Raw genomic sequence first — 121896 nt, 5'->3', positions numbered from 1 at the left:
CTAAAAAATAAGATAAAGATCAAACACATGATGTTATGTAAACTCTGAATTTTGGTCGCAAGTATCAATGTCAGCCTAAAAAAAAATAATGACATATTAAGTGCACTGTTATTATACAATGTCTTTTGTCTGCGCAAAAGGCTGCGCACCTACTCAGTTCCTGAAGATCAATAAAGGTTAAAGTTCAAAGTTCGAGTAAAGATGCGCTCGATTATAGTTTTATATATGCAGCTTAGTTGAAAAACAGTGTGTATGTCGTTAACGAATAGACATGTGTGGTCGAATGAATTGCAGTGAGTGTTGGTGTGATTTATTTATTGTTTCAAATGACCTAATCTGAGGAGTAGGTCCGGGGGAAGAGAGCTGCCGTGTGTTTTTTGTCTGCACATCTCTGTACGTCCGCTGTTGGTTGCGTAACGTTGCGAGCGAGCTAGCTTGTAGCAGGGGTGGAGGTAAACAAACAAGTCGACACACAAATCCGCTATGGCTTTGCAGTTTCTCAGATAATAGAAACTGTTTAGGGGCTTCGGCACTCCTGTATCTGGGTGTTAACATTATCGCATCCAGCGACATTATGGCAGCTTTGTTGTCGCAAAGCCGCGCTGGCTCATGCTGGAGATTTCGTGCAGGCTTGCTTTGGACACTCTCAGGACGGAACTGCCATTCATTATCAAACAAGACGCGATACAGCGATGATGCCAAAAATGTGCTATCGAGAATTTGCAACTATAAAAAGCTGCTTAATTCAAGATCACAGCGGTCACTCACAAGCCAGTCACACAAACTCATTCAGGTAAGCTTATGTGTCCTCAGGTTTTACTGGCATGCATTGTTGGTTGAAGGACATTACAAACTCAACAAAGGGATGTGATACTTTTGCTAGTTCGGTCGTCTGGAAAAACAGTGAATGTGATGACAGCTCAATTAAAACCATTGTCATGAGAGTGACTTCTGTGACAGTAACAACCATAAATGTGCATGCTGCTCTCTGATGTTTATTAGTGCGACAGAATCGTATCAAAACAGCTATGGATTATTCTCAAGAGACCTGACACTAATCCAAATGTGAATAATAAATTTCATCGGCACAGAAAATGAAATCCAAAAATCTTTTTTAGTCTTATAAGCATGGGCAGAGCTCTTGAACAACAGGTTTGTCCATTGGTAGAATTTGTCTTTCAAGAGAAATACTGGTTATGGCTTTAACCAGAGCTACAACCATGTCATTATAGCGACAATCATTAATGTGATCATCATAGAAACCATCTTTCCAGAAACCAGCTTCCAAACAAACTAGGCTTGAACACAACTCCATACAGCGGGTGACTATTGCTGCGTTTGGTCCTGTGAGTGCCGCCTTTTCTCACACAGCCCTTAGATGTGACCCCAAGGTGCAATTATACATGCAAGCTCGCTTCAGGCTGATCACATCATTGGCCTTTGCCACTCTTCGTCTTTGCTTCAAATAGTGGATTGTTCATTCCTTAGAAAATGTTTTGTTAACCAGAGCGCAGGACCACACTCATTGCATTTTAATATATTAATGTCCAATGGAAGTCATTTTCTTTTAAGTGAGAGAATCCATCACTATTGCATTATTTTGTTGTAAAGGCCTTGTGATAAAGCTGCCACATTTTGGACTTATTCTGACTTATTCATAATTCAAGTGTAAAATACAGCATATGTCATTTTGGCTTACTTTCTGTGAATTTCACACTACGGTAACACATTTTCAGTGAATCAGAGCTGCAGCAAAACTAAGTTTGTCATGTTACAGTTGCCCCAACAGCGCCTTGGTATGTCACTGCTGATAATGGTAATAAGAACACTAATTAAATCTAATATTTCAATTTTAGAATATTCTCTACAGACCCTTGAGTCCTGGAATGGTGGGAATAAGCAAAGAATTAATCAAGAGCAACCTGTTGAAAAACCCTGTTGGTTTGGTGAATCTGTTAGGTAAATGCCAATTCTGTAGCTACTCAAATACAATATGAGTGCATACCTGTGCAAGTAGCAATTTTGATCAACAACTCTTTCATTACAGGGACCACAAACTTCTTTAGTACAACCCAATCCAAACAAGAGAAAAATAAAAGTAACGGATCAAAGGGAAAAACTCCAGAGGAAGATGAGGGTAAGATGAGGGTACTATTTTAGTGGCATGACACATGCTCTCCTTTTGTTACATCTACTCACCCAGTTCACATATGATGTTAATATGTGTCCTCATCCTCTTTCTCCTCCTCTTCCACATTCAATCTCCTCTCTCAGAAGAGAAGAAACGACGTGAGCAGGAGGACCAAATGTACCGGGAGCGCCTGCGGACCCTGATCATCATAGCACTCATCATGAGCCTGCTAAACTCGATTAACACCAGCGGTGGAAACATCTCTTGGAATGACTTTGTCAATGAGATGCTGGCCAAGGGAGAGGTGTCCCGTGTGCAAGTGGTCCCTGAGAGCGACATTGTAGATATATATCTGCACCCCGGAGCAGTTATCTTTGGAAGGCCTGTACGTTGAATAGGTTTCAGTACAATTGTACAGCGAATCACCTACATCTGAACTGTTACAGCAGATGTGTATGCTGTTTTTAGTTAACTTTGAGAGTTAAATTTGTACAAAAATGGGTTCACAACATTATACCCCATTGTAAATGCATTCTCAGAAATTATATTTACTTTAAGCCCTCTATTCACATACAGTGACAGGACTTGCCGTTCAAATGCAGCTTAATTACATTAGCATAGCAGTGAAAGAACTGGCTATATAGGGCCTATGTATGGTCTACATCACAACAAATCCTCTTGTTTTCTTCACAGAAATATGAAATTACGTGCTTTCTTTTTCATGTGTCCTGCTGTATTCCCTGTTTTGGCAGAGGCTGGCCCTTATGTACAGAATGCAGGTTGCCAACATTGACAAATTTGAAGAGAAGCTGAGAGCAGCAGAGGAGGAGCTGAATATTGATATAAAGGACAGGATACCGGTGTCCTACAAACGCACTGGTTTCTTTGGGAAGTAAGTGCATGAGCTTCTTCCAAGCAGATTACAAAACAGACAGTTAGCTTCCCTCCATTATTTGCAAGTCACAAATTTTCAAACATGAAAAACATAGATCCACACACCATACAGCTTCCAGGAGCTATATGGTGTGTAGATTTATATATTTTAATTCTTGAATTCATTCTTTTTATCCAGAAATCCACTTAAATGTTTTAGAAGGATGTGTGGGTCATAATCTTTGTAGTTTCTTAACACGAATTTCACCAAATATGTAGGGAAAATATGTGGGTGTACTTGCCCCCTTACATTTGTAATATGTTGTATCATTTTGCAACATATTACACTATTAATAGTTGCAGTCTAGCAATCAGATTGTCCAAATTAGCAAGCATAGACCATAATAACCTGATACAATATTTGTCTCTTTCTACTGCAGTGCAGTCTATGCACTGGGAATGGCTGCCATTGGTGTGGCTATTCTCTGGTATATCTTCCGTCTAGCAGGCATGGGTGGCAGAGAGGGCGGCTTCAGTGCTTTTGTGAGTAACGTTACTTACAATAATTTGCATGTGTACATTTATGGTTCTCACATTTATTTCACATGGATGCGAAATGCCTGACACAATGTACTTTCCAGAATCAGCTGAAGATGGCCAAGTTCACCATTGTGGATGGCAAGTCAGGGAAAGGTGTGAGTTTCAAAGATGTAGCTGGCATGCATGAGGCCAAGATGGAAGTGAAGGAGTTTGTTGACTACCTCAAGGTAAGAGGCCAATCTCAAATGAATGTGTGCTGATGTTTATGTCTTATATGTCACTTTAGGAATGTTCACCATCAAAGTAGTCAGAGGTTCAAGTGAAACTGTAACTCATAATGTAGTTACTGCTAGTGCCACCCATCACCACAGTTATTACATGATACATGCAGCCCATATGGGGCAAAAGCAACATGTCAGACAATTCTCAGTTAAGAATGGTTAAAACAAAATCTCAAGTCAGTAACACTGTAAACTTAATGCTAAATTGCTTTTTTCCAAAATCAGTGGTATTCTTTAGCAGCTGTTTGTCCTATTATTCCATTTGGTCCATCATTCATTGTAGCAATTTTTTTTCTGAAGGTTCTAACATAACTCAAGTCCAAAGAACCATCTGGATATTACAAGACTAAAATAGTAGACCTCCAATGAAGCCTCATTACTTCCCATACTGATGTTGTTATTTTTCAACAGAACCCCGACAGGTACCTCCAGCTTGGGGCCAAAGTTCCCAAGGGCTCATTGCTGCTGGGCCCCCCAGGTTGCGGGAAGACCCTGTTGGCCAAGGCTGTGGCCACAGAGGCTCAGGTGCCGTTCCTGGCCATGGCTGGTTCTGAGTTTGTAGAGGTCATTGGAGGTAAAGAGAGTGCCTGGTTTTAATATACCAGCCTTATTAAGAGGATAAATTGTTAAACCAGGTTAGATCACTGACTTAATTGAGTTTCATTAAATTATCTCTGTGTGTAGGCCTTGGAGCTGCCAGGGTGAGGAGCCTGTTCAAAGAGGCTCGTGCCCGTGCACCCTGCATTGTCTACATAGATGAGATTGATGCCGTGGGGAAGAAGCGATCCACCAACATGTCAGGCTTCTCCAACACTGAGGAAGAGCAGACACTCAACCAGCTGCTTGTAGAGATGGATGGTAAGTTTAACTTGGGATTTCAGGGTTAATCATGGATATCTGTTCATTACACTGCAGAAATTAATAGTATTTTTAACTAACTTTTAACTAACTTTTGTTCACCCAGGAATGGGGACGACAGACCACGTGATCGTCCTTGCCTCCACAAACAGAGCAGACATCTTGGACAATGCTCTGATGAGACCAGGCAGACTGGACAGACACATCTTCATAGATCTGCCCACTCTGCAGGTAGCCTAAAGCGCTGACATCAGGTTCCATTGTTATGTGTCAGCCACTCTGCCAGCACAGTCTGTGTGCTTTATCTCACAAATTCCACATTGCTGAAACAATCATTTATTTACTGCCTTTAAGAATAATCAGCCAGTTCATCATATATCAGAAAGCAAATTGCACAGAACTTAGAAACTACAAAATATTTTGTGTTGAGAGAGAGAGAGCTTGTTAGTTAAGTTAGTTTGCTTCCCTGGTGTTTTTTTTTATTCATCTCTTTCCAGGAGAGGAAGGAGATCTTTGAGCAGCATCTTAAGATCTTGAAACTGACCCAACCTGCTAATTTCTACTCCCTACGTCTGGCTGAACTTACTCCGGGGTTCAGTGGTATGTTTTGTTCAGTGTTTTAAATCCATGACGATTGTCATAAAAACTGCAGGCAACAGTCTTTACCAAGTATAGACTCTTAATCAACAAATATGAAACATCTGTGGATACTACAGCATAACATGGTTGCAGTTTAATGAAGTGTCATTCCTATATGCTGATCATACAGCTTGTGTTGCCAACCCACCTTGTCTTTCCAGGTGCAGACATTGCCAACATTTGTAACGAAGCAGCCCTGCATGCTGCCAGAGAGGGGTACAAGTCCATTGATACTTTCAACTTCGAGTATGCAGTGGAGAGAGTGATAGCAGGTACAACACTAATGCAAAAGGCCGCACGCCTGATTGTGCAGGAAGACTGCATTTCAAATGAGTACTGTTGCTTCTGAGTGTAGATACATGTACGTGTGTGTGTGCGTGCAGGAAGTGCAAAGAAGAGTAAGATCCTGTCAAAAGAAGAACAGAGAGTGGTTGCCTTCCATGAATCTGGACATGCCTTAGTGGGGTGGCTGCTCGAGCACACGGAAGCAGTCATGAAGGTAGCACACCATGTTCACTCTCTGTTTCTGCAAGGGAAATATATGGGTATGTGTTGTTGTACGTTTAATAGGGTCTTTAGGCAGCATTGCATGCCTGCTATATTTTATTTTATCCAGGTTAGACCCATTTGGAGTTATTTATGGAACTCAGTGATGGGGTAAGCCTTACATCTTGGGTCGAAGTTGTCATATCTTGAGTACATGGCAAGAAGTGGACCGAGCTGCCCGGGTTCACATGATCATAGCCAAATGGTCGGCGAATTTTATGAATAACCCCTCAAACATTTTTTCATCATGTGTCATTATCCTTTCCCTTATGTTATGTGCAGTTCTGCCAGGGAGAACTTTGGCTTTGTCTCCTGTGACACATCAAGTACAGGGACAACTGGACTTGCAAACTGCAAGTCCAGTGCACCAGATATAGTCCATATCTGCACCAGACATGATTATAGACCGAAAAACAGGAGAAACACTTCATGATAAGATAATTTCAGAGAAAAGAAGTGGATGAGGAGGAGAGAAGAAATTCACATTCACTTTTTGACAGCTATGTTAAACTCATCCTTCTTCTGCTGTGTGATGCAGGTCTCCATTGCTCCGCGGACTAATGCTGCCCTGGGATTTGCCCAGATCCTGCCTCGTGACCAGTACCTCTTCACCAAGGAGCAGCTGTTTGAGCGGATGTGCATGGCTCTGGGAGGACGAGCTGCTGAGGCTATCACCTTCAACAAGGTCACGACAGGTATACACCATTTACAGCTAAACTGGAACTACTTGCGCGGACACACACACGCACTCACATAATTCTCCCCACTGAATCATGTCAGTTCATTTCTAGTCTTTATGTTTCTCTAGATCTTACTCAATTCCCTAGCCATTCCCTAGACATCCTAATATAGGGTGTCTGCAGGTCCTTCAAAAGTCTTGAATTGTCTTAAATTCAATTTTATAGGTTACAGGGCAAATTTTCAAGGTCTTAAATATTTCAACAAACATATTTTAGTCTGTTTGATTGAAAATGTTTGATTCAAGCTTTAACGCAGCTGAATGATGCATGGTGTTGAAAACTTTTGTCACACAAAGTACAGGAACAAGTATAGGAACTCTGGCTACACCGGCTTGGAAGTGCTTAGAAATTAGTAGAACTTTGAAGATGCAGGTCAAAGACCAGTGTTACCCAAAGATTAAAATTCACATTTTGAGCAGCATCTCCAGCATTGAAAGGTCTTGAAGTCATAAATTTAGCTTTAGGATTTCTGCAGCTGTTAGCTGAATGCCTAAAAGGAACACACAGACATACAGCACAAAGACAATGAACTAACACCCAGAATCCTACAAACACTGACCGTCCCTCGCATGGATACACTACCTCACATTTAAAATACATGGGCTCAGTGAGGCACGTAAAGGACCCTCCCTGTGTTTCCCCAGGTGCTCAGGATGACTTGCGCAAGGTGACACGAGTGGCCTACTCTATGGTGAAGCAGTATGGCATGTGTGACAGTGTGGGTCAGGTCTCATTCCCGGACACTGAGGCGCAAGGTGCAATTGGACGCCGACCTTTCAGCCAGGGACTGCAGCAGCAAATGGATCATGTGAGCCGTAAAACTACTACTACTTAACTGTTAGCTCATAGAAGCCCACTGAAAATGTTGATGGAATAAAATCTCATTTTCTTCATCATCCTGAAGTACTGATGCAAGGGCTTTTACAATTAATGTCTGTAGGCCGTGATGTTTATATTTGTTTATGTTTATATCTGTGCTTAAATAAGACTAATTCTCTTAGTTAACCTAGTGTTTTCCAAAGTGGCATCCAGAGATGCCCAGAGTTCCAGATGGTCCTCAGAAAAACTAGGAATAGTTTAATTTCATTATGATTTGATTCACTAGCAATAATAATATATCCGTATATAAGGATGTGACTGAATGTGAATGATAAAATGATAATTTTTAATCTACACCGAGTGGCAACTTTATTAGGTACACCTGCACAATCTAATACAAATGCTCTGCTGTAAAGTTTACTGCCATAAAGGGCAAGTCTACAGCTTAATGACAGTCCAAACAAGTTTGAAAACTCCTATGTTAACCTAGCCTGTAGGCACAGTGAATTTCTGGTGTGATTATAACCATGAAGTATTGATGGCATTCGTTTTTCTCTCAGGAAGCCAAGATGTTGATAGCCCGCGCCTACAGGCAAACAGAGAAGCTGCTGCTGGATAACAGAGACAAGCTGACAGTGGTAAGAACCTGTTATCTTCTCCCTCTGGAAATTATTGTTTGCATTTCACTGAATCTTAGACTGTCACTGCCATTGACCATGTAACTTAAACATTATTTTGCTGTTAGTGTTAAATTGTAGTAATAACTAGCTGGGTTCTGTGCCTGCAGTTGGCCAATGCGCTGTTAGAGCGTGAGGTGGTGAACTACGATGACATCGAAGCTTTGCTGGGTCCTCCACCCCATGGACCCAAGAAGATGATTGCCCCGCAGAGCTGGGTAGAGGCTGAGAGGGACAAACAAGACACAGGAGATGAGGAGGCTCCACCACCTCCCCGCAAGGAACGAGAAGAGGACATTAATCCACAACTAGTTTGATCTTAAAATGGCTCTGTCAGGAAGAGCTTTTCTTTTCACTTTGGGAATGTACAAAACCTGTCTTTGGTTACATTCTAAAAAGCTCTGTATACCTGGAGGTAAAACAATGGAGTCACATAGTTTTTCTAAGTTTCATAAAACACTGCAGTCATTGTGGTGTTTCATCCACAATTGCTTTCCAGTTGGCCCTTTTATTTATGATATGGTAAACTCAAATTAAACTAAACTGAGGAGGACTTAAATAAGATGGCACAAATAAGCCACCATTTCTTTCAAGAAAAAGCAACTTGTAAGAATCAACATTTAGATGATTTGCATATGTACCCCTTATATTGTCAACCCCTATCTCACCCATCACTGACTTCAAATGCTGATTCCAAAGATATATTTTTTGCCATTTCTGAGATTACATGTATACGTTCATCATATTTGCATTTATCCAGGTGACTCACATCTACACATTCTCACACTAAGATTAAGGTCTTGAATGTTGTGTTTAGGATTTAGGTGAGCTCTAAGACACTGATGAGAGTACATCAGTATGGGCTGTATTCTTAAATCAATATAGAGGAAACATGATGGTTTATAATAGAATGTTGAAGTCCAGATCCAATAGTTTTTACAACTTTTTTCTTTTTCCAGAAGACTGCTCACACTCAGTAAGTAAAGAGAATAATAAAACGGGTTCAGCAGTTAAAAAAAAAATGTTATAGATAGATTCAGCTTTAATTTAATTCAGAGTTGTGGACTGGACAGTTGTAATTGAGTATGAGGACAGGCTTGCTGTTTTTTTTCTCCTCTTGCTTGCTGAGGTTTCAGGCAGACTGGCATTCAAGTGTTATCGATAAAGGTTACCAGAGGTTATTCATGGTGCGGCTAAAGTATCATAGCTGCTGTCATGCATACTGAAAATTTAGAGGCAAAACCTTCATTAAATGCTTCCAATGGTCCTCTTCTCACCTCGAGATTGAGTGAATAGTTGAGATAGCGTGAGCTTACATTTTCACAAACTGGGGAATGTACATTTCTGTATATTAGGGGCCAAGTATTGGTTTGATTGAGATGGGTGAATGAAGTCCCTAATGATTTACAGTGCTGAGAATAATTTAAATAAAGTTTATTTAAACATTTGGTGCTTCTCTTTATGGAGTATTCCATTTTAGTGTCATAGACTTGTTTCATGAATATATGTAATTGTATGTAAGATATGGCGCATTCCATAAGTAATACAGGCATTACTTTACTTACTTTTCTATTACATTTTATAATGACCAAAACACACTAAATGAAAGATTCACATTTATTCTTTAGACACCAGTAAAATCGAAATCAAATGACAATACTTAAAAACATCATTCAAAGTCTTTACCCCCAAACAATTTGATCACAGAAGGGATTGTGTGGTACAATATAATGTGAACTGGTCCAGCATCTGCTTGTGTGTGTGAGATGCCTCCAAAAAGGACGGCTAACCAGTGCTGGAATGGAGGCTGTATGATGGAAAAATGAGAAATATGTTTAAAAACGAAATCAGTATCAATATCAAAGCAAAATATATTTTACAAAATAATCACGTATATATATATAAAAAAAGAAAATGCTTAAAAGATTTTCATATCTCAGTCTTGTTGATTGTATGCATAGTTGCTGGACAACCTGAGTATGAGGTTAAACAACAAATTGACAGGTGTACACACATTCTTTTTGCCCTATAACATGCACAGTTCCTCTCATCATTGCTGATCATGTTAAAAGTCGATTCTACTTTTACATGTTCCGCTCCCTAATATCGAAGCTATCCACATCACTTTGCCACAAGCCAGTATTGAAATATGAGTTCCTAGTTGTGTCCATATCTCCTCAATATGACCCCAGGCACCTCAGGTTAAAGACATCGGGCTTCACAAAGCGTTGATTCATTTTCCCTCGGCACACTCCAGATCCTGTCCTGGACTAAAATGTATTAACATGTATCCAGTCAGGCACCCAAAGCATAGTCTGTGCTCCTAACAGTGGGTGATTTACACAGATCATCTTAGCGAGGATCATACATGTTGGCCAGTTTCTTGAAACGTGGACCCCAGTCATTGAGGTAGTCATAGTCCTGGTCTCCATCAGAGCTGCCTGAAGCAATGGAGCTGAGACTGCCCGCCAGTGAGCCCTCTCCCTCGTAGTCATAGATCAGGGCTGTGTCGTATGGAGGCACATTTGGATCTTGGTCTGCAGCCTCCAGGCCCTGAGTGAAGACGGAGAGGAAATGAATGCATCAGATGAGCATGTGGGAAGTAACACTACTGTAAAGGAACATGTTCCTGCACTGTAAAGTGTTCATTTCAACAAGTCATTTAGGTTTCCACCAATGTTTTCCACCAATTTTAAACTGGTGGAATAGACTGCCAATGAGGGTGAGATAATTTCACCTTCCAGTGTAAATCAACTCATTCATCAGAAGAATTTTTCTGAACCAAGCACCATTACCTGGTTATTTCATGACTGTCACGTAAGGGATTTCACAGGCCTTGCTACTTAGGTACCAAGTCAATACCAATTTTTTGAAAATTATAGCATTACCGGTGTTTTTAGTATCAGTAGTATTGACAAATTTTGATCCCTCACTCTGTAACTGTAACTGTTCTTGTTGTAATGTAACCTACATCTTTAAACACTGAGACAAAGTTCTGTTCATGTGTTAATGTTTATACAATCACCCCACAATCAGAATTAATTTTTTTTTTTTATCAGTCAAATATTTGCTAAAATAAAAATAGGATTTCCTAATTTATCTTATTTTGACTTTTATTTATATAGGCAATCTCATTGTGACACAGAGTCTCATTCTCAAGAGAGACCTGTCCAGGACAAACACAACAATATAATACTGAGTTACGAGCAAACAAGTCATTCAGTACAGAATTTCCTTCGGGATGAATAAAGTATCTATCTATCTCTCTATCTAGAACATAAAACATTAAAGTGAATGTGCAAAAGTGCCAGGTGATAAACAGATGAAGTTCCTGCTGTAGTATGTTCCTGGTTGGGTGGGCAGAGTAAGGAGAATGCCTCTTTGCCGACCTCTGTACAGACTGAGGGGTCAGTAAAAGTAGCAAAGTCCTGACAGTGCGGGCTCTGGCTGCACTCTTTAATGCTAACATGATATAAAATGACTTGTCAAGGCACACATGGAGGGGTATGGTGAAAGCCTCTCACGTCATTGATGTAGTCCTCGATGTCAGTAGGGTCTGCAGGGGGCCTTCGTGGGTAGGTGGGAGAAGGCAGGTTATGTGGGGCATCTCTCCTCAGGGGCTGCTTGCCCCGCGGGATACTGGACACTGGGCAGAAGGACCCCGGGGTGGGAGGGGCATCATGGGGGTTCCACAGCAGGTCAATGTTGAAGGCGTTCTGCAAGGAGAGAGGCACAGGTCACAGGTTGTTGTTTGATGAGACTACATACAGCAAAACAGAGCGAAAAGGGAAAAAAACGTCAAAAATTCACCTACCTTTATGCACACACATACACATACACACATAAATACACCACTAGAACATTTCACTCTCACAAGACTCTTGTCGGATTGTTTGGATGTGCCAGTATAATTTCTGAATGGACAACACATTCCCATCCTTATATAATTTTGTGTGTGTGTGTGTATGTGTATGTGTGTCTGAAGGAGTTAGTCTTACCTCATCCTCCTCGCCCCCTCCCTGCTCATCATAGTTGAGGACATTGTCCCGTATGTCATCTTCTGATTCCCCCACAAGCAGACCTGTTCCTTTCTTGATATGATGGCGTCTCCTGCAGGTACTCACCGCCACAGCCAGGAGGAGCAGCACTGCAATCCAAACATACAGAGGAAACATAGGAAACATGCAGGAGGGGAAAACCATAGTGGAAAAAACACTTTAATAAAAATTAAAAGCCCTGTATTCAAAATGTTACCTAAGTAAAAGCATAAAAGTATAATCAGTGTATAATCAGTGTATTATCAATATTAACTGCTCTACATACTTTTGGCTAGTTTCATCTCTAATAACACACCTTTCCTTTATGTAAATCCTTAATCCTGTAAAGTGACCAGTAACTATAGCTGCAAGATGAATGTATTGTTATGAAAACTATAGTACTTCCCTCTGAAATATAGTATAGTCTTAATTGAGTATAGTCTTAATTGAGTAAAGTACAAGTACACCATACCTATGCCTTAGTACAGTGCAAGTGAGACTATCTCCTGCTATTGTGAGATTTTTTAGTTGTTTCAGCAAAAAGATTTTAAGACTTAAAGACATATTTAAGTCTCAACATGAAACTTACACAGTAGCAGTGCAATGCTAGCCATGATGATTATCAGAGCGATGAGGCTGATTCCCACACTGGAGCCCAGTATGGCTGCAGCATCAGATTTACAGTCCCCAAAGGAATCGCAGGGACACACAGTGACATTGACCTGTGCATAAGCACTGAGGGTTGGGCTGCCAGAGTCTGATACCAGTACTGTCACTGTGTATTCACCCGCCTCCATCTCCACAAGGGGCTGTAGTACGGCATGAGTTTCTGAAAAAAGGAGGAAAAGTGAGGAAGGACAGACAAATGAGGAAGGGAGGGAGTGAAAATGGTGTAATGTGCCACAATTGCTCACTGGTACTCGTCCCATCTTCCCCCTGGTGCTCTCTCCTTACCATTGACTTGTATAATGGTCCAGTTGATGGACAGATCATCAGGCAGTTCAAAGGTGAAGGGCTCAGCGTGTGGGGGGCGGTCTTCATCCACAGCGGTCAGAATCAGTTCAGAAGTCATCCGCTCTGCCTCCCTGCACACGGTGCCGCTCAGGGGGAAGAGCTGAGGGGGGAAGTCATTGGTCTCCTTCAGTGTGATGGCCAGACTGGCACTGGATGACACACCACCAGCATCTACACATACAAACATATAACAGGTAAGATCAACAGCCTGCTCAATACAAAACATATTGATCACCCCAAAACGTTTACCTATCATGACTGTCTGACTCACATTGACTCACATTGTAAAAAACAGTCTTAGTAAGTCCTTTAATATCATTGTCAGTCTTCAATTTTTTTTTTTTTTTTTTTTTTTTCAGTAAGCAGGGAGAAAAAGGGACTTGTCACTTGTTTCAAATACATTGTTTATTGGTTATTATTGATCTGATGCAGTAGCAATGGTTAGTCCACCTGGGCTCCATTTTGTCTTTGAGGTGATATTGTGATACAAGTATACAGGATGCAATGATCTGCTCTATTTTAAGTAATAAGTTATGTTGCATTGGAAACAAGTGAAATTATTCAGCTTTAAGGTATTTCACCTCAGTCGCAGCATTTTCACTTGCTTTGAGAAAACAGAATGGCCACTTCTAGAGTTAATAACTCTAAGGGCTTAAAGAACATTTTTGTGGTATAAAGGCAAGGGGTAAACTGACCTGTGACCTTCACAATGGCATTGTAGATATTGTTTCTAATATGAGGAGATCGGATATTAAAGGCTCTCTTAACGCTGATGTCTCCCGTCTCTCTGTTGATGTCCAACCACTTTTCAGGATCTCTGGTGATCTCGTATCTGCACACAGAAAGTACAGAAAGAATAGTTTATTTTCTTTGCTTCATTTTACAAACACTAGAGTGTTTTGTTGTGTTGCTGCAGCATCCCACCTCAGTTCAGAATAATCTGGATCATAGGCGATGTTTCTTTTCAGTACTGTTCCAGGAACCACCGACTCAGGTACCACAATCCTTATGGGGTCCTCCCTGAAGCGCGGAGCCTCATTCTCATTCCCTACAGTGATCACCACTGTGGCGCTGCTCACTGGGTTGTTAGGAGCTTTGTTGCTTAGAGCGTTGAGATTTTCCACTGTCAGAATCAGATTGTATTCAGGTTGTGCTTCGTAGTCCAGGGGCTGCAAGACAAGACAAAACAGAACAGAACAGGCTGTCAGCAGAGAAGCTTAAGAATCCAGTCTTTAAAGGTCTCCACTAATGATGAACCTGTATAATGAAGGCTCAAATGTCAGCTCAAGTTTTATCTGCCATGTTCAGGGATGGAAAAAGTTCTCAGATCCTTTACTTCCATAAAATTATTAATACTGAAATGGGGAAAAACTGCTTTAAAAGTAAAACTCCTGCATTCAAAATTTTACTTGAGTAAAGCTGTGGACGTTTTAGCAGTAAAATGTGCTTAAGTATGGAAAATGAAAGTAGTTATTGTGTGATATTTTAATGTTGTAGCTCTAACTGCTCCATACATTGCTGCCTAGTCTCAGCTTTAATAATACATCATATTTTATATTTTGCATGTAAAAGCTTATTCTGCAAAGCAACTAGTAGCCGCAGCCACCAGGCAAATGTAGTGGAGTAAAAAGTACAGTATTTCCATCTGAAATGTATTGGAATTCAAGTATAAAGCCTAACACAGTGGAAATACTCAAGTCAAAACTGTACTTGAGTTAATGTATTTAGTTACTTTCTACTTGTGACCAACTTACATGAATTGTATAAAAACCCAAAGGAGTTTGTGAGAATAAGATGTAATTCAACAATTGGCCACTAGATGATGCCATTGAATTATGTTTCAGAGTTTGGTCCTGTTTCGGGCGGCACGGTGGTGCAGTGGTTAGCACTGTCGCCTCACAGTGAGAAGGTCCTGGGTTCGATTCCCACCCAAGGTCCTTTCTGTGTGGAGTTTGCATGTTCTCCCCGTGTCTGCGTGGGTTTTCTCCGGGCACTCCGGTTTCCTCCCACCGTCCAAAGACATGCAGGTCAGGTGAATTGGAGAAGCTAAATTGCCCCTAGGTATGATTGTGTGTGTGAATGTCAGTGTTTGTCTGTCTGCCCTGTGATGGACTGGCGACCTGTCCAGGGTGTTTCACTGCCTTCGCCCTATGTGCGCTGGGATAGGCTCCAGCACCCCCCCGCGACCCTAGTGAGGATAAGCGGTTAAGAAGATGAATGAATGAATGAATGAGTTTGGTCCTGTTTCAATGTTCTTCCTCTCTGAGTGGTACACTTTACATTATCTCGAAGTTAATTCATGTGGTTGTGACAGAAACGGAAAGTGAAATTAGAGCAAAAGACAAACAAACAAACAAACAAAACACTATGCTGACAGTGGTCGTTAGCTTCCATATCCATATTAGACTGTGAATGTCACTTATGCAGATCTGAGCACTTGGCGTATGTCCAAGCATTTGATCACACCACCAATATAACTGGCTGGGACAAATGTCATTGTTGTCATTTTAACATCCAGCCAGAATGTGACATGCATTCCCCGCCAGCACCACCCCTTCCAGCTTACTGTACCTTCACCACTGTCAGGATGCCCTGGTTAGTGACATTGTCTGTGCTGATGGCAAAGCTCCCATGGGGGTCACCCTTTGCTATGGAGTATTTAGCCCTCCAGTTCCCTGTTCCTCTGTCATCTCTGTCCGTTACATTCACCCTGCCGATCTCGTAGTCCTTCTTGTTCTCCACTCCTGTCATACTGTACTACATTCACCACACACACACACACACACACACAAAACACAGATCAAAGGATTGAACCACACTGAAATAACCACTGAACATCATAATTCTGAATAAGTCTGAGGTGGAATACAAAGCAAATGGTCTACCGACGTCCTGAGACTCACCATGTTGGGGTTGAACTGCGGGGCGTGGTTGTTGATATCAGACACATGTATGATAGCCACACCTTCACTTGTCAGCCCCATACCTGACATATCAGCAACCTGTAGTTTCAACCTGAAACTTTTCACCACCTAGGGCAGAATATGGAACATTTTACTGAGGTGAGCCACACAATGTTGGACTTAGGTGGAAAAAAAAAGTTCACAAAAGAGTCTTAAAATCCTTCTTTTCAGAAGGATGCTAAGTATGGTATTTTAACATCAATAAAGCAATTCTGAGACACCTTTTGATAGTGTCACTGTATCAGAATTTGGGACAAATCTGCTATTCTGTTTAGCAGTACAAAGGGTCATTTCTCTATGGTACAAAACAGGATGGCACTGTTTTTCTCATGCAAATGGAGCTAAAGCTTTCAGAGTATCTCACAGTGGACCAGTGGAATAGTTTTTTTCAGCCAAACAGTGAATGAGTGGAATGAGTGGAGAGGGGGTTACTTCAGTAAAGTAGTAAACAGTAAACCTTTGACTGAAGCACCAAAGAGCCTCTCTGCCAGAGGAAGTATCTGGTTTTATGGGAACTGTGGTCTTAATTGTGAGATGGACTAACAGTATCACCAGTGTGAGGCAGATGGTCTCATGTTTTTTGGTGATTATGCCGTGGAATAACCAATGACTTATATAACGCTGTGTTATACTGATGTTTAAAAAAGCTACACATTGACCTTTAAAAAGACTACAATTTATCAGTGGGATACCATAAATATGACTCCAATATAAACCAGCTTTGATTGGTTACATTGGAGCAATATGCTTTATTTAGAGTCAAACTGTATTGAAAACAACTGACATTATGAGTCAGTAACTTTAAATAACATCCATATTAATACTTGTGCATTGTGTTCTCCTATGTAATTTAATGTGACTTGTGTCTCTTAAATAGGTTCCACAGTTATATCCTTGACTCTTTTCAGATATGCTACATTTCCATAATTTAATGACATGCTGAAGAAAAAGGTTGCAGATACTAGTTTGGAGTGTCAGTAGTGCCCCCTACCTCTCGGTCCAGGCCCACATCCCTTGTGTAGATGGCTCCTGTCTGGTTGTTAATACCAAACATAGTCTTGGTCACAGCATTGGCAGGTATGCTCTCCTGGCCAATGATAGAGTAGCTCAAAACAGCGTTGTCTGTCATCGAGTCATCTGCATCAGTGGCTGATACCGACATCACTGATGTTCCTGATGTTGTCAAGAAATAATAAAAGGTGCAGTCAGCTACAAATTTTTGTCAATGTACATCACTGATATATAAAATTTCCTGGTGCTGCAAGGCTTCACTGCAAAAATATCCATCTTAGATTGTTCAGATTCAACTGACAAATGTGTTAGTGAGTCAGGCTGAACCATGCAGACTCAGCCATCAAATATCATGCTCATTCCACTGTTTTTGTCAGCTGGGTCTAAACACTCCTCACTTCAATCAACCCCTGTCAATTTTGGATATTTCGCCTTTAAGTCGGGTAAAAAAAACCCAAAACAAAACAAAACAAAACAAAACTGCCATGTACAGGCAAGAAGCCCACCCCCAAAATGTTCCTCATTACAGAGAGGTTGTTATTTAACTGTGCAATGATTTTATACCTGCAGAATTTTACATTAATTCAATAATGCAATAACCTGGTATATACATGGTGTATATAGATATACTTTTTACATATTCTCAGTTTCTTATTTCTGTATATATTATTGCTGGATTAGTATACTTTTACATAATGCACATCATGCACATTCTTTTTCTATTTGTTATAACTTCACTTATGATTGTATATGATCATATATTTTCTCTTGAAAATTTGACCAACTGGTAATGACCTAATTTCCCATCAGGGATTGATCAAGTATTTCTAATTCTGATTCTGATTCTGTGTCTACTGGATATGCATGTGGCTTAACAGAGTGCAGAAACTTGAGCGGTGTGTAACACAGGGATGTACCTGGGACTGAGAACTCAGAGACAGCTCCGATAAACTGGTTCTGGGTAAAGGTGGGTCTGTTGTCATTCTGATCCAGCACCACTATCTCTATGGTGGTAGGGTTCTCTAGTCTCTCCCCACTGGGAGACAATGCAAAGGCTTTCAGCTACACACACACACACACACACACACACACACGTAAGATACATTATGTCTGCAGGCAAATGTTTCTGATTAAAAAACGTATCCACTGTTTTTGTGCATAACATAAAGTAAATATTCAGTGAGTCACATGTTGGAAATACAGACAGAAATGTGCAGGATGTTTGGTTCAACATTATGGGTTACATCACAGGTCATCTGGCCTGAAACACTCTGAAGTCTTTCCCAGGTTGCCCATAAAGACCCATGTAAACTGACCTTTGGCTGCTACTAGTGACTTAGACACTGATATATGATGTGAGACAAAAACACTGAGAACACTGAAAGATGTCGTGCACCATTTTTTAGTGCACATTGTGTATTTTTAGAAGTACTTCTGTTTGACTGTACTGAGTAATTTCATGGCCTTTAAAAACCATTTCAGCTATTTTTACACACTTACTACCACAAATGGCTTATGATACTGTCTTACCGTGAAGCTGCTGTATTTCTCTCTGTCCAGTGGCTGTTTGCTCCTGATTACTCCTGTTTTATCATCAATCTCAAACAGGTTCTTGGGTTCCTGGTCCACCCCTGGTCCCTCTAACTTGTAGATCACCTCTCCTGTGAATATTTTGTCCGATTTGATCTGGACAGAGGAGACAAGGTTGTAGACGAGGACCACATGGGAGGGGAGGTGGGTGAAAAACACATGTTGCAACACCAGATGTGAGCATGCTGACACTTAGGACCTTGAAAACAGAGACTTTTGAGCTCAGGGGCCTTTGACCTAACACAGGAAGGAAAATTCTAAACTAATAATAGCAAACTGTGTATAATTTATGTACTTCATCTGCACTTAGCATGCATCCTCTACAAGCATGTTTAAACCAGTATGTTAGTAAGGCTATGGCTCAATATTTACAATGTTTATGCACCCATGGGTTACTCGTAACAGCGTTAACCTAACATTTCCATCTCACATATGTCTTTTTAAACACTAATCTGCTGTCTTTACTTATCTGTGATCAAGAACTCCAAACAACACACAGTTAAGAAAGGGGGCCCAATCTTATAAACATCCTGCCAAGGTCTTGAAGAAGTTGTTCTTGAAGGACTCTATAATGTTACACACTTCACCACTAGGTACAATTTAGACTAAACATAATGTAACAATTACTCACTGATTTATAAATTCTGATCTGAATAGCTGTAATGGTAAATTAGCCATTTTACCTGGACTAGATCTTCAGGAACCTGCTTGCTGTTCTCCAGAACCCTGATTGGAGGGATGATCCAGTCCCTCTTGACCCTGACCAGTCCATTGCTTTGTCTTTTCCATGGATAAAGGACCTTAGACAGTAGTTTTTCCTCCTTGAGTTGTGTTTCTGAGGAACTCCACACCTGAAGGAAACAACAATGGCAGAATGAATCAAGAGAAAACCACTGAGGTACACTTACTGTGGACAGCCATATAGATTACTGTCCAAAGTAGACAGATTCAGTAGAGAGATTAATCTAATTATACTGGAACCCCAAATTCTATCTTTGGTTTCTAAACATAAGAGGATTAGAGACATGGGAGCACCCAACCCACCTTAAAGGACAATACTGGTACTATTTTGACTTCTCAACAACGGTCGTGATTGTGCTTGTCCATCACAAATATTGCCTGTATGAGCCTGTGGAACTTGAAAGTTGCTACCCATTGGTAATTCCATTATGTCAATACTCTTACTTATATCAAATCCATCCAAAGCTGCATCCTTAACCCTATAAAGCCTGAACCATGAAAGAATTGGCAGAAAATTCCAAAAAAAAAAAATAAAAAAAAAAAAAAATCAAAAAATATGTTATTACACGACCTTTCTGTTGTATGATATATGATATGTACTTGAAGTGCCAATGGTATGGTCCAGGGTGAACAGCGGAAGTGTCCAAAGGTATACAACAGTATTTTGGTCAAGTATTGATTTAACTGAAAACAAAAAAACAGAATTGAAAATGTGTATCATATATGATACAAATGGCTTTATAGGGTTAAAAGGCACTATTTTTACACATGTATTCAAATTCTGTTCAGTGGCTCTCTTTAGCTTTGTTGTTGTTGGCTGTGATTGACAGCTCAGAGAAGCAAAGTTAGGCAACCCAAGTGAGGTGGTGGCCAGTGATTTGCTGAAAGTTGCATCATGAACCAAGGAAACATGTTCCTTACATGAAAACTAGAAACAGACAGAGTGCCTCCTATTCAGCCCGCCACATACATCACGCCAGAACACTCAGTAAACAACAAAAGGACCCAAAAAAACTCTTCGACAAACATTCACAAGATGGAATTACTAACTTCTAAGTTTCATAGAGCAGTTTTTCACATTTTTTTTTAACATCAACTGGAGTGAATTAGACACTTTTGCATCTGATATTAGTGATGGACAGATGTAATCATAACTGTTGAAAAATAGTCAAAATAGTCAACTGGTATAGTCCTTTAATGCTGTATGCTGTACACTTAACAGATCACAAAAACTGTAATATTTCTTCACAGCAGACACAAATTATGTTCCAAACTTTGCAGCTGTTTAAAACCATGTCAGCAATCCCCCTCACCACTATAACATTCCCGCAGGCCCAAAGGAATGGCTGTGTCCTGGCTGTTGCGCTAACCCTCTGTCTCTAATGTGGAATCCATGGGATTGTCAGGGCAGAGGGGCTGAGGGGGCATCAGCTCAGGTTTCACTCACTAATACGTGTCTTTGTCAGCTTCCTTTGATCTGGGTGCAAATTCATTTTAGGAGTAGGAAACACAAACACTCATGTTCACTTTGCATGCATTCATGCGCCACATTGCTCTCTTGACAGCGTTCACACAAATACACCCACTCACACACAGACACATGCGAGAGACCCACTCGCACAACAGCTGTCGCCTATGGATTTAGATCCTGTGCTTTCCCATCCGCATAGCCACTCACACTCACAAATTCCCTTTATACTCAGCTCTGCACCTGACTGGGAGTTGGGGGTCACCTTACGGATCTGCTCTGGTGTCAGAATTCCTCACACACACTCATATGCTCTTTCTCACACACAAGCTAACATATATGCATGCACACCCGGTGACACACCCACCCACCCACACACAAGCACAAACACACATACAGCTGTATAAGATACATTAAGTATCCTTTTTTTTTTTTTTTTTTTTTTTGCATAACATTCCTGTAAGATACTTCCTTTTGCCTCTCCTCAGTGGGAATGCAACAGATGAATTTCTTCCGGCCCAGTTCACAATCTCAAAATTATAAGAAAAGACATAACTATAGCAAGGATGAAGAGATATTTATTTTCATACACTATTCTCATTGGTATCACTGAATATTCATAGTGAAACTTTTATCTCCATGAGAACTCTATGGGTCTCTAATGCTAAGCCATAAATAAACAGGACTAAGTTATGGATGAGTGGATAGCGTCCTTATTTTGCGAATGGCTTGGGAATCCTCTCCTGTCTCTGGGGTGATTTGATATAGCGATACTTTGGCATGCTGCTGGACAGTGAGGGAGGGAATGGCAACCATGGCTGGTATTTGTCGGCCGAGTCAGGGGGCATGCTAATCTTAGACTGGTCTATATTCCTGACCCCTACCTGTTTAACTGGTGCAGCCATCGTCATCTACACACTCACAAAGATGTTTACAACCACATTCCAGGAGTGGATGTCATCCACACAAGTCCCTTCTGATAGCCATCTATTTCTATACATATGACTTCGGTACATTTGAGTTTTAAAACCTCCAGCTGCATCACACACATTCTTATTTTACCTCAAAACCAACAGGAACTGCATGACAGTTGCATTTCCAGACATAGCACCTCTTGAGTTGCCCTACTTTGTGAACACCCTGGCCCATCAGATTACCACCTCAACTGATCCTGTTATACATAAACTACACAGTGACCTATGCTGTAGTCAACAACAACAACACTGTCTCTGACAGCCCAGGCTGTTCCAGCAGCTTGAACATTCAGAGATGGACAGAAAACCCCACAACAAGCTGATAACAAGCTCTGTTTCTTATTTTACACAGTTCCCTTTCACCCCTCCCTTTTGTCATTGTCTTGTCTTGCCCCTGCAATCTGAACTTTACACGACATTAGTGGGTAGGCGGTGGGCCCAGCAAGTCTCTGCCACTGTCATAATGTCTTTACCAGGCCAGGAAGGGGCAACACCTAGGTGTCATGTTACCAATTAGACCAATAGCTCTCAGTGTGACAGGCAGGGCGATGACACCACAAACAGATTGACTGTTTCAGAGGCTTTTCCCAGATACTTTTACAGCTTGGCCTTTCACCCTGGGACCTAGTTGTAGTATGGACAGCTTGTTTGGGGGTCCTATGTCCCACAGAGAGCCTCTTGAGGCACATTGTTACTGAGGAGTGTTTATTGAGTTTGAGAAAGTTTCCCTCCCTGCTGTAACTTGATTTAGGTTTTGATAGGTCATTACAGAGACTGGCAGTGTATGTATGGGTCTTGGCCTGGTCTGTCAGATGAGCTTACTATAGGAATGTGGCCTATGATTTTGGGCCTGCCCTTATTTTAGGATGTGCTTTGTGACTATGAACCCTAAAATCAAGTGCCATCCATTTTTAGTTTTGAATTCACAGTGATTACATTCCTCACTGTATTTGTCAAAGAGAGGCCAGAAGAACTGGCTGAATTTTGAGTTTCCATCAGTACTACATTTGGTGGTGATAATATGTGATGAGCCTACTGGCAGACAGATGACCCCGTGCTGGAGAATGTCACAGTTGTTCCAACAAAGAACTTATCTCCTTCAGTGCCTGCCAGGCTGCCAATGACACATTTCGATTGAGGAAGACACAATTCTAACTCTTTCCAGTGAATATGAGCACTAGAGTCCACTAGAAAACCTTGTTGCAGTTTAAAACTAACCAGAGAGAGACTTATGTCCACTGTTTGTGAGGCCTCTGAGGCTGTGGATATGGTTGAGGTATGGTCAGGATCAGCGTTAGGGACCTATTCCTTCGAGGCAACTTTCAGGGCAATCACATACGATAAGCTGCGTTTTGTCAAGAAGGCAGAGTCTTTATCAGCTATGTACCTCTAAAACTAATTTTCAGTACTCTAAAACTCTAAAGATGTTGTGTATTCATGAATAGCATAGGGCATACCCACATCCACATACAATCATCATCATCATCATCATCATCATCATCATCATCACCATCATCAGAGGAAATCTCAAAAGTCACCCTCAGCACAAATATGCTGGTCCAGAGCATGCTAATGACTGGTTGCTATGCCTGTAAAGTCGCCTCATTTTAACAGCACATTTTAATGCATTCAGATAAGGCAATCCAAATGCTTTATCTGAATGTCCAAATGTCACATGGTTCAACCTGAGTGAGGATATTATTTTTTGGGTTGTTGATGCATGCTTACACTAATGTTGTAGTCTACATTATGAGAGTAGTTCTGTTTAAGTTAATTATTAGGTTACAAGTTTTCGAGGTATTAAGTTCAACAATCTGTATATCTGAAGAGTAGCAGCTGCAAAGACAGTAATTATGACAACTTGTTATGGTACAAATCACACCCGATTGTCAGCATGATCATGAATGTTCATGAAATGGTCGTTTTGACAAAAAAATTCAAGACTTTTTTCAAGAATTGTCTTCAAACAAGAGCTTATTCCCAGAGAAATTCTTGAAATAAGAGAAACTGCATCAGAGATAAGTTGGATTATCTCATCCCAATGACAGCTTTTTTCAGTTATCTTAAGAAAAACAAGGTTTGAAAGCTGAATATGAGACTGAATGGTCTGTTAAGATGATAATTTTTTTCAGTGTAAATATCTATAGGCTTGTCTTCTCTGCTAGCCAGAGGAATGTTCGTGTAAGTACAACAGTCGGTCAGACAACTTGACTAAGCAGCAGGGGGGGGGGGGGGGGGGGGGGGGGGGGGGGGGGCAGTGTTGGTGGCATGCCTGACTGTCCCTTTGGCCACAGGGCTAGAGGTCACACAGGTGCCCCTGACTCAGGGTGCCTGTGGTCCCTTCTGTTACCACTGCCCAGGCCCAAACACTCAACTAGTCTGTGCCTCAGTAAGGGCCTGGGGTTTGTCCCACCCCTGCTCTCTGCTAAGTCATGACTGCCTGGTCCGGGCTTGGTCACCCTATTTTTGGGCGACTACACTTGTGTTTCCCCTCGGAGCAGATGTTTCAAGAATGCTGAGCAAGGTTATCATAATTAACTGAGACTAAAATTAGGACTAGATAGTGAAATGAGATAAAAAGATTATATCAAAAACTATATTTGGTTAGATTTCAGTACTTTTTGAGTGGAACATAGGGAATATGAAATATGAAATATGAAAAACACATTCCTTTATTATGAGTACACTAGCACATAGCATGAACATACAGTGGTAATTCTCCAACAATACAAATTTACTTTCCTGGTTTAGAGGTTTTATAACATTTAACCATGAAATTCAGGCACATTCATCTTAACTATAGTTGAAACTAAAATATTTAAAATAAACTGAAACTGACAAAGCCTCTCTAAATATGAATTGACGGCTAAAATTAAGCTAACATTTGAAAATCTGATCAAATTAAAAAACAGACAAAAACAAAAAGTCTTATTTTGACTTATCATGATGTCCCTTTGATGTTGCTCTTCAACAACCTTTTTTATATCTCTACATGAATTAACTGAGGATGCAAAATGGTGCAAGCAAAACAAAGCCATTACAACACTGCTGCTGGGTTATGCTTGACGCAAATGCAAAATTCAAATGAGAGCGCTACAGCAACTGTCACCAACTTGTCCAAGCCTTAGTTTGCAAAAACAGCAGTACAAAAGAAGAACATGCTAATTTACTGGAAACTGACCACACTTTGCAGTTGAAACTAGTCTACTTTTGATCCAGAAGTTCTCAATGCCTTTCTCGCTCTCTGAAACCCTAGCTGGTATACAACAGCCAGCAGGTATCCACACAAAGCAAAACCTGTGATTCAGACCGTCCAAATCCTCAGACTGATTGTTTCCGATGAGTGAGATCTCAGCACCAGCTGGCCACTGCAACGGGCTCTCGATTTGTCCCTGATTTCATGGTTCAGGAGCGGCCCACTCCTCTTTCCGCAAGGGGGATTACAGAGCGAGACAAATGGCATCATGTATGCATCTGGGAACAGCTGTGGCTGCTGCCCACTCCTCACCACAACCTACGCTCAGCACGCATGAAAATTGGCCAGCTCAAAAGAACACTGGCTTATTGTTGAAAATAAAAAGACAGCACTCAGGAACAAATAAAAGCTATCAAACAACAAGTATTTGGATTGGACTGACAGCTGGTAATGGTTCAATGAATTTCACTCTGATTTATTACTGATGAAAAAGAGTAGAACTAGTAAAAATTTCACTGTATTTTTTTATTATTACCATATAAATATGGGACAAATTTGATTGCATACTTCATGCAGTTCCTGTGCAAAGTCAATCATTTATTTGTTACAGTGCCAGTGTTTCAAATCAGATCTCCATCAGGGCAATTAGATCTTTATCATTCGCTGATGGAGATCTAATTTGAAACACTGGCACTGTAACAAATAAACAATTGACTTTGCACTGGAACTGAGGTGCGACCTACTTTGTCATCTGTTTGTATACTCTATTTTTTACCACCTCACTAATCTTGGTGTGTGTTCCTGCCCTCTTCTTTTCTCCAGTAATATCCATATAACCAGCAACAAACAAAGTGATTAGTCATCTTCCCCATCTTCATTACAATTTTGACCACCTCACTCGGAGTTTTAATACCTTTGGCATTTGAATGTGGATTTCACAGCCACCAAGAGCTGTAGCAGGTCCAGTATCTGCACTAAGCTGAGGACTGGGAATCTGCATCAATGGATCCTGCACCTTAAAATTCAGGCCTCATGGTGTGGGGTGTGGACTCTGAGATGCTTTCACAGGATTATGGATCAATATTTGTTAAGGACTGCATATAAATGGAACTACTATTTATTCAAGCTGAGGCTTTGACAGAAATATTGTTCATGTAGTGTTCGATGACTCATTAGAGACATCGGAGGTCTTTATGAACTAGGTTTAAGACTGATGACTAAGGCCTCACTGTGACCAACTGGTTTTCCCCATGGCTGTCAATGATCTATTACTCACATGTTCAAAAGAGACCTCATATTTAAGTGAATCTCAAAACAATCATTTTTTTCATGGAAAATGAAACGGAAACATAAAGGCAACATTAGGTCAGACATCATTTCATTCATTTTCTATTTGTAAAGTCAGAGACATTACATCAGGTGGGATTCATTCTTGCAGCCACTACAAATTACAGAGAAAATCAACGCAAGACGTCCCTCAAGACTCAGTGGGGGCCAATTCTGTCAGCTTTGCAACCTGCACTCCATTATTACTCCAAACACAGAGAAAGACTGATGGTGGTTAGAAGTGCTGTTGGTAATATGTCAGTTTACATTGTCATCCATTCTACATCTCATAATGGCGTCTGATGACAGCGGCTACTAATGATGCCCCGAACCCTCTAAACACATCTGCAGTCCCCTGCTCTTCTGAACACTATTCATCATATTCTTTCCAACTGGGCTGAAATGTTTAGATCAGCCACATCCCCGATTCCAAAGCCAGTTCAGGGCCTCTGTTGATGAGAATTGCTGCACGTTTGGTTCAACAGATCACTCAGGTTTAAACATAAAATGTAAACATGAAGAATAGAGCAGCGAAAGTTCATTCTGACCTAGATTGTCCTCTGAGCAAGGGAGCAAACCTTTACTCAGAGTGCTCAGTCAAAAGGTAAGATGTATCAACAACCGAGAATAGCCTTATCCACAAACCTATCATCGAACACGGGCAACTTTCTCGCACACCGCAATGGAAAACTGCGCAGCACAAGGAACTTGCTTCTTTAAGTGTTTTGAGTTCATTTCCAATGTAAGATGGTTCACACAGCATATAAGAAAGCCACCATGACGTAAAACTTAAAAATATACTGTATGTCCTGGTTCAAAGGACACATAATATGGAAATAAAGACCAAATGTAAAGATCAATAAATATATTTTGTGCTGCTGAGTCACCAGACGTTATGATGAGGCGATCATTTTCCTTACCTGGCAAAGTAGAGTACCCAGCACACACAGCACGACCACCATCCGCACTGCCATCCTCAGTACCTGCACTCAGAAACTCCGGCTCAATGCAAACAGACCTCTTATGACTGAGAGATCTGAGGCACCACATACAAAACGTCCTCCACTGAGCTCGGGGCTTCTGAGTGACACTCCTGGCAACAGGGCCAAAGCTCCCAACCCTGAAACCTGTCTGTCTGTCTGTCTGTCTGTCTATCTATCTGTCTCTCGCTGTCTGTCTCTCCTCTGTAAGCCCTGCTGTTTCAGTCTCTCTCTCTCTCTGAGCGTCTGTCTCTCACAGCTCCTCCCTGTCCATAGCTGGGGCATGTCTCAGAGACTTGGGGGTAGGGGTTAGAATTTCAGCAGCAGCCCTCCCATGTACCCCAGCACATGTGCTGTCACTCACAGTCCAATGAGAGAGAGAAAGAGGGTGAGAGAGAAACAGAAAGAAAGGCGGAGAGGGGTAATGGAGTTGAAGATTGAAGCAGGGCAGCTTGTTTGGTGTGTTAGGAGTTGGTAGTGCCAATACTGAAAGTATTGGCACAGACAGAACTAGAAATCTGCCTTCCACCTAGACCTCCTCATGAAGTCACTGCTCTCAGACCTCAGGACTATAAAACATCCGGATGCTTTGCAGTGGCAGTGTCCCGTCCAGCAACAGGATCTAATAGTCAAAACCAGAAGGCACTCAGAGAGCACAAACCTTCCCCAGCACTTGAAAAACTGTCCAATTTGGTGTTTCATAGAAACCATTCCCGTCACTTACATTTCTAGTTAAGTTGATTTCCCAACCATGCAAACATACCCTTAGGATTTGGAATGAGGCTTCTTCCGCTGTTATTTTCATGGTTGGCAGAATGGCAGAAATCCCAGGTCAGGATCACCAGCAAGTGTAATCAGTTGTTCCTTGGCCTAAAGCGTATCTGTCCACCCAATCCCATGATAATCCTTAGAACCTTTTGAGATATTGTGCTGACAGACAGACCAATAGACAAGCCAAGTAACAGGGGTGAAAACAACATCCTTGGCAGAAGTAACAATATTTTTAGCATTGCACAGTCCTCACTTAAGAGTGACACACACTCTTCTCTTTGAAGCTGAAAGTGCTTGTTCACTAACTTCCTTCTTGGATGCTTCTGATTGTTGCCCAGGTTAAGCCTTCGTGCCCTGGGGCCACATATGTAACCTCCCCATCCAGGCAGTGCCGTCGGTGTTGTAGCCCTCACAAATGCAGAGCATTCAGCCTGCACCCTTTGATCTCCTGCTATTTTTTGACACTGTCAGAAAAGAAGATGAAGATCTATGACACTCTATGCTTCATGTCAAGGCAGAGATTCCTCTGTCTGTGATGCTTTCAATTTGCAGAAACAGTGTCATGACCGATGGCATCAAGGTGGTTTTAGGCAGCCACCTTTGGCTAGAACAATAACAGGACAGTGAGCGCATGGCTGTTAGGATTGTATGAAAAAGCGATGGGGATCATGGGGGAAGAAAACATAAGGAAGGTGGTTACAAGGGGAGAGACTATAGAGTCCAGACTCCCAAGTGTTCTCAACACTACTCTCAACACTCATCAATATCCTCTCAGCAAGTCTGCTCTCAGGTCAAAGGTCGATACGGATCTTTGGTGGGTAAACAGCTTCAGTCCACGCTGTCTTCTCTTTTCTCTGACACCAATCACAGAGATAGGAAATTACTTGCACTACAAACAGCAATCTGTCTTTAAAATCAAGACAGAATACTTGAGACTCATTAAGAGACCAGTCACAAACAAGGGATCAACTGTACAATCAAAATGAATGAATCTAGTTAGCTTAGGGCAACCAAATTACACAGGAGACTGAGACATGTCAATGTGGAAGCCAGCTCATGTTAGAAAGCAGAGCAGGGAAATAAGTTGGTGTGTTGGCTGGCTAACTGCGCGCTGAGTTGGCGTCTGCTTGCTTCCAGTGTATGCATGTGTGTGTGTGTGTGTGAGTGAGAGAGAAAGAAAGAGGGAGGGAGAGGGAGAGAGGGAGAGAAGGAAGGAGCACTTGTATTGAGGGATGAATGTGCACCACCTGTCTCTGTCATGTCAGGCAACAGCAGCTGGCAGGAGCCACTCTGATGTTTTTCCTCCCTCACCCTCATACACCCTTCCCTCACAGCCGAGTCTCATACCACCGTATGTGCAGGGCTGGAATATCCCTTGCAGACTCATGTATGTCTGCACAAGTGTGTCTTATGGCCAGTACCAAAAATGGGCTGCAGGTGTGTTTTTGTTGGGTCATCAAATGACAAGTGCACAAGTTTGTTTTGATTGGCCCAGGAGCCACGTCATCACTAAAAGTTGAAAAATTTGATGAAGCCTTCCTTATGATACTTTCCTTAAACTGATTGACAGTACGTTGCTGCCCACTGTTGGCAATAATGATTACAATTCACGTCCACTCAGCATGACACATTTTGTCTGCACATGTGAAACTTCACTGCTGTACGGTATGCAACTTTAGTGCTCAGATTTGTTTGGCATCTGTGAAGAGGCCATATTCCCTTAGCAAATTGTACCCTTAAAAAAGTATGTTCTCAATGTATGTTTTTTTTTTTTTGTTTTTATTTAGATATATATTTTCAGATTTGTATTTTGTTGCTCTACAGCACTGTGTGAGCAAATTTCCTCAAATACAGCTATGTAAAGCAATTTGACTAAATTTGGGCTATTTTGAGTTATCGACCAAGCCAGTGGCCACTTCAAACCTATTACTGATGGTTACTATAATTATCATAAATAATGTGTAAGCTAATTAACTGGGAAAGAATTATAAAATCCAAAAGCAGAATTTATACACTGTACTGAATATACCAATCTGGAATTACTGGAGAATATCAAGGCAAGCAGAGCATGATGAAATGAGATTATGAGCTTCAAAGGCTTGTGCATGCAGGGTCCCACTGAGGCAATAATAGTGAAGAAGGCTTATGGTGGACTTCAAGCTCTAGTCAGGTCAGTACACAATATTCGTCAAGAGTACACAGGTGGCTTTGGGTTTCGCTGATCAAAAAATAGGGAACCTAACTAGACTGATAGCAGTCTGGCAGTCTCCCAGCAGGCAGACAGTAACAGTATTAATGATGAGTAGTGGAGTGAGACAGAGAAAACCTCTGGATGTTCTCAGTAAATCACTGATGCCAGTGACAGGTACAGTGGTACGCCATCTGGCAATCTGCTCTCATACTTTTTTTTTTTTTTTTTTTTTTGGAACTATTTTTAATCAAAATTTCACTTGATCATCATATAGCTTTTAATATTGATAAAGTATGGCATAATAAGACACATAATGCAAACATTTTAAAACGTCTCATTAAAATAACAGCAGTCCATGTGGAAAATGTAGAGGGGCCACTGTTTCATTCGTAAGGATAAATCTTTAATTTATTCTAACAGATAAATCATTCCTTTAAGTCCTGATCAGTATTTCACATTACCTGGGAGGAAATCTGGTCCAAAACTGATTTAACTAAGGCTGTCAATCATCAGCAGCTAATATGGGATTTCTTCAATGAATGTCAAAGGGCTTTTAGTGGTTGCCATTGGTGATGCTTCATTTGGTGACATCAATTTTAGCTCTGGACAGGAAGTCAATCCCAATGCCCACGGTGTATTACAAAGTACTGGACTAATTAGAGCAAAGCTATAAAGCCTTTCGTGGTGATTTTCAAAGCTTGCATATGATTTATGAATACACACATTGTAGGGAAGGGCTGGCATATCATCAGACTATTAATATCAACTAATATATGCTTTAGAAAAGCAATGGGTCTACTGTGAAACTGTGTTACCATGAGGTAACCGTGAGAGTACCCTAATACAAATGCATAACAGACAACAGAGTAAAACTAACATGGTCTTGTTTAAAAAATCAAATCAAGTAAAAAGGCAAGATAAGGAAAAAGAGACATAACTGGCCCTGGCCATAAGGCTTAACTTGCTGTGCAGTTGCATTTAAGATTCTTACAAAATGCATATTGGTATTGCTTGTTCTGGGTGGGAAGATACTTGATAACAGCATCAGCCTAAAAAAATAAACTTACTGACGCATCTCTAATGCATGTATCACTTGAAAGTACCAATATGAGGCACTGTACAACCCTTAAAGAAAACAAACAAACAAGGTTGCATGTTGTAGGTTGTAGGTTGCACCTACAACAGACTTTTTTTGCTTATACAACAAAAGTTGATTATTTTCCTACTCTTATTTCCTACAAAAAGTGGTTCAAATCCATTTCAGTGTAGGAAATAGGAGACTGAATGGGACATGGGATTGGATGATTACGCTACTGATTGTCTGCTGTCGTTTTATCCGTGCATCTGTCAGTCAGACTGTTCTCTTCCTGTCTACCTCTGTGCTCCGTCTACCTCAATTTGTTTCTTTTTTTGTCCATCCTCCATCTGCCCAAATGACAAGAGATCAGCATGCAGAATGAGAGCAACAGATGAACAAGTAATTGATTGAATCGTATGACTTATTTTGTGTTGAAGATGGCAGTATGTGCATTTTTTTTTTTTTTTTTTTTTTTTTTTTGGAATTGCAGCAGACATGACTTTATGCTCCTGCAGATGGCAGTGAAAGACCATTTAACAAGCCGGGAGGAGCTGGAGAGGAGAGGAGAGGAGAGAAGAGGAAGAGAGGGGATGAGATAGGAGACTACTGAGAGTTGAACTGCTGTCTAATAAGTGAGCGTGCTGAAGAGAAGAACAAATAATGACCCGCGAGGACAGAGGGCAACAGACTGGAGAGAAAGGGTGCAGACATTGACTCATAGCACACAACAAAACAGCCAGACAGTGAAGCGTGGTCTGCTCATCAAAATAACATGGATAGAATAGCAAGACACAAAAGCCTCACAATGGGCAAAGAGAGCCATGCAACAGCACAGCACCACATGCACACTGTCAACAAATAAAATAATAACCTCCGGGTGAAAAGTCACGATGTAGCAGCTAGATATCTTGTTTGCTGATTATTTGCCTTCCCTTGGATTACAAATCTTCCTTTATTGCTTTTGCTCAACTCGTGGAGAGGAACAATGGTGGTATAAAAGTCATAGCAGCACAATGTAACATTTCCAAATGAGGAAGGCGGTGGTGAAAGGGTGAGAGCGAGGAGGGGGGGGGGGTGTTACTGTAGTTCTGCTCCAGCCTCAGTCAGCTTCCACCAGGGCGGGTTGCCAATTAGAGCCAACACATATGACACACTTGACTCCCCCGCTTGAACCATGGCTGGAGATAATAGGCCTCTTCCTGCAGCTCAATCGATGACATACTGTCCCAGGGTGGATGTCTGCCTCAGTACACACACACACATGCAACACACACGCACATGCACGCACGCACGCACGCACGCACGCATGCACACACACACACACACACACACACACACACACACACACACACACACACACACACACATGCACACACACTCATGCACACATACTCATGCGTTCTCATTCCTTGTTCCTCTCGGTCTCTCTCCTCCTCTCTCTATCTGTCAGGGAGTAAAATGTCAGCTTTCTGTTTCTTACATCGAAATATACAAACAACACACATATTCCCACAAAATGACTTGCTGCTCTCTTGCTCTTTCTCCCTCTCTGTCTCTCTTTCAAACAATGAACAATGAGTTTAAGCCAGAAAAAAATAAACACTATTTTCCACTCAGAGATAAGACACAATAACAGAAAGCCCTGCTGCAAAGTGAAGGCATGTGTAGTCATTGCACATTCATACAGTATGTACATAGCTAACCTAACAGCTAAATGTATATGTGTAGCAAACCCCACAGAGGGCCTCTGCAGGTTGTCTGAGGGCACCTGAGTCATGGGGATTATACACATTACCGTAATGGAGATGTGCTGTGTGCAGTAATAGGCATAAACTCACTTTGAGCAGTCAGGTCTCAACATTGTTGCTTCTGACTGGCATCTTAATACGGTTGTTAGACCTTGGCTATCAATATGGCTGGGTCATAGCTGAAAAAACACTGCATCAATACAAATTCATGAGGCTTGGCGAGAAGCAAACTCCTCCATATATATTCTCTCCTAAACTCTGACCAGCAGAGTGTACACTGTGACACAGATTCCATGGGAAAAAAATAAAGAGAAGTACAAGTGTGTGTGTGTGTGTGTGTGTGTGTGTGTGTATCAATCTTTACTGGTGTTTGCTGTCTTAATAACTGACTCTCATATTCAGTCTTAAAATCTTGTTTTTGTTCAAGTGCAAAAATCTGAGATGAGGGTGTTGGGATAATCATATGTGTTTCCAAAACTAATCAACTTCTTTCCAGAATTTTCTTGAAGCAAATGAGCCGATCTGCCTCGTTTCATCATATTTGTATTTGTTCCCAGAAAAATTTCCAGTTCCTAGTGGGATTATCTTATCCCACTAGCAGATTTTTTTTTCACTTTTCACAGAAAAACAAGATTTTTAGACTGAATATGAGATTAAATGACTTGCCGAGATGGAGATATTTGCAATGTGTGTGTGTGTGTGTGTGTGTGTGTGTGTGTGTGCTGAAAGGACCGGACGGAGGGGAGTTTGGGGGTATGTGTGCACCCATCCTGGTCTATGCATGGCTGTGGGCAAGAGGAGGAGGAGGAGGAGTAGGAGAAGGGCCGGAGGGGAGAGGAGAGGAGTGAAGGAAGTCATTGCATGACGTTTTGGGGTGGGTGGGTGAGGTGGGGAGGGGGGGCTGACAGTTTTCTGGCGAGCGTGAGCCTAATCTCCCTCCATCAGCTGTCAGAGCTGGGGACGTCAGGGCCGCCGAGGCTCCTGGTCCTCGCCTCACTGTCTTCCTCTCTTTGCCTCTTGCCTCTCTCTCTCTCTCTCTCTCTCTCTCTCTCTCTCTCTGTAACTCCACTGGCAATGTCATGTTGTCAGCCCACATATGCTTGTCTGAAGTGGAGGGGGTGGGGGGGTGGGTGGAGGAGACATAGGCACACGGGCAGCCTCCGTCTTTTTCCTGTCGCTCTCGACACTTGTCTTCTTGCCGTTCTTGTGTGCTGCTGATGCTGTTCCCTTTTAACCCCTTCAGCTCCCTCCTCTTCCCTTCTCCCTTCCTGTTCTTTCTCTCCATGCAAACAGAGATCAGCACTCTATTAGCAGCTCCACTCAGCTGATTTGGGAATTACATTAAGTGAGGCTCATTCTTGTAGACGGTTTTTGTGTCCCTGCTCTTTCTGTCATCTCATCGCAGCATAAATAAATGTAGCAACCTTTGTAATTTGGGGCATAGTGAGCAGGGAGTCTGCCCTTCAATCAGACAGTCTGGGTTCAAACCCTCATGTCAGCAAACATCCACCCTGCTGAAGTCTCCTTGAGCAAGATGCTGCATCCCAAGCAGGGATGACCCTGCACTGAGACCTCCCTGTGGAGGAAGGCAGGTCAAATAACTTTTCCTGCAAGGATCAAAAAAGTGGTCTATTACATTATTATTCTAAAAGAGGTACACCACAACAACATCAAGCCTGGGGTGAACAGATAAGAATCAGCATCACTGAGGCAGCTCTGTTTGTCTTTGTGAAATTATTATTTTTACTCCAGATGAAAAACCACAGGGCTTGCGTGTTATAAAATAGCAGGACACCCATATGCCAATGACAGCAGTCGAGCATGTGCTTCTATGTGGGGAACATGGCTCTTGCCCCGGTGACCCGCCCCTGGCACCTGCCACAGGGGGCTTCCAGAGGAACTGTCAATCTGACTGAGATGCCCCCTCCTTTCTTGGGACTCACTGTGGAAGACTTGGGTGACTCATTACATCCCTTCCCCCTCTCCGTCTTGGCTCCCACCTCTCTCCCATACAGATGATGGCTTTATATGTGCCCACCAGAGCGCACAGGCTCCCTGTCTCAGCATGCATGTTGCATGTTAATCATAAATCCCAAGTACATGTCTGCATGCCTGGGTGGCTATTGTGCAGCACATTCAGCTACAGGAAGTAATTGTTGTCCCCTTTAGAGCTGAATTACAACCTTGTGTGAGCTTTTTAAAAGTGCGGCAGCTTTAACCAGGAACAGGTCAGGTCACACATTAAAGCCTTCACAGGCTTCTTGTGAAGAGAGGCTCATGAGCTCTTTGATTTACAGGACTGGTAGGGATGTGAGTCTGTGACTTAATAATTCAGTTTGATTCACAATTCACTGGTTGGTGATGCAATTTATTTATTTTTTTTTAACATTTTATTTTATTTTTTTAACATTTTTTTCTTTTTTGAAACAATTCAAATTGATACAAAAAATTGAAATGATGACTCAACAATTTGATCCCAGTGCTTTTAACCAAAATTTCAAATCCTAAATAGACACATGCAATAATGTAATTTTTTTCTCAGACAACACAGTTACAACATAATTACTTTAATATTTTTTACTCTGAAAAAAGAAAAGAACATAAACAAACAAACAAACAAACAAACAAACAAACAAAAACAAAAAAGCTGCAGTTCATAGTATTCTTTTGGATCACAGTTTTGTTGGGTCTTATTATTTGATTTAAAGCATTTCATATTGATTCAGGCCAAAGTCAGAGCAATTCCTTCTCATTATTTCTTTTAGACTTTCAGAAGATCGATTCACTTGAATTGGTGTCAGTTGGTGTCATCATTAGTTATAATATTCATGAATCATAAAACGCAAATCAGTCGCAGGCAGCTTTCGCAACCCTGTGCTTGCACATTGAATGTTCACACACTTGCACACAAACAGAAAACACAAATGCACACAAAAATGCTTTGTGTCTGTCACTCTCTCTCTCTCTCTCTCTCTCTCTCTCTCACACACACACACACACACACACACACACACACACACACACACACACACACACAGTCCTCCTGGCTATGAGTGCCCTTGCCCTGAGTGCTCCCTTGCTGTAGTCTCCATAGCAGGGAGGAAGGCTGTCTGAGTGCTTTATGCTTGCTATAACACAGAGTCATCATTGTCAGAGGCAGAGATTTGTCAACAACTCAGTGATACCAAGGCCCTGCCACTGTCGATGGATAATGGCCCATCCTGTGCCCAGTCTTGTGTTTTTCTGGACAAGTAGGGAGCATCTGTTGTCTGTTTTCTCTCTTGCCTCCTCCCTCTCTCCGCCCACACACACATCCCGGCAGTTTGAAAACAATAAAAGAAAAGCGATGTGTCTTGTTCAGCTACTAAATAGCTGTCTGGTTTGTGTCTCCTGAGGTGGTTGCACATCAGCGGCTGGCCCATCTATCAGGCCAATGCATGGCCCTCAAACCTCCAGGTATAAAGATGATAAATACCTCACCCACTGAAAAGGTCACACAGAGAGAGATGGATGGATATGGATAGAGGGACAGGGAGAGATATAGAAATGGAGCGATTGAGAGAGAAAAAATGAGAAAGAAAAAAAATTAAAGAGAGGTTCAAGGTGGGAGAGAATGAAGAACGAGTGCCGAGCAGCATGGAGAGAAAGTGGAACCAAAATGTCCTTTAAGCGCACCTGCCTCCCTGCGCTCATCCTCCTCCACTGTTTGATTAAACAGTACTTTTCCCCCCATCCTCCTTATCTGGGCTGTCGCTGCATGAATGAGCTATCTGCTGTGTGACTGGCAGACTACTGCCTGCTGCCTCCGATAGCATTCCACTTTGGTTAGGTAAATAGGAACTTAACTGAACTGAGACAATTTAAACAGTCTAAATGTAAGGAGATTAAAACTGGCCAAACAGTGGCTGAGCACAGGGATGCACCACTGGCGTTTAAGCACCGCTGCAAGAACCAAACATACAAGTGCGGGATCGTGCACTCCAAAACACAATCGAGACCGCAAAGTCAAATGACACAAACAAGCATCAAATAAATACAAAACACTGAAATCCACAGAGAGGCTGAGACAGGAACAGAGGGAAAGGACAGATAGTAGCAGCCTTTGGTTGTTTTTGATGCCTTGGTGCCCTATGACCTACAAAATCACTGTCTGTGTTTGCCAAATAATGTAACACACACACACACACACACACACACACACACACACACACACAGTCACTCACAGACAAAGGGCATGAGGCAGGCAAGCAGGATGGACCTGGGGACAAGTTTCCGCCTGGACGCCCTCATACCCCAGCCAGCTCGGCCCTGCTCTGCCCAGAGGCCTTTCCAGACTGGCCAGTCGAGTGAGCGACCCGCCCTGACTCTAACTTTGTGTGGCAGGGAGACCTAGAGACAGATGTTCCCTGCCACTGGCATGGTGCTGCAGAGATGTTACTCCACGTATGTATGTGTGTAGGAGGCAGAGAGAGAGAGAGAGAGAGAGAGAGAGAGAGAGAGAGAAGGAGGGAAAGGGAAAGAGGGAGACAGAGAGAGAAAGGTTGAATGGCAATGTTGGGAGGAGGGAGGATGAGCAAAGGGAGGGTGGTGTGGTGCGGTGGTGGTAAAAAGAAGGAGAAATAAATCAAGTCAAAGCAATTTGTGGCAATGGCTGCTGCAGTGTCATTAGGAATCCTGTCACGCAGCTCCTCTGAGCAGTCAGCAGACGCAGGTTGACAGCAGGCCAAAGAGGAATTTTAATTCCCATCCCCCCTCCTCCTCCTCCTCCTCCTCCTCCTCCTCCTCTTCACAACTCCCAGCTCAACCCCATTTCCCAAATACCGGCCCACAGTGAAAATAGTAGCCGCCAAACCCAGCCTCATCACTATTTGCACTCTGAACATTAAAAGCACTTCTAATACCAATTTCTGACACTGGAAAAATAAAAATCTTGACAAGTCTGTATATACAGCGGAGCAATATAATAACACTTTCCAATGCAGTTTCTGTACAAGTGCAGAATAGGGCGAGATCACTCCACTAACACCAGTAAAATGATTCGACAGCAGCAAATTCTTGTTTGTTTAGATTGGATGGAACTGACATTATTTCAACCCCCCTGTTTAAGAAATGTCAAAAATTTAAATTCAATGAGATTTTTTCCCCAGTGTATTCCTCACTCGCATCAACTAATTTCAAAAAGGACCTAAAGTGAAAACTTAACTTAGGGGTAAATTCCATCGTTGGACACTGTAATATATCATCAGTCTACAATGTTTAATGCTTCTAAGGGGTCATTTTGTGAGCAAGTGTCATTTCCTAGAATGACTTTCAACAACCAGCAGAGAAAACGCTGTTTTCTCTTGGCCCTCCATTTAGCTGTGGGACATATGTGGAGAAAGTAATAATGACAGCAACAGTAAGAGTAAGGCAAGGCAAAGCAAGTTTATTTGTATAAAACATTAAAAAAAAGACAGTTTTTCCTGTCAAGAAGAAGTGAGAAGGGAGAGTCGCACCCCTTACTCAAAATGCAAAATGTCTTTATTGCATTGTGATCTGTTGAGGCTATTATTAGAGGAGAAACTGACCTCTCTGTTTCTTCTATGATGGATTTCTCCCTGTATGATTGTTGAACATTCGTGCAAAATGATAAGTTCTTGCCCTTTAACTCTGAGGGACCAACACTAAAACCTTATGTTTACCATTTATACTTTAGATACTAACATTTCTTGTCAGTGCTAACTATACTTCAGTTGCATTTCAGCAAATAAATAAATAAATGAATAGATAGATAGATAGATAGATAGATAGATAGATAGATAGATAGATAGATAGATAGATAGATAGATAAATAAATAAGCTTTGTGACATTTCTGAAAATCGTGTTGTTTTCTGGTCTGTACCTACTTTTTCCATTTTGGTGCAGTAACACTCCTGGTGAAGCTCTTGTTTTCATGTTGGAGTAGTTAAGGAAGCAGACTCACATGGACCAACAAATGCCACTGTATGTGTAAAAACCCAAACTATTAGTTTAAAATTGCTCTGTCAGCAGAGATGAATATGGCAGTCTCTGGGGTTACTGACGCTCTACCTGAACCCTGTTTCATTGCATTTGTTGAAACATTACTATTAATATACTGATCTTGAAATTTCAAACAGAGGAACATTACACGTAATATTGCAATGACTAAAAAATCTTGACTGGGTTACACATTTGTCTTGTAAGTTTCCAGACACAAACAGCGTTTTGCACAATTCAAAGTAATAGATTATTTTGGTTGTAGACGATGATAGATCTGCTTTTAGAATTACAGTCTGTAAGTTGGAACACCATAAATTTTAAAGATTACGTGACTGAACTGGAATAATTCACTTGATTAAATGACTGGTCCTGTCACGGTTCTGCCTCTGTCCGTGACTCTAGCTTTTGCCTTGTTTCTCCATGTTCCCTGTCTCTCATGTGTTCTCCTCCTCTCCTGTTTGTCTCTTTGTGTCAGTCTCTCTCTCTTTGTGTGTGTGTGTGTGTGTGTGTGTGTGTGTGTGTGTGTGTGTGTGTGTGTGTGTGTGGTGGGGGCGTGGCTCTGTCTCTATCCCAGGCTTCACCACCTCACCTGGCTTCAATCAACCCATCAGGTCTGCAGTATAAGAGCCCTGGTAACTCCCTCCACTCTTTGCCCGATTGTTCAGCCTGCTTTAGTGGTAGATACTCTCTTGGCTGCTCTTGTATTTGTACTTGACTAATTCTCTGTGAGATATTTTCATGTTACCTTGTGCCTGTGGACCTTATACATTGTGCTCAGGATCCTTCAAGCTCTCCGTGTCCCCTTGCCTGCCCATGCCATTCCTGCCTGCTGCCTGGTCCTCTCCCTGCACAGCCTGCCACACTACTCTGCCTCTCCCCACCATTCATCATCCCCTTGGACATCAACCATCATTCAGCTAACCACAATACATCCTCCTTTTTACCCCCGACTCAGAGTCGATGTCTGCATTTGGGTCATACAACAACACCAAACCATAACAGGTTCCTTTTTAAACAGGCAATCAGAAACTTCACCCTTGCTCACAGATATTTCACTGGCAGAACTCCACACTGCATAGTTGGCAGTTTTACAAAGTTCACAATCTTTTGTATTTAATAAGCATTTTTTTTTCTTTATCAGTCATATGATTGGCTTTACGTCTTCATAGCTGTAGACCAAGAGTCAGTGTGATATAGATATGGATCTGTGTCCAATATGGAGCCAACAGATCCAAATCAGTTTCACGACAAGATAAGCAACACAAACACAAATAGATGCATTGTGTCCAGTGATGGTGAATTCGCTGTTAGAGAGAAGACGAGATGGTACTGGTAATAACCCTGCCCAGGCAGAGCAGGGCAGAACAATGCTGCATATTTCTCCTCTCAGCTGCCACTTTAATGAGCAGACAAAATGGCCAATGTTGAATAATTAATATGTGGGTCCATTAACAAGGCATTAGAATGCATTTTATCTCTTATTGATTTTTTTTCTGCCTTTTTTTCTCCCTGAAAACTTTTACTCCATCCGTAGACCACTCTGGGTCCAGCGCTGGCGGGAGTGAAATATGGCTGCTGCTGTTTAAATGTCAGCTTTGTAATTACACATGGAGGCACGAGCTGGGCAATCCCACGGCCCGGGGGCCTCTGATTTATGGTCAGGCACTCATGTCAACAGCACAGCACGGACACATACAGGCAAAATGCATACACACATTCTAACAGCAACAACAAATTGAGACTGGGGATGTCGCAGAGGGTAATCCTACATAAAGTCAGTATATGCATTTTTATTTGCAGGATAGTGTTTATCCACTCCTTTCAGGCTGATACAAATGTGCTGTGCTCTGTGTATTGACTAAACATCAGAGTAAGAAGTATCAAATTGATGTAAGCTACATAATGCCATATGGACAGGTAATATATGCACACATAGGGGATTTCCATGTGTGTCCATATTAAATACCATTATATGAAACAAATATGGCACATTTTCATGAAAGACATGTATTACAAATACATACATCTTCCCTGTTTTCATATACACATACCTGCTCATCACATGCGGCGTACACATTTATCACCATATATATGATCAGTCATATGTTTATGTGACTAAATGTGTAACATGAATGATAACATTTCTGGTATAGCGGCATATATGTTTGCATATTGGATTTTTGTATAGGACGGCAAGATATTTAAGCAAGAAATAGCCTATTAATTTATATTTCCCCCCATGCCCTCACATTGCTTAACCAGCTTTTTATTTATCACATTAGTGACAAACTGATAGAGCACTTCCCATTGTCCATGTTGCTTGTATGACATGTAACCATCTCAGAGGTCCTATTCTTCCCCAGTCCCCCCCTGAATACTTTTTGCTCAGCAGCCTAACACACTCTTGTGGCATGCGGGACACCCTGGTTCAATACGCCCTCCCCTATGCACAGCGTCCATCAGTCAGATTCTAGGCACAGATACCTGCTGGGAAAACCAATCTATATCTGGACGGATGGAGGAGGAGAGGCGCGGCCAGATCAATGTACAGATATTGATACACGCAGCCATGCAAGGAGACTACACTCCTTCTGAACTCATTCTCTCTCCTCTCTCACTGAAAAGATTAGGAATCTAGATTAACTGCTGAGTAAGGTGTGTTTGTGTATGTGCGGATGTGTGTGTGTGTGTGTGTGAGAGTGTGTGTGTGTGTGTGTGTGTGTGTGTGTGTGTGTGTTTGTAGAAGACAAAGACATACTGTACCACGCTGAGAGATTCTACAGATCTAGCTGAGCAAGAGAGAGAGAGAGAGACAGAGAAAGAGAAAAGGGAGGGAGTGGAGAAAGGTAGGAGAGAGAGATTACCACCACAGAGCTCAGTAATGGTGTGAAGTGAGCACGTCAATAATAAATACCTCCCATTACACCACAGTGGACCGCTGCTCCAGCCTGTACAGCAGGGCACCTGCTGGCTCCCTGATCTACCTCAAATTACACTGATGCTTTCACACTGAGCCTCTGTGTAACACAGCACAGGGACTGTAGCACACACACGTACAGGCTCACACAGACATACCTACACAGGCATACATGCCTACCTAAATACACATGCATGCACACACAAGGCTGGAGTATCAAATTACTTTTCTGGGCCAGTTTCAGAGGTTCAGTGTCAGGGCTTTGTCCCCTCTGACTAATCTCTATTGGGGTCTGGATTTTTTAAAGATGGGCTGTCCTGCCAGGCTGCAGCAGCCCCCCTGCCCTCCCCCTCCTCAGAGGCCTGACATCCAGGTGTTTTATAGTATTTGTGGCTCTGATCATCCATCAAGCCGATCGATCACTCTCCCAGCAGCTTTTATTAATGATCTTGTCAGCCGGCCCGCTCTTGGGTGCAGCCGCTTGTCCAGAATGATAGATCATTAGCTAGTCTGCCTGCTATTTATTCTCTCATGACCTTGTCTCTCCCCATTGTTGAGTGGGCCGAGTTATGAGAGCTAGAACATGATAATTCAGTATTGATCCAGTGATTTTTTTTGTTTTTGTTTTGTTTTGTTTTACCAAAAAGTTTTTTGGCAGTGTTTCAGCTGTGGACACACCGCAGCGGCAGTGGGACGGTGTGCTGTGCACTCAAATATGCTCAGGCTAGCCAACTGTCAGCACTCATCACCTTTAACCACCTGAACACCGATTTCCCCTTCAAGTAGCTTCAAAGTTGGAATAAGCATTTTTTCAATAATGTAAGACATTGTCAGATATATATTCTGTATCTGCTGGTTGCCACACTTCATTGAAGCTACATCAGGCTTATATTCAGTGAAATATTCAAACCCAAGTTGCCATTGTTTTATGGCTGCACCTTCATATCAAACAGAAAATATGTAGATGTCTTGTGCATCATTTTATGCACATCACCCTGTAATTCAATTTGAAATCTTGGAATCAGTTGGAATAAGTTTAAAAAAAAACTTATGTGGGTTTAAACAAAGCCTGTCCTCACAGCAATGACAAACCCACCTGTGGGAGCAGCAGAGGTTAAAGAACATGCTGCAGAAAAAGATCACAGCATATCTCACCCATACTGTGTCAGCAACATATCTCTATGAAATCATTCTTCTCAATGTCCCCAATGTCTCCCAAGTTTGTCCCTTACCACAAAGGAAACCACAGAACCAGACTTTACAAAGACTTTACAATAGAGCTTATAGCAAACGATCCCCCATGGACACACCACTGCACAGCACTCTCACATTTTAACACCCTGAATTTTCAGAGCTTCACCAATAAACTAGACTTTAAATTCTGGCTTTAAGACCCAAAATAATAACTCTCCTCCAACACTTACCGCTCTGCTTCCAAGACACAACACAAGACGGCAACACATCACTGGATCAGTTGGACATGCACTTATCCCAACACTGGCTTACAAAAACAACTATGATCAGAGATAATTTTTATATATGTTTTTACAGACTAAAATCTGTAATAAGATCCAATATTACGTTAGATCAATAACCTCTATTATACATTTTAAACAGGCCTGTAAACGTTATCTGATGGAAGGACACACCTGTAGCCACTGATTACAGCTCACACAGCCGGTCCTGTCTCCTGTAGTGTCTGTTTAGCTGTTATGCTTTTTTGTTTTTGTGATTGTTTTTGTTTTTATTTTGCATTATGATGTGACTTTGTCTTGCATGTGCTGCAGAGCAGGACCCTGCTGTAATACAGCTGTTAACTGAGTCTGAGTTTTAAATGTAACACATTTTGACATCTGTGGTGTTACTTTCAATCCTTTTCCTGCATAATAAAAATAAAATGAAATGAAACATCAGAGACAAACACAGTTACCAGAGACAGAGAGAGGAAAAGGGAGGGAGAGAAAGGGAGAGATAGAGAGAGAGCTCATCATAGTGATCAAGAGAAAAAGGGCAACAGCGAGTGAGAGAGAAGCAGAAATAGAGAGGCTGAGAGAGTCAGCAGGAGTTTAATAGGAACCAAGCCTAAGGCTGAGCCAGCGAGGTATGGTTTGTTTTAGAATAAACATGAGCTCCATGTAAACAACAACCTGACTGTGCGTACTGAGACTGTCCCAGGGGCCGAAGCGCCTGGCCTGTCATCCTCCCATCATCTTTCACTCCACTCAGTACATCCATAAAGCCTGTCATGTTGATCAACTAGCCACAGGCCCAAATCCTTTTGTGACTGTCAAAAGTGTGCACTTGTGAACATTTGACTGTATATTTCCAGGGGTATTTTCATTATTATTATTCTTATTATTTTCCATTTTGCTTTTCTGCGTCTATAATGTACAGTAGGCCAGTGGTGTGTAACTGCTACTGAAGAAGTTCTATGGCATGAATTGACTGGCTATTATTTTTCTCTGTCTTATTACTTCAAACAGTCTGACCTGTTTATTATGCAGCGACAATGTTCAAAGAGGAGAGGGAGGAACTTCTCTCCTCGAGAATCATTCATGATGGATGGCTTTCATGTGCAGAGCAGAATGACTGAGACTTCTGCTCAAAGTCAGAGAGAGAGACTGAATTAGAGCGGAGAAACATTTCAAAGTAATATGCCTTTAGCCCAAGTCAAAAAACATATATACAGTACATAGCTCTATCTATCTGTCTGTCTGTCTGTCTGTCTGTCTGTCTGTCTATCTATCTATCTATCTATCTATCGGTGTGTGCACGCATATATGCATATACACGTGCATGTACATAGCCATTTAGACTATGGCTGGGTATTGACAGGGACCTCATATGCATTATGAAACAAGGGTCATGGTGTAATTTGTATCATGATACATCGCAATACACTACATAAGAAGAACTTACAACTTAACTTAAAGTACAACTCACTGCACCTGAGTAGACTGAGAAAAAATACACACCAAAACACACCATGTAATATCATAAATTAGGTTTCTGTTCAAGCAATCTGATTGGTTGAGAGCCGTGTGTTATTTACTGTAACATCACAGGAACTTCATCACTTTATCTGTAGAACAACAGTTGTCAAACAAACAACTGATTGTCACCCAGAGGACCACATGTAGGTGATTTGCACTAAAATATTATTACTCATTATTACTTTAATAACATGACAGCCATGATGCTGGCTGAACACTCAGGCTGTGAGTGCTCTATTGCTTAATTGTATCAAAAATCAAATGAAAATTTGCCTCAAATTAAAATTCCCACTCCAATTTATTAAAACAGAAATGGCACAATTCTTAAATGTACACTTATGTAGATGTCACAACATTATATGAAATTTAAGTGCATAGACAATATATCAATACAGAAGGGGTCAGAATTGATACACTATTGTGAAAAATAAAATCATGATACTCAGCTATGTAATTTCTACATGTTTCTCATCATTGGACAGTCACCCTCAACTTCTGTGCTTACTCCATGATTTTTGTCAGCTGAATCTATACGGTCCTCATTTTCGTGATTTCAGTTACTGTGGCTTTAACTGATAGACACGATTAAATATGCTTAAAAATTTTATCTGTGTCAGTCGTGTGACAGACTGGCAAACTGTCCGGGGTGTCTTCCCTTGTTCTACACCATGCCTGATGGGATAAGCTGCTGAGGAGGATTGAGCAAGCAGTTTAAATAAACAAATGATTGCATATATTAACATTCAATCATTTTATTCATGTTTTCGAAATAGTATTGCAATTGTTTGTCTGCTTGTGATACCAGTTGGCTCCTGTGTGTCCTTAATGTGTTCATCTTCTGAATAGGAGGCAAAATCTGTTAAGTTTACACCTTTACTGCTGAATAGCAATCTGAAAACACAGAAAAAAGACAATATTTGGTAAGCAATCCCTTTGTTATCACTGTGTAACATCAACCGTTTGTTGAAACCTTTGCCCTTCGACCAAAATTCTGTCTAAAACACATACACAACCTCCCTGATGTCCCCCGTTACCCACCCTCCAAGACCCTGGGGCCCAATAAGCAGCCATCTGCAGACAACCTCTTCCACCACGCTCCAGCAAACACAGGCAGGGAGGGAGAAGGAAAGCGAGAATGAGAGAAAGAGAGAGGGAGACAGGGGGAGGTGGAAGTAGTTCAAGGGCACGGGTACTCCATCAAGCTCGAGTCCTGGGAATACCCACCATCCTCCCCAGCCCCCCCCCCAGTGTGCACTGGGCCAGCACTGGAACCCACTTCGTCTCCACAGCTGGCCTCAGCGCAGCTCTGACCCTGTATCGCATCATCCTGGGCCTCCTAACTAGCTCAAGAAGCCTCTCTCCTCTCTTGACCACCTACTCGTTCCTGGCTCTCCCCATCATCAGCTTCCGTTTTGACCCCCTGTCCCTACAATGGCTCTGGCCTCCACATGGCAGCCCAGCCTTCCTGCCCCCTGGCCGGTTCCCAGCTCTGCTGTGGGTGGTGGGGCGGTGGGGCTGGAGCTGTCCTCTGGTGCTCCTGCAGCCCTGACTGCTCATCCATCCTAGCCTGCCAGCCCACAGATCGATAGCTCTGCTCTCTTAATCAGGTCTCTGGTGACTGTGGGCGGAGGAGAGAATGTGTGTGTGTGTGTGTGTGAACAGGAGGAAGCACTGGCTGGGGGTTGCACTTGTGTTTCTTTCCATCTTCCTTACTCTAACTGCTCGACTGTTTATCTCAAATGTATTTTCAACCCTTTCTTGCTCTCTTCCCGTCCTTCTCTCTCTGAATACTTAGCATATGATTTATCATTCATCAGGCTCACTCTTTAGCCCCCTTCATTCTCTCATCCCTCTCTGTTCTAACAACTTTTTTTTCAAGCCAAATCTCGTTAAGGCTCCAATCTCTCTTCGACAGTCCTGCTTTATATTTTTCTCCTCTCTGTGCCATTCTTCCATCTCGTCACACACACTATCTGTCTATACTGGCAGCATGCCAGGGCTCATTCAAAAGGAGTCACGCAGTCAAGTTGGTCCCGGTGCCGCTGCAATCTGTTTTGACTTGTGGAGAAGATAGAGCAGGCGAAGGATTGGAGAAAATGGGGATGAGAAAGGATGAGAGGTGAGAGAAGCGAGCGGAGAGGGAGGGTTAGTCAGATGGAGTGTGGAGCATCCAGCTGTGGTGTTGTGCCTGGCTCGAGAATCTGCCTTCAGGCTCTCATCACACCTGTGTAACCGCAGCTGCACAGAAACACACAAACACACACACCAACGCACAGAAAAAAACACAAGTAGTGTAATGACATGGTTCATAAAAAAGCACCAAACAAAAATAACTTCAAAATACTTAGAATTTTATTATATTAGAACCTCAGATCTTCATCAATGTGAATAAAAGAACTAGAACCTTAAGAATGTATTCTAAATTTCAAGGATCATCATGTTTCCAATTCCACTACCTCACTGTCATTCATTGTGTTTTGCTGCTGGTGTAATTAAGCACGGTTCTTTTAACACCACACCGCTGGAATTTCTGGTCACTGCAATTGTTACAATGAAATCTCTGGTCATTCCCCTGAAAAAACTGGTCACCTTCACCTTCAACAATATTCAACAGACACATTCAAGAAATAGAATGAATCCCTCTGACTTTGGTCAGAATTGATATGAAATGCTTTGAAGCATTCATGATTCTTAAAGGATATAACATTATGTTGATCTAACATTGTCAATAAACGTTTTTGTCAAGAAACTTTATTAATTGCTTTTTTTTTTTTTTTTTTTTTTTTTTAGAATAAATAGCCTAATGTTTAAATGATTATGCTGTCTGATGTGTTTACATTTCAGAAGAAAGAGTAGTCTTAAATTGTTGCAATACAATTTTGGCTAAAAGGACTAAATCAAATTATTGTCTTGAATCATGTTTTACAGACTCGAACCGAATTGAATCTTTCAAAAAGGAAAATCATTCTTGATTCAATCACTGACTGGTGAATTGTAAATCAAACTGAATCATTGCTGAGCCAAAGATTCCCACCCCTATTCAATAATGCTCACACATTCTCTTACCAGTAGGAGTGTTTCACCACATCTATGTCGGCACAGCTGAACATCCATTACATGGTAAACTCAATTGTTTTGTCAGGTGCCACAGCAGAATAAGCTTGCTGTCCAGAATCCATTAATCCAGACTGTACAGTGTATGTACAGATCTGATGGTGATAAGACATCGGCTGTGTTGTTTAACCAAGGGGGAACTGCACACGTGCCCAGATGGGACAAGTTATTTCTGCACTAGTGCCCCCGTCGCCTTGGCAGGAAGTGCCGGTGTGGTGCCACAGACAGCGACACAGTCCAGTCATGGGAAGAACTGTCGCAGCAGGTCCTTCTTGTTGACCTTGCCCATCTGATTCCTTGGCATCTCCTCCACCAGCACCAGGCCTGTCGGGATGGTGTAGGGCGCCATGTGCTCCCTGCAAAAACAAAAACAGCCCCAACAAATACAGACACACTCAAATACACTGTAGAATGCACACTGCTACAAGGAGATAGACACAGACTCACAGGCATGTACAAGGACACGCACATACACAGACACAGGCATACACACATGGATGGGGGACATGCACATGCACACATATGCAACAAAAAGCAGAAGACAATTGCGGAACAAAGGCTAGCCCTGTGGTAGAGCGGTGGAGATAAGGAAAGAAATGTCCTTCATACACTCCACAGCTCTTCTCCCTAATATCCCCAATTCGCCTTCCAGACACAGACTATTCCCTTCATACAAAACAATACAATCACTGCGGGAAAAAAAGAAAATAATAAAAGCAAAAACAGAAGGCTGGGATAATTAAAAGTGTTTTATTTTTTCCATTTTGAGTGCATGGTTGTTATGTCAAGTCTAGAAGCCTGGAGCTTTTTTATTATCTTCTAACCTAGTTTGTTTGTTTGCGTGCGTGTGCCTGCCTATGTGTGTGTGTGTGTGTGCATGTGTGTACTTGTGATAATGACTCATACTGCTGCCATCAAATACTACTTTCAGCAGATGTTTTTTTCTTTTTCTGAGCATCTCTCTTGCCTCTCCCTCTCTCTCTGACTCAATGAGTAAAGTGTGAGCGAGTGTGTATATATACATATGTGTCTCCTTCTCACTAATGGGGCTTTGCTCATGTCACCAATTTCTCTGAGGCAGTGTGTGTGTGTGTGTGTGTGTGTGTGTGTGTGTGTGTGTGTTGGTCTGTGTTTTCTAGGCAGTGTAGAGCACAGCGGGTGTGATAGAGATTCAGACTGACAGCTGAAGCCAGGGCACTGAAGAGTGAGCATCCATCTACTTGTTTATGTTTCATTTCATCTCTCACTCTCTCTCTCTCTCTCTCTCTCTCTCTCTCTTTCTCCTTCACCCTGGCCCCAGCAGTGGGCTGTGTGTTGGCACTGCGTGTCCTCTGGCGACACCCGTGGCTGAGAAGTGTGTGTGTTTGTGTGTGTTTGTGTGTGTGTGTGTGTGTGTGTGTGTGTGTGTGTGTGTGTGTGTGTGTGTGTATGTCACAGGCAGCAATGGTAATCCACCATGCTTGGACCAGCAGGCCACAGCAGTAGGACCTAACACCCCCACACCATATGGAGCCCACAGCCTTGACATACACACACACACACACACACACACAAAGAATGCCCGGACGAAACATGGTAGAAAGATGGTAGTGGGTGGTAGGAGTGATAGTGCGGAGGACAGAAACAGATGGAGGGAAAGTGAAGCGAGAGGGCAGGGTAGACAAATGACTGAGAAACCAAATTCTGTGAGGAGGGCAAGTAAAAGAGGAGCAAAATCAGGGAGGTGGGGGTGTTTGTGCCTGCAGCCACTCCAAAGAGAAGGGCTGCATGTCTCCACCAACAGTCTGTGCCACACAAAATAAACTGCACTGACATTTAGAGAAATGAGAAAAAAAGAGCACAAAAACCACAGCAACTGTTAGCCCACAAGACTGAACCCTCCATAACAATCACTTGATCGAGATCTTCCTCTTTTTCATCTCCTGTCTTTCCTTCAGCTCCCCTCATTAGTCCATCTCTGGCCTCTCTTTCTCTCACATCCCTTCCTATTGATCTGCGGGCTTCAGGGCCAGTCACTGGGGGAATACGTGTGCTCAACTGTTTGGAGAACTGCGTAGTCTGCATTAGAAGTCTTCATTTATTTACCACATGATGACTATGAGTTGTGGAAACACTCTTCTTAAGTAAGCACAATCACATTTAACCAAGAGAAGGACAGCGCTACATAACAAAGATGGAGCACTGACTGATTTTTTTGTGAAATCAGAATGACCAGGATCACAGTCTGCACTGGGGGTTTGGGCTGGAGTCCTACTTATGAAGTAATTTAGGGCAGCAGGTGGCTGAGTAAGTAGTGATATGATCATTAAACTGGAGGGCCTGGGCTCAAACTGCTATATTGGAAGGCATCTGCTCTGCTGAAGTGTCCTTGAGCAAAACACTACGTCCTCTCCAGCCCCTGGGGTGCTGTTGTGTATTAAACCCTGTACCTTGACCTACATGAAGGAGGGCTAGCAAAAACAGAGCATCCCTATAAAGATCAATTAACTATCAAATGTATTATTGAAACTGGATTTCAGTTTGACAAGGTGATGAAGAATGCACCACAATGATTGTTTTTTTCTGCAGATATTAACATCTTTGCAGATGATGCAAGTATTAAGTTGGAACCCTGAAAGACCGGCAGGAAAGACTATTTTGCTAATACCCCTTACAGTCACCTGAAATTCCACTGCCATCCGGACTTTAGTTCTGTGTTAATGAGTTAACCAGGTATTTCATTCCTGCATTCTAAATCATGCCACAGTCTCAGGTAATTATTGGCTTCAGCTTCAATCGGCATAGGAGTAAGAGGTCACTTACTAATTTGCAACGTTTTAGATCAGTAGTCATAACATCAGTGTAACTCTAACCTATGTAATAACATAAATTATCAATAAATCTTTTCGACTAGCCTCTGCAGGGAAACACAATCACTGTGGAGCACTCAGGGTTTCAGTATGGCGCTAATTTAATCTCAAGTTTAAATAATATATTTGATAGTTAACCCATGTGTGTTCATAGTGTAGCTGTAATGACAGACTGTTGGGGCGGAATATCAGAGAAACTGTTTCAGGTGGGTTGGAGGGGTGAAACTGGGTAACCTGGAGGTGAAATATGTGCACAGGATTTCTGCTAATATAAAAAGCATCACCCGCTTTTTTAAATGGGTAGTTCAGGCTACAAAATACGCATGCAAAACCCCTTCCTTGGTGTAAAAGTGGCATAAGAGTCATAGTACCTGGCCCAAGCCTTCAACTCAGGTAGGGTCATGCTCCGCCCCTTCTTAAGCTGTACCACCGCAGTGACTTTCTGACCCCATGTGGCGTCCCGGGCGCCAATCACAGCCACATCTGAAAATTTAAATGTCACACCAATCACACATTTAGCTAAAATATTTAAATCACCCCTGTGGCTGAACATTTAATTTCTGTCGCACAGCACGGTCACTTCTCACCTGTGATGTCTGGATGGGCCAGCAAGTGGCGCTCCACCTCGAGTGCGCTGATCTTGTAACCACCGCTCTTGATGATGTCGACACTGCTGCGCCCCATGATCCAGTACACGCTGTCCTTAAAAACTGCTGTGTCTCCTATGACAGAGGGAGAGAGAGAGAGAGAGAAAGAGAGAGAGAATGAGGGAGGGAGACAGAGAGACAGATTATTTAGGTGTTAATTAGTATGTAATTGGAGTGTTTGCATCTATAGTGTGTCCGGCATGAAGAGTTTAAGGTTGTGCTATCCTGAAGTTCACCTTAATGATGTCACTCACCCACTGTGCAAAAAGAACAAACGAGAAGAAACACCCACACACAAACTTCACCACCTAAACAATCACTTGACTGAGCCTTGAGTGAAATTATATTTGGAGTAACATCTCTAGGTCATCGGTTTTCAACCTTTTTGGCTTGGGACCCCTTAAAATGAAGTGATGCCTACTCACGACCTCCCCGTGTCACAGGCAGAAGGACAAACAGTTCAACCAAAGAATAATTTAATTTTTCAAGTTGTTTCATTGGATTAAATATCAGAGCAGATCTAAAGAGAATGAAAACTCCTCAGTATTTCTCAAGGAAAACAAAAAATATAGAAAAAATAGACATGATCATAAATTTGAGCAATGAAGATACATTTTTCCCTCTTCTATAAACGCATGATGCCTTTCTCTCAATCTGACCCACAGGTTGAGAACCACCGCTCTAGGTAAGAGTGACATCACTTTTTAAACTGGCTAGAGGACAAAGAGTGACAACTTCCACACACACTCACACTCAGACAGACACACCGGGAGGCTGCCACCTCACCTCCCAACTCGACTGGAGCAAACCTGGGTGAGTATAAGGTCTGTGCATGTGTGTGATAGGTCAGTGACATCCTCCCCCCTGCCCCTCCACACATACACACGCACCAGTAGGTGTCTAGGGGGGACAGGTGTTTGGGAGGCTGAGTACAGTATGTGGTGTGAGGGGCTCAGCTGGGCCTGTGGATGATGAGGAGAGGAAATGGGTCAGTATGGATGAGTGGCGAGACAGAGGGAGAGAAAAATGGATGGGCAGGAGAGGAAGGAAGGGAAAGGAAGGAAGAAAAGGCGGTGAAGGGAGGAGGAGGAGGAGGTGGAGGAGTCCTGTTCGATTATTATAGGCTGTCCGTACACAGCTGGGGCTAAGGAAGGAATGGGTAGGTGTTAAGTAAGTGTGTGTGCGTGCGTGTGTGGCTGTGATGAGGTTAAGCAGGTGCCGAAGTGAAGGATGAGGGTTGAAGATGGGTGGTGGATAAGTGTTCAGCATGGGTTAAGGTTAGGGACATGGGTAAAGTTAGGGTCCACACAGGTAACACTGTATGTGTGGGTGTGCACAGCAAGTCTACACTTGGAATATGGATGCAAAACAAGAAAACGACTGGCGGTCTGCTTTGGTGGTCTGCTTTTACTGTCATCTTCTCTCTGTCTTCTACTTCATCATCTCATCTCATCGTATCCCTCCTCTCTACCCCATGCATTCCTGCATCCATCATGTCTTTTTGGGCACTCTTTCAGCCTCTTCTGTTCCACTGGTAGCCAAACACACACTTCTACTTTTCTAATTTTTTTTTACTCCTCACCCTTCATATTTTCTCACTACCTCATTCCATTGCTTCTAACTCCCCTCTCACCAGCTCTCTGGAGCATCTCTCATCGCATCTCCTGTTTGCCTCTCTCCACCTATCTTCCCGTCTCCTCTTCCCCTTGCCTCTGCGCCTCAGCATCAATGGAGGGCCCATCTGTTCCCATACATCACGCACTTCATTTCAGTTTATTAGCTGGGATAAATCATAAATATTTCATTATACATCACGGGCGGCTGTCGCCTGCACGCCGACAATTTATCACCGCTGCCCTCTCTGCCGGCTTGCCGCGGCGGCTATAAGCTTTCCAGTCTATTAAACAAGATTGATACAGTGTGTAAATTTAGATATTGGGAATTTCTTCACAGACCACTGCTCCGCACTGATAGGCTAGGCTAGGGTAACGGGGGGAGGAGAGGGAGGATGGAGGGAGAGAGCAAAAGCAGAGGGGGAGGCGAGTGGAGGAGCTGGTTGGATGTTAACACCAGTAACAAGGTAGTTGCAGTTTCCCCTCTTCTCCTTTTTAGGGTGAGGGGAAAAGAAAAATGCAAGAATAATTTGGTCACGGCCATGTAGCTCTGTTCTTATGTAAACGGATATGGGAAAGAGAGCAAGGTTTATATACATGTTGATAAGCTGTTGGCACGTGTGTGCACGTACACACTAGTGGTCTGTGTGTCTGCGCGAGCCGAAAGAGAAGAAAATCCCAAATGCAATTCAGCCCACTTTCCTGCAAATGTTTAAATATTAAGGAGGAAAACTGCATTAATTAGGTGATGTTTGACAAAAGGGCTGAAAAGAAACATTCAGACAACATACTTCAATTGAGTTTGAAGTACTTATACTGGACTCTTTGACCTTGTCTCTTTGAGGAGAAGAAAAATAACGAGGGATAGAACAGCATGTTTGGAGTGAGGCACGAGTGGGAATAGTGATTGGAGAACGCACACTGATAAAAGAGGGGAAAGAAGGGTGGGAGGGAGATTGTTGGGAATTGTGTTACTAGGACGCGCGTGCACACACACATATTTTGTATATGTAACGACACACACACACACACACACACACACACACACACACACACACACACACACACACACACACACACACAAACACTACTTCAGGCATCAGAGGCTCTCTGCCATTATGTGTTATGGTGTCGGAGGCAGATATGGCCGAATGGCTTTCTTAATTAAAACGATAAGAAGCCTAATTGCACTGGGCTTTCATCTCATTCTGAGGCATTAAAGAAAGTGAAGGCACACAGTGTGGAAAAAAAAAGAAATAAAAACAGATCAGTAAGGACTTAAACTGAGGATGGAGGGCAGAGAAACTTCCAGAAAGTCTTTCAAAAAAAGACAAAAAAATCTACAGTTAGCTTTGCAACATGAAATTCAATATAGGTGTGGGGTTTTTGATTCATTTTCCAAAGACTTTTTATAAATTTCATTCTGGTGTGCGCGCACACACACACACACACACACACACACACACACACACACACAGGACACTTTGTTTCTCTGCTCAAGACAAATGAGTACTTCCACACACACAGTGAGGGCAGTGGGAGGTGTATGGAAGGAAAAGGGCAGAGCGTGACATATGACAAAGGCCACAGCCAACGCCACAAAAACACTTCAGTCTGTCTGCCACTGGCACCGCCGCTAGAAGTGTTGGGGAAGGAGCGAGACAACCAAAAAAGTATAAAAACGTTTTTTTTTTTTTTTTTTGTTTTTTTTTTTAAATGGAGGTTACAGAAGTTTGTCACTTCTTGCACACAACCGATTTTTGCTTTTTTAATTTAGATTTTGCAGATTGTAGCTGCATGCAAGTTACACGTTACCCGACAAATGTGCAAATCAAAGCATGTCCACATTCACATTCTGATACCTACATTTTGGCTTTGACATTAAGTCCATCTGTACACTCCTTTCATCATGCAATTGTACCTCTGCAGTGCTTGTAATGCTGCCTGCACTATTATGATGAAACAAGCAATCTACATACTAAAAAGTGCCCAATAATTAAAACGTGGTATGCACTGCTGTCATATTGCATTTAAAGCAATATGACAGCCAAGCAAAGAAGATGTGGCCTTCCATCTATGTAATTTATATAGTATCAGAACACGTATGTTTATATATATCTTTGCACCACATAACTGAAGTGTTTGAAGTGAGATGCTTTTCCTTTGTGAGGACAATTACAGTCTCAAACACTGCAGAACTTTTTATCCTACACTGAAGGGTAGAGCCGAGCGTTTTCTTCCACCCGAACAACACTTTATATTTGACTGAAGAGAGGAGAGGCTTATCTCCACAAAGATGAACAAGGTCTCAATGTGAGTCATGCCTCTTTTCAGACTGACTGTAAACACTTAGCATATATGAATATTAATGTTCCACATTAAAGCCCTGGTGCCTAGATGGAAGAGTTAATGAGGATAAATAACAGACAGCCTTGCACTGAAATCTCAGCTCTGACATTATTTATCATCCTTAACTTTTGTCACAGCTCCTTTTTTAGTAATTAATATCGTACAAGAAAGCACTTTGCACTTGGATGAGTGATCTAATTTGTTTAATATAATGCAATTAGGGGAGCCTGAATTGCTTTATGTTAATGCTACTGATTATATTCCTTGCTGGGTTGCCTTTCCACCAGCAGATAACAAGCTGAACTTGAGGATTGATGTCTGTCTCAGATCCACTGTGTTCCTCAAGCAGACTACTTGACTGCCGTTTACATGCTGCTGCTCTCCACCGTGTCGCACAAATCTGATAAGGCCTCAACCAGTGCACATCAGCTCTGAACAACATTATAAAGCTGATTATAAAGCCTTAACTCGGAGCAATGTGTTTAGATGGCCAACTTTTCTGAGGGAAACTCCACCTGAAATTAAACTCAAGTATGTTATGTTATGGTTATGATATTGACATTCTGAGCTATGATTTAGATCAGTAATTCACTTTCAGTACTGTGCTGCAGGTAGAAATGAGTGAGAGTAGATGTGACCCGTCAACAGGGGACACTGCAACATCGGTCATAGTGTTTTCCAAGGGATATGGGAACATTTTCTCGTATTTACCTGGAAGCAGTATAACAAAATGAAGCTCATTCAGGCAAGTAAAAAATGCAAGCGTCCAATTGGCAGCTCCCAGCCTTGTCTCTTGAAAGAACGGAATTTCTTATTCTTCAGAGTTTGCCTCTAAAGTCTTTGGTTTTTAGTTTTGGGAGTTAGTAGTTAATGTTCACAAACTGTAGGTATGGTAGTTTCATTTTCAGTTGTTCTGTTATACTATTTATATTATTTAGTCCTGCATCTTAATCGCTATAAAAACTAAAAATATACAAAAAACCTTTAGATCTATGTTATACAGTTTGATAAAAATGCAAATCTTAATGCACTGAAATTTTCAGAGCAGTAGATTCCAGATTTGCTTTGTTATTCTTCCACACTGACTGCAGTGAACTGAATATTACATTGTATGTGTGCGGGAGTGTTTTTTTTTTTATTTTTATTTAAATTTTTTATTTATGCTACATCAATGTTTCCTGAGGGAAAGGGGTAACATTACCAAACTCGGTTCAAAGGTATTAAGTGCCCTAAAAACATGTAGGTAACCTGCTAGTGGTATACACTGACTGATACCTTGGGGTCTGACAATCAACACTGATTTTGAAGGTGATGGAGCCATGTGGATTAGGTGAGAGGAGGAAAAACTGGTGGGGGGAATGGGGAAGTGGGTAACTGTTGAGATTTCCACTGCTGACTGAGCTCATCACAAGCATTTTAGCAGCCCAGAGTTTATGTATACACACAACATGTTCACTAAATCAATTTTCTGTCTAAAAAATTCAATTTAACTTCAGGAGATGATATAAGGTAAAAGCAATGGGATGAAAAATATATATATATGTTTATGTATCTATCTGCAAACACACATACACACACACACACACACACAGACACACACACACACACACATCCCAATCTTACTCTTCTCATTGCAAAACAAACACCACCATATCTGCTTTCAATACTTTTGAAATTACAACATCCCTCATCTCTTTCAATCAAAACAGAAAATAACTAATGGATGCGAGCATGAACAAATAATAAATAAAAAAAAAAAAACAGCTTTGTGGAAAAACAACAGGTTTCAACTTAAAGGACTGTCTTGTCTAATGTCCTCTGCAGGAAAAAATGGACAGAGGGCAAAGTGATAACAGTTTTACCAGATGAATATCCCTGCAGTTTAGTGGCTTGGATGAAGCATCATTAAAACAAGAATTATCTGCAGCTGGTGTTAATAAAGCCAGGACTACGGCGTGTCGACACCTTGGCTGTAAATGTTATAGGAAGGAATGTCTGGTCGGAGCAAAGTGGTTGGTGGTGAGCCCCACAGCAGACTGACATTGGGGTTAGGAGGACACATTGTGACCGTGGGTGAAATCTGACATTGGGGACACAGGGAGCGATGGAGGGGAGGAAGAGGAGAGCACGGCTGGAAGCAAAAGAACAGAGCACAAATGAGTAGTGATGGCTCTGTGTGATATTAGCCACACCTCTGTCTTGTCTGTGGAGAATCCACCCTGCAGACCTCAAACTTACCTTTACATCTGGAGTTATAAGTCTCAGTTTTTCTCTCACACACACATACACACAAATGCTGGCATACACAATCAAGCATGTTTACTACTCTATTGTGTTTTCACACTCAAACTTTGCTAATTAATTCTCCTTGGGAATGGTGTCTGCTGAATGAAATTTCTGCAACACTGAGAAAAAAATTCCTGCAACAACAAATAAACCATGCAGGCAGATGTATCCTGAAATACTTTGTAATGCCAAATGCAGGGTTAATGATTTCAGTTGCAATAACAAGGAAATCTCAACACTCATACATAATCATAAGAATATGATTGTTAGTAATTCTGGCTCTTTGGTAGACTGTCTGATATATGAATAAATGAGGCTTTATGGGAATGAGGCGTGACGGTGTGTGGAATTGAGGTGAAATGACGGAGATGTAACCCTGGTTAACATTCCTGCTCCTATGCCTGAGCCTCTCCAAGTTAACATTCTTCAAGTTGTCTAGCCTCCATTTCCTCCTCCCGGCCTCAGCTCTGCTGCTGAAGATCAGGCAGTCCCCAAACACTGCTTACTCCACACTGCCTGCTATAACCTACGCCTCCATTATTCACTGTTCGGAAAATTGCTAATGCCTTTGCCTCTCTCCCTCCCTACTTGCCCTTACTTACTCATATGTACATAAATTTATTTATGGTTTATTTCAGTGCATAATAATCCTTTCTGGGAGGAGCACTGGTGTGTCCTGAATAGTGGGTCCAGCTGAACCAGCTGAACCAAACTCCACAGAGATATGAAATGGGCGGGATTGTACTTGGCTGCTAGGATTGCTGAAGTAGAAATCCCATTCAGTTTCCAAAATTCAAAATTATATGATGAGCCGTTTGGGCATTTCCAGCACTTGGATGGGCATGAAATTTTCCCGGCTGAATCATAACAATACAGGTTCACTGAGAAAAAAATTTCAAAGGTACAAGACTGTGTACATAACAACTTAAAGACACAAGTCAACTACAAGTCCCACAGAGCATTGATTCAAGGAAACCACCAGGCTTAAAACTCTGTTGCTGCTGGTCAAGTTGAGCTTTGAGCTGACTTTGTACAGAAATTCTTTGATCTTTTCAGCCACTATGATGAAGTGTTATGTTCCCACGTGTTGCCACTGGTCTGGAATATAACATGATGAATATATTCAAATATGTTTTGTAGCTTTAAAAGGCATCTTCACTATAGTAACAGCTGCTGAGGCTCATGGGGACAGCAGTATTTTGTGCCATTTGACACACCAAACTGACAAATTTACTTTGTCAGTGGGGATGCATCAGTACCAATACTGGTATCTGTATCCACACCAATCCAGGTGTAATTAATGGATAGGCTATCAGACTGATGTTAACGACCCATATGCACACAATGCCGCCTTTAGTATTTCTAATATTTCCATACTATTCTAAATTCTATTGTAGAGGTCATTACTATGAGCAAAATTTACTTACTAATAGTTGATAATGCACTGATAATGATTAATAATTGATGATGCACTTGATTTGTTTCAGCTTTTCAAAACATTAAAGGATTTGCCATAGCAATTTGTCCTTCTGCACCTGTTTCTATGTGAACCCTCCGCCCCCACTTCAAATAAATAGCTTTGGAACGCATTTAAATTTAATGCATTTTTGTATATTTTTGTTCTTTTAGTAAGAAGTTTTGCATGGTGTACTACAGCCTCATGTAACCTTTCACAAAATAACAACAAAAACAACACTGCTAATAATAATAATAAGAAGAAGAAGAAGAAGAAGAAGAAAAAAAGCACTAGTATAGGATCAGTATTTAGCACTGGTTGTTACTCAAAGCACAGGTATCGGAATTGGATCAGAACTGAAAAAAAGTGGATCGGTGCATCCCTAGTTCTCATAAACAAAGTTGAAAGATTTAGAAATGACGGCCTTAACATAACTCTGAAGTGCTGTGTATTTATCCAGCAGACTACCGTGATTCTGTGTTGGGCAATATTGTGGTTATGGTTAAAAGCAGGGAAGAGAATGGAAATACTTCCAGAATCTGCAGCTTCACCTATTCTGCAACTCTATAACTCCCCCTTTCTCATTTTGGCTCTGGCTCCTTTCTCACTTCCATTGCCCTGGACTCACTGTTTTTGCATGGGTGCACCATCTCCAACAACAAAGGAGCCTGCAGTCTTGTTTACTTCAGCTGAGTTCATACTTTTGCATGAAAGAGAGACTGCAGAGGGAGAGAGAGAGAGAGAGAGAGAGAGAGAGAGAGAGAGAGAGAGAGAGCAAAAAGAAGGTAAAAAAAAGATAGGAGAGATCAATGTGCTCAGAGATGTTTGTGAAGATGAGTGGAGAGACAGCACTCAGGAGAGGGTGACAGCTTCCCTATAGAGCTGCCAGTCATGCTACGCAGCACTCGCCAGCGCTGCAGAAGACACCTCTGGCCAACAGAGAACTTATTGATCTAAACTCTCACACTCCCTTTCTGTTTCTTTTGCTCACCTTTTCTGTAGCCTTTTCTCTTTTGCTTCCCCCTCCCTCTTTGCCTGTCAGTCTCCCTCTATTATCTCTTTCTTCTCAAATTTCATCCCCCATCCTGTCTCTGCCATACAGCACTAACAGAATGGTTTTCAAGACATTTTTAACCACAGTGGTTTTCAAACAATTTTTTTTTCTTCCAACTCAAATCTCTTCAAACTTTCTTCCAACCAATTCCACTGACTCATCTAACAAAATATACAATTTTTAAATTATAAGTCTGAACTGATGTATTCTATCTCTTCAGTCAGTAGCAAAAATGTACAAAAGGCCCATGAAGTAATGACTTTTATCAATCTTTGTCAGCCAAGGCACTGTAAAAACACAAACATGTTTCTCACACACTGGTGCTCTGTAATTGAGACAAATTAAAAAAGAGACATTTGCACAGCAGATTACCAAACTTCACCAAAGACATACAGTCAAGAGGTACCACAATGCAAAAAACAAAACATTTTTTAGGCTGGCTTGAGAACAAAATGTTGCCAGCTGCTCAATCATGGCACTGTTTGTTATTTTTCCAAAACAGAGCGCAGAGAGGACAGTGAATTGTGAAAACCAGAAATCCAGTGAAATAACAGCTGACTGATTAACAACCCCTTGAACCCATCATAAAAACAGTAATATAATATTTTGTTTTATGGGATAGAGAAAATTTAATTTTTTGCACCTTTACAATCAATGCGCCCAAAACGATGTGAAGCGAGTTTTGGTCTGATCCCTGAAAAACCACAGTACTGCACACCTTCTTCCCTTTTCCTCTCTGACCTGAAGGTCAGCTCCTGGAGGATGTAGAAAAGGTGAGATAGAGAGAGCTCCGGGGGAAGGTGACAAGAGATCAGGCAAGAGTTAGCAAGTCAGAGATGGAGTGTGAGGATAAGAGAGAGTGTAAGAGAGGAAGGTAGAGTGTGAAAGAGGGAGCAGGTGCAAGGGTAAAAAGGATATGAACATGTGAGGGGAAGTAGGAAGTTTGCCTGCATCTGACACCTCACCCCCCTGCACATTCAGCGTCCACATGTGTGTGTGCCTATCTATGAAATCTATGTCTCACTGAGTGTGTGTGTGTGTATGTGTGTCAGGAACACAGGCAGGTGGGTGGGCAAGGAAGCGGCTTGACAGCCTCCTGCAGAGTAGCCCACAGTGTGTGTACAAGTGTGTGCCTGTGTGAGTGTGTTTCTTTATGTGTGTGTGAGTGTGTTGGTGGCTTGGGGACGGGTCTGTGGGGAGCTGATTGCGCAGGCTCTCATTATGTGGCCAGTGGCTGTAATGGAGTGTGACAGCGGCGTGCTGCGCTCTGGAACTCTGTCCTTCCAGCCTGCAAAGCCAATTAAACACACTCTGCCCTGCTCTCCCACTGCCTCGCCCTGCGACACTCTTCGTCACTCGCTCCTTCCTTGCTGCCCCCCCCCTCCCCAACCCCCCAACCCGCTCACCAACACCACCACCTCCCCAAATCCCTTTACCCCTTGCCTTACATGCCACCGTTTGTTGCTGACTCTCTCTGACCCTCCACCAGATCTCCAAGCACAGTCTTTCTAGCTCTTTCCCCTCACCACTCTCTTGCTTCTGGCTCTTACTAGTTGTCTTCCACATGACAACTCAAAGCACCCCCCACCCCTCCCACCCCCCATCCTTTTCGCCTGTCTCCCAGTGGTTCTGCAGAAAAGTGGGGCTCCTTGGGGGAGTGGAGGGGGGCAGGGCAGAGAGAAGAGCTGGGGCATTTGGGAGAGAGCTTGTGATGACAAGTCCCTCTGTGCTACCACACACACACATGAAAGAGAGAGACAGAGAGAGAGAGAGAGAGAGAGAGAGAGAGAGAGAGAGAGAGAGAGAGAGAGAGAGAGAGAGAGAAAGAAAGAGCAATGCTTCGCTCCTCAAGACCCAGAGCAGTCACAACCACTTAGGGAGGAAAAATGCCCTGCAGCACCAAAAACACACATAGTCCATTTATCACTCCCTCATAGTTCCCCAAAACACACACACACACACACACACACACACACACACACACACACACACACACACACACACACACACACACACACACTTTCTCAGCCTCCCAGACTGGACTGCCTATGTTTTAAGTGTTTAAATTCAAGCCCTGAAACTACAGATGGTAGGTCAGAGTAAAATCTTCTGACAGTACCTCCTCCTCCAAGTCCCTCTGCTCATGTGGACGCAACTACTAGGAGAAATGTGCAATTCAACCAACTTTGAGAGAATGTGTGTGAGTGTGTGTGCAAATATGAGAGAGCGAGTTGCGGCGTGAGGACGAGTGAGGGAGAGGAAGATGGATCCCTGGAGGGACGGGTACCTGTTTTGAACCATCCGTCAGCGGTGAAAGACTCGATGGTTTCTTGAGGTTTGTTCCAGTACTCCTGAAAGACAGACAGGCCACGAACCAGGAGCTCCCCCTCCTTCCCCTCCAGACCTGGGCATACCTAGAGAGAGAAACAGACGAACAAAGGGAAAGACAGAGAGGGAGGCAAGGCTCAGATGCGTCCTTAGTCTTCAAGATCAAGTGTGTATGTGTGTATGTGTGTGTGAATGCAGTTTTAATTAGGGAGAACAACTAATAGCCAGTCAGTTCATTGCTGGGTCATGTAATCTCGACAACAATACTCATGTCATGTTAAACTCAATCTGCATAGGGAGTTGTAAAAGCAAAATGCTGTTTCCATCTCTCATAAATATAGATACTCACATAAATGCAGAAAGTAACATATTTAGTATTTATTAAGCATGTTAAAAAAAAAAAAAAAAAGCCAACCTTTAAAAACAGGGATTGCCATTTCCATTGTGCTTTTGCTGCCACTTTGTTGTTTTATGGTGCAATTTTGTTTTTCCACTGGTAATATCACTAATCACAACACTAATCACACTGATCACAAAGAGCAGCTGCAGCCACAAAGGAGCTTAATGGGAGAAAGATGCGAGCTCTGCGTCTTCTATGCTGGATTTCTTTCTGTATGGTTGGTAAACATGTAGTTGCAGATTGATGAGTCTACAGCCCTTATTCATTTAATTTTAGCCACAGCTACCACTGTAGCTGTAGCTATTGACTTTTGTCTAGTTGGCTGAAGTGTAACAAAAGTACTGCATCAAACAACAAAACAGCGCCAGAGCGCAATATAAACTGCCAATTCCTTCTTTACACAGTGTTAATCTGATTTAAGGCTCATTTGTGCTCCCTTTATTTATGTCCATTGCAAACAATATAGTCTTCGCTGCCTGCATATTTCCATGCGTCCTTGAAGTCGGCATGAATGTTAAGCAATACATCCACAAGAGGGCAGGTCAGAGTCAAAAGGCTCTCACAACAACAAACATGGTGATGGTGGAGGTGGTAATAACATACCTACTAGAGAGAGCCAAAAGCAGTGGCAGAGTTACAGACAGCAGAGGCCTGAGGCCATTAAATACATCATGACATGAGGATGGAGAATTCTTTTACCCATGAGAGAAATTTCTTCCTTGTGTCTAGCTCATAGACTGATCTCACTTGAACTGTTGGCTACATTGACCCCACGATTTCCAGTGGTAGTGCTCTATTTTGCCCCAATCATCCATAGGCCTTCTGAAAACGTCCACACATACGGATGAAATGAATGCAGAAGGCTCCTTCCATATCGGTATTTAACTTGGAACATAAATGAGCCTTAAGGCTACATTTTTCTGTTTATGGTAAAAATAACAGTCAGGTCATCCTCCATCTCCTGGGTTGTACGTCAGGCTTTATGTTCATAGCATGGGCACAATTATGTATTTCACATCATCTTTTAACTTAGCATTCATTCAGTAGTTACCTGAGTCTGCCTGTGGCTGCCTTCTACAATTGTGGTGTTGGTTGCATTGGTCATGACAATACGAACCTCCACACCAGGAAGAGGCAACCCTACAGCCCCTGTGAATACACACACACACACACACACACACACACAAAAACAAGATAAAAGATAAAAGAGTCTGCAGAAGGTTGGAGAAGGTGTTTTTTCCAGTATGATTAAAGAACCATACCAGTGAAAATGTATATACTTCACCTTTTGGCTAATCTTATCCAAAAGCAAGCAGTTGTATTTTAGAACTCACAGCCCATTTATCATTTTTCCCTACTTTTTTATCCAGCAACTGGTTTCCATTCATTCCACTATGATATAAAAATGAACTTCAAGTCTTCAAACGTCTTCACACCAGTATTCCATCACCGTAATAAAGTCGTCCACATCAGATTTTCTAAAAGCAGCAGCACTGTTGTGTTTTCATGACTTGAAATTGAGAGTAGTTAAACAGTCTCTGTGCCAGAAACTAGTCTCTAGGGAAGAGTTTGCTTGACACAATCAGTTCTGTGGTTTATGAATGGTGACGACTTTGTTCTGCTGCAGAAGCAGAAACATCATTCGGTGAAAGATTTCTACCTTACAGGCAGAGTCCTCCTTCATGACATTATTTCTATCTGCAGGGTACAACTGGTCTAAACTTGTAAAAGACTGGAAACCATATGCCATTCACCTCAGCCACCACATCTCAGCTTGGCTGGACACTTACAGGAAATTCTGGAGTAAAGCCTGACACAGCTGTTTTCATCAACATCAAATAAAGTGTCCAAATGACAGATTTATTGGGGGAGAACAGGGTCACGTTCGTCTAGTAGAGGCCCTGACATAACAGCATGGACAGCTTGCCTAGCATCCAATCCCAAAAAAATCACAAAACCACCCGTCTCCCAACATAGACTGCAATGCACTTGCATAACACCACAAGACGTGTTAGTTAATACCTATTTTGCAGTCTATTTTCTGAAAAAAGGTAAAGAAAAGTGAGTCACAGGAAACACTACAATAGTAACTGCTGAGAGCTTGAAGACATTGTTTCACACATGGTTGCTGCTTTTATCTGCCATTCTTTTTATACATGGAATCCTATGCTGAAACGATTGTCAATTGATTAGATGATCAACAGGAAACTGATTATAATTTTGCTAATCAATTAACTGTTTTAGTCATTTATCAAGTAAAAATACCAAATATTTGCTTTTTACAGCCTGAGTAACATCACTGAAATGTTAAACTTTGCTTATTGTTCTCTGTTTATATCATTATTAAGTCAACACTTTTTTTTCTTTTTTTTTGAGGCTGCTAGTCAGACTAAAAAAAAAACAAAACAATTAGTGATATTAATTTGGGTTCTCGAAACTTCTACCAAGCAGAATAAAAATGTTATTAGATGTAACATGAGGAGTTTTTTTTTCTTTTCAAGGGAAAGATACTGTCAACTTTTTAGAAAAAAACAGCCTGTGTTATCAACTGCTTCTTTATCAGCCAACCAATCATGATGAGAATAAAAGGGCATGTGTAACCAATGTTACTGTCACCATCATATTTTCTTATAACCCACTCAAAAAAAAAAAAAAAAGAAAAAAGAAAGAAAAAGGTGGCAGCTGAGAAAAAACTCACAATGTGCAAACACTGTGGATTGGAGTAAAGTTGCAAAAAAAAGGATAAGAGGTGTTTTAAGTGTTAAAAATGCACTCTAGTGTTAATTGTGAGCTGTTTGCAACAATTAAGTGGTGCTCTTAATTAGCAACTGTAAAATGGAAAATTCCTGTATGGTACAGACATTCCCTGCCTTCCTCTTCCATGTGTGACCTCCTGAGTCAACCTAAGTAATTATATGAAGGGATGCACATGGGACTTTCTGTGTGTGCGTGTACGCGTGTGCGTGTGTGTGTGTGTGTGTGTGTGTGTTAGCCTGAGTATATGTGAGTGAGTGTGCATGCATGCCTGCCTTAGGGCTATTATGTCATTTCACAGACCACTGCTCTCCCAATAAAGAGCAAGGAAAGTCCTGATTAAAGAGTGATTCTTTGACTTCCTATTGATCTGATCCACTCCACAGCCCTGACTGGCAATGTCTATGCATGGAAAGCCAGCTGGCCACAAAAATAACGACACTGTTTCGAAACAGACAAGCGAATAACAACCTTGAGTCTGAATATTAGACAAGCTGAGTCGAGCTTGTCAAGCTATATATTTTATGACAGAACTCACTGGGACAAGCTGACCTGTACTCCTTTTTACAGTGTGAACACGTTTAGCGAATCCCAAAACCACCTGCTGGCTCTATTATAATAATTATTATTACTGCACTACGCAATTTCAGAACCTATTAACAGTCTTGAAACTTATGTGTGCTTTGTGGAGACTTTCTGAGACATAATAATATAAACCAATACCAGCCTGCACAGACCAACCATGTTGCTGTTTTCAGTCTTTTTCTCCTCCTCTCCAATGTCTGCTGCCAAAATCCACACCAGCCTCAAGATCCTCCCGCTCCTCCCCCTATAGTTTACCCTGCAGCAGTGTGTTGCACCAGATGATCAGTTGAGCACTTCATTGGGGAACACAAAAAGTATTAAAAGGTGTTAATTAAGTCTTACTTTGAAAAGACTTCCTGTTAGGGGTGGGCAATATTACCATAAAATAATTGTGGTAACGATATTAAAATCGATATGAAAAATTAATTAATTTATTCTCACTAAAACATTTCTATATTTTTAAAATTTTATTTATTCTAAGGTCTATATGGCCTTTCCCTCATGTCAGTGGTCAGAGGGGAGGTAGATCTGAGGGAGAAAAAGATGTTCATGAGGGATTTCTGAGTAACCTATCTGTTTTTTATTCATTTTTAAAGGAGACCTGTAGCAGAATAGCCTAAAGAGAGAATATAGAGATAGTTCTGGGGAGTTTTACTGTTTTTGCTACTTTCCCAGAGTCAGACAAACTAATAAATACCATCACAGTCAACCCTTTCTTATGTATTTGCATGCGGTTTAAGGTAGAACAGCAATAATAAGCTAGCCTAGCTCAATGTGAATGACATGCAGAATCAAACAGCAGGTAGACTATCCCACAGACATCAGGGAATTGGGCTACGCTAAGGGGGGTGGTGACATTCTCTAAGGTATGTGGTGTTGTGCTCTGTTAATTTTTGCATTGCATATTATCTCAGTAACACTAAAATGCAGTGTTGAGAGTGAAAATTAAGGTCGATAGGAGTTTTTCAGTGGTATTACAGATGATAAGTTAATAGGCACAGCAGAAAGCACTGTCTGAGAGTAAAACAACACTGGAGGCAGTTAGTGGAAGCATCATTATTCAAAACACGACACAGATTTGGACCCATTACACTGAGCAACTTTGTTGGTGTATGTTGACAAGTTGCTTAGTAGCTGACTCTGGCTGGCTCGGTACCCAGACTTGAGGCCACTGCAGCCTGACTTTGAAAAACTGAAGTCAGTGGATGTTTTACAGTTGAAGAGCACAAAGTGAACACTTTTATCTTCCCAGTGGAATCAAAGAACTTACACTGAGAACAGGCGATGCAATTTATATGCCCTCCTGCTCTGGCCCTTCTCCTTCTACGTCCCTCACTGGTATTTCACTTAAAATCGAGTGTCACTCAAAAACAAAGGTCACTTTGCAGCATAGCAGAAGGCTGTGTCATTAGACGCTTCAGCAAGTTAATATGCAGTCACTATACCATGGCACTTTATGTTTGTGTAAAGTTGAATTTTTCTCAACTTTCCTGTGCCATGCAGATGCTGACATTTTGCTGCCACTCATCACCCTGCCCTCTGTTACTCCATGTCCCCCAGCTCTATTTGAAATGAATGACCAATGGTAGCTTGTAAAGACAAAGTTGCAGCCTGCGTGAGCACAGTGTAAGCCACAAAGGCCACGTGCTAGACTTTGTGGCAAAGGAGGGAAGGGGAGAGGAGCGGCTTTGTGAAGTGAGTTTACATAGTGAGTGAGTTTACTTTTGTGAGTTTACATACAAACTTGTTGCTGCTCTTGATAACATCATGGTCAGATAAAATCACATCATGCACATTTAAATTGAGATTATTGGAGGTCAGAGTGTGGGATTAGCTGGCAGGGATTCCTTGTCTTGCTCAAGGACACTTCAGCAGGGATGGTCCTTTCCCATACTGAACATATTATCTCAATGGCAGAAAGCCTGCACTAGACCACCCTGCTACCAATGCTGCACAAATTAATGTCACGGATAAAGTTTTCAGTGCAAAGTGTCTATTTAAAAAAAAAAAAAAAAAAACTCAGAACTAGTCCGGTAAATAAAAAGATTACAAAACCAAAACAGAAAAAAACAGAAGGTCCATCTCCCAGCCTGTCCTCTCGTGTTTGTCTCTGATCGGGGTGAAGAGATGTAGTTCTGGTAATCGTCTCTGGTCCCTTCACCCTGCCGAGCAAAAAACTGCCAACCAAGAGATGATAAAAACAGACTGCTCTCCCTCAATCACAAAGTCTCCAAAATCCATTTATGCCTCAGCTCAGGCAATCTTTCTCTCTTTCTCCGCCCCTTCTCTATCATTTTCTCTCTCATGCCAAAGGCTTGAGAAATTTTTGGAGGCATGTAGCATTCTGGTCTCAGTGCTTCAAACAAGATTGAGTGTCATTTCAAAGAGCAGGGGCAGGTTATAAATGTTACAGCTGAATGACAAAAAGTCTGTGGGGGGATGTGTTGAATGATTATGGTTCAGATAACTCAAGGGATTTTTCCAAGAGCTTAACAAAAGATTGGGTTTTAGACTTAAAATTATATAGAGCATTAGAGTCTTATTAAAAGGACCATATCCATACTATTGTGACTTGTAACCCCAATTCACTTTCATTCATATTCAAAACATGTGAAAAATTGCTCTGTGAAACATGAACATTGCTATGCATAGATAACTTCATCATCTGAATACTTGGCCAACGTGTATGTTCTCTATAATTGTTGTTTAACTCTGTTATAATAAGTTAAAATTTGGGAATTAACAGCAAACGTGTCCCAGATTCAAAGCTTGCGGAGGTTTTTGGGTCCACTTGTTAACTCCTGAGGGCCCTGGTACAGTATCCTGCACGGGTCCAGTTTTTCAAAGCTGTATCTGACAAGAACCCGCAAAGCCCAATACCGTACCCAACCTGTTACCCGGAATTTTCTCTAAATCAATTCTGGAGCCAAGCCGTCCTGTTATCAAATAAAGCTCTGCTCTGGGATTATTTTTTAACTTCAGTTTAGCTAAGCAGCAAAGCTGCTGATCACGTTATGCTAGAATTACACCAAATTTCTCCCATACATCTGACTTGGCTTTCAAGTATGTGGTGTCAGCAACCTGATCTAGGTGAATAACTTCCTCTTCTTTTTTTTTTGACCCAGGATTACCCAAGGGTACAAGGCACTGTATCACAGTTTTAAAAAATCAAATGTAACTGTACCTTGGGATGTTGTACATTTAAATTTATAAAATTATGCTGGTCATGATGAAAATAAAAAGACAGCAAGACTGATTATTATTATTAATGTTGTTTTTTTCTATCACATTTTTTTTTCACCCGCAGCCTGCTGGTGTATAATTAATTTTTACCTGTGCCTGTATCTGTAAAGCACTCCCTCTGTTTCTGCTTTACATATAAGGAAATTTTTTCCTTGTTTTGTGGTGCAACTTTCACCCAGTCATTGACCTTAACTGTACATGAGTTCAGCCACTCACGGCAAAGCTGCAGAGAGGCGTTGAGCAGAATTATCAATATTATTCAAAATAGTTCCTTCAAGAGCACAAATTTTAACAATTCACAGGAATTTTAGCAAAAGTATGTGTCAAGTATTCACAAGATGGAATGACCTAGAGGAGCCTATGCTTAGCAACTTTCAAGTTTCAGAAAGCAGTTTTTCACATTTTTTTTAAACAAATACAATCACAACTGCTGACAAGGAGATAATATTGGTCTGATGTTGTGTGAGACTATGAAACCTATAGTTATTATTTATGTGTTTGTGTTGGAATGGAACAAGAAACGAGGAGAGAAGCAGAAATGACAGATGGGGGGGATTGAGAGACTAAAAGTATCAAATGGAGAGTGAACGGAGGCAATAGGACGGTGTAAGAGGAGGTCAGGAGGAAGGCTCAAAGAGGGAAGATGTGATGCTCAGACACTGCTGGAAGAGGACACAAGTCTCTGTTCTCTCTGTCAGTGAAGAGAAAATAAGAGAGGTGGAAAATAGGATGAAAAAGAGTAAAAAAACAAGGAGGGGACAGTGGGGCGAGATAATGAGACAGAAAGAAAGAACTCAGAGAAATTCATTTCTCATATTTACATCTAAACAAGGGCCTCTGATGTAAGTACGACCTAGAAAGCTACACTGCTGTTAATCTGGAACGCTCTAAAACTGTACGCTACGTAATAAAATTAGCCCAGTTACATGTCCTAAATAGAGTAGAATTCCATAAATAAAAGAAACTGTCAATAAAGGGTGTTAAGAGCTGCAAGTCATCTGCTGATTAGCAGGCGAGGAAGACAGTAACAGAGAGAGAGAGAGAGAGAGAGAGAGAGAGAGAGAGAGAGAGAGAGAGAGAGAGAGAGAGAATTGTGACTCCACTCCACTGGTCTTCTGAGAATGTTTTCTGCGGTTGCTATTGATCCATTTTAACCTACTTAAAGACAAGACAGGAACACACCAACTCAAACAGGCATAAGCTCATACCTACACGCACACACACAAACACACACGCGCGCACACACACCTTCCACAAGTGTCTTGCTGCAGTGAAAACATCAATAGAACCACAGACCTCTTGAAGCTGTTCTTAATAATCACCTGAGAGGAATCAAACAGCTTGCTCCTTTACGCCAGACATTACCCAACAAACAAACAAACAAACAACAGCAACAAAACAATACCCCAACAAAACATCAGACAGAGGATTACACAGTCCACTGGCAAGCTAATTAGTTTTACCTGCGAGAACACAAGTTGGCTAGAGAAGATGAAGGGAAAGAGAGGGGGAGAGGAAGGTGAGAAGAAGATAGAAGCAAGGGAGAGGAGATTAAAGAAGAGAGAGAGAAGAAGAGAAAGAAGAAAAACAAAAGAGAAGAAAGCATTTTCTACTAGTCTGATCTCATCTCTAGACCCTCCCACTCTTTGTGTGTGAGTGCGCATTCATGTGTGTGCATGTGCGTGCATGTGAGTGTATGTGTGTGCACCTGAGGCAGGTGCGGCAGTGATTGTGAGGATTTTAACATCACACCAAAGGAACCAGTTGGAGATTAAAAGCACCACACATGAAGTAAAGGCACTGTGTCACACTGGTGAGAGAGGCTGAAAAATATCACTGACTAACCCTGTGATGAGAAAAGTGCTGCAGTATTACCAAGAGTATGATCACACCGATACGTCTGGATTCTTTAGCCCCAACCACAGCTGACTTTGTCGCATGTTTGCAATTGGTTCATTTACATTCACAGTGTGAATGTAAATGAACCAAAGTGAACCAATGTAATTGGTGAATGTAATTTCAAGCAAACTGTTGGCTGTAAACATAAGCCAAGAGTTCACAAGTAGCTTGTTTACTGCACAGAGATTTGGTGACCTGTCATCCTACAAACAGTCTCATTCCAGTTCCTGAAACTTTAGCTAAACATGAAAGGCTTGTCTGCGCTCTTTGCCGTAGTGCACCTTATCTAGTGTTCATCAGTTAAGAGCACACAAGGAAACAGCTGACTATGAGCCCTTAGCTCATTTTATTACGCAAGGATTCCCTAGTATGAATAACTTGTATCCATAAAACCTGTCACTTCAGGGTTATTTCTTACAGTTGGTTCATTTTACATTCTCACTTCTGATAAACTGCTTTTAAAAGGATAAAAACATGCATTGAGAGGTGTGTCAAGGTTGAAATGGCATTATTTTTACCTGCCCAAAACCAATAGAAGTAAAGGAGTAAACCCTCCAGGGTCAAAAAAATAAAAAATAAAACAAACAAACAAGCAAACATGTGTGTATGAGTGTGTCCAGACACAGCCAGACTCTTGTACCTGGGATGCGTGGCCCCTTCAGAGGGTTGGACAGTGCCATGCCGATCTCGGTCATGCCGTAGCGTTCCAGCAGCGTGTGTCCTGTAATCTCCTCCCAGCGCTGCAGAGTGGGCAGCGGGAGAGCAGCTGAGCCTGAAACCATCAGCCTGAGGAAAGAAGGCCCAAGGTGAGAGAATGCTGCAACCTGAAAATACCACATTAACACTGAGCAATGGTGTAAATAAATAAATAAATAAATACATAAGGGAATTTTGCAGTTTTTGCGTGTATGTATCTGGGTAAGGAATTCACCCTGTTTCAGAGGTGGAAAGTAAATAAATACATTTACTTTAAGTACTGTGCTTAAGATCAAATGTGATGTGCTTGATTTGACTGTTTCCATTGATAGAGTTGAAATTGGCCAACAAAACACAAGGCAGTTAGAGCTACAACATGAAAATACTTCATATAAGCTGCATCAATTATTTAACACTCTGAAAGAAACCACTCCTCACAATGACTACTTTTACTTTTTATACTTGCATACATTTTACAGCTGATATTTCTAAAATTCTGCTCAGTAAAATCTTGAATGCAGTATGTTTACTTTTACTGGAGCATTTTCCCATTATGTTATTTCTACTTTCGCTTAAGTAAAAGATTTGAGTATTTCTTCCACCGCTGGCCTGTTCATGTTACTCATCGTGGGACTCTTTCCAATGCATTTTGATTGACAAAAATTGTTTTTTTTTCTTTATCAGAACCCAACAAGTACACAGCATGAAGAAGAAGAAAATGTTGACATTTCACAGCCAGCAGCAGAGGAAAGTGCTAACCACACAAGAGCCGCTTTGCTTAAACAACAAAAAAAACAACAACAAAAGAAAGATACTGTAGAAATGGAGGTGTGGGAGATTGACTGGTTGGTGATAAAGAGCAAAAAAATGCCCCTTGACTATAAAGTTTAAAACATTTATTATCCTGGTATGTAAATATGTGTGTAAGCAAAGTCTATAGAGGGATAAAGCCAAACTACAGCCACTGACTGCTTGTGAGACAGGAAAGAAAGAGTGCAGTGCAGTCTTTTGGCCATCAGGGGCAGTGATGGGTATTTGCTAAACAGAATGTATATATGGCGATCAGTGGGGCTAAATGGTATACAATGATCACTGCGTTTGATTCCGAATATTTACCAGTAACTGAAATATTACTGTCCTTATTACACGGCCCATAATTTATAATTACGACATAATTATAAGTTGACATGAAATTGATTTCCACTGGTAAACGGTATAATTTTGAGAGCTAATTTCATGGAAAACGCCCCTTGTTCATTTTACTCTGTTTAGCCCAGTTTTGGTGCTCTATGTCACCCCCTAGAGGTAGCCTCACATTTTAGTGTATGTGGAATATCTGCCTATCTGATTACAGTGATTACACCACCAGTACCTGATCCTCTCTTTGCAGACTGCTTTGACAAAGTCCTTGACATGAGGCTGTGTGAAGTGCTGATCATAGTACTGGATCAGCTTTGAGTAGATGGTTGGCACGGCCATGAACACATTCACCATAGGAGTCTTGGAGCTCAGAAGCATCTCCCACACCTGGGACACACGGGGAGAGGAGAGAGGAGAGAGGAGAGAGGAGGGAGAAAAAACATATGCATGAGGAGGCTGGAGAAGAAAAAGCAGATGGTGAGACAGTGAGAAAAAAAAAAGAAAGCAGCGTACCTAATGGATGCGGACCATGCAAACTACATTATTCCATACAGATCCATCTCATCTATTTAGACATGACAGAAAATTTTGCAATTTTGCCTCTGTTATTTGCAGTAAATGGCAGAGTGAGGTCCAGGCAGCAGCCTCAGATTAAAGCTGTCAACACAGACCAAAAAAAAAAAAAAAAAAAAAAAAAAAAACAGTCAGGATTTGTAAAGGTCAGGGAGAGGAAAACAGTAGACATCTGTAGGGCTTAGTCAGGGCTATGTGGCAGAAATGGTATACTGGCCAGTTAAAAGGACTTCTGTATGGCTGCTTTAGACAAATGTGCTTCTAGATACATACATATAAAAATACTGTTCAAATACCATATAAACTCACTTGCTCAAGGACGAAGCCATTTTACACACCCCGCCCCGCCCCACCCCCTTCTCTCCCTCTCTCGCTCTCTCTCTCTCACACACACACACTCGCACAACCATGCACGCACGTCTAGCTACATCGCAGCAGACAGTGGGAGGACGGGAGGACAGCGTGAATTAACTGAAGGTGAACGACAGCTTCTTTAAGTCATGTCTTCCCCCTGGGAGACAAACGCTCCTCCCCGCCTGTCTCCCCTCCCCTTTGTGTCTACTTATCCTCAGTTCTCTCCTTTGGTTCTACCTCGATTTCGCCAACACTCCTTTTTCATTCTCCACTTTCATCTCTCACCCCCTCCGTCTTCCCGTCTTTCTCACCCCTTCTCGCCCTCTCCCTTCCGTCCCTATCTCACATTCACTTACCTTCTCTCTACATTTCATAATTTCTTGCTTCACTGCCTCTGCAATCTCTCTCTCTCTCTCTCTCTCTCACACACACACACACACACACACACACATATTCACACACAGAAAAATGCAGTCTCTCATCATCCTCCTCACCTCCTACCACATCTCTCTTAATGTGCCAACAATTTTCTTAACTCTTTCTTTCCTGTCTCCTTTGAGTCACCTTCTCCTGCTACGCCCGCCTAATCTATTACGCCCCATTCAGTGAAAACTGCCCTTCCCTCTGAAGCGCTCTAGCTCTAATCAACCTTTGCCACATTGGAATATCTACGCAGATGAAGCCGATAGGACTTCTTTACCGTCTAATCAAATAACTCTAGCTTATCCCAGTCTCTCACAATATTAATGCAAGTCGATCCACAACGGTGGGCGCTCGCATGTATGTGCACGCTCACACACACAGAATAAGTGCAGACGGAAATATTATTTACTTGGTGTGCTCTGACCATTCTGGGTGGTGTCTATCAAGTGCAGTGGAGCGCTTCTACTGAGTCCACTCTGGAGGGAGAGGAAGGCAATTTATGTCCGTCAAAGAGCTGGCCTCCACCTGGGGGACAGGATGTGGTGAGAACCCAGAGCCACTGCCTGCATCCTAAACAACCCTTCAAGCTGTTCAGCCCTGTACTAATGTGGGCCTCCAACTACTGTACATTAGTCAGCTATTAAAACACAATGATTCTATGATGAAAATAACTGAAAAAAGTAAGCATACTGTCCAATCAGTCTAATCAGTATTATCCAATTAGCAACAAGACCTCAAAATTGTTATGGATGTTGAAAGCTTGATTTTTATTACATAGTTTCCATCAACCCCTCCTGGAATTGCATGCTTATCATTGTGGAGGGCTTTGTGGGCCCTGTGATCCTGAGAGTTGTGCTGTTAGGAGCTTATAGTTTGTAGCGCATGGCAGGGTCCCCCCCCCCAAACACACACCCACACACACACACACACACACACCCACACACACACCCACACACACCCACACACACCCACACACACCCACACACCCCACCCCACCCCAAGGGTATCAACAATCAAGTAAATTTGCTGGTATGGGTATCGACTACTAAATTTCTGGTATTGTGACAACCCTAACGAAAACTTGACACACACTCTGCGGCCAGAGGATTATGGGGTTGGGGGGTGGGGGGTGTCTATCTCCCTGGCAGAGGTCGCTGAGTTGGTTGGGAAACTCCGCAGTGGATTGGGACTGGAGGATGTGACCCTGGAAAAGACCATGTGGGCTGGCCTCCTCAGCCTGCTGGCACTGTGACCAGGTTCAAGAAAAGTGGCAGAAAATGAAAATGAAATTGAAGGTGAAGTTTCCATCAAGCCAATCAGTGGAACTTTTTAAATGCCATAACACAGTGCCAGTTTGGTACCTGACATATCTGGATATTTGGTTTGATGCCCATTTTTCGTGATAGGCCAGACTTGAATAATCACTCAACATCTGACTAATTGGGCAGGCTTTTTTGTTCCACTTAGATAAAGATACATATCACATGCTATAGCTTACTCATCTTTTTGTTTGTGATGATGTTGTGTGTGATGAAGTTGCATAATCACACCAGTTTATAAAGGATGTGGAAAGTAGGAGTGGGACAAAATATTGAAATATCAATAAGTCACAATACTTTCACATGTGATATATTACTGATACACTTGTACTAAATATTAATATTTGAGTTAATTTGCCCGGATGCCCATTTGAGTTCTAATATGAGCCATATTTCTTCCCCGCTTTTAGCATTTTAAATGGACCTGTTCTGTCATGTACTACACGTTGCAGTTACTGTGCATATTAAAATGCTGAAAAGCACGACTGATTCCTGCTTACTGGAAAATTATTTGACCTTTTCCTGGCATCATTTTTTTTCTTCTTCAAATACAGATATCATGATACATTATAGCTGATTATCTAACAATAGACCGCATATCGTGCACTGGGACACCGTTATTGTCATGGGTAAAATATCATTAAAGTATTGTATCATCAACTACCCAGTGATTCCTGCCCCTAGTGGAAAGCTGTCATAAATATGCCCTGTTAAAGTTTCATCCCTTATCTAAAATACATTTCATTGAGACATTACACAGTGTATGAATGCTGCAGCTATGTTCAACACATGCACAGAGGCAGAAACAGAAAAGAAAGATCTTTTACATTTCTCCTTCCTCTTAATTAAAGAAGAAACTGATAAAGCATGTCTTATTACAGTATTTCTCAATTGCTAAAACACTAAACCCTCTTCTCTGAACCAAATTCACAGTGCTCTGAACCCATTTATTGAATCGGTCATCCTTTTGGCACAACCTTAAGCACTTTTCGCATAGTTAGACACAACTTGCAGACATATTCTCAGCCACTAAAACACACTTTGCACTTCTTTGACAAGTTTATACACATTTTCTCACTGTTATGCACTTGTGTTGCATAATTGTGTGCACAGGGAGCAAAAGACAAACACAAGTAAAGCACAGGTGTCACTGGTTGAACACAACAACTCAAAATTGATCGCACTTGTGGCTAATGATGTGAGGGAACATGTATAAGCCAGTTCAGAGAGCACTGCTTTGTGAGGCACTACAATGGATAGATATCTGAGAGGAGGAGTTCGAGTGAGAGGTGGACGAGGTGGTCGAGGAGGGCGAGGTGGTCAAAGAGGTCGAGGAGGTCAGCGAAGACAAAGAACAGTAATATCTGATGAAATCAGAGCTATTGTGATTGACCATGTTCTTGTCCATGGTATGAGCATGAGGGAGGCCGGACAAAGGATACAACCAAACATCAGTAGATTCACTGTGTCCACCATAATCCGAAGATTTAGAGAAGAGAACAGGTAACTACCTTTTTTGACATTATAGTATATAAATGTTGACAGCAATTACTGTATGACTATACTATATACTGTACCACAGTATACTGTAAGTAAATATATGTTTCAGTACATCACTGTGCCACTGTACTGTAGTATTGTAATGGAGGGTTAGGCTAACTGTTTGTAGGCCTAGTATTCCATGTATATTTTTGTACTTTATTTTTACGTAGGCTTACTGTATACAAGTGCTAAATGCACAAGATTTCTGTTTTTTGTACTTTTTTTACTATGTACAAGTGCTAAATGCACAGGTTTTTTGTTTTGCAACATGCATATAGCCTACAGTGAACAATAAACATTTATTTCTACAGCTTCATGTCCTGAGCATTGTGGTTTCTATTTTTCTATGTAGTGTTTAGTGACTGCTCAGTAGTGTTTTTAATTTTGATTGACTCGGGGCACAATTTGACAACATAGTTCAGTTTTGAGCACAAATTTAACTGTTTTGAGGTGAAAGTTTGGTTTTGCAAGAGGAGTCTGAGGTTTTGTGAATGTAGCTTGAAAATTGGGTTTTGTGTTCACAGGTTAGAGAAAAGGAGAGCAGCTTTTGAGAAATAGCAGACACACTGAATTGATTAGCAATTGAGAAAAACCTATTCTACTTCAGTGGGCCAATCTGTGTGACATGTAAGCATGGCCGGATTTCTGCTTCATCTCAGTTGGATGTCTGTTCAAACTTTGACCTTCAGTTAAAACACCTCCATTTGGCTTATCAGTATGTTGCTTTCAATATCAATATACAACTGAATAAAAAAAAAAAAAAAGTTCATAGGTGTATCTTTCCATCAAATTTGGTGAAAATTGCACTTGTGGTGTCTTGGGGGACATTTACTAATTAAAGATGATACATGACACAACAGTCTCAGTTCAAATGCCTAAAGACAGGGAAGAAATACGCCTCATACAGGAACTCAGATTTGCACCACCTCCTAACCTGTAACACATCTATACTGAGATATCTATAGATCTGACTACCAGTCAGTGGTCACACAAACCTCCAGCTTCCTCTGACCTCATCAGTCTGCAACAGTAGACTCAGGTCATGCTGAAACAGGCTGCTTTGTGATATATTGGATCACAGTTCGTGGACTGAAAATTACTGTCACTATCTCCGGGCGATATCAGAAAAATCAATGCCAGTTTCTACTGCCTAGGCTACCCTTCAGAGATCTTAGGGGATGGAAGACAGACTATCGATCACTTCATCAATGTACTGTAACTTCAGGAGGATGGGAAGAAAGGCGTTGTCTGATGGGTGAGAGAAGGGTTTCTGCACAAGGTCAGAATAACAGGCTACAACAAAGCAGCAATACCCCATGTTGACAGATACGTGTCCTTTAAACAGTTCACCTTTCCATCTGCCTTTATGCTCTAGAGGTCCTGACATACATACAGAAATCACACGTACATGGGAACACACACACCATGCATCTACACTTCTGTACACCTTCATACTCTCTCTCTCTCTCACCAACACACACACATGCACACACACACTCACCAACCCCTCTGCCCCTCCCTTCCCAGGGCCAAACAAGCACTATCATTCTTCAATGTCAGCTCATCGATTGATCCGCTCCTTAAGCCCCTGCCGTGAGTCGGCGTTGGTCAGATACAAAGCCACACAAGGCAATCCATCACTGAGCCCCAAACACTTAGTTTGACAGTCAGAGAGGGAGGGGGGAGGAGGGGAGATAGAAAGAAGGAGAAAGGGAGAGGAGATGAAGCGAGGAGAGAGGAGGGAGAGGAAAAGTGGAGGGGGAAAGGAAACACTGATAGTGAGATTGACGTGGAAAGAGCTGAAGGTCTTTTTCAACCCTGTCGCACCTTGGCCCTTACTCCCAAATCCCAAATAGTTCTCAGCCTCACTGTCAATGTTAGCTTAGCTTTCATAGCGGCCCACTGACCCTCACACCTGCACGAATGAATCCATTGTTCAGGGCTGTTAACAAAGGATATACTGCACCGACAGAGGATGGCAGAGACAGAGAGAAAGTGGGAGAGAAAATGTGCAAGCGAGAGAGAGTCAAACAGACAGAGACAGAGTGCAGCCTAGACCTTCTGTGGCTCGAAGTCGGGCAGCATGATGCAGGTGGCGCCCACCCAGAGTGGGCACAGCAGCTTGTTAACGATGCCATGCACGTGGTGGAGCGGCAGAGTGTGGAGGATGACATCATCTCTAGTCCACGCCCACTCCGAAACCAGACCTTGGACCTGAGAGGGAGGGAGGGGGAGAGAGGGGGAAGGTGGGTCAGCATGTCATTTTTCCAATAAGATAAATCACCTACAGAAACATTCACCATTAGAGACATTTGGATCAATGATCTTACAGACATTTGCAGTTTTTGGGATAAATTTCCTGTCAACTTTTTGAGCTCCTCTGTGTTGTGCTAGTCTGTCATGAAAGTAGCAGAGAGAAAGTCAACAGCAGCAGAGAGGGGATCAGAAAAAAATCCATCTATGATGTTTTTTTCTCTGTATGATTGCCTAATGTTGGTTTGAAATGTTGAGTCGAGAAGTGACGGCCCTCTCTTTGACTCGGAGGGACTGACACCAAAACGTATGTTTACCATTGATGTTATCAGTGCTCTCAATGTTTTCTGCAATCAAACTTGACTGAAGCTATTAGGGAAACATCTTGACATGTTGCATCATTTTTGATCATCATATCAGTCCTGTACTGTGTGCAGGGATGGTTGGACCATTCTCCAGGAAGGAAAGCCTCTCGCTTGAAAGATGAGGGATGAAAGATGTGGGCATCTACTGCTACTGACATCTTAAGTTCAATATTTAGATGTAGTGATTACGGATGCCATAGTAGGTGTTTGACTTCATCCTTGAGTTTTGCCAAAGCAGTTGCAAATTGGTTTAGCGGCATGTATAGCAGGATTATCATCTTGGAATAAGAGAACATAGAAAGTACTCCATCCTGCAAAAGCGCAATCATCATATCCAGTGACTTCCATGAAATGGCTGCCAATACGACAGTGCTGTTCCAAGTCGACAATATTTTACAGTTGGACACAGACATGTGGGTTAAAAAAATCATTTGGCTTTCTTTAAATAAAAGAATATTATATACCTGAATGGAGGAGAAAGGGTGAAAAACGACTCATTGTTTTTCAGGTTATGTCTTGTGTTGGCCTTGGATACAAATGTTTACTAAATGGCTGCACTGCCAGAAAACGCTGGTTTTGTGAACCTCATGACCTACAGTTTTTGTTGAAACTGTGTCACAGATGTGTGGATTCAAATCTGTGTTTTTTTTTTTTTGTTTTTTTTTTAGGGTTTGGTTTTGTGGTGTTAAGTAACTATTCTATCAAGTGTTCATCTATCACTGTTGGTGATCCTTGACTACTGTTACTCTTTATCAATTCAGTGTGTCTGTGTTTGGAATTGTGTGGATTTTTAAGACTGTCACCTTTGCCACATTGCATAACGTTGAACCTTTTGTGACTGATGAGTCTAACACTTAGTGCTTCTAAGTGTTAGACTTCTTTGAAATTCTACTACTTACCCCATGTTGCTTTGAAAAGTCATAAACATTCAAAAGCAGTGATTATTATGCCTCTCTTCAAGGTGACTACTACTGCTTATTGGCATTAAACTTGATGAGTGGATGCATTGGTAATCATAAATAGCCTATTAATGTTAAATTTCATTCATAAAGTCCATTTGTGATGTTTAGATTATTTTGTGCACCAACTCTAAGTAGACAGGACCTGACCAGTCCTTGCTGGTTAATACTATGAATGTATGTGCATATTGCTGAATATGCCTCAAGTATTCTATGTATGTGTTGTATGAATAGGGGCTATGTTGGCTTTAGTGCACTTGTGGTTGTACAATGATCACATAATACATGTATACACAATCATGTATGAAATTTAAGTTAATTTAATTTAAGCTGTCATTTATGTATTTGAACAGTAGGCAGTTTGGACACTAGATATTTTTGTGCAAACAATCAATGAAATGTAATCTAATACTAATATAAAAAAAAAAAAAACATAACATCCACCAATCCTAAGAGTTCAGCTACAGAGTGAAACTGTAAATTGAATAGATAGCAGCCTGAAATAGCTGTTCAGCAGATCAGAGCTGATCTTAACGTCAGGTTAATATAGGAAAGCTATGACGACGTATTAGCGCCACTGTGGGTCGAAAAAAAATTACTGAGCATGGTGTGTGTGTAGGAGGGGCTTAATTGACTTTAATCTCAGAATTTCTGAGATTTAAGTCGTAAATTTATGAGAAAAAAACTCACAAATTTATGAGACACAAACAATCGAAAATTGTGGGACTATACAGTCAGAAATTCACAAATTTATGAGAAAAAAACTTGGTCAAAATGGTCATGATAATATTGTGATTCTGGGCTAAAATCACTAGGATTTCCTTCTTACTAAATCCGATTGTTGTTATGTGCTTATATCAAAAAATTTGGTAAAGAAACACCGGACAGAGGATAATGCCACAATTTCATTGACTGTGCGTGTGCATCTTGCAACCAGCTTTCAAGTCAACACACAACAACACTCTGTCTTTTTCCTCTCTATCTGAATGACAGAGGTTACATAGCGCCACCTATTGGCTGGGGATAGGATTCACTTTCAGACCAGATTAATTAGATTAACAGATTAATTTGATTAGTTTATCAACTGCAGGCATGATACAGGGCAAGCTTATACGTCCATGACGGCAAGCCGCGGCATCTGCAGTGAGTGGTTGATCCAACCTTGCCAAGTGAAGTGATGAGGTTCCTTGACCAAAAAATAAATAAATAAATAAATAAATAAAAAATTAAAAATGCCAAGTTTTTTTCTTGTAAATTTTGCACTTTAATCTGGGAAATTCTGGAGAAATAACATCACCATCAACTAGGCCATCTAGGTGTGTGGAAGAGTTTTTTGTTCCACTTGTAATAACATACAGTTTGACATCATTCACTGCCCGGCTGATGTCTGTGTCCTTAACTAACACCATGCACATAACAACCTCGGCACAGAGCACCCCAATTATTGAGTTAGGGAACTGCATTTATGGTACATTGCTTTTCATTCTTTCCATTTGTTCGAAAAATCAAAATTGCAGCAATGCTGTTAGTCTACGTGGTAGTGGCTCTAAATCCACATATCCACACACAAATCCGAGAGTGTGAATAAGTAGGAAGGGAGAGACAACCAAATGATTACTGCTATCTCAAATTTACAATTTCTTGTATTTTCCTTGCAGCAGTTTTTTTTTCCACATCAGCCTGATGTTGGAGGCTTGGAGGCTGATTTACCAACTGACTCACTCACTTAATCACTCCCTCACTTCTCTGGGCCAGCCAGAGACAAATGAAGCTGTACTTTAATTCAGAGTGATCTAATTTTCCACTCTATTGGACATGTAGGTCAATTTTGGTTGGAAATCTACAGTAAACTCTTCAGGAGATCTGTAATGACATAAATTGGTTGATTATTCAGACAGCTCAAGTGGAACAAAAGCAGAATGATGCCAATCAGGGGGTCAGATATGAGAGTGGAGGTATGGTGGGGTGCGGTGGGGGGCTGCCTACACACTTCTTGCATCCATAAACTCACACGGGAGTCTTACGATTAATACCACTGGCCTATCTTTATTTAGAATGTAACTTTGGGAAAAGCGTCCTTCATGCTTATGTGTCTATATTAGTCTGAATAATGGAACTCACCATGATCTGATGTCACATTATTCATTTTTGTTAACTAAAGTTAAAATGGAATTTGAGAAGAAAGGCTTTTTAATCTCTGTCCCTACTACAGGAAATCTATCAGTAACCATCAATACATTTAGTAATATGCATTAAAACAATAAGCCTAGAGGAGATGGACTGATTTTTTTTTTTTAATCTATGCTGGTGTGGTACGCTTTGATTGTAAAAGACGGCAAAGTAACTGTGACAACATTTACCATGGCTTGGATGCTGCTGTGAGTATGGAGAACTCCTTTAGGCCTCCCAGTGGTGCCACTGGTATAGATGATCATAGCAGGTCGCTCTGCCCAGTCTGTAATGGCGGCCTCCTTCTCTTGGATGTCTGCGTCGTCCAAAGTGCCTAGGCTGGAAGTAGGGGGCAGCGTCAGGCACGGAAGCCCCAGACTCTGTGCCAGCGGCTCTAAGGTCTCGGCATGAGCGTGCCCTGCCACCAGCAGTGACGTCTGGGAGTCAGAGATGATGTACTCCAGTTCGGATGGTGGGTGCTTTCGGTACAGTGGCACCGCTGTCCCGCCACACATCCACGCAGCCCACTGTGCCACTGTATATGAAGCATCATTACCACACAGGAAAGAGATGCGTTTTCCCTCGAGGCTGCCAAAATCCAAGTTGAGAGCGCTGCTAATTTTACCTGCAAGGCCTAAGCTGCTGGCGTACAGCTGCTTGTACGTGTAGCGGCCACTGCTGTCTACGATAGCCAGCTTGTCCCCATATGTTGGCGCTCTGGTGAAGACCGGCTTCTGATTTTTCCACGAGGATGGCGCTGTATTCCATCTGTTGCGAGCAGCGGTGGTGTAAGACTTCCTGAGCACCACACTTTCCAGCAGCCATCGCCCTGGCTCTAAACAGCAACCAGTGCTGCCAACAATAACTCGCCAAAGCGGGACGGTCCACTTCACAGAGTGACAGGCGATAGCCAGCCCAGAAGGCATGGTTTGACAAATGGTCGTTCAGAGCCTCTAACGTGGGCTGCAAAGTTCAGTCGTCATGATGGTCCCATCCTCCCCCTCTTGTATCCCGTCACATCTGAGAGAGGATTTCTGTTAATTCACAGAGAGAGGGGCATGCTGGGTGTTATCGAACATGCAGAGGTCAACACATACAAGGACAAACATTAATGAACATTTATTAATGTTCATTAATAAAACAAGACACATGATATTTCTAAATTCACTTTCATTCATCTTGCATTGCTTTACCAAGTCTTCACGTATTGATGTCTTTGATTTTTTTTTTATGGTAAATAGTACAAAAAATCAGCATTTCTTCACAGTGAGGAGCGTCTTTGCCTATTTTTATTTATTTATTTATTTTGTATGTGGCTGAAATGTTGTGTAGAGTGGGTGTAAACTTTTTTTTTTTTTTTTTTTTTTTTTTTAAATAAGGTAAAGGTGCATGAATGAAGCTGTATAAACCCAGGCTGACAGTTAACCGGTTAAAGGTTAACAGGCTCGAGTTAAAGTCTGGTGGAAGTTGTTGTCGCTTACTCTCAACAATGTGCTGCTAGTTATTTATTGCCGCAACTTCAACGTTAGCGAATCCAGTCTATTTGACCTACATTTAATTTAATCTGACTTGCATAACAACATCCGCAGGGACAGCTATCAAGGTAACTGTTACCTAACGTTATTTGACAGTATTTGGGCTCCTGTCAGTGTCAAGATAGTTGCAAAACAAGCCGACACTGACGCAAATACTGGTTCTCGTAACAATGACAGTTGTGTCCCCACTCTAAATACTATCCTGTACACATAAGTCTTGATATTTTATCGGTATCTCCGTCTTCATTCATCCGTCCACAGTCAAACTCACCTTACCTCAAAAAGCCGGTGCCTTTTCCGGTGAAGGACGGTGCAACGGAACTAATCTTCCGGATAGCAACAAATGCTGATTTACTGCTGGTTCTGCTGGTGCGCGATCACTGTGACAAAGCAAGCTCGTTTCCTCCGCGGCTGATGCGACTGCAATCCTCCTGTGTCACTTCAGTCGAAGTGCATGTATTTTATTTCTCTACAAATTTCACAACAGGAAAGGCTTGAAACGCAATGCATGTGCTATTAGAGCTTAGAGTTACGTGTTTGTTTGTTTATGTTTTCTTTTTAATAGGCCAATTTAGCCATATATCAATAACAATATATTAAGAATTACATATGTTTTAAATTCTTATATTTTAATCAATACCTATATATAATAATCTTAGTTATGTCCTTTTTAGATGATTTCAATTATTCTCTCTCTCTCTCTCTCTCTCTCTCTCTCTCTCTCTCTCTCTGTGTGTGTGTGTCTCCTGATCTTAACGCAAAAGCATGCAAAAGTGTAAGTATGATACAGCAGATAAGATGATGAGTTTTTTGGTAAAATTGTTGCAGATGATTATGCAGTCTATCAGTATAAATTGCGTTATTGTAGCCTTATCATCTGATTGTTGACTGAGCTTGGTTGCATCTGGTTATATTGACAACATCTCATACCCTCCCTATTGTGAGACCTTGCAAACCTTGTGGAGAGGCTGGTCCCCAGAGGCAGAGACCAGGAAAGATAGAGTGCGGTGGATATGCTGCTACCTCACATGGAGCTGTGTTTGGCTTCAGATGACTTGCCAGTTCGACTATTCAGTGTGCCAAGTAGCTTGGCTGGCTTCATCATCACAGTGCAAGTGGGCACATTCAGCCGCCAGCTGGCAGTCGCGGGCCTCAGATAAGAGAATGGTACAGACATGGCACTCGTTCAAAAAGTTTTCACTTCCCTCCCCAAACCCCCTACACTGCAAACGAGGATGGCATGTTCCTAACAAAATTGGAGCCTTTGTTTCAGAGAACTCCCCTCCGTTCTCAGGAGTAGTATCGCCAAAGACCACTCGTTCCCATTCGTAGGGAAAACGCTATTCAAGGGGATGCTATGCTACCCCAGCAGCTATGTAATCTCCACAGAGCATCCTTTATTTGTAGGACATTTGCACAGTCTTCAGTCTTTTCTGATGCAGATGGCATTGCTGTGTGTTCTAAGGATACAACCTTAAAATCATCGAATGTCGATTTTGACGAAAGGGAATCGTTCACAGACACCCCATTTTTGGATGGAGTTCCTGGAAGTTGGCCATATTTTGACATGCGTTATACGGAGAGTGGGATTTTAGCCATCCAGAGAGTTATTTGGAGCTACTGGAGACATGCAGGGATGGACAAAAGGTGGGAGGGTTGGGGGGGAGGCGCACAACGTGTGTTTGTTTGTCATGGCCGGAAGGAGGAAATATGGTTTTATGGAGTTATGGTTATGGTTATGGAGGAGATACGATCAGACATGCTACCTAGTGAGCAGAAGCTGGCATTCTGCTACAACGGCCTGCTGCCAACACACCATTCAGCGAACACCACCTAAAAGGATCCCACCACTGATGGGCAAGATGGCCGCAAGCAGGCGCCAGCTCCCATCTTGGCTGGCAAAAGACTGCATCTGAGGAAAAGAGAAAGCGAGAAAGAGAGGACCCCCCACAGATCTGTGTGAGAGAGACTGAGATGGGAACACAAACCGTGGGGAGTACTAGAGCATGTGTCAGGTTGGCATCAATGTGAGAATGTCTTGGCAAGCGCTTCATTCTCTCCCCTCCCACCCCAACACACACACACACACACACACACACACAAACATACTCTTGCCCTGCTTGGAACACATGGTACGTCAGCAGCGGCATCTGGCCGCGCTGACTCCCGGCAGCTGCGCTTCGTCTTCACCAGTTGGGAGTCTTGGCACTGCCACTTCATCAACTACCTGTGGCTCCTCCCGGGTAAAAAGGAGAGCAATGAATTATTCCAAGGCTGCAGCTGCAAACTTGACTTTCATCCAAGAGATTCACTGTAAACATATGACTGCCTCACAGAGCACATGCCACCCATATTAATGCATGGTTGACAACATGGCTGTTGAGCATGTATCCTGCCACCGAGGGACTTGTTTGTCCTCTAGTGATGGCATGGTTCATTTGAGGTGAAAGATGAAGGATACATGTGTTGGAAAATGGTGCTGACAATCAAGATGAAAAGGCCGCTAAGGATTACACTGAAAGGAATTGCCTCCCCATTCTGATAATGAACAAATGAAGGAGTGACCTTTCAATGCTGCAGTTACTACTTCACATTCCATTTCTAATGGATGTACTGACACACAAGGACATTTCTGTGAAGCGCTCTGAATATATTTTAGCTGTGACAGCTTGGATTACTCAACAGGAGTAGGAAAACGTTGTGTGGAGATGATCTGCACCCTTGTAGAAGCATTTCCAATGGCTTCGTTACGATAAATTGCGATTTTACCCATGTAAAAAAAAATCATACAAAATCTTGTGTTGTGGAAACTCTAATATTAGGAGATGATGGACAGTGTGACAAAAATGTTTTGTTTTATAAGGCATCATCACTGACCTCTTGGCACAGAGTGTACCCTTCACATTGTCTGGACAATCTGGATCTCCTTTCATTGTAACACCAGCTCCTCTCCATCTGTCCAAAAATGTGTTTGGTTTCTCCTACATTGGTGACTGATTTGATTGATTGAAAAGCACCCCACATGCACCCTTTCTAGGCCAATTCCCAGACCTTTTCATTTATTCCAAATGTCAGCAGTTATGCTCTTCAATTTTGAAAGCAGCACTCACTTATGTAAAAATTATAATGTATTTATTGTAAGTTATGACATTTAATGTCAACCTGAAGGGTAACCCAAGTCATTTAGTTGTTTTTTCGGGCTCAGCGTGACACATAAATGTGAAACCACACATCACGAGCGAGAGCAGCTGATCAAAGTACATAGCTGTATTTTATGTTAACAATTCCTGGCATCCGCTGGCTTTCTTTGGTGATCAGGATTTGCCTCTGGCTACTCCAGCACTGCATGACCCAATTTGGATTTCAAGTCTTGTTTCGGTACCGTGTATCTTTTAGCCTTGTTTCAAAAGACGTGTTGTTTGCAAGCAGATAATATGTGTCTAAATTCAATGCCATCTCAGACACTCTCATTGTTTTCTGTGGGTGTTAGTCATCTGACAGTGACCCAGTGGGAGTTTTTTTCTCCATCTGTGTCAGTCTGACCCATTTTAGCCCTCGGCCACGTCCAACTGTTCCATGTCCCAAACATATGTGCTGTGGCAGGGGGATAAGCGAATCATTGCCGCACGGGACCCGCAAACACACACCGCAGATATGACACTGGACCCTGCCTTCCTGTCTGTCTGCGTGTCTGCATCCCACAGCATATGCCATCATCAATACTGGCCCCAAGGAATCACACCTTAGTGATATGACAAAATGCTCTTCCTGCTTCTCCTCCCCTTGCTCTTTGTCAAAGATGTCCCTCTGTGTAACAATAGCTAAATTTAGTTATCAGACGGGGAAGATATACAGAGGTGTTGGGAAGTGTGGGTTCTCCTAGTTTGCCTTTGTTTAATTCTGTGTGTGTGACTTAGTGCTTTGCCCATATGTGGCTTTTTCATGTGTCCTTCTTGACCCTCCGTCTCAATCATCGCCTAACCTCTCTGATTCAGGAAGGGTCTATCTTTCTGTACTTTTTGGGTGCCACCGACCCTAGATTTGGCACTTGACCTGGTGGACAGACTGGCTACGTAGATTATAGCAGGAGCAAGTGAGGGCAGAGTAGGCCAACCAGAAGAGGTGTTGGGGGCTTTCCAAGTGGTCCATGTTGGCAGATGAAATGGTATCATTGCACATAGCCAGGACCCACTGGGGACCTTGGGGTGTGAGGCACATATGGACAAACCGGCTGCTGATGAGCTGCTTATATGAGCCTCTCATCATGGCCTAAGAGAGAGGCGTCTCCATCAGGGGATTTGCAGTGGCTATATGCTGTGGATCTGGTCTTGATTGTTTGGGTTGGCATGGGATCTTGGATTCAAGCTACTTAGAAAACAGATAAATTAGTCCACAGAGATGCTCCACCTTCTGATATTTATAAAATGCCACCCATAGTCACTGGGGACAGTCACTGTATAACATTAAGGGTGATACTAATATGCTGGGGGCTTGTTATTGTAATTTACACCTCTCTGCTCTGAATAATAGAGGCAGAGAGCTTGGTCAAATGGACGGAATGAAGTTGATTTAACTGTAGTCTTAAGGTAACTCACTCTAAATGGATGATACCCAACTTCCTGACCTACTGGCTATAAAAGGCTTTAGATCTCTCTGGATTTTTTTTTTTTTTTTGATGGCTTTTCACTAATGACTTATTGATTCCCCCTCTTTCCCTTTTAACTCCCACACAAGGAAATGGAAACGATTCTGCGAGCCAGACAATCAGGACGTCCGCCCCCAAATCTAACTCAACTAGATAACTCTGTCCACACACACCATGTGCCAGTTCTGAAAATTGAAACGCCTATAGTATCCCATTCAAAAAAATTGCCAGGGTTGCATGTGGTAATACTGCATTACATCCAGATGTAAGTTAAGATTCTTTGGTTTAACATCTTGTGTAGGCTTCCATCCTTTTTTTTTTTTTTTTAATATATGATGTTTCTGATTCAGTTTGTATAAAAATTGATTCTGCAGTTCACATTAGCAGATGTGTGTTTATTATGTCTAGGAGAGCCTTACATATATTTATAATATCTGTTGTCTCTTTTATGTGGCCAGGGGAGAAATAACTCACAGGAACAATCCATCCTCTTGGCATATTTGGAGTTGTTTTCATTCATTTTATAAACCCCTATGCTTTTACTTTTTCTGTCTTTGCTTATAAATTTGTCAGCAATCTATTATGCTTGATCTCCTGCAAACACACACACACACACACACACACACACACACACTCACATACACATACATACACACGCGCAGTCTGAGTCTGCTAGGCTGCTTGGGTGGTGTGTTTTTCACTAGGAGACGGTGCCATATGCTGTCTAGCCTCCCAGGAAGGGCAGAGTCTACCAGTCATGCTGCAGTGCTGTGCTGACTCTGAGCGGAGCCCACTGTAGTCCAGACACTGAACACTCAGGCTACTATTGGCAGCACCTATTGGCTTCATAAAACACTGACATTGAGAGGCTGTCACATTTGCAGAGTTTGCACTCAATGCAGTGCTGAGTAAAAGTTTATTATGATTATTTGATAAAGAAATAAATGGTTTTGTCTTGGGGTAAAAAAGAAAGTGACACCTACACTTACAGAATGACTGATAGAACAAATCCAAAAAAAACCCCCAAAAAAACAAACAAAAAAAAACTGTGGTGCTTGCCATCTATCTTATACTTATGTGTCTAAGTAACTAAATAATGATACTTTTACAGACTTGATCCACTGCTTTTTAGAAATAGTGAAAGATAAACTCCATATATATGACATTTTGCATATTAACTCCTCAAACCTCAATTATACCATTTCCACTATTCTTTAATACAGTGGTTCTCAACTTTTTTGGTGTCAAGGACCATCGATACACATCAGGCCGTGGTCTGGTATTTAATAAGATCTAGCCTCAGGGATCCCCATCTGATAAGATTTAGTTATTCCATAACTCCCTATACTGCAGATTGGCAGATTAACGGTGAAGAGTTTGAAATCTATGAACCGAAAACTCATTTTCACTGAGCTAACTTCTTGTCTGCGAAATAATAGTGGAACTAAAATATCCCATATTTTTCTGGGGATCCCCTTGAACACCACCCAAGAACCCCTGGTGGTCCAGAGACCCCAGGTTGAGAACCACTGCTTTAACATAATGCTTGTGTTTTTCAGAAAACAAAGATAAAATATGTCATATAGGAGAGATGCACAAAACAGGATTCAAATGCATGAGTGCAGAATCACAACAATATCATTGGGCAAGATGTTAAGTGCCTGGGTATCTCCTGTTTCTAATTTTGTACACTGTGGCATTGTGACAGCAAACTCCCTGTAATACGTTCTCTCTCTCACACATGCTGCATGCATGCACTTAGCTCCCAACCCCTAAACTCCTTTGCCTCATAGGAAGACTGTAAGTGTTCCTACCTACAGTGCTACCCACACAATGTGAACTCTTCTGGTACATCGTAAACAAGGTGCTGAGATGGATTCTAGACAATGGTTGACCTTGCAGTGAGAGGGCCTGTCAATGCCTCTGCACATCTGCAGATGTTTTGAAAAATTCATCACAGCCAGGCAAAGAAGGAAAAAAGCCTTTTGTTCAGTGGTGCCACATCGTCTTTAAAAGCCTTTGAATTTGTTCTCCTTCCATTTTTTTTTTTAAAGAAAATTTGTGAGATAAAGAGATAAAGTAGGCTGTAAAATCTGAAGAGTGTAGAGTGGTGAGACAAGTATGCTTGGATACATTTTGTCATGGGTGTAGGGAGGTGATGAGTGTGTTTTTTGTGGGTTGGGGTAGATGAAGGAAGGAGCAAGAGTGTGTTTGTGCATTGACTTCAGGGGTAGAGGGGCGCGTGTTCAGAATTTATCTTGTCTGTGTGTTCATTACCACTTTGCATTTCAGGCAGAGAGCTTGGGTGCTCCACTAAATCGCAGGAAGGATTGTTAGACACGCGTGTTATTAATTTTTTCAGGGTCCCTGTGGCGTCTGTATGAATCTTAATGCTGCTGACTGGGCTGCAGCTCTATCGACTTTCTTTAAAATATGAAGAAGCTTTGCTGGAAGCGCCTGGGGTCATTAGCTGAAGAGTAGGCGCAAATCCCTCCCTGAGCCTGCACTGGCTTCACCATGTTAAATGTGCTCTTAAAATATTCATAATCATACTCCTGCGTGCACACATGCACATACACACATGCACTCACACACACACACACACACACACACACACACACACACACACACACACACACACACACACACTCACACACTCACACACACACACAAACACACACACACACACACACACACACACACACACACACACACACACACACACACACACATTGACAATGCACCAGGGACATAAGGGAATCAATATTAAAATGTATTCCTGTTTTGGTGTGTGGTTAATTAGCTGCGGTTCTTTTAAACCGTGAAGTTTGAGAACAGATTAACAGTATCTTTTCATACACATGACAATATTTACTTCTGTTCTCTCCATGTGGACATAGTTGAAATACATATACCAGTTGGTATTGACATATGGAAACCAATGATAGAATGATGTTGTGTTAGGCTGTTGCTGCTGAGATGTTTTATATCAATATTTGTGTGCTAAATTAACAATAAAGTGAAAAATGCATTGGCCTCTGTTTCACAAACACCTTAGAGTGTGACTTCTCCTACACTTGTGTAATTGGTTATTTTTCAATTTGTATAATTCAGTGTGGATTTGCAGTAAATTTGCATGAAACATTTACAAATTGGCATCTCTACAAAACAGAATGAAGTTGTGTTTTCTCTGTAGATTTGTCTGGCTGCTTTGAAAGCAAAGCTGTTGTTTTTATTTTCTGTATATTTTTATAGCAAAGTCAATTTTAATGTACATACAGAAACAAACCCAGGTATTGTTTAATTATAGGATTAATAGTATCCAAATAAAGTTGTGACTGATACAGTACTACAGGTTGAACATTTATATTGCATCACAAGCTATGCTGACCCATGTAGTATTGATCTTTGATTGGCAGGGGTTAATGAGGTTTCTGGTTGGGTGTGAGCAAGCAGTGGGCTGCCACAGCAAGAGCCCTTATTAAAGACTTGGTTGGAGTACTGGGACCCCCTCAGAGCATTTGGAGATCAAGGACCAGACTGTGGGTCACTTACAGACTGATGTTAACCTTATTACAGTTGGTCCATAGATGATTAGTTGTTGTGGTTTTGTGATCATTTTGTGTATGCATATGCATTTCATCTGTTGTGTCAGTGCTGCTTGGTTCCTCTTTGGGCTAATTGGCTCCTTCCAGCATTCTGATCTGGCTTTCATTATCCAATCACTGCTTTCCACTTCCTGACAGTCTGGGTTTGGACAGCATAATATGTCAAAATTCCCAGACAAATCAAACCCATGTGAATCCAAATTCCACTTACAGTATGGTGCTGATCCAACATACAGTATTTAAGCATTGCAGTGTGAAGAGTGCAGGAAAATGGAAGAAAGAAAAAGGAAGAGCCCACACACAACCAGAAAAAAAACTCCATTATCAAAAATCTATTTATTGGCCAAAACATACATTAAGGGAACCAAAACAGTGCATAGTGCCCAAAATAAGTGTCAGAAAATGTTTTCAGGGATATGAGCTACCCCATCATCAGTGTGCAACAAAGTGTGAAGATCACACAATATTTTAGAGCCAAGACAAAAACAGGTCAGAACCAAATGTAAAATATGCTGAAAATATGGGGTTTTGATATTTAATATTTAGTGCCAATATTACTGGATCTTTGTCATGCCAAAAAGTGTGTACGGTGTGTCAGTATTTCCCAAGAAATCTGTTGTTTGTAGGGTGGAATAGCTTCTGAAACAGCATTCAGACAACTGAGCCTTTAAATTAAGAGCTAATTTAGAAAAAAACATAATTGCACCATTAAATAAAAAAATAAATAAATAAAATAAAATAAAGACAAGACAATAAAGACAAATAAAATTTCACTTTACAGACTGTTTTTATGTAGTTGTGGTCAGGGAGGAATTTGACTCATATCAGTGGTGGACAACACTGGCTGGTCTATCTGATGTTAAAGGAAAAATATAGTGGTCAAACACTAGAGTTAACCTAATAGCTCAAACAAGACACCAAGACAAGATATCTTTTCATTTGGGTCAAGTGAGCTCTTGATACAAGGACTGACCTGTCTAATCTTACATGAAACCCCTTGAGAGCAGAGGAAATCGATTAGTAATCACTTCGGCAACTGAAACATATAGAAAATTTATCCGCAATATCCTCATATGTGTAAAACACCCCCCGCTCCACTCTCTTGAAAATGTAAACTGTGACAGGGCTGCTATCCCCTTATTATTCCTAATATTCTGTACAGTATAGGGAAATGAACTGCAGTAATCATTTTAAAGAGCATACTCTCCAGGAACATGACCTGCGTGGCACTTGCTATTTATAAACTGGGTAATTTGAGCAAGGGTTAAGTTACGGCTCATCAAAGGACTCCAACATGTGTGAGACAGGTGCTGCAATGGAGACCAGGCCAAAACAATCACGCTGCTACAGAAAGGGACAGCCTGCCTAATTGATGCCTGTTTGTGTGGCATGGTGCTGAACAATGGATCAGGGCTGGCAGATGTATCGGGGGGGCAAAAGATACACACAAAGCCACTGAGAACAATGCCATAGGAACAATAAGGGCGTGTGTGTGTGTGTGTGTGTGTGTGTGTGTGAGTGTGGAGAGAGTGAGGGAGAGGGAGAGGGAGAGGTAGAGAGAGGGGGTACACAAGCACACGAGTCATCCACGCTTAATACTCTAAAAATAAATATTACTGCATGAATACATTATCATTTGTTATTAAGTTCAGAGAATAAAGTCAGATGTTGGGCTGATTGGTTTGAATTATGGCATTTTACTATATATCATTTATTACACCTAAAGTAGCATAAAACATAAGAATTTTTATAACTACTGATTAAATTTGATGATGAATTTGTGATAGTTTAGTGTTATAATAATAATAATAATAATAATAATGAGAAGCAGAAGAAGAAGAAGAAGAAGAAGAAGAAGAAGATGATGATGATGATGATGATGAAGAAGAAGAGTTTTTAACTTTGAGATGTTTTTGGAGGATGTACTGTAGAACCCTTCATTTGTCCTAACCCTATATGTCTTGTAACAAATGAACGATTGACAGATGACCACCCATCTTGTAGAGTATATAAGGTGTGTGTGTGTGTTTTTTTTTTTTTTTTTTTTTTTGTTATAAATTCTGTAAATAACCCTGAAGAAGGCCAAGCATGAAACATGTAGTTATATATGCTCTAAAGTCTGAAGTTCCATTCCAATCCCACCAGTGAGTGTAGATGAATTAATTTTGTTTTCCTACTGTTCATCTTTCGAGCACCTAGTTGCCAGCTGAAGTAGCGGAATTTTATTTTCACAACAGATATTACTATATATAGTCAACCTCAAATACAATTGGTAAAACTTTAAAAACCCTAATGGTTTATAAAATAACATATCCAAGGTAATTAAAATCCTATAACAGGATATGAATGCAACGCACAGACCTGGAAAGAAGGGTTGAAGGAAATTTATGACAGCTCTCTGAGGAAAAAAAAAAACATTCAACTTTCACACAGGATTGGCCTCCTCATGGTCTTACAGCTAACACCCTTACATCCCACACCAAAACATCCTCTCCCAGCGGTGCATATTGATCTGTGTGTAGCTTAATGTTGGTCTTTATGGCTGTGCTGCGGTCAGGCAAGCCAGCTGGAAAACTACTTACTCCAGGCCACTATTATAACTGAATCAATCCATTAGGTGGGTATTGAAACTGTGGTCACTCTCCACAATATGTAGTGATTATATATGGCTATAAATTGAATTATTCAATATGCAATTCAGTTATGAGCAGCATGTAAAAACCCAGATAGAGATGGATGTTTTCCTCAGGCCACAATGCTTTACATCTATACATTAAATTGAAATTGGGAGCCATGACATTGGACTGTGAGACGCAATTACAGGCAGTTCAAGAACACCAGGGCAAGAAAATAACATTGTATGTGTGTGAGTGTGTGTGTGTGTGTGTGTGTTTGTGTGTGTGTGTGTGTGTGTGTGTGTGTGTGTGTGTGTGTGTGTGTGTGCATTTGTGTGTGGGTGTATTCCTGGGAAAGTGAGTGCTGTTTGGCTTGGCCCCCTGTCCCTTCTTCCAGAGGACTGTGAAATCAGAAATTAAACGCTTCGCCATCGTGAAGCAATTCAGCCTGATATGTCTTCCTCTCTTGTAATTGTTTGTTTATTGGACCCTGTTCAAAAGCAATATTGTGAAGGTCTTTGTAGGCTCTGGGAGCCAGCTTGTACACTGAGGGAAGGTCACGCCGTGTCAGTTAGCATAAGTGGAAAAAGAGCAAATACAGAGAGAAAGAGGTAATGGAGAGCAAAGAAGAAGAAGAAACAGAAGTAGGACAGAAGAAATGCCTCTCCTCTATCACCCAAGCATCATATACTTTCCTTTTAATTTGTATGTCAGCTGTGTGGGGCTGAATGAGAGGGCAGATGGAGATGACCTAACCAGTGAGGACATGCTGTTGAGATGGTGGCAGCAGAGACCAGGTTAATACTAACTGGCCAGCAGGGTCATGACCCAAATGACCTTTTCACCTTTCACTTCTGTTCTGTTGTCCGCTTTTATTGCTCTTCTTTTGCTCTGAATTTTTCACAATGAAGAAACAGAGATATGAACATGGCAGGGCACAACAATTTGGTTAATGAAATGGCAGAATAAAGACATGAAAGACATGAGCAAAGGGCCATAGCAATTTAACAGTTCACCACAGCACAGAGACAAGGGCGGATAAGGGCAGCAAAAGCATAAATGGGGCGCAGGGGACATTTGTTTAAAGTTACAATGAAAAAGCAATTTGTGGGCATTTTGCTCCCATAATGTGATAACTTTTCAAGTTGAAACATGATGTTGGCAAGACCAGCAAATAGGCTGAAGAGAGAGAAAAGAACTTTTGTATGATGTAAAAAAAAAAAAAAAAAAAAAAAAAGTCTATGATATGTATGTATAACTGATTGTCATGTATGGCATACTGTATGCTGATGTTCTAATTAAACAGCAGTTCTCAACCTGGGGTCTGGGACCCCATGGGTCCTTGATTTAAATTTCATTATTATTTCAGTGACTAGAAGTTTGGCCGGTGAGATAATGAATAAGAATGGCTCATTCATAGTGTTCACACTCTTCACTATTATTCTGCCAGTCTACAGTATAGACAGTTATGGAATAACTTAATCTTATCAGATGGAGATCCCTCAGACTATATTTTATCAAACACAGGTTAGAAGCCTGATGTGTACCAAATTGGAGGTCCTTGATACCAAAAAGATTGAGAACCACTGGCATTAAATACCCATATATGAAACATATTTGAATTTGACACATTTTTATACATGGACATACAATATATATGCAGCATATTTCAGGAAGGAAATGCAACAGGGTTTTGATATAAATATGCAAGTAAAAAAGTATTGGCATGGTTTGCTAAATAGCTGTAACAAACTGTAGCTGTTACTAAATGTTGTAACATCCAAAATTAGCTAACAATGTGAAAAAGGTCATTTTTCAGTCAGTTCACTGTGACTTTAAAGAAACATATGGAGGGGGTACACCCAGATTACAGAGAGAGAGAGAGAGAGAGAGAGAGAGAGAGAGAGAGAGAAGGGAACAGCAGGAACCCAGTCCAGCTCAGGGCAGGACTTCTGGGTCCTACACCAGCCAGAAGGGCATGGCAGCGTCTTGTCAGTAAAATCACCATGGTGCTGCCTCTGCCCTGTTTCCCTGCCTGTGGCTTGACAGAGCACAGTCCATATGCCATCTGTCAATAACCCCTGCTCAAGCCTCCTCACCCTGCCACCACGGTCCCGATACACACTTTAATGAAGCCCAGTAAAGAGCGGATTAACAGGGTTTGTATGCCAGAGGATTAATAGCTCAGCTATCAGCGCAGAAAAACAGACAGCATAGACAGATAGACAGATAGATAGATAGTTAGATAGATAGATAGATAGATAGATAGATAGATAGATAGGTTCTCTGTGCTGGTGGAAGGAGCTTGGTGACAGCTGCAGGGTCTGAGAGCAGGTGTGATGGAGGGGTAGATGGGACACGGACTAATTTAGCCATACACTCATGGTGCTAACGAGACCTCTCCCATGCACACACATACATATGTGTGACATAGACCCTATCATCTGTTGTCAGCTCCTAGCACCCTGTGTGTGTGTGTGTGTGTGTGTGTGTGTATGTGTGCGCGCATGTGTGTGTGTGTGTATGTGCCTGTGTGAGTGTGAGTACATGTGCACATGTTCCATATGCAGACATACCTATAAACCTGTCAGCTGAAGGTGAACATGAATTACAATGGTGTATGATGAATAAATCAGCGCTATCAAAGTTTTCTTAAGCATTCACTTTTTTCCCCCCAGAGGAAGACTGTGTGTCATGCCTTCAGTCCTTCAACGTTTGGAAACATAGAAGGAGGGCAAATGTTATCCCAATCTTATAACTGATAAATGATCTGATTATGGGCTGTAACCCTGGTGTCAGACGTGTTTATGTCAGAGAGAACACATTTTATTACAAGTGATTTACAGTAAAACTCCAAGGACATTTGAAAGACAATTAAACATATATTCAGGAATAATATATTCAGGGATGTGACGTACATCTCAAATGAAGCAGTGTGACAGAAAGATAAAAGAAAAAAAGTGTTTGTGACAAAGTTGTTGGTTGTTGACCATGAGTCAACACTCCATATTTATTCAAGTAATCCTTTATCTTCATAAATATGTTGATACATAAAGATGTAGCAGAGCACTGACTATTCTAAGCAGCCTCTGGTATGGTTAGGCTCAGACAACCATCATGTCACAGTCACTATGTTCAAGACTCTTGAAAGGGTCTTGAAAATACAAACACTTTGCTTTTTTTTAGCCAGGAAATAGCAATTGAAAGTGACTTGCTTTTTTAAATTCTATTTTATAGGTGTTCATGGAAAGAACTGAGCATTTCTATGTAAGAACAAAATTGTACTACTCTCTTATTGTCTGTAATTACTGGAGATCTGATTTGAAGGGTTCAGCAGATACATTTCTAGCCAAAAGCCTTTACCACAGATTGGGATGCAAGCTATTTTGATTTACAGCAATGTTCCTGCTGCACTAAAGCAAGCAGGGTGAGGAAACTGACCACAATCTTGGCCACATTGGCTTTCAAGTGACCGTGCTGCCTTCCTGCACCTCTGTTTCTTCCCCAACACATCCAACAGTCTAACCACACTGTTAGGCATTTGGATCCTTGCGCTTAAATTAGTAAAGCAGAATCAAAACTAATGAAAGTAATGTACTTTGAGGCAACAAAAAATGTGCATGTTATATATGGTGCAATAAATAGATGAGTAAATATTATCTTATCAACAGTTTCATTAATGTCACTGTATCATTCATTTGATGATGAAACAGCTTTTTAACAAGAGTTTGTTGCAAAACACACAACTATATCATGCCAGGCTGTTTTTAATGTGCCAAGCATAATTTGCACATTCTCTGCTCTGTTTTCTCTCTTTCAACCAACCAGAACCAGATTGGTTTCTCATGACAGGAAAAAAAGTTGGAACAGAAAGGTGCATTCATTGGGTGTTTAGAGCAACCAAGATAGAAAGCAATCTCCCTCTAACGATTTAAAGTTACCAGTCATTGAAAGCTACTGCCAATGAGTTGCCAGATTTTCTGTGAAGGTACTAAAAACCTATTGCCTTGGGATTGAGTCTTTACCTTACAGTCATTGGTTTTTACCAATGAGGCATGTCTCCTGTGTAGCACACTCTTGAAAAAGCAATTTAACAAACATCAGTAAACTAACAAGTTCAGGGCTGCACACATTACTGCTGCGGTGGTAATGCACAAACAGTTACAATGAACTCTGATTATGAGCACAGTCAAAAGGAAATAAAACAAAGGGCCTACACATATTCACATATTCATTCTTCGCCGGTTCACAATCCAGGGCCACACAATACATGCTAATCAGTTGCTGTCATTGTCTGAAGCCCGAGCTATGGAAATGAACCCATACTGAGCAGAGATGTGTGAGATGAGTGTGAAATCTGATAGAGGAAACAGTCAGACAGTAGCAGACTGAACCCTGAGGCCTTAAGATGTCACTACACCAGAATCATTGAGCAAGGAAAAAAAAGGTGCTGCAGACTTCTCTGTATAACTGTGTGCAGAATTTGTGTGTGTCTCTGTGTGTGTGTGAAGGGAAGGCTGTGGGCAGCAGATGTCAGACCTCTCAGCCCAGCCCCCGTCCGGAGACCACCTGTTGGGCCAAGGCCATCTGGAGGCTGGGCCTTCACTGCGGACTCTTGCTCAGGGTCTGACCCAGCGTGCTGACCAGTGATACATGATCACACTGCATGACAGGCAACCTCCCGCCTGGCCAGTGCTCATGTTTCTTCTGTCTCTGCCTCTTTCGCTCTCTCTCTGTCCGTTACTCTGTCTGTCAGTTCAATACTTTATGAAAACCAAGAGTAAGACATCATCAAAGCATCACAACAAAAGATCAACAATATTACATGAAAGCTCTTTCCCGCCTTACATCATATCGTATGTTTGTATCGTATGAAACAACGACGTAGTTAGTGAAATCAAAGTCATGCGGCAAACAGAATGGACATTTTTACCTTTTATAAATGTTTTTTGGTGTGTGTGTGTGTGTGTGTGTGTGTCTGTCTGTATGTGTATTTCAGCATGTAGACAGTGCAGTGTAGACAGTTAAGATTTCCTTTTTAAAGTTGCAGGAGATTTTTCCCATCACAAAAGGATTTTGTGAATGAGACATGACTACAGTGCAACATGGGTCTGACCCCTGCTCAGTTCACATGCATAATTACATGAAGTGAAACTATAGTGACTTTAAGACTCCATCTGCTGACATCAGTATGCCATATTCTTGCAAATAAGAGAATCTCGAAAAATGAACAAAATATGTTCATTTTGTTACAACAGTTTTAAAATCATCAAGCTACTTCCTGCTATGTAAATGCACAGTGGGTCAGCCTGGAGTTGGCTGATGCCTGTTTGACCTCTGACCTCTGCCATACTGTCTGGTGTATGGGGGCTGTATTCCCCTCATGATGGGTAATGCTCTATGTAAATACAGTTTTTGTCCTTGGTTAATGTTTTTTTTTTTTTTTTTTATATAGAAAATGTTTTTTAAGCACTTGAAACCATGGTCTCTGCTTATTGATTTTGTGATTCAGCAGCACATAAGTCCTACTTACCTGTCCCTTACTCTTAATTTGACTTTCTCTCACACACACAGGCACAAGCAGTTAACAGTGTACAGTAAATACACTGCAAATGCTGAAACACCTACTATATCTAAATACATGTCACAATAATATTAAAATATCAACATGCAACAATTACCCCATATCTCACATACTGTGTACTTAACGTGATTAAATTGATATAAACCCACATTTCTAGATTCTAGTTTCTTTCCCAGCAATATCCTAAGTTAGCAATAGCCCAGTTTTCCTGAGGGCATTTAAATTTTATCTTATCAAGTCTTCCAGTGTCACCAGGCTACTGTGAATTTGTTTTCAATTCGAATCCCTGTTGGTCAAGAGGTCTTTTAATTTGACAATCCTGCTGTGTAAATTTGCAGAGCATTCATATTACTATATAAAAAAAAATGACTCTAGGTACTAGGTTATATGAATACCTTTTGAAAAGTCACAAAGGATTTGAATGATGTATGTTACAGTGTGTCTGCCATAAAGCACAGAAAAAGCACAGAAAACGTCATTACATGATCGGTGTGCATTTAAGTGGCATACACATATTTATTTATTGGACAAATACACTGTTATCATCTTACATCTTTCTATTTTTCCCTATTTATCCATACCCAGTACATCATGTCCCTTTCAGATGCATGGTAATCAAACTAAACAGTAGGTTTAAATAGCCATAATACAGCAGAAAGCCCTGTTCAGGGAGTGACAGGCCCGTCATTACACAGCTGTAAAGGATACTAAAATAGATTGGCTATTCAGTACTATTGCAGTATGCATTAAATCACCCTTGAAGGTGAAATATTGGCTGAACAGTAACAATAACAAGGGCTTTTATAATGACACCACTGACTTTAGCCATGCCCTCCTGGTGGCTTCACTGTACACATTGATTTCTTATGAAGACGCCTATGTGTCACAGTCATCATACACACCCACTTAAGTGTTAGAGTGTGTGCAAGCATATGGCGCTGTGGGTGTACCACGTCTGGCAGTGTACTGTACATATTTCTGTGTTGTGCATATTAGTGTGTATGTGTGTGAAAGTGTGGGTGTGTGTGTGTGTCCAAGCAGGCCTGTGTGTGTGTACATTATTGCTTGTCTATTTTGGGGTCATATTTGATAAGCCCTTGAGTGATGTGGGGAGATGAAGTGACAGTTTGTCAGAAAGCGGGTCACGGGGCAGTCAGTGTGTAGGCGGCCCTCTGCGCCCATCTACCGGGTATAATTAGGCACTCATTACCATATCAGTCAATTACCAACAACCATTCTGGCTGCTTTCTCTCAGGAATCTGCCCTTCTGGACACCAACTCTGAAGAAGGACAGATTTTTCCTGGGTGCAGAAGTAATTATTTTTCCTCTTTCTCCCTCCTTCCCCTTATTATGATTGCTACTGGTAAAACAATGGCTTAGGTTTTGTTGTGTTGTGTTGCTGCAGGCACCATCTGTGGTAGTGAGGGGGAGGCACAACAATACCCATCCATATGGTCAGGGCATCAGCAGTGGGCTATATCTGCTCATCAAGTCCTGTCACTGTCATCAGGCGCTCTGCTCATACACTAGTCTATGTTCATCTGTCACAGTTACACACAAACACACAGACACACACACACCGGACTGACACAGCAAGATATGGGCATATACTTATTTATGAAGCAAAGAGGACTTTGGAGGAGCAGCTGCCCTGTGGGAGTCATGTAGCATATATAAATGCTCTTCTGTAATATGTTATTTAAATATACACTGCACAGAATTTGATCCTGGATGAGACAATTTTGTCCAATCATGAGCCATCATGCTTTCTGAAGCACAGTAATCATCTTCTGTAAGGTGAAGGGTCAAATTGCAAAAAAAGGGGAGAAAGGATGTTTTTTTTTTTTTTTTCAGTCAAAGAATTTTAATGTGTTCTGGCTGAACATGAGGACAATTTTTCATATCTTGGTCTCAGATTTCATCTGCACTAATGAAATAATTTGCCACCTCAACATCATTTCCACCCCACAATCGTTGATTGGTGTTGGGGGCTTGGGGCTCTTTTAGACATACCCATCTGCTGTCTCGCACCTCCTAATCTGCAAAATAACACACACACACATGAACAAGAAAACACACACACACACACACACACACACACACACACACACACACACACACACGCACACACACACACACACACGCACACACTCAAATACATGCACAAACACAAAAAGCCGTTACTGGTCCCACCTTGCTGTCCCTTCTTTACTTTAGTTTTTTCCTGTCATATTCAGTGAAAGAGTCACTTTGGCATAGCGTTTGTGTTCAGCTGATGAATGATGGGTGGACACAAAAGATTCCAAAAAAAAAAAAAAAAAAAATCCTGAGATGTTTCGTTTCATTTCGTTTTTGTTTTTTTTTTTGTTTGTTTTTTTTCTGCATGTGTGTACAGGCTCATCTAAAGACCTCAAATCCATATAATTCCTCCAGGTGAAAGTCAGTGCTGTACTTTTTACAAGATAAAAAAAAATAGTGAAAGGACATGCAGGGGGAAAAAGAGAAAAAGAAAAGAACATTACATAGGAAAAGTAAGTGTTGGGGGATGTGAGATATGGGTATTAGATGTACTCAAAATGAGCATGTTACTGTATGTATATTGACAGAGGACATAAGGACACGGACTAAGGGAAAAACAGATTACTTGTGAGAGATTGAAAGATACAGAAAGGTAGAGATAGAGAGAGTGGGAAGGAGGGTAAGGGAAGGACAAAGCTGAAGGCATGTGAAAGCTGAGATAACCGGTTATCCCTGCCTCATCTCAGACTACCTTTATCTTCCTCTGCCTCTCTCCATATCTTTCCCCATCTCCCAGTCTCACCAAATAATAGAAACCTTGAAACAAAGCCCAGTATGACTGTGTTTTTTAATTGGCCCTCAGAATTCATAATTAACACAGTGCCTTGACGTGCAGACAGCGCATTGTCTGCCATTGCGTGCACATTGCTCCAGTATTTGCATATATTACATCCTGTGTAAGAAAATATTATGAATGTTGCATTTGTTCTATTCCCCACCAATACTAAGTGCAATTTTTCTGCAGATTTTGCTAATTAGGTAGCTACCTGAGAATTTTTCAGACAAAACAAATTAAACTAAAATAGTGAAAGCAAGCAGGCATGGGGAAAAACAAACTCTGTGGTACCAGGATCCTAAGAAAACCCCCAATAAGTGGCAGAAACAACAAAAGGCTGTGGACGTCAGTTGTCGGTAATGACCCTGTTATGAGGAAATCAAGAGAGCTTCATTAATCTGGCCTGTTTGCTTTGGCTGGTTTGTGTTGCTGGAAGCAGGGAGGGCCGTATGGACAGGCTAATGCTCAGCAGATCACAGGGATTGGGATATTGTTTATAGGATCAGCTGAACAATAGGCAGGGGAGCTCTCCTCCCCTCGCTCCTCTCTTGCCTCAGGCAGTGTAGAAAACTGGCCTGCCCACTTCTCTCCCTTTCCTTCTGTGTTTTCCCTCCTAACGACTCACATTCCTCCTCTACTTGACCTATCTCTTCCTGTTATTCACCCCGTTTTCCTTTCTCCTTCTCCCCCCTTCGAATATCTCCCTCTCGCCTCTGTGGTCAGGGACAATTTCAGGGACCGCTGTCCTGATTATTGCTCTGCACCAATCATTCCCCGGTCCTGTTTGCCCTCTGGTCACCTGGCCCCAGACCAGAACAGAGGGGATTTTAGGCTGCCCGATGCCCCTGGCAAAGCAAAGACAGACTGAGGGACAAAGTGGGTGATGAGATGGGGGGTTTACGCCTGCCTATCAGCCTGAGTCAGTTCCAGCCCTGGGAGACAGCTGGACTCCCTCTCCCCTCCTGGTGTAGCCCTGGTCTGTGGGGGTTAGCCTGAGACCACTGCCCCATTACCATAGCCATCAGCACCAAATCCTTGGCCAAGCAGCCTTATGACCACAGACTTGGAACTAGAGACAAGCCTATGGGGTTCAGCCAGGAACCAGCCCTAAATTTCAGCCCTGCAACCTTAGTCTGATTACTGCTGCATAGAAAACAGCCTGGGGCCACGGCCCTATAGGTCTACACTTTGTAACAAAAGGTAGCCAAATACGACATATTGTAATTTACAAGGGTACAACAAAGCCAAGTAGTAAATATATCATGAAAAACTAAAGGATGTTCATTTTGTTTTATGCTATTGTCTAAATTGTGTTCAATGTCTGTAGCAATTCTAGAAAAAAAAAAAAAAATCAACAGAGTACCAAAGTGGAGGAAGGAGGGGAAAAGGGAGCACAAATTTACACAAACAATCCCCCATCAAACTTCTCTTTCTGATAGTATCTAACTTTCCAGAGAGTGACATGGGCTTGGCAGTTCTGTTTTGCATCTCTAAATGTCTTACACATATTTCTTTTTTTTTTTTTTTTTTATCAAATTGCCTGAAAGGTGTAATTATTTCGGCCCCCTTGAAATATCCCTGGCGTGTTCGCTCGTGTTCGTGTGGTGCTCGGCACATATAATTTAATTTGAATTCATTACTCCCCCTCCTGTCAGCTAATATATTCATGACTTCCAATTCCCTCAGAGCTGTCCCACCACCTGGAGTGTCCTCCCTCATCTGTGTCACTCCTCCCCCTCCTCCTCCCCATCAGTTCTCCTCCTCACCCCTCCTGGCCCTGCAGGATCCCTGGGGGCCCATGAAGGGGTGTTAGGGCTGGGGTCACAGAGGCTGGGGGGCCCGCTGTCATTAGGCTGCAGCGGAATGTGTTAGCAGGGACCAGCTGGGACCAGCCAGCTCTGTCCTGGCCGTTTCCATGCTGGTGCTGCTGGTGCCGGTGTGTGTGTGTGTGTGTGTGTGTGTGTGTGTGTGTGTGTGAGTTTATGGCACCTGCAAATAACAGAGCCACGAGATGGCAGAGGTGGGTTTTCATATTGCTGAACAAAACATTGCCTGTCTATATTGTTATCATGTGTTTTGGTCAATCTTTGGAAAAAAATTCAAAAAGGGAATAACATAATAAGGTGCAGCATCTCCTCTGTTATTTGCTCTTAGTGTATTTTTAGTAGCGACTTAGACAGATCCTGGGTTAGAATCAAATCAAGACTTATATCTGCTTTTATATTTGAATTCAACTACAACCCAACTGTTTGCTGTAAGGCTACGCAAGTACTGCGTCTTGGCATGGAGTGCAACTGGATAGAAATCATGCAATACGGCAGAATGAAACACTTTACAAGAGTCGTTTGGGTGACAGTGAGAGGTCTCATATGTTTCATCTGTTTGTCTTCCTCCTCTTCCTCCTCCTCAGGAATAAGATGTATTATTAATCCTTTGCCAAAATGTTACATCATTCAATAAAATACTAACTGAGTAGTCATGTTCCCTCACAGATTCATGGCAGACAGGACTGAGCTGCAGCTTCAGAATACCCCACCCTCCCCACCCCCCCAACCCCTCTCCATCTTTCATATTCTCTTTATCTTTCATGTTGCACCTTTGTACCAGGCTCTCGACCGACACTGACTGGAATATGTCCCTTCTGTGTGGTAAATATTTCATGGCAGGGAGCAGCTCTAAGTTTGATCATCGCGGGGTGCCGGTGTAGGAGTTCAAAGGAGACGGAGGGCCCCTTGACAGCCAGCGAGAACAGAGTGGAGGAGGAGAGATTGGGGGAAAGACAGGAGGTGGGGGAAGAGAAGAGAGGTGGCGAGGGAGGGGAGATGGAGGATGGGTAAGGAGGGAGGGTGAGGCTGAGGAGGGTGGAGGAATAGGCTTCACTCTGTGCTTAGTTGAAGTTCAGCACCATCAATTTCCTGGACAGCTCCCTGAGTCTTTGACACAGTTGAAAACAAGGGAAGGGAAGTTGTGTTGGTTCTTTGACTATTTAAAAAACAATTTTCATACTGAGCAGAACTGCACTAGAATAAGTGTGTGTGCATGCATATGTGTATGTGTGTGTGCATGTGTGTGTGTGTGTGTGCTCCTCTGTTCAAATGAAAGATTACCCGAGTGAGAGAGTGAGAGCGAAAATGCAGAGACCAAAAAGATTCTTCATGCCAGTCATTAGAATTTGATGAACGTGTGTGTATGTGTGCGTCATGTGTAATGGGTGCCCATTTGTGTACATGCATGCTCCTCTGGTTTTGTGCGTGTGTGTGTATGTGTGTGTGTGTGTGTGTGTGTGTGTGTGTGTGTGCGAGTTGGACAGAGGAGAGGCGGCTTCATTATTAATCAGGACCCTTCCCTCAGTGTGAGAGCTGCTCACACTCCATGGCTTAATGACTGAAAATGAGCCATAATTATGGGCTGTCAGTCCAGCCCTGGCTCCCCCTCTGCTCCTCCATCTCGAGGGTCCATGTCCTCCCCTCTGCTACTCCACTGCTGCACCACACCCAGACTACCAGTACTAACCATTCTCAAACTGCTTCATCTCGTATCATCATGAATTAAACTAATTTGGGAGTGAGATCAAACCGTCAAAGTAAATACACTGAAAAAAGGTGTAAACATTGAACTTAAAGTATTTTTAAGGGTTGGAGATTTTCAGTCTCCACCTTAACAAGTAATTTAATCTCATAATCAGTGTTAAAATCTTGTTTCTCTTAGAGCAAGTAAAAAATACTGCAAACAATCCCACTTGTTTCTAATGCAGTTTCACTTCTTTCAGGAATTTGATATAAATTATTCAGTGTAAATATGTTGAAACAAGGCAGAATAAGGCAGATCAGACCACCAGTATCAAGAAAATAACACTTGATTCACAAAACTTCTGGAAACAAATTTAGCAGTAACAAATGGGATCAGCTCATCCCACTGGGAATTTTTTTTTCCCCACAAGATTTTAAAACTGAATATGAGACTAAATTAATTGTTAAGATGAAGATGTTTTACAGATGTTTTACAGTATCTGCTACTCAGGCCAAAACCTCATGTAGTACAGTCTACCTAGCCATAAAGGCCTTAAATGCATATACAGCATGGGCTAGCTGGATAGTGCTGCACTAATGCTCTGCTCCTACGAGGAGTTTTTTTTTTCCTTTTTTTTTTTTTTTTTTCAACCACCAGAACGGTTGAGGAGTGTTGTGGCAACCAAATGCCTCAGCTCTTCTTTACAGAGACACATGCATAATGGTTACCGCTGTTCAGTCTACCTCCCGTTTCCCCCTCCATCCTTGCCTTCTCTCTTTCTCTTTCCCTCCCACCCGTCCTTCCCTCCTGCTCCGTGCACTTAAGCTCATCGTTATGCGGCGTGTGGTTTGTCAGAGCTGATGATGAATTTGTTTATGAGTGGAGAGAGCTGATTTCCCCCGAGTGGTCTTTCTCCCTCTCTTTCTTTCTTTCTCTCATTCTCTCTTTCTCTGCATCAGTCCATCCAATCAAAGAGAGCCCCTCTCTCCTCACTTCTCCCTCTAGTCTTTTCCACCCTGAAGGGTGCATCACCAAGTCATCACACCCTGCTGACATCAGTGTGTAATTCCAGGCAATCCTGGAAAGATCACTGACCATTGAATGGTCCAAGCCGCCATGAAGATTAATGGCACTCATGACTTTCTTAAAAAAAATTTTAGACTCTGGCGAGATCTGCTCACAAGCCTACTAGTTGGATTCCTCCAATCATGCACAGTAGCAGTGTTCACGTCTTCTTTTCAGCTGTTCACTCCCACAGCAGCAGCAGCTGCAAGTGAAAACACTGGATTTTACAATGAATGGACTGTAGGCTATGCACAGAAACACACGTTTAACAATAGAATCCCGCAGCGCCATGAGCACTCATATGCATGAGTAATGTGCTGCTTGTTTAAGTTTTCAGCGTCTTTTACAAGATGGCAAGTTTAAAAATGTAAGCATGTGGATGCTACCGACAATACATACCATCTTGTCTGACAGGTCCCCCTCCTGGGCCTTTCAATATAAACATGCTGTTTGAAATCTGCTAGTCTACACACATGTATGAGTGTAGGCGCCTACACATGCACACACACACACACACACACACACACACACACACACTAATATCCCTGTCGGAGGTGGTGGAAGTGCCAGCTATTATCAATTAATCTTTGCTGTGTTTTTTCTCTTGCAGAGAGTGGTACCATATGGTTCTCTGTCAGCCACTGCTTTTAATTTACTCCTTGCGTCTGCTGTGAAAACAGACCAACAACCTATCTGGATTGCTGATTTGATAGGGGGCGTACAGGGAGACGTGAAGGAGAGCTCGGCACTGTGCACACAATATGCATAATACACACACATGTGCATGCACTAAATCATATCTAGTAATGCTGTAGTGTGCATGCACTTAATCATATACCAGTACTTCTATTGCTTGCATACTCTCAAAGACAACCAGACACCTACCACATTGCACAAGCTCATACTCACAAACATGACCACATAGTATGGAACTTCTATTTACTTTGGTTGTTTATGAAACTCATATTAAGAGTTTGTTGAGATTGTTATGCTGTTGTTATTATGTTGTTAGACTTTTACTTTTTTAAACACAACATGAGCCATGTCTTGGACAAAGTCTTGAATTTGGTACCCTCTGAGGTTCAAGCATGGCTCCCTAACTGTCTAACTACTCTGATCAAACCAAACGACCAAGCTCAACTGAAAAAAAAAGTGTAATAAGTGTGGGGAAAAAAAGCGGCAATTATATCAGAGAGTTGGCCTGATGATGAGAACCATGTAGACACAACAATAATAATTATGTGATTATTCCACATTTTTCAGTTGAGTCTACAGGGTTGTCATTTCAATCAGCCCTCGACAGTTTTGCCTTTAAAGGACTGTAGTTTGAATCGTGTTCTCTCATCCCTTTATAAGTGCATGGAAAAGATCAGATCTGACAAAGTTATTGTTTAGAAAAACTAACTTGGTAAATTTTAGTGAGTACATTTTAAATGACATAACATTTTTACAGCAGTACTTGTACTTCTACTTACGTAAAATGGTATGCAAGTTAAAAAGTTAACATTTAGATGAACATTCCTCTCCAAAACAAAGAGCTAACATTCCTTGGTGGTCTTGACAATCAATTAAATTTGGCATTGTGGTCTGACTGTTGAAATTCACAGTTCTCCTCATTATCTCTGCTTGTTAGGATTTTTACAGTTAGCTGTGAATAGCTCAAGGTTACACACTTCCAAATCTATTGGAGTGCAGTACACTCCCAATGCATCTATCAAGCACTGGCAAAACAATGAGAGGGAAAGAGAGAGAGAGAGAGAGAGAGGGAGAGGGAGAGAGAGAGAGAGAGGTCAGAGCCGTTCTCCCTGCCCTGCTGTGTGTGGGTGTGAAAGGGGTAGGGGTGAAGATGGAGGTCGTCTGTTTTGTGGTGGAGGGGTTAAGGACAGATGTATGTGTTTTGGGTGGGAGAGGTGAAGGTCTCAGGTGGAGAGCGAAATATGTGGGTTGGAGTGATGTACAATGAATGTGCATGTGCGAGATTGTGGGTGCACACACACACACACACACGTGCATGCATGTGTGAGGCGTGGTGTGCCTGTGTATGATGGATGACGGTGTGCTCATGTGGTCTCTCACCACAGATATTATGGTCAAACAGACAATCCATCAGTGTATATTGGACCACAGGATTCCTGCACTCCCATCAGTTCTCTGCACTGCAGTCCAGACATGTAGTGTCTTTTCCACACACGCATGCATGCACACACACACACACACACACACACACACACACACACACACACACACACACACACAAAAGAATAGAAAAACGCATAGAAACTACGATCAGTGGTAAAAAGCAACTGTGTGTTGTTAAAAGATATAAACTGCATAATACAGATATATACTTTAGTTTACCCCAAGCATTTCATTGATGGTCTTATGCTGAAGGACTTGCAATAAGTGCAGTGGTATAATAGGCTTTTTTTCCAATACATTTTTATTGATTGGATAAGGAAGGCAAAGCAACATCATGGTCATAAAAATGACATAAAGCAAAGTAAAATACAACAGTTTCTTTTGCTGCAACACTGGCGCCAAACTTGATATGGTATAATTAACTTAAATCCAAGATCATGAACATTGCAAGCAGGCAGTAGCGTCATGGTCAAAGTGGAAAAGGTAGGAAAGGAAAGGTTGGTAGTAAAGGTACTTTACATCAAGACAGGGTAATTGTTCAAACTTTAGATGACGAAGCAATTAAAGAAAAGGACAAGTCTGAGAGGCAAGTAAATTTTGCCAGGTGATTTTACATCTTGATTATTTGAATTTGTTAGAGAGAAACAAATAAAACAAAAGTAGTAGGGCGTCTGCTTGAAATTTGAAACACTGAATGAATATATACAGTTGTTATAGCTTACTTTTTTGTGTTTTCAAACTGACAGCCTTTCCATGAACCTGTGCTGTAAAACAACACAAATGTCAAAACATGGAGTAACTTTTGAATTACTGGAGAGAAAACACCAAACTTTTACCAAACCAGATGCATACATGGATAGAATCCTGCAGAAAGGCAATGAGGATCAATTATGTTCTATTTGTGGTATTGTCACGCTGCAGAACAAGCAGCTGTTTATAAAGCATTCCTCACATCATTGCATTCACACATCTATGTGATATTATCTGCTCCTTTTTAATGAACACACCCAGGTATGAGCTCCGTATAGGCAGCCATGACAATGAATTCACGCTGAGGCCTGTGAAAACCTGACAATATTGTGACACAGGGGAAGATACCCACATGTTACACATCCACCATGGCAGCTGTGTCTGCACAATTAGGTCTCCAGGAGACACATGGAGAGCTGCCTCCTATTTTAACCCTCCTATTCTGTTCATTTTGGGCTAACACTCATGATGTTCCCGGTCACATGTGACCGGTAACATTGTATTTGATTATAAATCCACTATGATACATATTATCACCTAATGTTGTGTTAGATCTTTTTATCAACTTCTGCTCTTGTGAAAATGACAAGTTTTGAACTTCTATTTGCTATCTATGTGCTGTAGGCCTAATTTACCTGAGATCATACCATTCGTCTTTTAGGGAAAAAAACATTATATAGATATTATTTTGACTATAACAAATACTCAGATGAAACATATTGTAGTATTTATCACAGAGTACTTCATTTCAATGTTTTCCAAGGACACTGTTTTGAAAACATTTAAATTTTCTAAATAGTGGCAAAAAAATAGCATCTTTTGTGTTCCCGTCAGCATTGACCACTATGATTTAGTTAGTCATCCTCATGACATTTTCACATGGAAGCTGACCGTTCCTCTCAGGTGGGGATGAGGTCCAGGAAAAATGACCATTTTTGGACCGAAAGGTGACCACAACTTCAGCTGGGTCTTCTTCCTGACACCTGACACCTGACAGGTGTCAGGTGTCAGGTGTCAGGTGTCAGGTGTCAGGTGTTGGCAGTTCCCAGTGGTAGGTTCCCGTGAGGGTTGCCATGGAAACCAAAAAGGGGCAAAGTTGTGTGTGTCTGTGTGTGTCTGTGTCCATGTGTGTGTGTGTGTGTTTGTGTGTGTGTGTGTGTGTGCCTGCTCAAAGACACCTACATGTTGGGGTGTGGGAAAGAAGTCTGAGAGATACTTTCCCGTGGGGGTTGCCATGGAAGCCAGAAAGGGGTATACGGTGTGTGTGTGTGTGTGTGTGTGTGTGTGTGTGTGTGTGTGTGTGTGTGCCTGCTCAAAGACACCTACATGTTGGGGTGTGGGAAAGAAGTCTGAGAGATACTTTCCCGTGGGGGTTGCCATGGAAGCCAGAAAGGGTTATAAGGTGGTGTGTGTGTGTGTGTGTGTGTGTGTGTGTGTGTGTGTGTGTGTGTGTGTGTGTGTGTGTGTGCGCGTGTGTGTGTGCCTGCTCAAAGACACCTACATGTTGGGGTGTGGGAAAGAAGTCTGAGAGATACTTTCCTGTGGGGGTTGCCATGGAAGCCAGAAAGGGGTATAAGGTGTGTGTGTGTGTGTGTGTGTGTGTGTGTGTGTGTGTTCACACACATCAGTGTCTGCTCAAAGACACCTGCATGTTGGGGTGTGGGAAAGGAGTGTGGGAATGTGTTTAACTCTATTTTATACACTAATTGTAGTCTTACCCATTCATTTCTAATGACCGGTCATTTGTGACCGGGAACACGATGGGTGTATACAAGTTAAATAAAACATTCAAAAATTAATGAAAATTCTCCAAATTTATTTTATGTGTTCAGATGTCATGTGTGAACAAAGTCATGGAACCTCATGACAAACAGATGAAATTAACTGCATTTTTTGGAGAGAAAACTTGTACACCGGTCAGATTTGACCACGAACACGACAGGAGGGTTAATCTTCAAAATGAATTCACTGGTAGGAATGTAAGAATGAATGTTCTCAGGGGGTGTGACATGACAGTGAGATGGAGGAAAATATACCATGGACTGGTGTACACAGGAAATATATGGGTGTGACTGTGTTTGTTGATATATCCTGATATTGTATGATGCAGAAACTCTGAGTGAGATCGACATAACTTCTCATAGTTTGAAACTTTAATTCCACAGGGACAAGACTGCTGCTGTAGATATGTTGCAGTTTGTGTGCTAACAAACAGAATGAATGAAAGAAAAATATAGAAAAACAGAGAGTGTGAGACATATTCTGTGCATTTTATGGGCACATTTTGGCCCTGACTAAGGCATGTGGCTGAAATCACATACCTTGGCTTAGTTTTTACTTGTTTTTAATGTGCAATAGAATTAAGACGGCCTATTAAATGTGAGAGAAAAAAAAGAGTTAACAAAATAAAACAAAATTCCTTAATCCCTCAATGGTTTTGCTTTGTCTTTTTGTGTGTGACCACATGTTTTGGTCTTGTTATGTTAATGTAGCTGTGTAAATATTGTAAACATTTATAAAATTGCTTTTTATTTTAATTATCATCATTATTAATATCTATACGGCTTTGGCAAGACTGGTAGATTTGGTGTGTTCATTAAGCCGTTCCGATTGAGAGAGCGAGAGAGAGAGAGCGCAAGAAGGAGAGAGGTCAAGTAGGCAGCAGCTGTGTTGTTCTCAGCGAGCCAGTGAATAGTACTCAGGTGGTTGGTAGTGAAAGCTGATCATCACGGGTGTTGGCTCTGCCTAATGAGCTCCATGATCCCATATCCAGGACAGGGTACCCTGACCCACAGCATCCCACAGAACTCCCAGCTCCAGGCTCCAGCTGCTGCTAGGCCCTGCAGGTACGGGATGGGCTGCACATGAGCACGACCCCTCATTAAGTCGAGCACAAACTCACTTTCTCTTGCAAACTGGGAAGATGGCACCTGGTAGAGTGCAGACTTCCGCCAGTGCTGTGCAGTTCTCAGGATGTGCCATTTCCACATCACTTAGCTGACCAATTGAAACTTTTGTTTGTTCTCTCTTTTCATGCTTTTAATTCAAGGCAATGCATTTTGCTCGTTAATAAATTCTTAAAGAAATTCAAACATTAAACAGTTATGTGTGTGTGGTTGATTTAGGGAGTATTTCTGTTGCTGGAGTTATGCACCTCTTTGTGATGGGCTCATCTGCTCTTCCACTGCCCATTACCAAGCTTTCCACAAAATCTTGTGGTGTGAATCCATTTGGAAGTTCCACGCTCCGTTTTGGCCAATCAGTATCATAAGCTCTTTCCTGTCCCTGAACAAGCTTTGCACAAAATGTTGCAATGTTACATGAATTCATTCAGAAGTTACAGGCCGTTTTGTGATCGCTGACGCCAACCACCACGCCCCCTTAAGACCAGTCAGCATGAAAAGTTATCAGCTCTTTCTTGGCCCACGACTAACCTTTCCACAGAGTTTTGTGCACATCCATACATAACTTTTTGAGATATCTTGCCAACAAACAAACAGACAAACAGATGGAATGGGGTGAAAACATAACATCCGTCCAACTCCTTTGGCGGCGGTCATGAAAACAAGTTACTTTTGACTGAAAGGGCCTTACCCAATTAATCATGTAAGCATCAGAAAATCTGTTTTAGTGGCTCAAGCTCTAGCAGAGGATGTCTTAACTCGTGAGTGGTGGACATTTTTACTTTAAGTTACCAGGCGAGGATGGCAAAGTTTGCTGGTTCCTATCCCAGCATTATCTGGGAAAAGCTTTGTGGGAGAAAAGCACAATCTGGGAGTTGTTTCCGCCTTTGATGGATAATACTCTTTTGTTTGTGCCCTACATCTAAGTTGTCTCTCTACATTATTCCTTGTTCATCAGCACAGAATCAGCATAGATGGGGCTGTCAAGCCTCTTTTTCCTGTTTGTTGCAATTCTTTTTTGTACAGTAGGAAACAAAACTTCTATATACCTGAATGTGGTCCAGGATTGATGCTCCATAAGGGTGTGAAACTTTGGCTTAACAGTCATACCTTGTTTCCTCTGAAATGTAGAAAAAAAAACATTAAAAAATTAAAAAAATGCATAAGTGATATTTACTTATAAATTTGGGCAGAGGTAAATGGGCTGCAACTCACATCCTTCTTCAACAATTTTTTCAAGGATGAATGCATATCTATAGTGTGTGTATATATGCATCTGTTGCAATGTTTTTCTCTTAAAACTTACCTGGTAGAATGAAGGCTGAAAAAAAGAGACAAGTAAATACTGCCAAGTTACCACACCTGTACAAACTGAGACCTATATGTCACACTGCCATTGAAAACCACAGGACAAATCACAATGAACTACACATTTTAATTAATTAGAACATGGAAACTTTTTTGTTCAGACAGTCCCTTTCAGCACACATATTCTTTGCAAGGTTTGATAACTAACCTTGCTACTGTTGCAGACATATTGGTATTTCTGTTCGTAAAGAGGAATGTCAGAGTCTTTCAAAAGTCGAAAGCCTTGAGGCGCTTCAGCGTGCAAACTTTGTCATGCCATTCTGTGCGTTCTCTTCAACACAAAAGTTGTGACTTATTTACCACCTGGTGTATTCGCTCGGAATCAAAAAGATCAAAATTACCACCAAAAACATCTTAAATGCAAGAGGAAAACTGCCTGCAATTAATACTGGTTATGGTGTTAAACAAAATAACAGGGTTTTGAACAACAGTGTTACAATGTTAAACACATGTATGATATTCCTGGGTAATTCTAGCAATGTACAAAAAAATCCACCCTCACAAACTCATCAACTTACAATGCATGATAAATTCCAGGCATTATTTTGTAGCCCAGTCCTATGGGCATAAAAGTTGGTATTTTACGTTTGTGCAAACAAAGGATACGTCGAAATGTAACTTTTTCAAGTTTTGTGACATAGCATAAAGCAAGCAAAACATGCTGCATCATCATGCTGCATTGGGGTGGTAGATACGGCACAACAGGTTTTTGTTTTTGCACACTGGGGTTTGAGTCTCACGTCATTTGAGAGCCCGGTGATTAGCTTATGTTTCGTATTGTTAATCATAACCTTTTCCTGGGCTTAACCATGACAACAAACTTTTTCCAAACCTTAACCACATAGCTTTGGTGGCTAGCAAAGCGAATGTTGCAAACGAAAGTTGATGCAAATGTGAATTAGACTTACATTTTGGTTCAGAAATGTTGACATTTCAACTATTTGCTGGTGTGCAGACAAGTAACATGGAAACATTTCATTCCGGAAACTGGGTTGCATTTTGTGATAATATAACTCACTTTTTTTCTTGGTATAGTCACTTTCCTTCCACCTCTGCTGTCTATCTGTGTTCTGGATAATGATTCCTCATGTTTTCTTTCACCTCCAGAGACCAGCATGAACTTTTTGAGGATGACAGAGTTTCAAACCCGCACATGGCCACCAGCCAAATGCAGGTAGATCCTGTCAGTATTGGGTTAATGGGACCAATTTACGCAACACATTGTCAAAGTAGAAATCAAGCTGCCAAAAAATATACATGCAAGTTCAAACAGTCAGAGAAATCCCATGATACAGGACTTAAACTTCCAAGCAAAAATATCTCACGTTAGTCAGCTGTCCAACAGCAGTCAAAAGAGGAAGACAAGTGATAATGCTGAAGAAGGTCCACTTTACATCCTGTTTTGATTCCCACTCTCGTGTGCGTGTGTGTGTGTGTGTATGGATGGAGTGAACCCTACTTGATCAGAGTTTGTGGTGGCTTGCCCACCCCTAGTAAGTAGTCACTCTGCAAAGACAGATTTAAAAAAAAAAAAAAAAAACAACTGACAGGTGTGTTTGCTTACGCCTCCCCCCTCTTTAGAATAAAACACATTTATGGATGGCATTATGTTCGCCTCGTTATCTCGAGGTGCAGGTGAAACCAGCTTTCCTGCTGCAGCTGTAGCTGCCGCCTCCCCTAATGCCTGACGTCTATCCCAACTCAAAATCACGACCCCACCACCACCAAGGAACTGGAATATCCTCCGTTGCTGCTGATGTTTGTGTTTTTGTTTTTTTTTTAATTATTATTATTTTGTATTGCCGCTAGCAAACTTCATTGTAGCTGTGGTGAAAATATATGTAGATGTTAGGTCCAATTGTCTACGTTTGTCCAGTGATCGACGGGAACAAAAACAAAAAATACACCACCAAACAACAAAGTGGCCCACAAATAAAAAAGCATCAAGTATGACAAAGGCTGTTTTTTTGGTTTTCAAGTGTCGACAGTGGAATTTTCCTTAAAGAGCACAGCACACTCACTTTTGTATGCCATGTGTGCCATGTACTGTGTACATGAATATAAGATGAGGGACTATGTGAAGAGGTGTATGTGTGTGTGTGTGTGTGTGTGTGTGTGTGTGTGTCTGTTTTTGTAAGTGATTTTGCTTCCTCAGATTCATGTTCCAGCCGAAGCATTTGGACCTCTCCAACAATACAGCAGCACGAACAAGGCCACAGTCATTGTGCTGCTCCACTCTGCATTCTGCTGCAGGCATTGTGCTGATGACAGTCCTCCTCTCCCTGTCACATGCTCCCTTGCTCTGCTCTTCACCACCTCGCTACATTTCCATCCTAACCGGTCTCTTCATACACAATGCTATTGCCTCACAGCTTCCCATGATCTCTCCTCGCCTCTCTTCACACAGACGCACACATACACATACATGCAAATGTTTAGAATGTGGAGGTGGACAACAAGCTATTCAGCCACTAAGTCCCCTGCATACTCATAAATGCAGTATATTCATTCAATATGGCCTCTGGATAAAGGAGGCGCAAAACTCAACAAGCCATTCACCGCACACTCACCTTCCTCAGGCCTTTGCACTTTGAATGCAAATGTATCTGTATGCCAACAACTGCCTCATATATACAAATGCAGTGTGAATTATACATTCAATCAAATGCACATTCTGAATAAAGATGACCTCGATGATGTATTGCTGGATTTACCTACATTCAGCTTTTTGTATATTGGCTGGGGCCGCTGGTCTTAAAATCAAATTAGCAAAACAAATCAACCATATGATGCGCAGGCTTGATGATATTTTTTTCCCCCTTCATTTTATTGGCATTTTTCCCTCCTTCCCTTCTTTCCTCCTGAAGTTGCAGCTTTCTCGCCACGAGGGTCCCTGCGGACCGGACCAGATGTTCCAGGCAGCACACTTCCCCACTCTCTGCCTCATGGAATATTCATGGGCAACCAGGCACCGCAGCACAGCACAGCACCGCGCCGCACAGACCAGAGACCACTTATTTATTTATTTCATCACCCTGCTGCCTGCCTGTCTAATGCACAACAACAGTTCACCATACAAAAGCATCTTCTCACCTTCCTGCTTCTCCCAGAGTCACTCACCACATCCTTTTTCCTCTCGACTTTTTCTTCTCATTGGCCCTGTTCCCCGGAATACATGTGTATGTGGTATTTCATATCTGTGGGCACTTTATTGTCTCTGTATCTTTCCCTGTCTCCCCCCTCCTTTCTACTTTTCTCCTGCCCTGCCCAATCTTCTCTCTCTCTCTCTCCCTCTCTCTCTCTCTCTCTCTCTCTTCCCCCCCATTCACCTCACCTCAATTTTATTAGGCAGATGGGTGGGGAGTGAATGGAGTGTTGAATAACTGATGTTTGTCTGTGAAGCCTAATGGTAGTGCTTAAATACAATGCCATTATTTACAACCCTGCCTAATGCATTGGGACACTTAAATTCTTTGTTTCGTGGTGATAATTGGGCTAAATGCTCTACAGTAATGCATCCTGTTGGGCTGTTAGTGGCATGTTTTCCATGATGGATCGGCTTGTTGTTTGGACAGAGGTTTGGAGGCCATTACTTCTCAGCAGACGCCCAAGTAACATTTATGATTTGCCTCACTGGCCAAGTAATGGCACTCAAAATCCTGGCAGGAGGAAACTCAATGCACAATGTGCACTGTGCACAATATGACCAATGCATGGTCATATTGTGCACAGTGCTTCACTCATTCAAATCTAATTAATGCACAATCTAGTGAAAACAAAAAAAATCTGATATTTTTACATTTTCTGTAAGGAGGCAACGGCTGAGAGGAAGAGGAGGAGTGGAAGGAGAAGTATGAGACTATCTTCATTCCATTGAAAGAGAAACCAACATTGTGGGTACAGGAGGAGGCAGGGAGGCAGCGAGCCAGGCGGTACCTCTGCTCCACTTGACTGCGGTCCAAAACGACAGCTGACGGCTGCCGCGCAGACATCATGGACGAGCAGATGTGGCGGCAGCTTTCCAAGTGCAGCAACACTTCATTCCTCCTCTCTCGCTCTCTATTCCCCTCATCTTCTTTGCTGCCTTCAAGTAGACACTCTGCCCACCTGTCTGTCCATTTGTCTGCGTGTCTGTCTCCCTGTCTCTCTCTCCCCCTGTCTGTCATTGGTGTGTTTTTTGCTGACTCAATTACACAGTTTTCTCCCTTGTACTTGTTTCCTTTATAGTGAATTTTGTGAAGGCAGCAACTAGAGAAGCCACGTGTTTAAAAAGGAAATTCTTTGACACAAAGCTGTTGTTTAGTTCTCGAAACTGTTTGCTCTCCTGTTAGACTCCCAGCATGCACCTGCATGAAAGAGGTTATTTGGGCTCTCCCAGCTGAGCCACACCTGACAGCTCTCTGGCCCACGTCCGGCTCCATTCCAGTCTAACTTATCAGGTTCCTTGTACAACACCAGCTAATTATTAATTAATGCATTATTACCCTTTTTACATTGCAGGAAATTGAAGTCCTGATAATTTCATTTTTAGCCCCTTAAGCCATGATTTTCCCTTAAATTCCTCTTCAAATTTGCTTCAAAATTGGATTTTTTAAATTTAGTTTTTCTATGTGTTTTGTATTTTTATTTCTATCTTATTGTATAACAACGTCACCTACACATTCTGTATCTGCTGGTTGCAACACTTCAGTGAAGCCATATCACACTTGTATTGAGTGACATATTCAAAGGCAATATTTCATACACATTTCCCTGTAATTCAGCTGGACATACTTTTTATCTTTGGAAACCTTTGGAAAACAACTAGAATTTAAAATAAAGTTCTGTTGGTTTGAATGAAGCTTCGTCACACAGCTTGCATTTCTACTGATGAACCCACATATAGCACTGGCAGAGCTGAAGCTTTTGGCCAACGCACAGGTGTACATTTTCTGAAGTGAATTGCACAATGCCTGTTGCACTGAATACCCTTACTTACATGCTCCCCCTCTGTTTATCTGTATCTACCATCTCTTCCTGGTTAGAATGTATTCCGATCACTCTGTGTTTATGGCCTCCTCTGGCCCAGAAGATAGTAATCCCCATGCAGCAGCAGGGAAAGAAAAGCAGGGATCCTCAGTGGGATGAGTTTATCAGGAGTGTGGGTCAACTAGGCCAGTTAATAACGCTGTTATCTTGGAGGCAGGAGGAGGAGGGGAAGAGGGAGAGGGTGGATGCAGGCTGAGAGAGGGAGAGAAAATAAAAAGGAGGAGAAGAAGGGGTGTGAGGGAGGGACGGAGGGAGGGAGATAAAGTGAAGGGAGGACAAGAAGCGCAAGAGGGAATTAGCCCCTGGTTCAAAAGGAGCTGTGCCCGCAGAGAGAGAGCCCTGCTGGGTCTGTGGGGGAGAGCCAGGTGGCAGTCTGGAGGGCTGCATGTATATGTGTTTGCGTGTTTGTGTATTCGTGTATCTGTGTGTGTGCACGTGCTCGTGTCTCTCTGCTTGTGCGCACGGCACTGCAGTATGCAAACGCCGGTCTGCCATATTCAATATTCCTGTCAGCCTGGACTTAGAATACCAAAACAACCTGTCTACAGAGTCTACAGATGCTCCTTCCTCTCCACACCCTTCCCTCCACCTTTCCGCCTCAACCTCCCCTTCCCCCTCTCCCTCCCCGTGTTTTCCCTTCCCTCTCCTCACACATATGGTCCACTGTCTCAACTGCTATTCCTCTGACAAAACTGATATTTGTTTCCAGTGGGGATCTGAGTTTGAATAAAACATTTGTTTCCAAGAGATCATTTCTTTCTATGTATTGTTGTGTGGCAGCAGATGAATAGCGCTACAGCGTCATTTTGTCTAAGGTG

General features: G+C 41.8%; 3 protein-coding genes across 7 annotated transcripts; 1 reads left to right on the top strand and 2 right to left on the bottom strand.

Annotated features, from left to right (window-relative positions):
- Positions 1-574: 574 nt before the first annotated feature.
- Positions 575-9551, top strand: spg7 (SPG7 matrix AAA peptidase subunit, paraplegin). Its single transcript, XM_030046904.1, has 17 exons — positions 575-793; positions 1857-1959; positions 2048-2137; positions 2275-2516; positions 2884-3023; positions 3445-3547; positions 3646-3771; positions 4237-4399; positions 4510-4683; positions 4790-4914; positions 5181-5283; positions 5484-5594; positions 5706-5821; positions 6407-6563; positions 7253-7416; positions 7988-8065; positions 8215-9551. Exons 1-17 carry the CDS (start codon positions 575-577, stop codon positions 8419-8421), a joined length of 2421 nt encoding a protein of 806 aa, XP_029902764.1. The 3' UTR covers positions 8422-9551.
- A 905-nt stretch (positions 9552-10456) lies between these two features.
- On the bottom strand, positions 10457-27398 carry cdh15 (cadherin 15, type 1, M-cadherin (myotubule)). Its single transcript, XM_030048169.1, has 14 exons — positions 27345-27398; positions 19403-19570; positions 18660-18815; positions 18047-18191; positions 17110-17291; positions 16059-16187; positions 15727-15912; positions 14080-14324; positions 13851-13987; positions 13096-13326; positions 12731-12970; positions 12103-12251; positions 11629-11820; positions 10457-10657 (listed from the first exon to the last, which is right to left on the bottom strand). Exons 1-14 carry the CDS (start codon positions 27396-27398, stop codon positions 10457-10459), a joined length of 2415 nt encoding a protein of 804 aa, XP_029904029.1.
- A 20035-nt stretch (positions 27399-47433) lies between these two features.
- On the bottom strand, positions 47434-85384 carry acsf3 (acyl-CoA synthetase family member 3). 5 transcript variants are annotated; one of them, XM_030048348.1, is made up of 10 exons: positions 85285-85384; positions 83665-84507; positions 79786-79941; positions 73749-73903; positions 72321-72466; positions 64251-64348; positions 62759-62885; positions 51654-51788; positions 51438-51549; positions 47434-48573 (listed from the first exon to the last, which is right to left on the bottom strand). In XM_030048348.1, the coding sequence occupies exons 2-10, from the start codon at positions 84397-84399 to the stop codon at positions 48459-48461; spliced, it is 1779 nt and encodes a 592-aa protein (XP_029904208.1). In that variant the 5' UTR covers positions 84400-84507; positions 85285-85384; the 3' UTR covers positions 47434-48458. The 5 variants fall into 5 exon arrangements, with proteins under 5 accessions (XP_029904208.1, XP_029904211.1, XP_029904209.1 ...); XM_030048351.1 differs by having other exon boundaries at positions 85280-85308; XM_030048349.1 differs by lacking the exon at positions 85285-85384 and adding an exon at positions 85088-85213.
- Between the last annotated feature and the right edge of the window lie 36512 nt (positions 85385-121896).

Source organism: Myripristis murdjan, chromosome 3 (assembly GCF_902150065.1).
Source record: "Myripristis murdjan chromosome 3, fMyrMur1.1, whole genome shotgun sequence".
Classification (NCBI taxonomy): Eukaryota; Metazoa; Chordata; class Actinopteri; order Holocentriformes; family Holocentridae; genus Myripristis; species Myripristis murdjan.
Note: the sequence above shows the minus strand (reverse complement) of the source record. Positions and strands in the feature narration are given on the sequence as shown.

Excerpts from the sequence above, each read along its gene's own strand:
- spg7 (XM_030046904.1), top strand. The coding sequence starts at position 575 with ATGGCAGCTTTGTTGTCGCAAAGCCGCGCTGGCTCATGCTGGAGATTT. Across the intron at positions 2,517-2,883 it reads CAGTTATCTTTGGAAGGCCT|AGGCTGGCCCTTATGTACAG; the intron begins GTACGTTGAATA and ends CTGTTTTGGCAG. Across the intron at positions 3,024-3,444 it reads CGCACTGGTTTCTTTGGGAA|TGCAGTCTATGCACTGGGAA; the intron begins GTAAGTGCATGA and ends TTTCTACTGCAG.
- acsf3 (XM_030048348.1), bottom strand. The coding sequence starts at position 84,399 with ATGCCTTCTGGGCTGGCTATCGCCTGTCACTCTGTGAAGTGGACCGTC. Across the intron at positions 51,789-62,758 it reads TGACGGATGGTTCAAAACAG|GAGACACAGCAGTTTTTAAG; the intron begins GTACCCGTCCCT and ends CCTCTGTCATAG. Across the intron at positions 51,550-51,653 it reads GGCCCATCCAGACATCACAG|ATGTGGCTGTGATTGGCGCC; the intron begins GTGAGAAGTGAC and ends TTAAATTTTCAG.
- cdh15 (XM_030048169.1), bottom strand. The coding sequence starts at position 27,398 with ATGGCAGTGCGGATGGTGGTCGTGCTGTGTGTGCTGGGTACTCTACTT. Across the intron at positions 16,188-17,109 it reads ATGTGGGCCTGGACCGAGAG|GTGGTGAAAAGTTTCAGGTT; the intron begins GTAGGGGGCACT and ends ATTCTGCCCTAG. Across the intron at positions 13,988-14,079 it reads CCAGATTATTCTGAACTGAG|ATACGAGATCACCAGAGATC; the intron begins GTGGGATGCTGC and ends TTCTGTGTGCAG.